Genomic DNA, 121987 nt, shown 5'->3' with positions numbered 1-121987 from the left:
GAAAACATTTATCTTCTGCTGTCAGTAGAGTTTTAATGTTCCATTTGATATAAACAACAATAAAATAAAATATTAACGCCTAGTATAGACTTTCGAAATGTAAATTACCGGTAAACATTTCCAATAATAAAATTCGTCACTGTGTTGAAAGTCAATTAGTCGAACGTTAGTAAGATGGACAATAGCAGCTTCCCCTTCACTGATGGCAGAGAGTGTGAGTAGAGGGGAAGGCCTATCAACCACACTAAAATGGAGTTTAGCACCAGCATTTTGACAAACACTGAGATTACCATTTACAATATTTTAACTACCACTTCCATGAGCACTGACTTTACTATGTACGATATTTTAACTAGCACTTTCACAAACAATGACTTTACTATTTACAATATTTTGAAACGAATGTTCGCTATTTCCAAGTAACACTTTGAAAATCACTGAGTTCACTATGGACTAGAGCTTAAACCAGAGATGAGTATTTCCTTTCTCGATGTGCGAACTGTTACTATCCTTCCTACTAACACTTAACTAACAGAAGACAGGTGCTTATCTCCCAGTGTGTTGCTGGTGAGCAGGTTGAATGGTGGAAGGCAAGCCGGGCTGATGTGAGTTGTCGCTGTGTGTAGTTACCAGTAATTGTTAAAGTGATCAATGTTTTGTTCCGAGTAATTTTACCAACAAGATTTACGTGAGCAGACAGAAAGACTTGCTAGATGCACGCATGTCGTCCGCTACAGCAAAAACTCCAGTAATACTTAATCTTGTTTGCCTCCTGGGACATTGTGCGCTCCCTAGCGATATCTACTGATCAATTATACAGATGTTGTAACAGAAATTGTCCTTGTTTCGTATAGTCCTAGATTAAGGTGTTAGGTACAGCTTACAGCAGTAAAATGTTTGGAAATATTCAACATTTTTTCGTCCATTACTGTATCTTGTACAATAATGAAAATTTGTATGTGTAAAACACTGTCCTTCTGCTATATGAAAGAAATATTTTTACCATTTAAAAATAAATTATTGATATATTTTTTTGAAAATTCAGTTCACTGTGCAGTGATGAGGCTTTTCCCTCACAATTCATAAACTTCTTAACTTTTTCATGTTCTCTCTCTTTTATTTTATTGCTGAAACTCGTATTTACAATATCATGCTCTTTCAACTACATCCCTTAATAAATAATATTTTTTATTTTGTGTTAGAAGAAAATACTGATATTTGACCATTTTTTAAATGAATTTATTTTTTATCAGACAATCTATCAAAGGTAAAGGAATGATCTTGCATCATGCTGTAGCTTTGACATGCATAAATACACAAAAAAATGTAATCACAAAATTTTGCATAGTTTTTGTGTTATGTGAGAAATGCTTCATCACTGCACAGTGAACTGAATTTAAAAAAATGAAAATAATTTTTTTAAGTCATAAATATATTTTTTTCATATAGCAGAAGGACAGTGTTTCACATATACTAATTTTCATTATTGTACAAGATACAGTAATGGAGAAAAAAAATGAATATTTCCAAAATTTTATTGCTGTAAGCTGTACCTAATCCCTCAAGAGAAAAAAAAGAGTGAAACCAAATTTTGTACAGAAGACCTAAAGTGAAGGTTTATTGGACTAATGATAACAATATAACGTTTAGCTGTTGTTGTTACTCCATGTTACCTTTGTAAATATCCCTGCTTGCAGAGGCCTGAGTTCTAACTCAGTGTGTGTTAGGAATACGAGTACGCTGTCCTCACAACTTCTGTACTTTATATAGAACCTCTTGCTATAAGGCGATAACATTACAATCAGTTTATGTTTCTTTCAGAGAGTATCTTAATAATTGATGTATATTTTTATAATAACATAAAACATAAGTTGACCCTTCTTCGTTATCACGCTATTATTTAAACGACAGAAATGTCTGGCGCACATTAATGTCAAACAAAGGGAAAAATACTAACGTTTGAGTGAATAATATAGTTTGCTATTTGTGTAGAAGTTTCATGCGGACACATAGTGTGTAATTTAGCGAGCTTAGCCACCCAAAAATCATTTCTCGAAAACTAATCGTTAAATTTTCATAAAATTTGGTATGTACCTTCAATTATTGAAGTGGATAAGTTTTAATAATGAAAATGAAAATAGCAACTATTTTTACTGAAAATAAAATTAGTAATATTGTAAAAAAATTCGATTTGAGTGAAAAAATAAATTAATGTTCATAATGTGGAATGCGTTTAAAAAAGAAAGCGTAAGAAGAAGGAATATTGCTACATATATTACTCGTTCAGACGTCAGCTGCATCCCCATCAGAAACTGTATCCTCGCTGCTAGTCTCTCCTTCGGCAGCACCGAGTAATGGAGGCTCGGAGACAACTGCAGCACTACTATTAAAATCGACCGCAATTTTCTCTTCTTAATTTCTTTAAGCTGGTGATGTAAGGGTCCAAAGAAATAAGTAGCCCCAGTAAAAGATAGGTATTTGTGTCTTTCTTGATGTTTTTCTAGCGAAGACTTCTCTGAAAAGTATAATATATAGTATTTGTTCCTCGTTTCCTGGGCTTCCTCAGATAGTTTGCCAGTAAGTATAATAGCGTCCTGTGACCTTCTGTCCATGAGCCAAGAGTTTATGAAGGGTTGTAGGCATATAATAATATTTGTGCAAGCATAAATATAATTCCCTTGTCTCCCCTGCATACATGTCAAGTGCCCGTTCATCAGTATTGCAAAACCGCAAGAAAAAGTTTTCTGATATTATGTGTGTAAAGGACTTATTAGATTTCCATCTATTCCCGTAATATATGCGAAAGTGGAAACCTCCCTGAAAAATATTCTTGCGGTATTTGCATAGTTTTTATTGAGACTGCTTTGTTTTATCTTGTCAACAAGGTAGTCCCCTTTCCTGCCTGAATCTATCCTATCTTCAATGTTTCGCAATAAATAAAACGGTGGATCTAAATTAACTGTTACAAGATTTTGCATTTCCCTTAATTCTCTATATTGATTAAAGGTCAACTGTAAATCAGTAAGCAAAGCGAGATTCTTATTAGGTGACAATTGTTGGTCGTTCCTGCAAAATCAATTTTCAGGTTTTTTTTTTTTTTTCCATTTTGTCGCACATTGAAGTGATGCAAGTGAAAGCTCTCCTACAATATTGGCCGCATCTCTTTTCCTAGAAGTTCTGAAACTCATATGGGTATCAGAAAGCTTTTCTTCTGGCGATCTTTCTTAAAAAGTGGACTAGTTTTCTTTCCGTTTTGATCTTTCTCTCAGTTCTCCGAAAAGTTTACGTGGACGTCCTCGAATGCTTGTACTGGCAGACTGAAATTGTAATTGTTTTGTAGTAGATGACAAAGTATTATATATTTTATTCTCCGACTTTGCACTTGGTTCAAACATAGCGCATTATATTTTAAGAAAATTTTCTCATTTATGCTCTATTTTTCCCACCGTAATCGAATTTTCGAGCATAGAAATTTAATTCATTTTTTTATTGACTGTAAAATGTCTTCAGAGTAATCTTTGATACCAAAGTGTTCAATTATATTTGAGAATTTAACCTTTCCCTCGCTCTTGTTCCACATCTGGAAAACAGCTCTCCGGATTACGGAGCGCATGGTGTCTGAAAATAATTAACAGCTACTCTGTTATGCACCTGTTTGCAGAAAAAAATCACGACGTCGTATTCAGAAAAGCATAATGAATATCTCTGCAAATTTTATCGAGATGATAGAGGGCTACACTTTTTAAAAGTCAACTCGAAGTCATATAATAAAGTAAAACTCAAACTCTTTGCACATGTTTATCCAGACATTTATTCTAGACAATAAGATATTAATTTGTCACGAAAATTAGCTTATATGTAAGTACATACCTTCTTATAATATATCCACACTCTGTATTAGAAAAAATACTGTACTAACTTGACCACTTAGCACCATCCAAATACAAACTACACGCCTGCATCTGCAGCGTAAATGATCTTATCAACAGTAGTCTCACTAGAGGTTTTGATTTATCTAGAGAAAATCAAAACTCGAGTGGGATTAATTGACTATTATACGATTAGAAGAAAGTATATAAAGATTAGAAGTAACGAAATACTCCAATACAATAAAATATTAATTGACTTAAGAAAACACGACTGTCTTCAAATGTATTACTGTACCATGTCAACATTACAAATATTACGCTAGTAGATGGCATTACTGTGTTAGGTAACTGTTTTCTTTTTATCAGTTATTCAGTTGTGCCACTATGGAATCTTCATTGAACAATGTGGACGGTTACTGGTCAAGAAGGCTTTGTTGATTCAGTTTCATTTTTATTAAAACAGTTGCATTCCGCGTCAATTTTCCCGATCCAGTAATCAACGTCACTTGACAGATGATTCTCTATAAATCTTAGTATTAAACACTCTCTGATACGTGACTATTCATAATATCATATAGCAGAAGCTATAACATAACCTAAATAATATAAACGAGTGTTAGAAAAGTTTTAATTAGGGATGATGAAATAAACAAGAAACATTTTAATTAACGATGATGAAATAAAAAATAAACACGAATAATTTTAAAAGCAACAATTATTGAAAATAGGTACAATTTTCAAATTTGAATGTTTTAGTGGTTGGTGGTTCAGTTGATGTTATATTGGACGTGTGCGCAAAAGAAGTGAACTCGGTGATGTACATGGTGTATCCCTCAACTTATTCAGTATTTCCGAATGGTGCTCTTCATTTATTTGTAAATAGGGTTTCAGGGAAGATGCATAGCTATGGCCAGTGATCTTTATTAATTCTTGTTCTTGAATGTCAGATGAGTCATATTTGAAAGTGCTGTGCATCGAATGGAGTGGTTTGTAATTTTCTGTTTTTTTTGACGTCCAGACCAGTGCAGTTTGAAATGTTGGCAAACAAAGAAACAAATGCTAGGGTAGTGATAAAAATAAACAAATGCTAGGGACGCGATAAAATTAAAGAAATGCTAGAGACGCGATAAAATTGTGCGATAAGCAGCCATGATTGGTTGAAAGACGTCCTTTCGTACCGTTTTATTGGTCGAAAGTAGTGTGACGCAGTAAAAGTGTAATAGTCAGAGAAATGCAATTTTCGCTCTGTTGTGAGGGTCCCCTAACAGATGTAAGCATCAGTCTACACTTGGATAGTATACTTTGGAGTGTTATAAACACGTCTATATAAGAATTTAGCATTAAAGATAGGGTGTGAAAATTGATTTGTGGCCGGCTAGCTGCTTGAAATTACACACTGTGCGACGCGACGTCTTTATATGCGTAAATACTCGTAGTTTACCCTGAGACAGGCTAACACAGAGTAGCACTCACTTGTCATGACATTATTGAAAAAACACAACACAGACCATGACAATGTTGCGGTTTAGTTAACAGTCTGAAGATAGGTTGAAACTTGATAAGTTGTACCAATAAGCCAATGGTAAGTATTTTTACGCCTTCAGCCGGGTAGGCGGAAACTGCACACTTTGATCCGGAAACTGCACACCGCTTTTCGAGGGACCCACTAATCCTATCCGGATACTGCACACTGATTCACGAGGGTTTTACTAATCTTACCCGGAAACTGCACACCGCTTTTCGAGGAACCCACTAATCCTATCCGGATACTGCACACTGATTCACGAGGGTTTTACTAATCTTACCCGGAAACTGCACACCGCTTTTCGAGGAACCCACTAATCCTATCCGGATACTGCACACTGATTCACGAGGGTTTTACTAATCTTACCCGGAAACTGCACACCGCTTTTCGAGGAACCCACTAATCCTATCCGGATACTGCACACTGATTCACGAGGGTTTTACTAATCTTACCGGAAACTGCACACCGCTTTTCGAGGAACCCACTAATCCTATCCGGATACTGCACACTGATTCACGAGGGTTTTACTAATCTTACCCGGAAACTGCATACTTTGATCCGGAAACTGCACACCGCTTTCCGAGGGACCCACTAATCCTACCCGGATACTGCATACTGATTCACGAGGATTTTACTAATCTTACCCGGAAACTGCATACTTTGATCCGGAAACTGCACACCGCTTTTCGAGGGACCCACTAATCCTACCCGGATACTGCATACTGATTCACGAGGATTTTACTAATCTTACCCGGAAACTGCACACTTTGATCCGGAAACTGCACACCGCTTTTCGAGGAACCCACTAATCCTATCCGGATACTGCACACTGATTCACGAGGGTTTTACTAATCTTACCCGGAAACTGCACACTTTGATCCGGAAACTGCACACCGCTTTTCGAGGGACCCACTAATCCTACCCGGATACTGCACACTGATTCACGAGGATTTTACTAATCTTACCCGGAAACTGCACACTTTGATCCGGAAACTGCACACCGCTTTTCGAGGAAACCACTAATCTTACCCGGATACTGCACACTGATTCACGAGGATTTTACTAATCTTACCCGGAAACTGCATACTTTGATCCGGAAACTGCACACCGCTTTTCGAGGGACCCACTAATCCTACCCGGATACTGCACACTGATTCACGAGGGTTTTACTAATCCTACCCGGAAGCTGCACAATTTACAAAATATGTTTCTTTTGCATTTGGCTGAATTTACATTGAAACTTCGCTTACTTTCTTCCTTCATTGCTTTGCAGTTTAATATAAGTCTCAGTTTATATGCCCAAAAGTTGATTCACGAATTTATACAATGAAGGATGACTGCTGTAAAAATTGACATTAAAATGCTTGTGAAATGATTCACAGCCATTTGTTCTCCGAGAGGTCGATGCAGTCATGGCTACCCATACAATAGCTACGAGGGACAATTGCATCTTTGGAGATGTACGCTTCTAGTAAATAATCTGCACATTTCTCAAGTCTAATATATATTGGCTTTATCTTAGCTACTTCCATAGCGAAGAAATCCCCAACTTCCTCTGGATTCAAACACATTATTCCAAAAACCAACCTGAGCCACTGTCCTATCTCACTGTCTTCTTTGTACTCCATCAGTCCTACATACTGTATGCTTGCGCAAGATGGAAGCGGCAACCTACGATTATAAAGGCTGGTTCACAATAACCCGGGAACAGAAACGACAACGAGAACGAGAACAGAAATAAAGTAAAAATAAATACATTTAAATGTGAGCGTTAACAATAGTTAATTATGAATGCTCACATTTAAATACACTTATTTAAACAATATTTCCGTTCTCGTTCTCGTTTCCGTTCCCGGTTTATTGTGAACCAACCTTAATAGTAAGGCATTCCCAAGTTTTCACCACTTTAGGATGTGTAGCTTGTTCAAAGTCTTTTACTACATTAGATGGAGTGAAGCTCATGTTGCACGTTGCAATAGCTTTTCATACGTGTCGTTTGAACACTTTTGTTAGGTAAAGTACAAAAAAATCAAAGGAGCATATTGATCGTTCTTTATTCCGTGAATTGTAAACATTTAGTATGAAAACTGAAGACAGTTTTCGAAAAGTTCCGTCCATGTATATTGTAACAAGTCCACATAAATAGGTCAGGTTGGAAACGCAGGTAAACACAAATATTCCGCTGTCTTTGTCATTGAAAAGAACGAAATCTTCGCCTCGGTTAATAAAGTTTAAATGTCTCAGTCGATCATGAACTTTAGGTAGAACAGGCTGAAGTTTTCTCTGCCATCTGTATAAGTTATCTTTTATTCGAGATATATCACGCACTTTCAGGTTTTCTGTAGGCAAGATTTGACAAACAGCATGAAATATTTTTGATGGCCTACTATTAACACTATCGATGGCGTTTCCTTTCGTAGCTGCAGTCATTATTTGGCGACTTAATTTGCTAATGTCCACCACATGGTTATATTCATCGTGTTCTCTGATAACTTCCACATTGTTCAGCAAGCTATAGGATAAATTACATGAAAATAAACCAAAAATCTATTATACGTTTTGAGATAAGTGTATTGGTTAATTAAATAATTGCATCGAAAATTTAAACTCATTGACAACGTCGCAGTGCCAAAGATTCCACTTGGAGGCATTGAAATCATCCGACGTGAGATGTAAACAGTGTAATGAATAAATGAATGCATGTTATAGTCGTATATCCCACGTTAGGCAAAGGCCTATTGTGTTAGAGGTAGTGCCCCTTTTATGGAGTGGCTCATGAGCACTCGCTTGGTGAGCCAATTCAGGCGAGTTGTAGATACCGTTGTGGCACGGTTATTAACCCTGTTAAGTTTTACTAGTCTCAGCACTTTGTTCTTTGGCAATTTTATGCACTTTACACTTATTACTAGCATCAAGCATTTTGACAAACACTGAGATTACCATTTACAATACTTTAACTAGCACTTCCATGAGCATTGACTTTACTATTTACAATATTTTACTTTCACAACAATGACTTTACTATTTACAATATTTTTAAACGTATGTTTGCTATTTTCAAGTAACGCTTTCAAAATCACTGAGTTCACTATGGACTAGAGTTTAAACCAGAGATGGGCATTTCCTCTCTCGATGTGTGAACCCTACTATCCCTCCTACTAACACTTAACTAAGTGAACACAGGTGCTTATCTTCCAGTGTGTTGCTGGTGAGCAGTTTGAAAGGTGGTAGGCAAGCCTGGCTGGTATGAGTTCTCGCTGTGTGTGTAGTTACCAGTAATTGTTAAAGTTTTCTATGTTTTATTCCGCGTAATTTTATCAACAAGAGTCACGTGAGGAGACAGAAGGACTTGCTAGATGCACACGCGTTGTCCGCTACAGTAAGAACTCCAATAATATTTAAACTTGTGGCGTCCTGGGACATTGTACGGTCCCTAGCGATATCTACTGATCAATTATACAGATACCGTAACAGAAGTAGTCCCTGATTCGTATACTACTAGATTAAGAGAGAAGAGTGAAACAAAATTTTTTTGCAGAAAACCTAAAGTGAAAGTGTATAGCTTTTCTATGATAACAATATAACATTTAGCTGTTGTTGAGACTACGCGTACGATGTCCTCAGAACTTCTTTTATTTAAATAAAACCTCGTGATATAAGGCGACAATACTATAATCAATTTGTTTTTCCTTCACAGATTATCTTAATATTTTATGTAATAATCTAATAACGTATTGATCAAATTCCAGCATAATTAATACAAAAGTGTGGAAGCGCATTATCTAACGAAATTTATAAACTTGTACTTGCAATTTGGGAAAAGGAAATTGTAGCAGAACAATGGAAGGAGTCCATAATCGTACCTATTTTTAAGAAGGGGGACAAGATTAACTGTAGTAACTTTCGAGGGATATCACTTTTGTTGACATCGTATAAAATTTTGTCAAATATCCTTTTGAGAAGATTAACTCCATATGTAGATAAAATTATTGGGGATCATCAGTGTGGTTTTAGGCGTAATAGATCAACTGTTGATCAGATTTTTTGTATTCGACAGATATTGGAGAAAAAATGGGAGTATATGTGTACAGTACATCAGTTATTCATAGATTTCAAAAAGGCATATGACTCGGTTAAGAGAGAATTTTTATATAATATTTTTATTGAATTTGGTATTCCCAAGAAACTAGTTCGATTAATTAAAATTTGTCTTAGTGAAACTAACAGCGGAGTCCGTATAGGCCAGTTTCTATCTGATGCTTTTCCAAGTCACTGCGGGCTAAAGCAGGGAGATGCATTGTCACCTCTACTTTTTAACTTCGGTCTGGAATATGCCATTAGGAAAGTTCAGGATAACTGAGGGGGCTTGGAATTCAACGGGTTACATCAGCTTCTTGTCTATAAGGATGATGTGAATATATTAGCAGAAAATCCACAAACGATTAGGGAAAACACGGAAATTCTCCTTGAAGCAAGTAAAGCGATAGGGTTGGAAGTAAATCCCGAAAAGACAAAGTATATGATTATGTCTCGTGACCAGAATATTGTACGAAATGGAACTATAAAAATTGAAGATTTATCCTTCGAAGAGGTGGAAAAATTCAACTATTTTGCGGCAACAGTAACAAATATAAATGACACTCGGGAGGAAATGAAATGCAGAAGAAATATGGGAAATGCCTGTTATTATTCGGTTGAGAAGCTTTCGTCATCTAGTCTTCTGTCAAAAAATCTGCAGGTTAGGATTTATAAAACAGTTATATTACCGGTTGTTGTGTATGGTTGTGAAACTTGGACTCTCACTTTGAGAGAGGAACAGAGATTAAGGGTGTTTGAGAATAAGGTTGTTAGGAAAATATTTGGGGCTAAAAGGGATGAAGTTACAGGAGAACGGAGAAAGTTACACAATGCAGAGCTGCACGCATTGTATTCTTCACCTGACATAATTAGGAACATTAAATCCAGACGTTTGAGATGGGCAGGGCATGTAGCACGCATGGGCGAATCCAGAAATGCATATAGAGTGTTAGTTGGGAGACCGGCAGGAAAAAGACCTTTAGGGAGGCAGAGACGTAGATGGGAAGATAATATTAAAATGGATTTGAGGGAGGTGGGATATGATGGTAGAGACTGGATTAATCTTGCTCAGGATAGGGATCAATGGCGGGCTTATGTGAGGGCGGCAGTGAACCTCCGGGTTCCTTAAAAGCCAGTAAGTAAGTAAGTAAGTAAGTAAGTAAGTAAGTAAGTAAATAAGTAAGTAAGTAATAATCTAATAACATAAACAAATTTACCCTTCGTCGTTGTCACACTGTCGTTTAAATGACAGAAGTATCTACCGCACATTAATGTCAAACAAAAGGAGAAATCCTAAAGTTTGAGTGAATAATGAAGTTTCCTATTTCTGTAGACGTTCCATGCCGACTCAACGTTTTTAGAAATACTCGTATTTTACCCTGAGACAGGCTGACACAAAGCAGCACGCAATTGACATAGCATTATTAAAAAAAACACAACACATTCATGACAGTATTGTTTAGTTAGCAGTCCGAACACAGGTTGAAACCTCATAAGTTGTACCAGTAAGGCAGTGGTAAGCATTTTTATACATTTAAGCGTTGGTTTTTCTGAATCGACGCACGCGACGTGCGAAGTGCGAGGACCGCCTCGCGAGAGATAGTGCGTGGTTTCTATGTATGTCTGATCGTGAGCACAGTCTCCTTTCTGAGACAAGTATCTGTGCTACAAAACTTTTTTCTCAGACTGTACATAAACATGCTTAAAATACTATCATTTGTACAAGATTTGGTGTGACGAGAACAAAATATAGTTTTGAAATTATATTTCGTGTCATATTGTGGTATTTTGAGGGCATAAGTGCATGTATATTACATGAATTTTTAGGCCGTTAATCAGAGCCGTCGTCGTCGTATCATCATCATCATCATCATCATCATCATCATCATCATCATACAGTGCAATGCAATTTGGATTCTTGTTGCATCGAGGGCAACTTTAGAACCGGTGGTAAAAGGAATTAACAGGTGCTATGCGTCACTTATAGATAGGATGCGTGATGACTATAACCCAGTGTTTGGTCACATTTAACTATAAGTTTACTGAACGAATACCTAAGTATTCCACTATTTTGTGGAAAGAACAATGCGGCAGGGATCGAACTACTGATACTGGGCTTGTATGAGCTTGTGCAGTCAGCTCAAAAAAGAAATTAGTGCATTCATATGCAAAACACTGCCGTGAGAAATGATTATTGAACGGTCAGCTCACGAAAGAAATTAGTGCATTCATATGCAAAACACTGTCGTGAGAAATGATTAGTGAACGGTCAGCTCAAAAAAGAAATTAGTGCATTCATATGCAAAACACTGCCGTGAGAAATGATTATTGAACGGTCAGCTCACGAAAGAAATTAGTGCATTCATATGCAAAACACTGTCGTGAGAAATGATTATTGAACGGTCAGCTCACGAAAGAAATTAGTGCATTCATATGCAAAACACTGCCGTGAGAAATGATTATTGAACGGTCAGCTCACGAAAGAAATTAGTGCATTCATATGCAACACACTGTCGTGAGAAATGATTATTGAACGGTCAGTTCACGAAAGAAATTAGTGCATTCATATGCAAAACACTGTCGTGAGAAATGATTATTGAACGGTCAGCTCACGAAAGAAATTAGTGCATTCATATGCAAAACACTGTCGTGAGAAATGATTAGTGAACGGTCAGCTCACGAAAGAAATTAGTGCATTCATATGCAAAACACTGCCGTGAGAAATGATTATTGAACGGTCAGCTCACGAAAGAAATTAGTGCATTCATATGCAACACACTGTCGTGAGAAATGATTATTGAACGGTCAGTTCACGAAAGAAATTAGTGCATTCATATGCAAAACACTGCCGTGAGAAATGATTATTGAACGGTCAGTTCACGAAAGAAATTAGTGCATTCATATGCAAAACACTGCCGTGAGAAATGATTATTGAACGGTCAGTTCACGAAAGAAATTAGTGCATTCATATGCAAAACACTGCCGTGAGAAATGATTATTGAACGGTCAGTTCACGAAAGAAATTAGTGCATTCATATGAAAAACATTGTCGTGAGAAATGATTATTGAACGGTCAGTTCACGAAAGAAATTAGTGCATTCATATGCAAAACACTGTCGTGAGAAATGATTATTGAACGGTCAGCTCACGAAAGAAATTAGTGCATTCATATGCAAAACACTGCCGTGAGAAATGATTATTGAACGGTCAGTTCACGAAAGAAATTAGTGCATTCATATGCAAAACACTGTCGTGAGAAATGATTAGTGAACGGTCAGCTCACGAAAGAAATTAGTGCATTCATATGCAAAACACTGTCGTGAGAAATAATTATTGAACGGTCAGTTCACGAAAGAAATTAGTGCATTCATATGCAAAACACTGTCGTGAGAAATGATTATTGAACGGTCAGTTCAAGAAAGAAATTAGTGCATTCATATGCAAAACACTGTCGTGAGAAATTATTAGTGAACTGTCAGTTCAAGAAAGAAATTAGTGAATTCATATGCAAAACACTGTCGTGAGAAATGATTAGTGAACGGTCAACTCACGAAAGAAATTCGTGGATTCATATGCAAAACACTGTCGTGAGAAATGATTATTGAACGGTCAGTTCACGAAAGAAATTAGTGCATTCATATGCAAAACACTGCCGTGAGAAATGATTATTGAACGGTCAGTTCACGAAAGAAATTAGTGCATTCATATGCAAAACACTGTCGTGAGAAATGATTAGTGAACGGTCAACTCACGAAAGAAATTAGTGCATTCATATGCAAAACACTGTCGTGAGAAATGATTATTGAACGGTCAGTTCACGAAAGAAATTAGTGCATTCATATGCAAAACACTGTCGTGAGAAATGATTATTGAACGGTCAGTTCACGAAAGAAATTCGTGGATTCATATGCAAAACACTGTCGTGAGAAATGATTATTGAACGGTCAGTTCACGAAAGAAATTAGTGCATTCATATGCAAAACACTGTCGTGAGAAATGATTATTGAACGGTCAGTTCACGAAAGAAATTAGTGCATTCATATGCAAAACACTGCCGTGAGAAATGATTAGTGAACGGTCATCTCACGAAAGAAATTAGTGCAATCATATGCAAAACACTGTCGTGAGACATGATTATTGAACGGTCAGCTCACGAAAGAAAATCATGACTTCATATGCAAAACAATGTTCTAAGAATTTATTATTTTTTATATTATAAGACAAACATACATAATTGTTCATAATTTAACAAGTAAATATACCTATATAGTAAATTATAATAGTAATAAACAAAACATTGCAAAATTTTCACAATAAAAAGCTTTAACCTCTGTTCAAATATATAAAAAAAACAATAAGTTCTACGACTGTGATGTTCAGGAGCTGTCTTTAAACCCATTAGTCCTACAGTGAATGACTATGTATAGGCCTACTGGCGTTCAAAGATATCTGACCCACTTTTTGATCGTGTAAGCGAACTTTCTAGCAACGGGAAAAGTGAGAATCAAAGATATAACAAATTGACAAACTTTGAAATAGTTCCACTAGTTCTCAATGGCTGGCTCTGTTATTGGGACGGGTAAAAAGTATTTGGGAAAAAGTTGATGTAGATTAGGTATAAAATATTCTCATAATTGACAGTATTAGCGTTTTCTTGCTAAATCTAGTGTTTTTCACAATGATTAGAGGAGGATTAAAATTTGAATTTTATTACGCGAGTATATTTTGATACTATTCGCGACACTGACTTACATTCGCCATCTACTCATAGAAGTAATGATTCAAGAAGCGACACTTAAATGAATAAATAACTGAACACTATGGATTAGTGGAGTTTGGCATCTTTGAATGTCAGTGTACATTTTTAAATTTTCAAACGAAAGCATCGTTTGTACTTCGAGAAACTTCTTTCAATATCACAAGAAGTTACTGGTCCATATATACAGGGTGATTCACTAGGATTTACCTTCCCTTACGGAGCTTATTACCGAAGGTATTCTGAGCAGAAAATGTCATATAAACATTCGACCCAATCTCAATATTTTCAAAGATACATTAATTTGAAGTTGTTAGTAATACTACGAGCCTATAATTTTCATACGAGCTTCTTAATTACCATTATAGGCGAGTTTCATACGACTTTTTATGTTCGACCATATTTCTAATTTGAAATTATTCAGATGTATACGGTACATTTTATTTGCATCTGACAAGATCGGAAGTGACCTTGTTCTAGGTCGTGAATTGTGAGATGTGCGCAGACGCGAAAGTATTGATTTTATCCGAGGAACAGATCTCCACATTGACCTTGGTAGCCTATAAACTACAGAGTAAACTAAATATTAACCTTGCTTTAACATTAAAATTAAATTAGACATTGAAAAACGAGATGACAAATTTAATTTATTTGAATATTATTTACAATTAACGCTAATTATTATAGTAACAGAAAATAACCTTCCGCGACAGTATTGGATTTCCAGCCTCCGTGACTTTTCGCTAATTCTCTTTCGATTGCATATCCGAGAATAATCGATACTTGCGGTTTTATAACGGTAGAAAACTGACCTGTCATCGGCTGAACAGTTGTAACCTGAGTCGTCATTGGCTGAAAGACCTGACCTTTAATGAGTAGGTGTACTTTAATGACATACATTATAGTCTGCTACCAGGTGTATAATTACTACATTTCAGCATGGTCGAGCATAAAATACCTTTTTTATTTAGTTTTAAGTGTAAAAGAATTACAAATAGAGAATGAACTATTCAGAAATGTCATTTTTTCAATTGGCTGGTATTCTGAAGCTAAAAATGTGTTGTCAATTGTTTTGCACGGATTTTATTTTTCAATTTTTAACTAAACATGACATCATTCTTACGCACTTATGAGAAGAATTGTTACAAATCATACGACTTTAGGAACTTGATTCTTTACATTTTAATTATACAGTCTTAAAGAATTTAGAAGAGTGGCGTCATTTGTAACAATTGTTGTGATAAATGCTAAGAAATGGTAATTTTGTAGTTAAAAATGGGGAAAAAAAAATTCTGTACGAAGCAACTATGGAATTCACAACACATTTTTAACTTCCGAATACTATATATTATTTTGTGCGAGATCGTGCGTATTTGCTTGTTTTCCGCACAGAACCAATACCCAGTAAGTGTGAAATACCACATTCAGTATTCCCAACGTAACACACATAACAATTTCCCTCTTCTTACCGCTTAAGCGCGACATTCATTTTACTGCTTTAGGCTTTTAACATTATTTTTAGAGACGTTTAACATATTAATAATTATAAATTGGAACCTTACCACTGCAATTTCACCTAAATTGCAATGTTAATTATTGTTTTTAAATATTTGCAAAAATTAAGTAAACTCTACAACACCACAAAAGTTACTGCATTTGTAATGCAAGTAACATTAAGGAAGCCGTGAAAAAATCAACAAGATTCCAGATGCCGATGTTATTACTGCAATATGTTATATAAATAATATTGTTAAAATATTAAAATGAAAAATAAATCATTACATAACCTTACCGTTTGTTTTAAGTTCGCATTTATAGACTGGGGGGAAAAAAGACAGACGTATATCACTGCCTGCTGGAGTATAGTAAACTTAGAAAACATTGCTTTCATGTTCTCGGAAATTAAAAAAGCTCAACTACGTTTCGCTTTTTCAATCTTTTCCTCGACCATGAAAACGTCAACATACCGCTCTTGTAACGTATATTAGGGTAAGGTTGCCATCATTGGACCAGCGCCACGGATGGACCACTTCTGTTACTTTTGTCCTTCTGATAATTGTTGCGATCTGGTGAGTTTATTTAGTACTTCCGTGTACAAAGAAGCTGCCATGTTAGTTACGAGGTTCTGGAAGAGTTCAGACGCACGTGCTGTGTTCGTAAAGTTATTTCAACATTGTGATATTGTGTCGAGCATAATTTTAAAGTTCATACGACAAGAAGATACACGTTTTTATAGCGCTCAACTTACTTCATTGGGAAGTGTGATTTATCTGCTTTGCATTGATATATTTAGATACGTTGTTGAATTTTCAGCTTTGCCATACACAAGCGGAGAGTAGAAACGTGCACTGTTTCCACCATTGGACCACTAAGTGATTCCATGAATGGACCACTGGTCCATCCATGGGCACGCCTTAATATAAATGAACAACATGTCTATTTGAGCTTTATCTTGACTTATATAGCTTATTAACTAATAATTAAACACAAATATATTTTATTGTGGTCCACTCAGTGGCCGAGTGGTTAGAACGCGCACATTTTACCGCTGGGGTTCCGAGCTCGCGTCTCGATCACTCATGGTACATGGTACGGGTCTTTCCACGGTGCAGAAGAGGACCAGAAAAGTAATAGCCAAGAAAGGAAAACAACAAGTCGGGTCCATTGCAAGCGGAGAGAGAGGTATGACTACTACTGCTGTCTGTTGCGCCAGTGCTGCTGGCCAATATATTCCACTGATGCTGATATTCAAGCGTACTCGAGCTAAGGATGAACTAATGGATGGAGCACCACCGGGAACAGTGTTTGCATTCAACCCAGATAGTGGCTACATATACAAAGAGTTGTTTGTAAAATATTTACATCATTTTATAGACACTGTAAAACTATCGAATGACCATAAAGTACTACTTCTCTTGGATGGGCATACAACACACACTAAAAATCCTGAAGCACTGGATCTTGCTCGACAGTGTAGGGTTGTACTACTTTCCCTTCCAGGTCATACAACACACAGAGTCCAACCCTTAGACGTCTCTTTCTTTAAGCCATTAAGCTGCTATTACATTGATGAAATGGAGAAATGGTTGAGGTTGCATCCAGGACGAGCGGTAACCCAATTTTAGGTGGCTGAATTATTTGGGAAGGCATATGGGAGAGCAGCTACTGTTGGGACAGCAATTAATGGCTTTGCCCGTGCTGGAGTGTGGCCTGTAGACAGAGATGTCTTCAAAGATCATCATTTTTCTACTGCAACTGTACTGCAACCCAGTCCAGTGGTCGAGGAAGTGCCAGTAGCAAAAGACACTTCAACAGGAACAAAAACAACAGCATCAAGAACCACAGTAGCGACCTGTTCAATCACAGAGAAAATTCCAGCAGTAGAAGCAACGACATCAACAAAGAAGACATCGACTGTAGGAGCAGCAGCATCAACAAATACAGCAGCAATCAATCCGATGTGTGAGAAAGTGCCAGGAGCAGAAGCAACAGGAAATGAATCAGCTGGAGGAGCAGCAACGCAGATAAAAGTAACCGAAGGTCCAGGGAAGGACAACAATTTCACTGGCTCTAGTAGTCCTACAACAAGTAGACCTAGGCCTAATTATAATTTGGTCGTTCCTCTCGCTGAATTATCTCCTTTGCCAAAAGCAGCTACTGCTGTTGCAAGCGCAAGAGGAAAGAAAGGCACACAAAAAGCTCTCGTCCTGACAAGTTCTCCGTACAAGCAGCAGTTAAGCAAATCATCAACAGGTTTGAAAATTAACATATCCTTCAAGTGAAGATAAGAAAGTTCGTCGGAGTACCAATAATGACTGGTATTGTGAAATATGTCGAAGTCGGTCATTGGAGGACACGATCCAGTGCATGACATGCAGGCAGTGGGTACATGAAAACTGTGCAGGAGTGAAAAAGAATGTGAAAACATATTTTTGTTTGAATTGCATATAAGGAACTGTACAAACGTGAAAATAAAAAAAAAAAATATTTTTGTTTGAATTGCATTTAGAAAAACTGTCCAAGAAATAAAGGTAAAAATAGAATTTATTTACTGCCTGCTACATGATTCAAGTTACAGTGACAACATGTTGTTTACCACTGTGAGATGTGAAACCAGTAATTTTATAACCCATATTTCTGAACACATGCAGGTTTATTCATCTTTGAACTTTTTAAAAATTCAGTTGCATTGGGTATGATTGTATTTGTTTATCTAACCATCTGTATCATTTAAAATGAACCAAATGTCAAATATTTTGTTATATACATCATTCAGAGTGTGTTTAGGAAGAAATGTTTTCATGAAACCCGATGGTCCATTCATAGAACCCAACTGGTCCATTGGTGGCGCTAGGTCTCCATGAATGGACCGCTAGGCGAAAAATTAAAACCGTTCATTGTTTTTTTCGAAGTTGTATCTCGATATTGATTATTATACGGTTGATAGTCCTTCATACCAGGAATTCATGAAATTTAAAATCATAATATTTGACTCAATAGTTTTTCTTAAATTCGATAAAGAAGTTATGTGGTCCATTGATGGCAACCTTACCCTACTATTTAATGTACAGAAGTACATATGATATTTCCATGCAGATATTCTGCGTCGGTACATTAAAAATAATATATATGATATGCGAAAGACGGCGCTTATTCCGTCGGATCCCGGCCAACTAGTCACTCATAACGAGTGCACCTCAGCACATGTGTGGACTTCAGTCCTACGTTCATAGAGCGTATTCCGAATCTCACCGTTGAGCAATCCGATGGCATCACGGTGTTCCGAATTCCACCGATGACGTCATTGATGCTCCACCGGTGTCGCACCGGTGCCATCAACTTGCAGAGGTGGTGGCAGTCTCCATCAGCCGCCATCAGTGAATCTGATTGTTTCTTGTATAGGGCGGGAATTAGCAGACGAATGACATCGTGCACTGTTGTGTCATGACGGTGTGTTCTGCTTTAGTTCTGCTGTATTGTTTGTAATGAGCACAACGTAAAAACAATATATTAATGGCTTATGAGCGAACATATCAACGGACGAGTTATTACTACCGATTCAAGAAATAAGTTGTTTATGATCTCTTTTCTTTGAACGAGATGGCAGTACGAAAATTTCGCAGAATTTTGCTAGCGTAGCACAGATAACCACTTACACGGTCGCCATGACAGCATCGATTCTTCCAGCAGTTTTGTTCCTTATTTTCGTTGCAACGTGACGTCATTGATCCCACCGGACCGGTGAGATTCGGAATACGCTGATAGACATCTATGACGTAGTGCAGAGGGCGGCCACTAGAGGGAACCCAAGAGTTGGAACTTAATCTGAGACGATTCTGTCCGGCGCCGGAGTGGGTATCCGGTGAGGCTTAATGGATAAAGCATCAGCACGTAGAGCTGAAAACCCGGGTTCAAATCCCGGCGCCGGAGAGAATTTTTCTCCATTCCATTACTCTTTCGTCGTATTCCGAATACAAGCTAATTAAAGAAATGATACTCCTGAATAGTTCATTCTTTATCTGTATTATTCTCTTACTCTTAAAACTCAAGAATAATAGTATTTTACAAGCAACTTAAAATTAGTGTAATTCTGAAAATTCTGGGATTATGAAAAGTTTATATTACAATTTTTGCTCAGAACGTCTTCGGAAATAAGCTCTGTAAGGGACGGTAAATCCTCATGAATCACCGTGTACAATGTGATACACCCGTGCGTTTATTGGCATGATCCTCCTTCACCAAAAGATGGAAACCTTTATTGTTATAATTAAGTCTCAGGTGAAGTGGGTTGTGACGTATTTGTTTATGATGTGGTTGTATATTTCAGTTTCTTATACCGGCCGGCAAAGAACAGTTTCAATCAGACTAACAATAATCGCTAGGCCTATCTGACCATGTTACCATCGATACTGTGTTACTACAGGGACATCATTTTATTTTTACTTCAATTTTTATTGTACCTGAGTTTTTGAATGTACTTCACTTCCCACCCCTTCTACTAATGAAGTTCAACCGTCCTTCACACAGAACCCAGGCCGCATATACAGTCATAGTAGCGTTACGGTCATAGTAAACAGTACGTTCCAAAAATATGTTCGCGTTTTCCAGTGACGAAAGAGCTTTCAATATTGAATCATTTTCGCACAGGTACTGTCGTCCATTTGCCTACGTCGTATCCCGGTTTCCCCCACCAGCTTTTATTCGCCTGGGCTGTCTTAGCTCTTTTCTGAGAACATTAATTTCTGTTAGGAATTGGACGTCTATGTAATATTATACAACTGTTTAAAATAACTTAAATAAAAGGGCCTCGTTAAGTAATTAACTGTCACGTGATTTCCTCCCTTTCTACCACCTTACGAAATAACCACTTGGACGGACAGTAGATAATATGTCTGAGTAATTTTATATTTTCGGATCGAGCAGAAGTGAAGATTGAATTTACAGTACGTAAGGTATTCTTTTATAGAGTAGATGCAGACTTATTTCAACATGAGTTACTAGTACGAAGAACGAAACTGGTAATTGGGATTACGTACAATAGTCTATAGTGCGATAATATGCACATTAGAACTGAAGCCTGTATCGAAATGAGCGGCCACCATTTTAAAAAATGTGTTTAAATATCCATATTATGATTATTTTTCAATTTAACTTCATTGTCTATATCGTACGCTAATGTGATGTAGACAGTATAATATACACTACATAATGAATAGGCTACGTCCACATGGACAGGTCAGTTCGTGAGTAAAAACACTCATTGTTAATACTGTACTGTATTTTGATTAAACAAAAACATAATGAAAATGATCAATCTCAAAAGCGCAATATTTGCTAGTTTATGTAAATGGATGAACTACTTTTTTTTCCCTCCTATACGTAGTAAAGTGATTTGTTTGTATATTACGTCTGTATCATGAACTCCCTCCTATACGTAGTAAAGTGATTTGTTTGTATATTACGTCTGTATCATGAACTCCAGTCGTGGAAGGGGATAGAAAACGGCGTTGATCCAGAGGTATAGGCAAGTTAATATTAAAAATGTTAGTAAAAATAAAATGATGTCCCTGTATTATCTTCTGCGCTGACTATACAAAACATGCCGTGTGCAACGTAGCCACAACTAACCTGTTTTCTTCACTCGGGGAACAAACGCTGGCATTTAGTGATGACGGAAGTCAAGTACTAGTAGTGACTGAACTGATCACCTTTACAGTATAAAACCAGTAAAAAAACACTTATTTGAACAAAACAGAATAACTAGCTGGCGAGGAAGGTACATGAACCTGCCTAATAGCTATGTAGCCTACGATTGCCATCCCTTTGCGATGAAGAGTGTGTGCCTTTTCTAACTTCTTGTGAGATGGAACTAGAGGACGAACGCTTCTTGACTGCAGCAGGTTACACATTACCGGTCACCAGTTTGAGCATTATTTTAAAGCTGTAAAATACAATAAATCCCAAGAAAATTAAAAGGGCGATAATCGCAAGTATGACGTCCAGTAGCAGATATTGGTACCAAGTCAGATCTAGTGCTGCAGATCGCAGATGTGGCGCTCCACGATGTCTGATGACGTATTCTGTCCAGTAGATGGCAGTGTCCAGCGCCGATTGCGGACGATCTCTGAACAGCTGTGATAGACGCTTGGCATTTGTACGGTAACTGAAACAATTGTTTGCAGGGTCGTCATTTCAGCTTTTACTTTCACTTTTACTTGGGAAGGGGCAAGATTTTTTAAGGAAATATCTAATAGGGAATATCGTGTGGCATACTTTCTTCACCCCATTTCTTCGGAAATGTACTACTTGACCATTATATACTACCGGTCAAACGTTTTCTATCACCTATAACAATTATGGATTTGTGGTTACAACAGGGTTTAGTTTTGAATATTCTCTCATATTATAATGCTAGAGAGAGAAAATAGTTATTTTGTTGGTCTATTTAGGTTCTCCGATGTATTTGTACATTGAAATAAACTAGTTGTTTTCATAACTGATCGAAAACTTTTGACCGGCATATATATATATATATATATATATATATATAAAATTGAGAGAGAGGGGGGAGGGGGAGGGAGAGAGGGAGGGAGAGAGAGAGAAAAATATGCCGTGACAATATATATAATATTCAGGGTGTAACGAAAAAAGTGAGAAAAATTTCAGGTATTGATTCTTACGGTTATATCATCACGTGTCCAGCCACCGACGTAACTCAGTCTGTTAAAGCGCTTACCTGCCTGCTCGGGCGCGGGTTCGATTCACGCTTGGACTGTTATCTGGTTGAGTTCTTTCCGAGGTTTTCCCCAACCGTGAGGCGAATCATCTGCCTCATCTCATCTCGCGAAATACTATCTCGGTACCATCAATTTCATCGGCGCTTAAATATAAATAAATTATGGTTTATTTAACGACGTTCGCAACTGTAGAGGTCATATCATCGTCGCCGGTGTGCCGTAATTTTGTCCCGCAGGAGTTCTTTTACATGCCAGTAAATCAACTGACATGAGCCTGTCGCATTCAAGCACACTTTAGTACCATCGACCTGGACCGGGATCGAACCCGCAACCTCGAGCACAGAAGGCCAGCGCTATACTGACTACGCTACCGAGACCGACTCGAAGTTATATAACCGAGTAGTTGATACAGCGTCCTTAAATAACCAACTAAAAACCTGTCCGGAATTCCTTAGTTTCTGAGTATGACTTGGTAGTATGATCATAATGTACTCTGTACGTTTGTTTGCTGGAATTATTATGATGCATTCTTTTAACATTTTCTTAGATGAACTGTTCAAAATGTCCACCTCCTGCCTGAATACAGACTTCAGCTCGTCGTCTCATCTTGTAGGCCTATATACATGTATAATTTGAACCATGATATCAGACACAGTGAACATATTTTTAAAGTTAATTATTTTCCCCTATTTTAAAGTTTTTTTTTAATTATTTTAAATCACAAGTGTTTATTTATTTTTTATTTTATGGTCTAGTTCGTTAAGAGAGAAGTTTTATATAATATTCTTAATGAATTTAGTGAAACTTACAGCAGAGTCCTTATAGGCCAGTTTCTATCTGATGCTTTTCCAATTCACTGCGGGCTAAAGCAGGGAGATGCACTATCACCTTTACTTTTTAACTTCGCTCTAGAATATGCCATTAGGAAAGTTCAGGATAATAGACAGGGTTTTGAGTTGAATGGGTTACATCAACTTCTTGTCTATGCGGATGACGTGAATATGCTAGGAGAAAATCCACAAACGATTAGGGAAAACGCGGAAATTCTAGTTGAAGCAAGTAAAGCGTTAGGGTTGGAAGTAAATCCCGAAAAGACTAAGTATATGATTATGTCTCGTGACCAGAATATTGTACGAAATGGAACTATAAAAATTGGAGATTTATCTTTCGATGAGGTGGAAAAATTCAAATGTCTTGGAGCAACAATAACAAATATAAATGACACTCGGGAGGAAATTAAACGCAGAATAAATATGAGAAATGCGTGTTATTATTTTGTTGAGAAGCTTTTGTCATTTAGTCTTGTCAAAAAATCTGAAAGTTAGAATTTATAAAACAGTTATATTACCGGTTGTTCTGTATGGTTGTGAAACTTGGACTCTCAATTTGAGAGAGGAACAGATATTAAGGGTGTTTGAGAATAAGGTTCTTAGGAAAATATTTGGGGCTAAGAGGGATGAAGTTACAGGAGAATGGAGAAAGTTACAAAACACAGAGCTGCACGCATTGTATTCTTCACCTGACATAATTAGGAACATAAAATCCAGACGTTTGAGATGGGCAGGACATGTAGCACGTATGGGCGAATCCAGAAATGCATATAGAGTGTTAGTTGGGAGGCCGGAGGGAAAAAGACCTTTGGGCAGGCCGAGACGTAGATGGGAAGATAATATTAAAATTGATTTGAGGGAGGTGGGATATGATGGTAGAGACTGGATTAATCTTGCTCAGGATAGGGACCAATGGCGGGCTTATGTGAGGGCGGCAATGAATCTCCGGGTTCCTTAAAAGCCAGTAAGTAAGTAAGTATGGTCTAGTTCAGGATTTCCCAACCGGTGTGTCGCGCAGCCTCATGGAGTGTGTCACGGAATTTTGGAACAAAAAATAAATGTTATGCCATCTAGCAAGTCTCTTAACAACGCATTTCTTATTCACAACGAAGTCTTTGATATGGTACATTTTATTCTGAGACAGACTTTACCAATAAAAGTGAACACCTGCAACAATACGTAGAAATTCGTATGATCTTCCCACTTAGTAAAAAAAAACACTTCATAAAAACAGAGTTTAGAATCGTATATATACGTGTGAGCTGGTGATAGTGCGACTATTTTGTCAAAAGTGCTTTATGTAGATTTTATCATGGACAATATTTTAATTCGAAAAAGACAATCTGAATCAAGCTCTGAGTTAAATGATAGCAGTGCTAATTCAAATAATGTGAGGGAAAATTTCCTTCAGGGTTCACAGAAACGTAATGCGTTTCATAAATATAGTGATGAACACTTGTAATATGGTTTTAAGTGACGTGGAGATGAATTAAACAAAATCCCAAGTGTCTTATACAGGGACATCAGTTTATTTTTACTAACATTTTTAATATTACCTTGGCTATACCTTTGTATCAACGCCGTTTGCTAACCCCTCCCACGACTGGAGTTCGATGATATGGCGTAATATACAAACAAATCACTTTACTAGGTATAGGAGGGAAGAAAAGTAGTTCATCCATTTACGTAAAGTAGGAAATATCGCGCTTTTGAGTTTGATCATTTTCATTAGGTTTTTGTTTAATAAAAATACAGTATAGTATTAACAATGAGTGTTTTTACTCACGAACTGAGCTGTCCATGTGGACATATTCATTATGCAGTGTATATTATACTGTCTACAGCACATTAGCGTACAATATAGAGCATGAAGTTAAATTGAAAAATAATCATAATATGGATATTTAAATACAATTTTGAAAATGGTGGCCGTTCATTTCGATACAGGCTTCAGTTCTAATGTGCTCTATAGACTATTGTACCTAATCCCAATTACCAGTTTCGTCCTTCGTAACTAGTAACTCATGTTGAAATAATTCTGAACCTAGTCTATAAAAGAGTACCTTACGTACTGTAAATTCAATCTTCACTTCTGCCCGATCCGAAAAGATAAAATTACTCAATTAATAATAATAAAATTACTCAGACATGCTATCTACTGTCCGTCCAAGTGGTTATGTCGTAGGGGTGTAGAAAGGGAGGAAATCACGTGACAGTTAATTACTTAACGAGGCCCTATTATTTAAGTTGTTTTAAACAGTTGTATATTATTACGTTGACGTGCAATTCCTAACAGAAAATAATATTCTCACAAAAGAGCTAAGACGACAGCCCAGCCACTAGCTGGCGAATAAAAGCAGGTGGGGGAAACCGGGATACGACGTAGGCAAATGGACGACAGTACCTGTGCGAAAATGATTCAATATTGAAAGCTCTTTCGTCACTGGAAAACGCGAACATATTTTTGGAACGTATTGTTCACAATGACCGTAAGGCTACTATGACTGTGTATGCGGTATTGGATCTGTGTGGAGGACGGATGAACTTCATTAGTAGAAGGGGTGGGAGTGAAGTACATTAAAAAACTCAGGTACGATAAAAATTGAAGTAAAAATAAAATGATATCCCTGTATAAGGAAACGTTTTGGCAAATCACTCGATGGTGCCGAATAACCTAAAAATTTATTTAGAACTGCCTCTTTCATATTCATACTTCACGCATTTAATTATTTAATTTTCTTTGCGTATCCGATACATGTTTCGTCAAACCCTCAGTAAATAATTTAACAAAAGCGAGTGCTTACTATGCATGAGTGCGAAGGATAATGTAGATTTCAGAACTGGCTATTTTTCATGTGAAATTTTATCTCTCTTCCATCCGTTTCCTCTAATTTTCTAACCATCTTGCTACCACTGAGATTGGATCCTGCGGGTGCCCTTGGTGTGAATCAGCATTTTTTCTACCATGAGAATAGTGAAAAAAAAGGAACAGACTACTGCATCTTGAAAATGATTTACGTGTTGGTCTGTCAACCATAAGGCCCCGTATAGAGAAACTCTGTGCAACTCACCAAGCGCAAACTTCACATTAATTTAAATAGGCGACACCCAGTATAGATAGGTTGAGATTTTGACACAGGTATTGCACCTTCGTTTTTTCTAATGCCACCCAAGTTGCTGCTTGTTTTCTTTTTAGAATTTTCGATTACGTGTTAACGTCGACCTATCTGGAACACTGGATGTCCGACACTACATAGAAATTATGAGTGCCTTTTTTCTGGCGGAACGCGCTGGAACGGCTTAGACCTTGAAAGTTTTACTGTGCAATTATTAACAGTAATCATCTCCCCGTTCGCTATAAAATATTCCACCACCTTTTTCTCTAGATGAAAGCACTGATTATTATTATTATTATTATTATTATTATTATTATTATTATTATTATTAAAAACAAATGTGTCGCGATATCGTAGGCGTCCAGTAAAGTGTGTCATCAGTCAAAAAGGTTGGGAACCACTGGTCTTGTTTACAGCACTTTACAGTCCCGAATAATACACGGCACTTATCATGCCATTGGGAAATAAGATCAACTCACCTGGGATCATGCAGCACTTTGTTCAGAGCCTTGAGGACGTTCTCTGTTGTAATGGAGTCGTAATCTAGATGCACAGCCACTCCTTTAGAGACGTAGTTCATGATATTGAGTGGCTGATCAAGTATGACGGGTATGCCTACCATTGGAACGCCGGCGTAAATCGCTTCTTGAGTTCCCAGAAGCCCGCCATGGGTTATGAAGACTCGTACGTTGGGATGCTCTGAAACGGAAGAACGTTGGCATTGATGTCGTGCAAATTAAATTTACAAATTCATTAAAACGTAAACAGCCTAAGAGATTGTATAATTTTTCAGATATTGAGCAACTTTGGCCTTATTAATAAATCTTTGAATAGTCTCGAAATGTCAAATCATTTTAAGGGAACGGGGCAGTGATATGGGGTGAAAACTCCGATATTTTATTTTATGTTAAAGTTAAAACTGTAATACACGTATATAAGTCCTAAGACATTTATTCTTCTCCTTTTTTGTATAAGCTTGAAGTGTGTTAATGACCAGATATAGAATCTTGCCATCTTTTCCTTGGTCTCCCAATGCTTTTCGTCTTCCCTCAGGTATACTCTCTTGTACTCTCCTTACCAGTCTATCACCTCCCATTCTTGATACATGTGATTACCATTCTTCTCTCCTTCTTATAAGCCATTCTTATATTTTTTTCAGTCTTACTAATAAACCGTGTAGAGTTTTTATACGAGACTTATGCAGAACTGAAACAGAAAACGTTACTAATAAACCGTGAATAAGCTATGGACGTATAAACAGGCTGTAACTATACAATGGGAATTGCTTTGCAGTAGTTATATACATGAAACCCCTTGTTTAAACGTTGCATATAGCGAAAAATTGGCCGCCCCTCTAACAGCTGTTCGTATCGACTGTCATTTTATGAAGATGGTTACCTTGTAACCACAGAAGAACAAACCAAAGATCATAGAATTATTAGAATAATATTGCTGTAGCTTGTACTCTTTGACCAAAATGTAGTGTGGTAATCGATTAGAGCCAGTTGTACTATCGATATTTAACACCCCACACTAGAGCGCTCTACCGGATGCAATACAGAACCTCAGATATTCTATTACCTTTCGTAACGAACTAATGACGAAACTATGACGTAGCTGTGTAACAGTTATACTGTTATACACGACGTATGTAGTGATTATTAGTAAGGAATTTACACACGACTTATAAACGAGCTACTCATTGTATAAGTATAAGACAGTTAAACGTCTGTATATAGAGTTTTTATTAGTAAGACCATTTGTATATTACATTCTTCTCTCATCTCTTTACTTCTCACTCTGTTCTTGTCTTTCCTGTTATTCTTCTCAGCATATTCATTTCCGTTGTTTCAAGTAATTGCCTTGTTTTTGCTGTATCCTCTCTGGTTTCTGCTGCGTATGTCATTATTGGTGTTAACAGTTTTTTATACTTTCATCTTTGTATGTTTTTTTACATATTTATTTTTCCATATGAAATCATTTAAACACCCTAACACTCTTGATGCCTTAATCGTTTGATCCCTTACTTCATACACTAAAAACCAAAGCATAACTTGAATGAATAGATTTTTAATTAAATTCGAAGAAATCTCAATGGTGAGTGGAGAAAGGCGTCCAGGAAGACAAAGCGAAGCTGAGGAATCAACAGAAGCACCCTAGAATGGGGTGAAGTGATACAGGGAGGGTGAAGTGAGACGTGGGAGCATCTATGGAACAAAGTGTTAGAGTAAAAAAAAAAAAAAAAAAGAAAGACATTTGTTTTCATTTTTAAAGTTCAATGCAATTCTATATTTCGAAAAGAAGTCACTGACATGAGGAACAATGCTGAAAAAATTCTGTAGATTACAGTTAGGGCACAAATGCAGATATATTTTCGTGTCAAAGGCTGTATACACATAAATAATACATAGTACATACTTCATTTATGCCGTACTACGTAATTTATGAATGAAGTCAATGAATGAATGTCTGGTTTTGTGTTCGCATTGAATACATTTTTAGTTTTTTTTTCGATAATACGAGGCGCATTCAGAAAGTAAGTTTCCCTATTAAAAAAAACACACACACACTTTCAAGAAAACATTAATTGGCAACAGGTACAGCAATGTTTCAGCTATTTTTCAACATAGCCGCCATCAGAATTGAGACACTTGTATCGCGGGATCAACTTTTGTATCCCTCTGTCGTAGAACTCTGCCGCCTGTGAATGGTACCAGCATGTGACAGACGTCTTCAGCTCTTCGTCGTTGCCAAACGCTCACCGGAGGACAGGAATTTCTTGAGGTGCAAAAAAAAAAGAGAGCGAGAAAGAGGGGGGAGAGGGAGAGCGAGAGGGAGGGAGGGAGAGAGGGGAGGGAGGGAGAGGGATAGAGGGAGGGAGAGAGGGGGAGGGGGAGAGGGAGAGAGAGATGTTCGGCCCATAGACCTGACAGAGCTGCCGATGAATTTCAATCGGCGCAATGCTTTGTGCATTATAGAACTTTATCACCGACCGAACCTCGCAGGCGGCGGGAGAAGGAATAAGAACTTCCATTTCGGACCACTGCTGCCACGCTACTGGCACCAGGCGGGACCTGTCCGACTGGCATATGTTTGATACGTCATAGATTTGTTACGCATGCGCAATTGACAGTTTACTTTCAAGGGGAAAAATCGGGAAAGTCTCTTTCTGGATGAGCCTCGTAATTAAGAAAATAAAGTGAAAAAAATTATATCATTTGTTGCTTGACAAAAGGATTAAATTGTTGTTAATGGCGTAAAGTATATATTGAGAAATTACCCGCCAACTTCGTGAAACGCGTCATTATTAATTGAGGGTACAGACAACGTGAAATGGATTCGACATTTCATTAAACATTCTACTTAAAGATACAGATATCCTGTACATTGATACAATACGTACTGAGTATCTCCAGCTGTGGTAGCCAGGTTGCAGTCTTGACATTATCCGAAAGTCCGGAAATGTTCCCAATCTTCCACAGAACTCGCTGCGGTAACTGTGAGAAAGCGTCGATGAATGCCCGCAGCTTGGTTTCTGTGAAGGTCTCGCTACGAATCATTGAGCCCAGAGAAAAATAAACGACTCCCTCTTTGGCTTCATCGAGGTACGTCTGCAAGTCCTGTAGACTAAGAACAGATCACTTAATTCCAGAGGCAGCTTGTCTTGCTGATGGTAAGTTAGGCCTAATGTTGCACGTGCATAAATATTTTAATTACCACCATGTTTTAATAGTTAATCATGTATCAAGGTTTTTAAAAGTAGTTTTTAACTGATGTATATTATAGGATTGGAGTAATTTGGATAAAGACTAGTCTTTATTTTTAAGTTTAGAGACCCATAGCCTATTACCAGATAAAACTTTTCAGTCTGTTTTTTTATAATTAGCTCTGAGAACGTCCAGAATGTTTCTATTGCATTTTCAAGTATGTTGGCTTCTTCTCATCATAATAATAGCAATTCTAGGTTTAACTATACACAGTTAACCTCAAGGATGGATAAATTTGAGTGCAATATGTTTTGTTGAAGTGAAACATGCTTTAAAGTCCTTATAAAATCAAATTATCCCGGCCATAGGTTCGTGTATGTATCCTAGAATAGAATGTAGAGATTAAGTGGGCACTTAAAAATCTTAATTAGACTTACCAAGATATACTTCAAAGATTTATTTGTCTTTCACCAATCATTAATTTGTGTGTGTGGGACATAGTGTGTTCCACACTAAGTTAGTTACATTTACCTATAATTATACCGAATTTACCCCACGTGTTAAATAGTAATTTCACTAACAAACTATTATTGATATATTACTACTTTGTTAAAACCATGTTCTGAACATGAATAATGTACGTACACGCGCATGAATTTAGTTATTGTATCACAGCTAGTTCCCCATTGATGTGTCATTTTATAGACTGATAAATAATAAAAAAAAAATACATTTTTTACCAGACAGTATTCGTGTCATCAAGACAAATTTTTAACAGTCCATGATAGGTAATTGTAAAATAAATAATATACGAAATGGACAGTAAGTAATCCCATTAATTTCAAGGGGTTATTGCTTGAGTTATTTGAAACAAAAAGTTTAGTAGAATTTTGTTGCTTTTGTCTTTCTTTTACGAGGAAAAAAATATTTTGTTTGAAACATTTTATGGCATATTTTGGGAAAGTATATTGAATTAATTCCCAATATGCTCAGTCAGTTTAAGAGAAGAGTGTATTATGATAATAAATAATTGAAATAATTTTAGTTTTGTGCAGAACTTTGATCCAAAACAATGAAATTTTTCTTTCATACCATGGCATGATTGTGACTATAATAGTATTTAATTCATTAATATGTCACATCAACGGACGTATATACGTCACCCAAACATCGTAAGATGAAGATTACATTTGTAAAGTTTCTTTCCAGCCATAAGCAGTGCTGACTAAGATCAGACGCTATGGACAGTACTCTATAAGAGATTCGCTAGTATGAAAGGATAATTCCGAGGATTTGGCATGAGACGAACTCGATAGCTCAGTGGTAGAGCGCCTGACCGGAGACCAGGAAGTCGCAGGTTCGATTCCCGCTCGAGGTTGTGAAATTTTTCTTTCATACCATGGCATGATTGTGACTATAATAGTATTTAATTCATTAATAAGTCACATCAACGGACGTATATACGTCACCCAAACATCGTAAGATGAAGATTACTTTGGAAAGTTTTCGTTCCGCAAAGGATTTTTAAACCTTGCTGCGCTGTGACAACACTGTAAAGCTGCCTGGACAGATGCAACTCGCGTTTAAAAGGAATGGGTGAGACAACGAGACCGATTACTATTTTAAAAATTAAAGTGGGAGGTAACTATTTATAATCGGCTGAAGAAAATGCTCTTAGTACAACAAAAGGAGATTTTAAAAATCATTAATTACATTCTGTAATGTAAAATAAGCTTCTCTTATTGGCTGTGTTCACCGAATGAGTAATTAAAATTAAGTCGAGTTTAGAAATAAAATTGTTTGTAAATCAGCATATACAGTAAAGTCTTTATCGTTAGTGAAAATCGTGCTTAATATACCACATTATCATACTAGTGCCGTAAAATATTACCATGACAACTAAAACGTCATGAATTCAGATAAGAAGGCAAAGCTTGTATCAGAAAATTAATATTTGAGGAGAAAAACCCGCTCCGGCGCCAGGGAAAGAACCCGGGTCCTTGGTTCTACGTACCAAGCGCTCTGACCACTGAGCTACGCCGAATTCAATCCACAGCACCGGATCGAATTCTCCTCCTTCAATGTTTCCCTTTGTGGCCTGACTCCAAGTTAGGCATGTATGTTGACGTACATGTCCAATGTCAACTGCCGTTATACTAGGGGCGCACTCAGCTGAGTGACTTCTTTGGCCGGGAATCCGCAGTTAAGTGCACAGTATCACTTGGTACGTAGAACCAAGGGCCCGGGTTCGATCCCCGCCGCCAGAGCGGGTTTTTCTCCTCAAATATTAATTGTCAATATTACAGATATAATTCTGTAGGACAAATTAATAAAATCTATAATATTGTATCAGAAAGTTAATATTTTGCCAGTACTGTAATATTTAATATACAAAATTTGTCATAACACTTTTTTTCACAGACCATTATGTCAAACTACACGTCATTACAAATCTGGTGTTATTACTTTATTAATATTCGTTTATAATACTGTCGTAAAAAAAAAGCGTATGAAACTCATTTATAATGTTATACAGTTATTATATTCGTAAAAGGTATGAAACTGACTACGTTTGTATCATAACAGTTACTCATGTGATAAGCTATAACATTATACACGTGTTTGATAATATTACTATTTCAATTCGTTCATTACTTCAACGTGAAATACACATCGTACTTTTTTCCTTTAGAGTTTTAAATGTTTTAAAATTTTGTTTTTATAACTTGAAATATGAATCATTACTGTTCACGATCTCTAGAATATTCAATTGAAATGGGAGAGTAGACATATTTTTTAATCTTATCCATTTAGTTTGAAAGAAGCGTGTCTTATTGCCTGTGTCCTCTGAACATTTAATAATATGTTATTCAATTTATTAAAAACGTATTCTAAACATGTGTAATGTATAGTATCAGAAAAAAGTTTTGTTGTAGAGATACTTTATAAGTATCAGAAAGGAGGCAGTGCACATGATCCAACATACAACGTAACAAAACTAATTATATTGCCTCAACTATAAGCACGTCGCTGTTATTTCCGGCGTGGCTCCGCCTCTTTGCTCACGTCATAGTAAGAGTAGGTTCTATAAAGAGTAGGTATATATAATCGTTCGCCATTTTAGTTCTTTCATTGCCAGTTGCGGTTAGCAGACGACGCTATTTTCCGCACCGTTAAACATTATCACGTCGTAGCACCTATGATAATCGCATTGTAAATTTTAGGTTCCATAGATAAATATCTAAGGAAAGCATAGAAAAAATTCGAAATCAAAATGTTTTTTGGGAAGGGAGAAAAAATTACTAACTTCGAAGTGTCCTGTTCAAAATAGACATTGACACCTTCAAAAGTTTTTATATTTTTAACTTTAGATGGGAGTGAAAGCGAGAGAAATGTTTAGAAAGAATTACTTTTAAAAGTGATTCCTATTCGAAATCTGTACCGTACTAGTTTCCCAGTTACTGGGAGTAACATGCGCGGACCTCAGTTTGCAGAGTAACAACTTAGGTCTGTTAGAACTGTGGATTCTCATAGAAAGCCGGCCCTTCGGCGGGGCAAGTGGGGCGGTCACCCCAGCCCCGCGCTTTGTGGGACTCGCTGCCGGAAAAAAAATTCATTCTGTCGATTGCGTTCTTGTTATAATATTTAATGTGAGAAACTTAAAAATAAATAGCTAAGTGAATGTTGAGATAGCTTTTGTATACCTAACGTTGTTGACTATAATGTTAATGTATGTGGAGCAAATATGTTGCACTGTTGTTGAAGGTTTAATTACCAGAGTATCCAGCTGCATGGCTGTAAGTCGATTGTTACTCTTGATTCTATTATTATTATTATTATTATTATTATTATTATTATTATTATTATTATTATTCTTTTAAAGAAATACACCTAAAAGAGCGCGGAATTAAAATTTGTACTGTTGTAAATTCTCGTCTGCTTGCTGCAAACGGCAAGGAAAGAACGAAAATGGCGGACGATTATACCCAGTATCTATAGAGCCTTAGGAAGTCCATGATGAAATCAACAGCGAATGACAAGACTCACATGTTTAAATGTAGCCGACTTGCAATGTGATTGGCTGCCGGAAATAAGAGCGACGGGACTATAGTTCACTTGTGAACTAGGTCGCTCTTCCTCTGATCATGCGCACTGCCTCCTTTCTGTGACTTATTAAGTATCTGTACGACAAAACTTTTTTCTAAGACTGTTAAAGTACTGTCATTCCTTTGAAACGGATACTTTCTAATAGGTTTATGCATGGCAGTCAGAAATAGTGCTGTAATTTATCGCTTTGTTTATATCTGTATGATTAAGTACGTGAACCATGTCCTTTGAAATTGTCTAACTAGACTAGTCATTACCAACTGGTCGAGTTGTGAGAAGAGGCACGGAGAAATAGTCAGAGCCGAGCTCGGAGCTGTGGCGGATCATGGATTGTCAGAGCTATTAGCTCTGGTTGAATATAAGGTCTAATAGTGTAATGTAGAGAATAAGTAATATACAGAAAGGAAAGAAGATATCGGTTCCTTCGATTATTATGAAGCCGTGCTCGCAGCCGTGTTGATACAAGGCCTGGTATGCATACTAGTAATACAAAGAAATACAAAAATGAAAATGTATTAGGTACGGAATTAGACTTATTACACATAATAGAAAAATACAGTAGTAGTAGTAATAATAATAGCGTAATAACGATACTAATTATATTTACATATTATATACGGTATGCAAGGAATACCATACTTAAACGGGCAATGCCTTTTGTCTCATTTTTAAAATTCCCATTCATTTATGAAGCAACTACAAATATGTAGAATCTACATTGTAGACCTACCAGTTCATGCCAAACATAGATTAGGTACATATTTCATTGTACAGTACCTGTATTACCTAATCATACCATTTCATCATTCAATATGAAGTAAAAAATACCATTTCATCTGAAATTAAGACAATATTTCTCTATTTCACTTAAATTACTCAGTTTCAGCTTTACACCAGAAAATATAAATTAATTTGGGGCAGGAGAGTAATGGCATTTTTCTGTCATTTGTCTCAAGCACATTTTAGACAATTATTGTAGTAGGCCTACTGCATAAACTTATATAATTATTAGGACTTAAAAACATCGTTAGAGCCATAGTTTTCAGTTCCTTTGGGTATCACATTACTTTCTTGCTACAATCCCGTAAATCCATTTGAATTTTCACAATGTGTGCTAAATCTTTAAGGTAGTTAAAAACATAGCACACAAAATCTGATGCACAACCGTAAATTGTCATTTTAAAGAGAGAGAATCTGAAAATAATAGGCCCTATCCCTTAAAATTGATTTAAAAATTTTATTCAGGCCATTAAAACAAAATGATGTACAGTAGGCCTAGATAAAGATGTAACGACAGCAAGCAACAATGAAAATCAACAACTTCATATTTTCAGACTTGATATTAATTGTGTCAACAGGAAAATCAATAAAGAAGTTGGTTAGAGAAAGAATATAAGATGTGCGATAGCAGTGTTGACGAGTTAATGTTCTGCAATTAGCCAAATATTGCGGATGATTGCGGATGCTGGGAAAACCTATAGCGATTTTCTGAAATAGTCCAAGAACAAAAATGTTTACTTTAAGTACACCGAATCCGCAATGTTGTCCCATTTTTTCTAAAAAAAAATATCGAAAACAAAAATAGGGTATTCTTAATAATGATAATGATAATAATTTTATTTATTCTGTTGGTGTTAAGGCAATCAGGCCTTCTCTTTTACGCAACCAGAAATATGTATACTACAAAGTTTTAAGACTGGAGCGAATAAAGTAATTAATAATTTCGGAATATGTATGATTTATTTATTTATTTATTTATTTATTTATTTATTTATTTATTTATTTATTTATTTATTTATTTATTTATTTATTTATTCTGGTGTAGTTAAGGCCATCAGGCCTTCTCTTCCACAACACCAGGAATACAAATACAATAATAGAAATAAACAGAAAAAATACACTATAATATACAAAGTAAAGCTACACAAGAAATAAAGAGAGAGAAAAAAAACACTATAAACAAAGTAAAGCCACACAAAAATATACAGGTTGCAGTCACACAAACTTTAAATGAGTGATTAAGTATCATAATTAATTCCATCCTAACTAATTAACTAACATAAACAAGAAACTTGAAATTTTAATCTAGGTTAAAAAAGAAAAAGAAAAAAAACACAAATCAATACTTCTAGCAATACCTAAAAAACATTAACTAAGACAAAATTTTCCAATTTAATTTTGAATTGTGATAAAGTCCGGCAGTCCCTGACATCATTAGGTAACGAATTCCAGAGGCGAGGTATTTCTACAGTATAGGAAGATGAGTATAAAGACGTTCTATGATGAGGGATAGAAAGAAGTGCTTGATGTCGGTTTCGAAGAGTTGTAAGAAATTGAAAGCGCGATAACAGATATTTCGGAGTAGAAGTATGCATGATTCTAAACAGAAGAGACAGTGAATGTATTGTTCTTCGTTCCTTCAGACCCATGAAAGTAACTGGAGGGAAGGTGTTATATGGTCAAATTTACGAGTATTGCAGATGAATCGGATGCACACATTATGAACACGTTGTAGTCTCTCAGCTAAGAGTGAACTTACATTAGTTAGCAAGGAATCGCAATAATCAAAATGGGGCATTACAAGCGTCTGAATAGACTTTCTTGTGTTAAATTCTAACGTACCGTGTTTACCTGTTTCGACCTTTTATGGGTCATCCTCAGAACTGGTCGTTGTTGGTCTTGGTGCCTCTTTTTTGTTTCCTGTGAGGGTGTGTTCGTGTGGTGTAATGTAGAGTCAAAGAGTGTGTGTGTTCTGAAATTGAGTTGTGTGTTGAGAATTTCGTTGGGGTGTGTTTTCATGTGTCTGTATATTTCTTTAAGATCTAATGACTTTGTGTGTAGTTTTTCATGCCAGACATCTCTTTAAAACAGTGATTTGCAATCTTTTTGAATGAGCGACCCACTATTTTTTTTAGTAGGTTATATTACGACGCTTTATCAACATCTCAGGTTATTTAGGGTCTGAATGAGATGAAGGTGATAATGCCTGTGAAATGAGTCCGGGGTCCAACACCGAAAGTTACCCAGCATTTGCTCATATTGGGTTGAGGGAAAACCCCGGAAAAAACCTCAGTCAAATAACTTGCCCCGACCGGGAATCGAACCCGGGCCATTTGGTTTCGCGGATAGACGCGCTAACCGTTACTTCATAGGTGTGGACGACCCACTATTGAGCAAGACTTTTCTCTTTTAATATACTCCGTGCAATGAGACATTGAAAGAAAAAAGTAACAAAAATTAAACATTTTTAGTAATCTAATAATACAAAGAAAGACACATTGTGAACTTCAGTCATGTTGTATTTTGTACACTTGCCTCCGGTAACTTTCCATTGCTTTTTATATGCAATCCACCTATTTCCAGAAACGTTGGAAGTGTAGGTCTGGGAGTGTTGACTGAGAAGTGACTGTTCACCAAGATGAGGCTTATTCTTTGTTGTAATTCCCGCACCGATGGATAATCCTTTCCATAATGATGTTTGAAGAATTCTTCTGTAGCCGTATTAACATTACGGTCATACCAGACTTTCACAGCACAGTCGAATACTGCATTTATCAATCTTTCCCATAAATTCATTTGATTTGAAAAATATAGAAAGTAATTCGGAATATATGCTGGGTTGTCAGGGTTACGATTCCTGTATGTCACCCATGGAAGAGCAGTGCTGGTTGTTATACTGATTAAGGGGGCTTTGAAACGATGGGAGAAACCTATGAAACAATCCGGTCCCATAATTAGAGTGATAACGGCATGGTAGGTTATGTTGCTTTTCATGAGGTTCAAAATGTTTTCATTCTTAAACGCAACACGGCAGGTTTGTAGCATGTTGTCCAGGAAATACCTCATTACTTGAAACGGTCCCTGTCCTCTTAGCTGTTCTATGGATACATTCTTTAACACAGCTGATCCACCTATGCTGATGTCTGTGTAGTTCGGCACCGGTTTCTCCAGTGGATGATAGCCGTACACATCCACTTGGTGGCCACGGGCTGCCAGGGCTTTTAAGTACGTGTGAAATATGACGTACTGACTTCGTCCTGCGTAGTTAAACAGGGCCAGGATTCTCGCAGCTTCCGAGATGCATATAGGCAATGCACAGATGACTAGAATTTGCGAGCACTTCATCTGCGAACATTTGGACCGGAGAATCAATAACTGTGATAGAGATTGCAAGAGTAGGCCTATAGTTTCATAATAGTACATTATGCAACGAACCTATAATGTTAGTAATTAAGACGCGAGTATGTTTATGAAACGAGCGCAAGCGACTTTTTATGCTGGACCATATTTCTAACTTGAAATCATTCATAAGTATTCATGTTATTCTTATCTGACTGGGGAGCGGAACTGACCTTGTGCAATATCTCGTAAATTGTGAGATGTGCGCAAACACGAAAGTATTGATTTTTTCCGAGAAAGAAATGTCTTTGACTTTGATATAATCTGGAGAGTAAAATGAACAGTAATCTTGATATAACGTTGAAATTGATTTAAACATTGAAAAACGAGATGGCAAATTGAATTTATTTGAATATTATTTAGAATTAACGCTAATTATTATAGTAACAGAAGATAACCTTCTGCGACAGTATTGGATTTCCAGCCTCCGTGACGTTTCGCTAGTTGTCTTTCGATTGCATATCCGAGAATAATCGATACTTGCGCTTTCATATTGCTACAATGGTGTTTTCTGATTGGCGGAACACCTGAACTTTAATGAATAGATGTACTTTAATGAGGTCCATTAAAGGGCTGCTACCAGGTGTATAATTTCTACATTTCAGTATGGTCGAGCATAAAATGCATTATAATATTAGAGAACAGATTTTTAGGTTGGTACTAAAAGCTGATTTTCGAACTAGCTGTTATGGATAGAGTCCTGCGTTTGCTTACCTAGAGGCTGCAAGCAATCCGTAACAGTGTAGGTATGTATGGAGTGTAACACGGCGTACACACTTCAGGTCTGCTGTTCAGCGAACATGTCAAAACAAAACAAGATGCTTGGGGATCAGTGTTCTAATAGAAGATGTGGTAGAGAACATTTTATTAGAATAGAAGGAACCGTATTTTATCAGAAAGGAGGAGAATTTTTTCATTTCAAGCAAAAAAATATATACAGTCTTTCATTGTGATGTACAGAGACCCGTAAAGTAAGTAGTCAGTGTAAATTCCTTTTTTTACTGTAATTTATTGTATTATTTTAATTTACAACATATATTTATTTATTTAGGCTATTTATAGATGCGTACATATATTGTGTCCAGTTATAAAGTTACGAGTTTGAGTTGTTACTGAACACTTTAAATTATACAGAGACATCATTTTATTTTTACTTCAATTTTTATTGTACCTGAGTTTTTTAATGTACTTCACTCCCCCCCTTCTACTAATGAAGTTCAACCGTCCTCCACACAGATCCAAGACTGCATATACAGTCATAGTAGCTTTACGGTCATAGTAAACAGTACGTTCCAAAAATATGTTCGCGTTTTCCAGTGACGAAAGGGCTTTCAATATTGAATCATTTTCGCACAGGTACTGTCGTCCATTTGCCTACGTCGCATCCCGGTTTCCCCCACCTCCTTCTATTCGCTTCTCTGTAAAGGCTAGTGGCTGGGCTGTCTTAGCTCTTTTCTGAGAACATTAATTTCTGTTTAGAATTGGACGTCTACGTAATATTATACAACTGTTTAAAATAACTTAAATAAAAGGGCCTCGTTAAGTAATTAACTTTCGCGTGATTTCCTCCCTTTTTACAACCCTGCGACATAACCACTTGGACGGACAATATATAGCATGTCTCAGTAATTTTATCTTTTCGGATCGGGCAAAAGCGAAGATTGAATTTACAGTACATAAGGTAATCTTTTATAGAGTAGGTACAGAATTATTTCAACATGAGTTATTGATACGAAGTACGAACCTGGTAATTGGAATTAGGTACAATAGTCTATAGTGCGATAATATGCACATTAGAACTGAAGCCTGTATCGAAATGAACTGCCACACATTTTCAAAAATGTGTTTAAATATCCATATTATGATTATTTTTCAATTTAACTTCATTTTCTATATTGTATGCTAATGTGCTGTAGACAGTATAATATACACTGCATAATGAATACGTCCACATGCACAGCTCAGTTCGTGAGTAAAAACACTCATTGTTAATACTGTACTGTATTTTGATTCAACAAAATCCCAATGAAAATTATCAAACTCAAAATCGTGATATTTCCTAGTTTACGTAAATGGATGAATTACTTTTCTTCCCTCATATACCTAGTAAAGTGATTTGTTTGTATTTTACGCCAGTACCATCGAACTCCAATTTTGGAAGGGGAAGCAAAGGTATAGCCAGGTTAATATAGGAAATGTTAATAAAAATAAGATGATGTCCCTGTATATTTACCAAACCGTTAACCAATATACTTACCAACTCTAAATCATATAATTATTTAATGTCCTTCTAGAATAGAATATTCTTGAAACTGTAAAATGTTAAATTATTCTGGGGGAAAAATCGTATTAGTTCTAATCAACTATTATGAAACTGTAAGTCTTCAATTTCGCATACTATTATATTATAGGTTTAATTTTTTTTATCTATCTATTTATTTTTTTTTAAATTATGTATTTAATTTCCAATTTTGAGCCATTTCTTGTAATACCTCCTTATTGCCAATTGTTGCTAGTAAATAATGCATTTAACTCGCAAATTTCAAGTCATCTCTTAATATAGCTATTTATTGCTTTTAAAATAATGTGTTTAATAACTATTTTATTTTTATTTATATATATTTCTTCCTATAACCATTACAGGTTGCCATTGTCAAAGAGTACCGTGATACAATAAGTATAGAGAAGTGTCTTGAGGCTTGAAACATATTTTGTTGTTACAGTGAAAAATAACAAATTGAAATAGATTGAAACACAAAATAATATACGAAATATCAAGAAGATGTGAATTACAGTCATGGTCCCTTTGAATGATGCCTGAAAATAGCTATTAATCCTTTGCGTGTTCGTTTTTTAAAATAATGTGTTTAATATGTAACTGCAGTCAGTGTATTGTTGTTAGTATCTCTTTGTTGTTACCTATTGCTTTAAAAAGAATGTGTTTAATTTGTAATCTTAAGTCATTTTTTCTACTATTCCTTTACTGTACTGTTTACATTTGTTTTTAAATCTTTTGTATTGCCCCTACCATTATATATTGCCCTTCAAGAATTTCGTTATTCGTTAGTTGTAAGTCATTACTTGTGTTATATTTTAATTATTGTAATTGTTCCTGAATCATGTATGTAACTTGTAACCGTAAATCATTGCTTGTAATATCTCTTTATTACTCTTAACTGTTTCAGTGTTCATGAATTAAGTATTAATTTGAAAGTGAAAGTGAAACTTTGTTTTATTAATCTACTATTGATTATCTTTTTAGGTCGTGATTTACTCTGAAACGGTTAGACATTCTTGTTTACCTTTTATATAGATTATTCCTCAAACATCTCATTAATCTTTAACAGGAGCCAGTCTTTCACTAATGTGCATGCTTCTATATAATTCATGTAAATTGTAACTGTGACCACTATTTTATGTTATCACTTTACTATTGTTTATTGGTTATAAAATATGTATTTTGATGCCAACTATAACCCTAATATACCTTAGGGTGAAATAGGGTTTATTAAATTGGATAATAAAAAAAAGTTAACGTGTAAAACAAGTATTCATGATTGATTTCTAGAACTTGGAATTTGAGACGGTAATATGTACTGTATATGGAAGTAAAAATTAACTACAACATTATTAATTGATCAAAAGATGAAACATCAGGACCGAAATATTATATATTATATATTTCAGTACTAACTCATTTTCTATTGCGAATATCCAAATTTCAGTCATTTCAATAACTCGTCATATTATTTACTTGTAACCTCATTTTAACTTTGATAAAATATAATTTCTATATCTTTTAAAAAGTGCAATTTAAATATTCACCATATGTAAATAGGAAAGAAATAATGAGCATTGTTTTTTACTTTTTGGATAAAAAACACATTTTGAAACAGAAAGTACGAGTATCTAGAATCTAGATGTGTTTTACTTATTGTGAGAATAATCTTCTGTTTCCTATAAGATGACTTTAAATGAATAAATAATTTAGTTATTAAATCCACGTGGCAATATACAGGGTGGAAGGTAAGGTAGTACATTAATTGTAGGATGTGATTCCTTGAAATATAACGAACAAAAAAGTATAATACCACTTTGCTCGTTTTTGCGAGGTTTTTGAAGAAATAATGCTTTTATGCCGACATTTCAATCGCAAATTTTACGAATAGTGTTTAAAATACGGTTTAATATCTTGTATAACAACGAAGAGAACGTTTATTATGTTCAAGTTGCAGCAGTATTTTGATTAGAAAATTCACAGATTTCGAATTAATCGATTGAAGAAACATTGATTGTCGGGTCACGTACAGAAGATCAAAATATCTGGCATCGCTGTCTGGACGGCAGACAGTTGGCCTAGTACTCGCAACTGATCAGCTGTTGTTATGTTTACATTGCATTAGTATACAGTTGGACGTACAGCGATACAGATTAGTTTATTTCAAAACTACGAGATGCCAGAGTTCACAAATCGTGAGTACTTAGACATGATCCAGGCCGCTGAAGAAATTCGGAACAGTGAAGAACTACTGACCAGAGTTCGTCATAATTGGACTAGAAGACGTGAAAGCTGCACGCACGCTGATGGTGGACATTTAGAACAGTACCTGTAAGATGTGAGTGGAATGTGGTTTACAGAGTTTATTAGGTTACTCTTTATTTCATATTAACGCCCAGAATTAGTGGTTCGTAAAACAAACTGTAACGTTAAATACAACTTGTTCACAAAGTTACATCGGTTTAATTTTTTCATTAATTGTAACTGAAACTTCAATCCTAAGTGTTTTCACTAATTTGGACATAATTTCCTGTAATTAATTGATGAACTAGTGGACTTACTCGTGTTAAATATGTAATATTCGTCCGGCTTACAGCTGTTTCAGTGCATCACGCACCATCATCAGAGCCTACTAGATCGCGGCGTCATCTAGAACTTCTCTGCCTGTTAGGAGGGTGTGTTTTATTGTTGGAATGTGTTGGATTGTGGAGTCGAATAGTGTGTGTGTACTGAAATTGATCTGTTTGTTGAGGATTTGATCAGGGTGTGTTTTAGTGTGTTTGTATATTTCGTATTGTTCTAGTGTGTTGAGTTTTTGGTTCTTGGGCTGTGTGTGTAGGATTTCCATGTCCGTATTTATGTTATTGTATGTATGGTTGGCATTGGTTATGTGATCGGCGTATGTAGATGTGTTGTGTCCTCTGGTTATAGCTTTAATGTGTTATTTGTAGCGAGTTTGGAATGATCTGCCTGTCTGTCCTATGTAGAACTTGTCGCAACTATTACATGTGAGTTTGTATACACCTGTGTGGTGTATGAAAACAAAAGCACACATAAGATCGCATCTTCATTCAGAAAACAGAAATACAACATAACATACAGAACAGAAAACACACTACAAAGACATCTCAACACACAAAAAACACAAACAAATAAATACGACCACACAGGTGTATACAAACTCACATGTAATAGTTGCGACAAGTTCTACATAGGACAGACAGGTAGATCATTCCAAACTCGCTACAAAGAACACATTAAAGCTATAACCAGAGGACACAGCACATCTACATACGCCGATCACATAACCAATGCCAACCATACATACAATGACATAAATACGGACATGGAAATCCTACACACACAGCCCAAGAACAAAAATTCAACACACTAGAACAATATGAAATATACAAACACACTAAAACACACCCTGATCAAATCCTCAACACACAGATCAATTTCAGTACACACACACTATTCGACTCCACAATCCAACACATTCCAACAATAAAACACACCCTCCTAACAGGCAGAGAAGTTCGAGATGACGCCGGGATCTAGTAGGCTCTGATGAAGGTGCGTGATGCACTGAAACAGCTGTAAGCCGGACGAATATTACATATTTAACACGAGTAAGTCCACTAGTTCATCAATTAATTATATTCAAGTGTTAAAAGTGGTGTACGCAAGATTAAAAAATGGATGATTTCCTGATTTTCACGTTATTTCTTGTTATTGCTGTACGTATTTCTTGCTTACATTAAAATTATTACGCCATACCTATTGTTAATGTATTGCATCGTAAGTTGATAATTCTGCATTCATTGTTGAACTGCACCCGGAAACGAGCTATTTTGTTCATTCGGGTTATTAATTTACATTTTCCGACATTAAATTATACAAACTAAACAAATAACAGTTACGCCCCTTTCCGTAGTTTACGTAGGTGATTTTTGTGCGAAGATTTATCCCCAGATTAGCTCGCGAAGTATTGCACAGAAGTCTCAAGATGTCAAACATGTATTATATGATTGTCCAGTCTTTTGCCGTGAAAGATACGAGCTTGAGTTGTTACTGAACACTTGAAATTATACATTTACCAAACCGTTAACCAATATACTTAGCAAATCCAAATCATATAAGTATTTCATGTCCTTCTTGAATAGAATATTCGTGTAACTGTAAAATGTTAAATTATTCCGGGGGAAAAAAATCGTATTAGCTCTAATCAACTATAATGAAACTGTAAGTCTTCAATTTCACATACTATAATATTGTACTATTCGTTTTAATTTTTATTTTAATTAGGCATTTGATTTCTGGTTTTGAGCCATTTCTTGTAATACCTGATTATTGCCAATTGTTGTTACTAAATAATGTATTTAGTTCGCAAATTTTAAGCCATCTCTTAGTATAGCTATTTATTGCTTCTAAAATAACATGTTTAATAGCTATTTTATATATATATATATATATATATATATATATATATTTCTTCCTATAACCATTAGATATAAATATAGAGACATGCCTTGAGGCTTTATGAAACGATCCATTCTTTCATTAAGGTGCAGCCTTGTACATAATTCATGTGAATTGTAACCTTGACCACAATTTTGTATTATAATTTTATTATTGTTTATTGCTTATAAAATATCTATTTTGATGCCAACTATAACCCTAATATACTTCAGGGTGAAGTAGGTTTTATTAAATTGGACAATAAAAAAAAAAGTATTGCACCGAAAGTGAGTACATTTGAGCCGTTCAGAGCAGAAGTGGTGTAAGTCACGAATGGGTAATGAGGGTTGAAGTAAACATTCTGTAAAATACAGTGCAAACTATTAGTAGTGAGTGGATAGCAAGATTGCTACTTTGCTACTTTGCGCTGTATTTTACAGAATTTTTACTTTAAACCTCATTATCCAATTTTGACTTACACCACTTTTGTTCTGAACGGCTCATTTGTTTGCTGCGGTCCTCCCCTCACCTGCTGCAAGATACACGGTGAAAGGTAGTTGAACTTAACCCACCCCCTTCAAGTTGCTGTCCGCATGGGATGTGAGGTACTACTTATGCGGCGTTGAGACATCTTGCAATTGCCGTCAGCGCTTTCGAAACACTTGTAATTATCTCACTATCCGTAAGTCCTATAATTTTTTTTTATTTGACGAAACTTACTCTAAATAATGAATTCTATGGCTCCTGTCAATTAAGGGTATATGTATGTGAACGACCACAAATATTATCAGAAAATGCAGCTCTAAATTTCTAAAATTTTATAAGAAAATGAACTCATAATTGGACAAAAATTACAAGGTACCAGAACAAGACTTATTAGAACTTAAATATCTAATAAAAGTTACTAATAATATTTTTCTATCCAGTTTTATCAAAGTATGAAAGAAAAGCAAAAAAATTCTGCAATTACATCATTTGGTAACCATAACATTGTTATGGTCCCTCTGACATTTTTAATATTTTTCCTGCATGTAATAAACACTTATCTCTAGAAAGTAGACTACTCTCAGACATTTAGAGTTCTTTATTTTAATACAATTCATTTTTTATTTGTCCTATATAAAATATATTAAAATTTACATAATGTTTTGTGACCTAATTTTTCTATTTTCAAAGAAAGTGTAGTCTACCTTTTGCATAAATGCATGTTTAAATCAGTGTACAAAATTTCAGAATTCTGTCTCTAATGGTTGTGGAGTTATGAAATAATATGTGTGAAAATTTTAAAATTTGGAGAATTTAATGTAAAGTAAAAAGTGAATTCTAAAAAAAAAAAAATATATATATTATTAGCAACCTTTTTTATACTTTTATCAGATATTTAAGTTATAGTAAGTCTTGTTGTGGTACCTTGTAATTTTTGTCCAATTGTGAGTTCATTTCCTTATACAATTTTAGAAATTTAGAGTCCGCATTTTCTGATAATATTTGTGGTCGTTCACGTACATATACCCTTAATGTACTACCTTACCTTCATGTACATTTATACGTAAGTACTACTCTCATTGCCCAATGCCTGGTGTTAACACTCGTTGCTTGTGTAGTTACGAGTAATTGTTAAAGCGATCCATGTTTTGTTCCGCGTAATTTTACCAACAATAGTCGCGTGAGCAGACAGAAAGACTTCGCTTTCTAGACGCACGCGCACCCAAGTATACTGTATTTTGAGGCTTCCTGGGACAAAGTACGGTCTCTAGCTATAACTACTGATCTTAGTACTGATGATGCTGTGTTTCATGCAACCAGAAATATTATCAATAATTTGGACTATAAAAATGTTTAGGTATTTTTATTGACATCAGAAAAGCCTTTGATACTGTGAATCACCTTATATTATTAGAAAAATTAAATAAGATAGAAATTAATTGAATTGTTTTGAAATTGTTTGCTTCTTGCCTTAGCCAGAGAACACATGTAACCATAATTGATTAATGACTTCAGTAACACTCGAAATATTAATATCGGTGTTCCGCAGGGGACGGTCCTCGGTCCAATTTTGTTTTCACTATTTATTAATGATTAATTGGCAATTAATTTTAAAAAATCAGTGGTGAGATGTTTTCGTTTGCGGATGACACAGTTATTTTTGCAAGTAAAACTTGGGATGATGCGTACCTTAATGCAAATAATGGCATCAAATTGATAAAAAAAATTGGATTGATTCCAACCTATTTGTGTAAAATCATTCTAAAATTACGATTGTAGGCCTACTATTTTCGTTAAAATATGTTGGTATGAAATCTCTTGATTCGCTCTTGTATTAAAAAAATTCATACATCTAATTCTGCTTATAATAATTTTATTGTAATTGTCCTATTCTGAATGAATCTCCTCAATAGTTAAGTATTTCGGAATAATAATCGACCAACACTTACGTTGGGATAAACATGTTCCTTTTCTGTGCAATAGATCAAGAACAGTTATTCAGTATTTTGTTATCCTACGAAATTGCATGACTGTTCATACTTTACGAATGGTTTACATCGCATTAGTACAGTATAAGCTGTGTTACAATACGGTATTATAGGATGAGGTAGTGCTTATAGTACCTCCCTCATGCCAATAACTTTGCTACAGAAAAGAATAATAAAAATATGTCTTAATAAACCTCTTGATTATCCTTCAGAACTGTTTTATCCAGAGTTTAAAGTATTTCATATCCATAAAATTTATAACAATGTATTATTGAATTTCATACATAAAAATCAAAACATATTTAAATAGTATTCGCATAAATATAAACCAAAATATCAGATAACATATGCCTGACAGAACCTAAATGTACCACAATTGTAGCATATATTCACACTAGTAACTTCGGTCCAATACTTTATAACAAGATAATAGCTAAATTCCTAAACATACAATTTGCTAATGCTTCTTATTTGAAAAAAAAATCGATAAAAAATTACTGTTTAGAGAGAAAATTTTAAGTTCCAATTATTGTGATATCTGTGTTTTTGTTTTTCTTGTTTGTTTTTTTTTTTACTTTTTATTGTGTTATTTAATAAAATGTCTTAAAATTATGCGGAATGCTCCCTGAGCACGAGTATGTAACTTTTTCTGGGGATGCTAGAGTGATTATTATATAAAAACAATATGTACCTTTGTTCTAGCAATAAAGTATTATTATTATTACTAGCCGTACCCGTGCGCTCCGCTGCACTTGTTAGAAATGAATATGAAGTAATTACGTAATTAAAATAGGACATCTGGTCCAGGGAACATTCGTGTTTGATAGGAGGATAAACCGTTAAAAATGTTACTTAATTTAAATTGTATTTAAATAATTAAAATGCGATCATTTTGGTCCAAAGACCACTCATTTGATGCAATGATAATTCCTTTAACATGTTTCTTATTTGTTATTACATGCAAATAAATAAAATATTATCATTTGGTTCAGAGAACATCCGTTTTTGGTACAAGGATAATCCGTTTAACATTTTTCTAAATTAGTCTTGAATGCATCTTTAATAAATCACTCCAAATTAATAGAGTGGATTGTGTACGAAGATAATTTTTATGTTAACCTTACTGTGCATCTTTTTTTTTGTTAAGTTTATTTTATTCACGCCAAAACATCTGTGGTCATGTCGCGTGTTTAGAATGTGTGGGTATATGAGTAGGCCGTTTTTACTCTTGTTGAGTTCCTCTTTCTATTGTGTGTTGTAGATGGCTTGTGTTCATGTAACTGATTATAGACTTTGATTAATGTTTTTGGTATTGGTAATTGAGGCGGTGATGAATCAAGGCATGTATCTTTCCAATCCGGCATTTGCCTTTATGACTAAGGGAAATCATGAAAAATCCCAGTCAGATTGGTCGGCCACGGGGTTTGTACCCGGGACCTCCCGAATGCGAGTCTCAAACGCTACCGTCTGAGCCAACTCGCTCGGTTGTATATCATTGTTTATGCAAATAAAAAAAATAAGGTACCCTACATAAATATTATTAGGGTATTATTTTATGTGACCAAATAAAGTCGCAATAATCAAGTTATACAATATTTTGAAAGAACATCAAGTTTTCTGTGCGTAAAGAACTATTTTCATCTTACCTCAGTCCTCGTATGTAGTATTACATCCATCCAGAGAAACTAAAAATTTCAAATAGTGAAGGAATTATCCAAATTAGCTTCTGAGATTACTTCATACAAACACATAAATATTCTCTGTGTATTAATAATGATAAACGTCAAGGCCGCCTTAAATAGACGGAGTAATTTGTTTTTATTTCATCGACGTTCTTGCAATAACTCCTAAGTGACATATCAATTTTGAAATTTTTGCTCTATAAAATCATTTAAATAGTTATACAGCAAATAATACAATCTCCTATATGTAATTATTGTTCTTTCTTTCGAAAATGTAAGAATTCACGAACTCCTACGTATCACTGCCATAGAATTAATAAATCTGTTTCTTCTTCGTACTGGAAATTTTATATTTTGCACATAATGAGGTGAAAATGTATTATATTATTATTTTGAAACTCTTGTATATCCTTAAATATTAGTCCTATCAAAATGTTGCTTGGAATAAAACTTATCGGAAATCATTTTTAAAGAAACTTTCGTTATGTAATATTTTTCACTAAAATCAGTAATAAGCGAGATATTTAGATTTATTTAATTCAGGCCCCCTTATAACCCCCCTTTTAAATAAAGTATTTTGAATGCCATATAGCCTAAAATCTAAGTTAGAACGAACTTAATTTATATTCCAAATTTCATCGAAATCCGTTCAGCTATTATCGCGTGAAAAGGTAACAAACATCCAGACAGACAGACAGACAGACAGACAGACAGACAGACAGACAGACAGACAGACAGACAGACAGACAGACAGACAGACAGACAGACAGACAAACAAAAATTTCAAAAAACCGATTTTCGGTTTCAGGATGATTAATTATATGTTAACACCAATTATTTTTGGAAAAGCGAAAATTACCAGAAAAATTTCGGTTACAGATTTATTATTATTATTATTATTATTATTATTATTATTATTATTATTATTATTATTATTATTTAAACATATTATAATGGAAATTGTCCTGATTCGTATATTCCTAGATTCAAAGAAAAAGAGTGAAACCAAATTTTGTACAGGAGACCTAAAGTGAAAGTTTAATGGACCTGAACGTCCGAGCACTAACTATAACAATATAATAGCCTATTTAGCTGTTGTTGCTGCTACACGTTACCTTTGTAAATATTGCTGCTTCAGTCGCCTGAGTTCTAACTCAGTGTGTGTAAAGAATACGCGTACTATGTCCTCACAATTTTTGTCATTTATATAGAACCTCGTGGGGCGATGGAAAAATTTATAAAGCGACAACACTATAATTAGTTTGTGTTCCATTTACAAATTATCTTAATATTTCATGTATATTTTTGTAATAACATAGAAAACAAGTTTACCCTTCCTCGTTATCACACTGTTGAAGAAACGACAAAAGTATCTGCGGCACATTAATGTCAAACAAGGGAAAATTCATAACATTTGAGTGAAGAATGAAGTTTGCTATTTCTGTAGAAGTTTGAAGCCGACGCGGCGTATTTATAATATTTTTCCCTGAGACAGGCTAACAAAAAGTAGCACCTACTTGACATGACATTATTCAAATAACACAACATAGACCATGACAATGTTTCTGTTTAGATAACAGTCCGAAGATAGGTTGAAACTTCATAAGTTGTATTAATAAGGCAGTGGTAAGCATTTTTATACCTTTAGCCGTTCTGCAGAGATCGCATAAATCCACCTAGCTCATTCATCTCGTACGCTAGATTCGATTCGATTCAATTCAATTCAATTCAATTCAATTCAATTCAATTTATTTGGCCATTAGACATACTGTTTTAGGCTTCGCCAGAATATATTGAAAAGCATATAAATACATTTTATGCTCGACCATGCCGAAATGTACAAGGTGCGTCAGAAAGAACGGATGGATTTCACATGGCAAGAAAATTGTAAAGATTCATCAAATCAAAAATTTATTGTTATCAACATATTCACCAATACATGCAGTTTATTTATGTAAAACAACATTATCCATATGATGTCCTTGGCTTTCAATACAGGCATCGAGGCGTTTTCTGATGTTCGCCATCACTTTCACAGTCATAGCTGGTGCAATTGCCACGATTTCTTCACGAATCGCTGTCTTCAGTTCGTCCAGTGTATGTGATCGATGTTTACAAACTTACGCCTTCAAATGGTCCCAAAGAAAGAAGTCGCAGGGCGCGAGATCTTACCGTAGCCTCGGACAATCTCAGTGCAATAGAATTTCGTCCAGGTGATTTCTTCTTTAATGTTGAACCTGTGATACGAAATGAAGCCACCCACCGCAAAATTGTATTCCGAGTTGGAATCCTAGCGTGACATCCGATGTCGAAATGAGTCCTGAGTGGCGATCACAGACTCTTCATTTTTCAAAAATGTCTCTACGATGAAAGCACGTTGTACACCAGACCAACACCATATTCTCAACTGAAACTGCATTCTATGGCTGACCCAACAGTCGTGGTCCCCCTCACTATATCTCTCTCCTCATTGCGTATCGATAGTTTGAAATCCATCCGTTCTTTCTGACGCACCCTTTAGTAGCAGTCCTTTAATGCATGTCATTAAAGTACACCTATTCATTAGAGTCCGGGGTCCAACACCGATAGTTACCCAGCATTTGCTCATATTGGGTTGAGGGGAAAACCCCGGAAAAACCTCAACCAGGTAACTTGCCCCGACCGAGAATCGAACCCGGGCCACCTGCTTTCGCGGCCAGACCCGCTAGCCGTTACTCTCGAGGTGTGGACACCTAGTAGTTGATACGGCGTTGTTAAATAACCAACTGAAAACAAAAGTTTCTAAGTTAGGGGTGTAAGTGGTGTAATAGGTGATCTCAAAGCATCTTGAAAACGACTGACATATTTCTATATTTTTTTATTTTACTCATGGTAGAGAAGCTTGATTCACACTGTAGGCTTGCCAGGTATTCCATATTGTAAGGAAAGTCTCGCATTTGAGTAACGTATCGTTTACGCATCCCATATAAAATACCAAAAAACCCGTATTTATGGACATAGTCTGATAGAAGGCCAAAGGGTTTTTATTTGTATTTTGTTTATTAATTTATTCATTTATTTTACTTTTTGTACCGATGTCGTGTCGCAGAAATATCATAGGAAACAATCTCTTTCTTATAAATAACAATGTCTGTAGGAACGTTACAACGAAGCAAATTAAATTCAGCCCTTTGGTTGATTCAGTTTCAAAGTATTGGGTTAATGCATAGGCCTAAGTTCGTAACGTTTTTGTTATTCATCACCACACCGCGTTAGGATATTTTGACATTTGTTATTTGAAGTATTGTGCTTGTAAATACGCCTTAAATTTTTGCGGATTTGAAGAAAGTTTGTGCTATTTGTGGGCTAAAGTAAATGGAGTGTCAAGTGAAAATATAAACAAACAGTTCGATATATTCTTTTGTTTGCGTTTAATAGAGGAGCAAAGGCAGCGGAGACAACTCGAAACCTTTGTATCGTGTACGGAGAGAATGCCATTGGAGAAAGCACTGCAAGGAAATGGTTCTGTCGTTTCAGCACACAACACCCAGTAGAAAAGTTAGTGTCCATCCACAGAAGATGTTGTTATGCATCTGGTCGGATGAAGAAGGCGTCGTGTACTACGAATTGCTTCCCAGGAATATAATCACAACTATTGACATTTATTGCCAACAACTCAGACGCCTTGAGGCTGCAATTAAAGAAAAACGGCTGGGAAGACTGCGTGTAAAAACACTAACGCACTCCGCCAACATGTGATTCCACATCCACCATATTCTCGCGATTTTGCGTCTGCCACCACCGTCTTTTATTTTTAACTTTATTTTCATTAGAATGGTTATAACAGCAATTGCTGAAATTAATAAAAATGCTAACATAGGTTAAATGTAGTCAGTGTGTACCATGATTTTAATTTTCTTTCGTTAAATTAAAAATAAATAAATCAACCTTTCTCTTTAACATCTATTGGTCAACAATCTTTGAATAGTCATAGCAATTTAAATTTAGTAATATATAATAAATTGCAGTTATTCTGTTTTTTTTTTATTGTAAATGTCTTCCTTTGGAAGAAGCTGCAGTTGTGAAATATCTGGGAATCGTCATTGACCAGCATCTGAAATGGCATTATCATATTTCTTACCTATTCAGCAGATTACGTAAGAGTAATTTATAAATTCGACATTCTTAGTTCATATTTTACCCATCAGTATTCCATATGGAATTTAATTAGCTCTTTTTCAGTCCACCATTTAATACGGTATTATTGGGTATGATGGAACTTTAATAATTTCTTTAGATCTTCCAAATTAAAAAAAATAATAAATAAAGTAAGAAGAGTAATGAAAATATGCTTACAAAACGTATTCATCATCGTTCTAAACTCATTTTTTCTGACTTTACAGCCTATAAGATTGAACAATTACAGAACTATAAATTATTGAAGTATTATCACAAAAGTCGTAAAGATTACACACCAATACCATTTTTTTATATTTGCATACTAGGTGGAATGTTACTTTACCGTGAAGAGACCAAAAATTATTGAAAACTTGTATTAGTCTAGGTCCAAGATAATATAACTTGAGAATAAAAAGTGCAACTTGAATTTATAACATTTTCTGTTTTTAATTTCAATAAAACATTAAACGTCTGCATATAAATTAACTTGAATTGATTCTGTGTATGATTTTTTTTCATGTTTTTATTTCGTTTTGTTTTTTTTATATAAATATTTCTGTGTATTAACATCTCTATTTATTGTATTGAATGGGACTACATTCCAACACGAGCTTTGCTCAGATGTTTTATGTGTTGTATAATAATTGAGACGCTGGGTGCAATAACAGCGTAAGTTGTAAACCACGTGCCACTTTGTATTGCTCTGGTGTCCGTAAAGAAACCACATATTTATTCATTTTTTCCTTCCTTTTTAATTAGTCTGCAGGCCAATAATAGAAAATGTTAGTGGTGACAAAACGTTTCTTGTTTCCATGACAACTAAATAACGATAAGTACGCTGATGATTGATTGGGCTGTAAATATGGCTTATCAAAATTATATCGCAAAGAATGATCTATAGTTTAGTTGGACAGTTTCGGTGATGCACGTACTTATTCATAATATATGAGTAGAAACAGGGCAATAATTTATAGGGCTATTTTTGAGTACCAACAGTACAATAACCTATTAGCCTTAATTCTGCCAGGTTAAATGAGCCATTATAATAATAATAATAATAATAATACTAATAATAATAATAATAATAATAATAATAATAATAATTATTATTATTATTATTATTATTATTATTATTATTAGAAAGTGGCCTAGCCGTTCCAGAAGCGTTACTGAGATAAATTATGGAACTTTTTCAAAACGCTGAAAACTAAGTCCGAACTTAAGATAATTAAGTCGAAAAATTAGTATTTCGCATACGACCGGGACGTAAAGTCAAATAACTTGAAACTTGAGAAGAGAAAGATAACTCTAATGTACACAGATACTCAGTTTGATGGAATTTGTGGATACCGTCGAGCTTTGAAACATCGTAGGTTAATGCAGTGCTCATTATGGATAATGTGAAGTATTTTATTTTCTCGTATTCCGAAATGAAACGCAGTGATGGTTTATACACTGATCGTATAGAAAACACCTGAAACACGTCTGATTTCCGTTGGTAAAGTAAAGCATAATTTAAGGGGGAATTATTGTGAAATATTGGTGAAAAGTTAAGAAAATCCACTTTAAAATTTATTGTGACTCTCTATTTAGACTGAGCTTAAAAAGCTAATTAATTTATATCCCCATGACTATTTCCAAGCTTTTGAGCCAATATGAAATAAACATTTTCAAAATTTTGTCTCAAAGAACCTTTCTAGTGATCTCTATATAAAATATATTTAAAAAATATAATTTCAAACCTATTAGCCCTATTGTACCAAATTTTGTACAGGTGCTAGTATTGTAGGCATGTTTTTGTAGTTTAAAATTCATACTTTTGGATGAAAACTGTACAAGTTTTAAAAATAAAATCCCTTTAAAGATTAAATAATTGTGTAGTGTTTAATTTCTAGTGGCCCGGAAATTTTGCAGAGTCGAAATAACAAAAACCTAAAAACAATTTCAAAGACAGTGATTGACACATTTTAAAGTTATTTTAACCACATTTTCTACATTATTTACCGAGAATCGCTCGAATTTTTAAAATCTGCTTTCATCCATAATTTTTTCCTTGTACTTACGAATTTACATAACATTTTTTTATTTGAGTGCTGTTTTATTTTATTATCTTTGAATGACGTTTATTATGAGTCCTTGAAAAATGTCTTTTTTTGTGTTTATTGGAAGTCTCAATTTAATTACAGAGTAATTGTTCCTATCCTTCTCTACTTAACAGAGTATTTTCTTCGTTCCTTCCTCATATCCATTGTTTCATATGTTTGTTTTCAAACATAAAAAGGTTCCATTAAAATATTTCAATAACGCTGCTTATGTTAATACGCCCTTCCGGTATGATGCCCTCAATATATTATTTCAATACTAACTCATTTTTAATTGTCAATATTCAAATTTCAATCATTTCAATAAATTATCATATTATTTACTTCTAAATTCATTTTCACTTTGATAAAATGTAAATCTGTTTACTTTAAAAAGTGCAATTAAAATATTCAAAAGTCTGTAAATAGGAGAAAAATAATGAATATTGGTTTTTACTTTTTGAGTGAAAAATTGATTGTGAAACAAAAAAGTTGGCCTATCTAGGATCTAGACGCGTTTTATTTATTGTGAGAGTAATCTTCTGTTGCCCATAAGATGTCTTTAAATAAATATTTTGTTGTTGTTAAATATACATGACAGTACATTTTGTACGTGGGTAGTAACCCCATTGTTCAGTGCCTCTATAGCCCTATATCTCGTTTTATTTCAATTGAAATAAACATGTACTAGAGTCTTCGGCAATTCGGAAGGCGGTAGTCTGCTAGCGTTTGCGTCGAGAGACACAGATAAGGAGAGCAAGGCAGCGTACAACATTGCCACATCGTACTTCACGCGCACGTGCAATACAAATAGCGCAGGAGAGAATTTAAATTGTCAAAAGACAATAATGACCTTAGCCGTTGATTACTGTAAACATGACATCAAACAAACCCTCATTTCTTCACTAACAATATTCTTTGCACGGTTCTCATTCCCACAACATATGCTTCTGCAGTCGTTTCTTGCACGTTGGCAACGTTGCAGCCAGCATCAAGATGGCCGGCAGCGTTCTGCTCATCAACGTTTTTATAGTACATTATGCAACGAGCCTATAATGATAGTAAATAAGAAGCGAGAATGGATGTTTATGAAACGAGCGCAAGCGAGTTTCATAATTTTCATACGAGCTTCTTAATTACCATTATAGGCGAGTTTCATACGACTTTTTATGCTCGACCATATTTCTAACTTGAAATTACCGGTATTCAGATGTATACATTTTATTTGTAACTGACAAGATCGGAAGTGACCTTGTTCTAGGTCGTGAATTGTGAAATGTGCGCAGACGCGAAAGTATTGATTTTTTCCGAGGAACAATGATGTCATTGACCTTGACATAGTCCCGTTAAACTTGATAATATTATAATATTATAACCTTGATTATTGAATTCGACATTGAAAAACGAGATGACAAATTGAATTTATTTGAATATTATTTACAATTAACGCTAATTATTATAGTAAGAGAACATAACCTTCTGCGACAGTATTGGATTTCCAGCCTCCGTGACTTTTCGCTAATTCTCTTTCGATTGCATATCCGAGAATAATCGATATTTGCGGTTTTGTAACGGTACAAAGCTGACCTGTCATTGGCTGAACAGTTGTAACCTGAGTCGTCATTGGCTGAAAGACCTGACCTTTAATGAGTAGGTGTACTTTAATGAGGTCCATTAAAGGTCTGCTACCAGGTGTATAATTACTACATTTCGGCATGGTCGAGCATAAAAATAATTATACACCTTAAATACTATAATAAAATGCCTGTGCAGTACTTGTCTTTTTACAGTCTCTTCTTTCATTTATTTATCTTACACACACACAGTAGGTAAATGTTAGTAGATCTTATTCAATGTATTGAAACACTCACACATGAACAAACGAACTCGAGAAGTACTTGTTACTGATTGATTCCGATTGGTTCTACTGTGCAAGCTTGTGACGTCACATACCAGAAATGCTACGGCGCATATACAGTGAGTAACAAAAATATTCGGACATCCGTCAACTAACAATTCAATGACATATATTTACATATAAATATATAAAAAAAGCTTTTCTTATTTTTTCCCTAAAAGTATCCCATTTCATATAAACATTTTCAACACAACAATTCAAATTAACTTAATTTTCTTATAATTATTAAAACATAAAGGAAAACATTTGATTTCTAATACTAACAAAAATATTCGGACACTTTTTGAAAACAAAGAATATTATTCCAGCTCATTATTAGCACCTTGTAGGACCTCCCTTCTGTTTAATAACCGCTTTCAGTCGGCGTGGCATGCTATGTACTATTTTTTTTGTTATGTCTATAGGAATTTTCACCCAATTCTTCTTGAAGTCTTGCTTTTAGCTCTTCTTTAGAAGAAATAGGCCTTGATGCAACCCTCCTGTCAAGTTCTTCCCATAAATGTTCAATAGGGTTCAAATCCGGCGATTGTGGAGGAGGTTGAAGCACTTTAGGGCATTTGTAGAGCAGAAATTCTTGTACAAAATAGGAGTTATGCTTGGGATCGTTGTTCTGGTAAAACATAAATTCCTTTTCAATTTTAAGCTTTTCTGCACTTTTCATTAAATTATGTTGCAGGAGATATAGGTAGTCTTTCTTCTTCATGATATCCTCGATATCACCAACACCAACCCCAGAAGCTGACATGCACCCACATATCATCACATTTCCTCTACCGTGTTTAACAGTAGCTCGCAAATTCTTGGTTTTCATTTCCTCCTTAGGCTTTCTCCAGACCATTTGTCTACCATCGCTGCCAGAAACATTGAATTTACTCTCATCAGAAAAAAGAGCCTTTTCCCACCAATCTTCGCCTGTTCCTTTCACAAACATAAGGCTTTTTTCGTGCTATTCTTCCGTTGCAGCCCCGTTTATGTATTACCCTCTTAATTGTTTGGGCATGTACTTTTTTACCCGTAGCCGATTCAATTTCAGAAGCTAACTTCGGGGCACTTATACGAGGGTTCCTTTTAATCTGTCTGATAATAAGAGATTCTTCTCTGTCTGTGAGGACTTTTCGGCGACCTGTTTGCTTTCTCAGCTCTATTCTGTCCTCGTTTTTATATCTGAGAATTATGTCGGACACTGTACTTCTCTCCATCTGAAGTAAATCTGCAATGTTTCGAATGGTTTTCCCTTTTTCTTGATGGAATATCAGTAACTGCCTCTGATTTAATGTTGTTTGCTTACCTTTACGCTCCATTTTGTGTTCCGGCTTGCTGAAACGACAGCACAAGTAAGACTAAGTACTTTCGCATATTACTGAAACTCTGTACCTCCACCTACATGTAATATAAATGATCAACAGGGGTGTACAGAATAGGACCAACAGGACTGTCCGAATATTTTTGTTATGCACTAAATTGTATATTTGTTTATTTTTATATAAATATATTACCATACCGCTTCATTAGCAAGCTCTTTTTATGTCCATGTTATGCAAATTGATTTATTTGACGTAGCCGCAAGCGTAATTTCTGCGTTTTTCCAAACATATTTAGTAACATACACATAAACATGTTATTTACTGTAGCAGCCGACCGCCTTCCGAAATGCCGTCTAGTCTAGTTGTTAAAACTTAACTGAAGAATATTGCTGGAGAATATTTTAAGTGTAGGCTATTGTAAATATTGTAAATATTCATAATTTAAATATGTATGTTACTATTGTATTGAGACTGGCTGATTGGAAGAGAAGGCCTTATCGTCTTAATTCTGCCAGCGAAAATAAAACATTCTATTCTATTCTATTCTATTCTATTCTATTCTATTCTATTCTATTCTATTCTATTCTATTCTATTCTATTCTATTCCATACGTAGGAATAAGCAGATGTAACACACGAAACGGAGCGGGGAGACGAGTCAGAGCTCTCTGTTGCAAGCTAAGCCACTATGATTCATGTGCATCTAACTTGTACTCAAAGTAACCAAAAACAGGACCCCACTCATAACATTTTGCATTGATATGGGAAGGTCAAGGAATTCCAGAAATTTGGACTAAATCTATTGTAATCCCTATCGTACATAAAAGAGGAGATTTGAAAATTACGGATAATTATAGAGGAATAAGTTTATTGAACAGAGGATATAAAATTTATGCAAATATTTTGAAAAACAAACTCAATGAGCATTATGACAATATTATCAGTGAAGAACAAAATGATTTTCGTCGAGGAAGATCCTGTTTTGATGGCTATTTTGCATTGAAATTACTAGTTGAGAAACATAGAGAATTTAATCTCGAAACGTATATGGCAGGCCTGCACAAGGTTTGCGCTCTCCGAGCCGGCTCACAGCTCATGAGTGGAATTCAGATATTAGTTCCGCTCTGTATAAGGCTGGACTGGAAGAAGGGGTGGATCTCGTACAAAATATACACAAAAGGAAGTACTATTACGATTGCTTATGAAATGAATTCCCGTTCAGTGTTTGCAAAACTATCTTGGACTATTATTAATTAATAAATAAATATTTATTTTACAGAAGTAATATAAATTCTATAGCTACTTAAATGCACAATATCATGTTCTTATATTTTTATTTATCAGTACATCAAAACGAGGTTTTATGCTGTTGGCAGCTGAAAGGAACAGTAGCCTACTGATCGTAATGAAACATCAGTTACAGATGTTCGATGTCTGCCTTTATTAAAGTTGATTATAGAAAACAGTTGCTCACAAATTAATATAAATGTTGAGCCAAACATAGCAATCATTTTCACAGCCAGCCTGTGTAGTCGTGGATATTATTGCTAATGTTTAGTCTTGTAAAACTCAACCAGGCTAGTAGTATTATTCAAACGATCTTTAGCTCTTAGGTCACATTGAAGATCAATAAGTTCGAGCTGTAAATCGTTAAATGTTAAATGTTATGTTCCGTCTTTTAGATTCCTCCATACTGTACTGTAGCAGTAGTTAAGCAACGTGAAACAGTTACTGAGAATAGGCCTACACACTGCACTCCACTGGATAACTGAGTGGGCGTTGCCCTCTCCTCTACCTATATCAAGTCTATGTCATTCTGACGTATCTTCCTCTCCGTTTCGGCGAGCGGTAAACACAGCTCTCCCGCTCCAAAGGAGCGCGCGCGCTCGTCGACCGCTGTTTGTGCAGGCCTGGTATATGGCATTCATTGACTTTAAAAAGGGTTTTGATAAAGTTAATCGGAATAAATTACTTTAGATTTTGGCATATGATCAAGTACCTCAACAGATTATACAAAATATTTACAACATATATAAAACAACCATCATAGCAATTCGAAGCAACAATAGACTTTCACAATGGCGACCCATTTATAGTGGAGTACGACAAGGCTGTGATCTTTCACCACTTCTGTTCATTATATATATAAATCAATCGTTCAAGATTGGCGACAGACACGCCATGGATTTATTTCAAGTAATCGAAATTTACAGCTTGATGCTTTACCTTTCGCTGATGATCTAGTTCTCATAGCATCAACTCAAGATGATTTACAATATTCAGTACACAATTTAAATATGGTCAGTGAAAAATATAACATGGAAATTAATATTGAAAAAACGAAAATCATGTCATTTTGTGGGAAATTCCCTGTACCAAGTAAAATCTGTTTGAATAATAAAATAATAGAAAGAGTAAATACTTTCACTTACCTTGGCTATACACTATCATCTTATGAGGAAGTAGATATTGCTGAAAAAATATATAAATATAATAAAACAATGGGGATCATTAATAAAATCATGAAACCCTCACTAGTACAAAGACACACAAGAATGGGCTTGTATAAAACCTTAGCACAGCTAGTATTAAGCTATGGTAGCGAAGCGTGGACTGTGAAGAATAAAGATGTCAGTAGAATAACAGCAAGTGAGATGAGGTTCATGAGAGCAACAGCTGGATATACGCGCTGGGATCATAAAAAATGAGGACATAGTGCAAGAACTCCAAATAGAACCCATTATGCAGTTCATCAGCAAATATCAACTTCAGTGGAAGGGTCATCTCGAACGAATGGATCGATGCAGAATTCCAAAAGCACTGTTTCATTACCACCCGCATGGCAAAAGATCTCTGGGTCGTCCGAAGAAGAGATGGACTGAAAATTCTAGTTTGAGACCGTAACAGGCCACTCGGCCTAATACTTGTTAGGAAGATGACGACGACGATGATGTACTTTTTAGGTAGGGTTGTAACAACAGTGAGCTTAGGTGAAAATACTGTGCTCCAACCACGAGAAAGTCTCTGCCGGGTGAGACGAAGGGGGTAATGCTGTGAATGAATGTTGATGTCATAAGATGTCATAAGGTCACACACGTGGGTATTCTTATCTCTATTGGCTAGCTCTCACAGCACAAACCATAACATTGATACAGACATATTGATACTACCCTAGTTACAAAATTAGATCACAGTTAATCTCCTGGTCTTTTAATCCCTCCATACAGGAAATAACATATGCAGGAGAGCGCACGGTTTTTAAACTGACGTTATAACGGTAATATTATTTATCTACTTCGTTCCAATAGATGACGCAATAGTAAGCACATTCCTTTCACGGTTGATCTCCTGGTTGGAGAACAGTACACATGCGCGATCAGTCGTCATCCTGCATGGCTACGTCAATACCGAGGGGGCTTACGGAGATCCCACTGCTGTTTGTTTATGAAATCATTTGAGTTATTTTTCCTAATAAAGGTAACAAAAATGCCTTCCTTTTATTTTTCACATGCGGTTAAAATAAAAGGAGCTCGAGGTCACCCGGCACAGTAATGTACTATCGATGACACGTGCAAGGCCGTCCACCCAGGTATTTTCATAATTTGCAGTATCTAGTACGATAAAATGTAAATTAGTAGCCTGACTGTCTGCTGTGGGAGGTCTGTGGGGGTTTCCGTGCTTCTTGACCAGGCGGCCGATGTTATAGTCCGGATCACCATACTTAATACTCTAAGGGTGAAACCTAACCATTCTTCCCCTATTACTACATATGCTAGTGGATTATAGTGATTTTCTAGCTCTCAGGTTAAATATGTTCTTTCACCAACTTCATTTTGAATTTCGGGTACTGACAAATACTACAACTGGCAGTTATTTTCTAATTGTTATGTTGGCAGCAACAATTTCGGTTTGCAGTAAAGGAAACTGATGAAACTGCAAGCAAGTAAATATATTTTTAGGTTAGGTCTCACGAATCGTAAACTGTTTAGTCAAAGCAATGGATTTTATGTTCCCAGACAAAATAGATTTTAATATTAGATCATACATTTTCTAACTGTTATGTTGGCAGCAACAATTTCGGTTTGCAGAAAAGGAAACTGATGAAAATGCAAGCAAGTAAATATAATTTTAGGTTAGGTCTCATGAATCGTAAACTGTTTAGTCAAAACAATGGATCTTATGTTCCCAGACAAAGTAGATTTTAATATTAGATCATACTAATCCTAATTATACCAACATAATATGCGAGAAGTTCAGGAGGAAAATATACTATATCATAAATTATTGAACCATTTAGGAAACACCTCTCAATATAAAAATGAGATGTGGTAAATAAGCAAGACATTGTTATTGTTAATACGGTATTATTATTACTGTTACTATTACTATTATTATTATTATTATTATTATTATTATTATTATTATTATTTTAGGTTAGGTCTCATGAATCATAAACTGTTTAGTCAAAGCAATGGATTTCATGTTTCCAGACAAAATAGATTTTAATATTAGATCATATTAATCCTAATTATACCAACATAATATGCAAGAAGTCCAGGAGGAAAATATACTATATCATAAATTATTGAACCCTTTAAGAAAAACCTCACAACATAAAGATGAGATGTGGTAAATAAGCAAGACATTGTTATTGTTAATACGGTATTATTATTACTGTTACTATTACTATTACTATTATTATTATTATTATTATTATTATTATTATTATTATTATTATTTCAATACGTAGCATTGTGATTTTACCCTCTTTCGTGACATCTGGTATTAGTTGGCAACACTGAAGAGACGGTCAAATAGATTTGTAAGAACTACAGTTACGCGATCCTCACTATAGACTCCTGACATTTTCCTCTTACTAGAGGGCTGAATGTTTAATGATTGCCATGCGGTAGGCGTGCATCGTGCTGATACGTTGTTGAGGAAGACCCATATTCTGTAGTTGTCTAAATTGCAGTGGCGTAGCGTTAATGTAAGCTAAAAAGCTCAGCTTCCCCAGTTAATAATAATTTCATAACAAACCTGCAGTTTATGAACAAAATTATTTATCAATTTTAATATAATTTATATTTACGCGTTAAATATTGTGATGCGGCAGCTCAGGATGATTTGTGATGCAGCAGTAAACATTAATCCTGCACACACCAGCTTCCAATCCTCTCATTCTTCTGTGTAACCCACCCCGCAGATTTTCCATCTCTTTCTAACAAAACTACCCTGGTCGCAAGGCTCGCAAGAAGCTAGCTTTCACATTGAAAATAATTTAGTTTCCGAGTTATCCCCTTCGTGAGTTGTGTTTAGTTGAAGTGTTAGTGTCCATTGTGGCTGATATAATAAATAATGAGTGAATTAACAGTTGCTGGCACTAATTTACTTGAATTTTTAGGACAATTCCATTATCAAGACTGACTTACGAACAGAAGTGTAATTTAAAAAGAAACTACCTACTCCCTTGCTGTCAATGAAGGACACAACCATGACAGACGCATACTTACGTAATTACTAATACTGTATTTATTGATCGTTAATATTGTGATTTCTCTAAATATGACAGAGTGTGCTAGTGTTAAATTATACGTATACATGTATATTTGTTAGAGATATGTGTAAACCATGAAATCATAATTTACTACGTACTATTTGAGGTGATGCCTTATTGGTGTTACTTACGAGATTCCAATCAATCTTCGGGCTGTTGACTTGACATTGATTACTATTTGTTTTAGGACTATATTTTCGCAATACGTTTTCTCATATGTACATGGAAGACAATTTGAGTTAGCTTCCCCCGCTCAAAATTTTATGCTACGCCACTGCTAAATTGCGGTTTAAAAAGTAATTTCCATACAATTGGAGGACGCAACGTGATAAAGCAACTGTCTTCAGCACAGTGCAATCTGGGCTTGGCATCTTTTACAAGCAAACACGCTAGTGCAGTCATGGATGGAGACGATTAGCTGTATTGCAGTGGCGGCTTCTCGGCCGTACGAGAAATTACGTAACTCGTTAGTGGAATTGAGCAATAAGTCTTTAATGAGTCATACAATGTCCACACATGTATTTAAATAAGCATATTCTATATAATTAGTAAGTACTCAGCATTTTCGTTTACAATGCGAATGAGTTAAAAAAAAAAGTGTTTCTACTGAAATTGTGTTAAACATTTATGCATAGCAATAATAAACAAATAGAGAAACATAGCCACCCTGAAATAAAACTGCAAGAAGTATAAGCTTATATCAATTTAAAATTACCACAAATATGAGTAGAAGAAGATATCTTCACACGTTCCATTCTTCTCCATATTCACATTTCAAATGTTTTTATTCGCTTCTCTTCACTTCGTCGTAATGTTCATGTTTCTGCCCCCCCCCCATATACAATGTCACACTCCACACAAAATACTTCATTAGTCTCTTCCTTAGTTCTTTTTTCAGAGGTCCGCAGGAGACGCTTATTTGTCTATTAAAAGCTTCCTTGGCTATTGCTATCTTGCTTTTGACGTCTGGCAGCAGCTCAGGTTACTGTTTATAGTACACTCAAGTATTTGAATTTGTCTACTTGCTCTATTGCCTCATTTGAAACTCACACTTTTACCTTCTTTATTTTCTTCCTATGACCACAGTCTGATATATACAGTCACGAAGCTCAATACGTAGTAAATATGCATACATAGATAGTTGCTCACCACTAGGATCGCTAATATCGCCTCATTACAGACAATGCGAAATAGTACCGGCACAGTCAATTGTTCCTAGCACCCTCAAAACTCAAGCTTCGTGACTGTATATACTAGACTGTGCTATGACCATGGTCTTCGTCTTGTTTGCATTTATCATCATTCCATACTGCTCACAGCTGTCATTTAGCTCCATCTTCTCTTCTGCTAACAACGCCATATTATCAGCTTTCAACTCACATACCCAAGAAATTAAGGACGTTTACTTGAGACATTCTGATAATGAGTCTAGCATGACGCCTGAAGATTCTAGAGTGGTGCACTTAGCTAACAAAGAGCTTCTAGACTCTAACAGGAAGAGATTTTGATACTCATTACATTGTACATTGTCAGAATTGTCGTGTGGCTGATTGTGAATGAATGGTTGATTGTTTTACGTTAGGATCAATTATTATTGATTTAAATATATAGATTATTAATTTAAATACGTTTCTAATAGTTACTTACAAATTACTTCTAGAGAACACGGTGGTTCATTGCCACCCTCACATAAGCCCGTCATCGGTCCCTATCCTGAGTAACGTTAATCCAGTTCCTGTCATCATATCCTACCCTCCTCAAGTCCATTTTAATATTATTCTCCCACCTACGTTTCGGTCTCCTCAAAGGTCTTTTTTGCTCAGGTTTATACACATTTCTGGATTCGCCCATAAGTGCGACATGCCCTGCCCATCTTAAACGTCTGTATTTAATGTTCCTAATTATGTTAGGTAAAGAATACAATGCATGCAGTTTGTTTATGTAACTTTCTCCATCCTCTAATTATGGAGGAACAGAAAGACTTTTCACTTTTCAAGAGTTGCTTTCTAAGTCCATCTCTGTGGAGTAACAGTTAGCATGTCTGACTGTGAAATAAGAGGGAGTGGGTTCTAATCCTGATTGAGACAAGTTACCTGACTGGATTTTTTTTACTAGATATTTCGTCAACCAGTTGTAGCAAAATTTCCGGGTAACTTTCGGCGTTGAACATCGGAATCATTTCGCCATCATTAATTCAAAATGTCTTAGTCATGATTACGATAACCGTGCGAAGTTCACGGTGCAGCATGCTGTATATGTGCAAGAGCGCGGCCGTTCGATTACATAATCTTCACAGAACAGGAGTGATAAAGTCTCAGGCTTCATAGTAAGCCTTTGGACCCCTCCACCGTAAAAGAAATCTGATTTCAAACAGAGATATGCTTATTTTCTGTTTAATACAGCATAATTTCATCTTTCTGTGTATCTTCTACTCCTTTACATTAATTTTGTTCAAAATCGCTTGTATTTTCTTAGGATTCGACTAGCTGCAGCTCCTTAAACATTGATTGATAATCAAAGTTACCTGTAGGACTCATTTTAAATGCGTTTCCTACTTCATGAATTTCTCTGTTTAGTACTAGTGCAGGGCTGGGTAAATTACGTGATTCTGAGAAATGAGCGCTGTTTACTTTAAAGAGCATTTCTCCCGAGCGGTGTGACGTTTGCATACTGTACGTCACTCGCTGTCATTGCAGTGGATGACTCTGCAGTAGGATGGCGAACTTTGAAGATGCACCCGCCTGAGAAGCTTTATGTCAGACGAAAACCTAAATTATATTTTGAACATGGCTACTTCATTTGTTCCAAACATTAAACGACTTCTGCAAATGAAACGATCTCATAAGTCTCGGAAAACAACCACATAGTTATTTTGGTTATTGAGTTTTAAAAAGTTTTGTTTCAATAGCAAATAGCAAATGATACTCGGCAGGAAATTAAACACAGAATAAATATGGGAATTGCGTGTTATTATTCAGTTGAGAAACTTTTATCATCCAGTCTGCTGTCAAAAAATTTGAAAGTTATAAAACAGTTATATTACCGGTTGTTCTTTATGGTTCTGAAACTTGGACTCTGACTTTGAGAGAGGAACATAGGTTAAGGGTGTTTGAGAATAAGGTGCTTAGGAAAATATTTGGGGCTAAGAGGGATGACGTTACAGGAGAATGGAGAAAGTTACACAATATAGAACTGCACGGATTGTATTCTTCACCTGACATAATTAGGAACATTAAATCCAGACGTTTGAGATGGGCAGGGCATGTAGCACGTATGGGCGAATCCAGAAATGCATATAGAGTGTTAGTTGGGAGACCGGAGGGAAAAAGACCTTTAGGGAGACCGAGACGTAGGTGGGAGGATAATATTAAAATGGATTTGAGGGAGGTGGGATATGATGATAGAGAATGGATTAATCTTGCTCAGGATAGGGGTCAATGGCGGGCTTATGGGAGGGCGGCAATGAACCTCCGGGTTCCTTAAAAGCCACTAAGTAAGTAAGTAAGCAAATATTTATTGATTTCAGATTCATAGAAGTACGATTTTGTTACAATAGTTTAGTCATACAAAAAAAAGGGTGTAAGAGAATGTTTATTATTAATTTTGTTATTGTGTTTATTTTATTTATTTAACTAGCTAGCTAGCGAGTACAAATTAAATTTATAAAACAAAAGTGTTTCTAGCCACTACCGTAGGAGCCAGGCTCATGTACGATGTGGTCTTAGCCAATAATATAACGTTAAATTTACGAGGACAGTAAATTTCTGATTTAAATCCTTTATTACATATGTTTATATCATTAATACCATTATGTAATTGTTAAAACATTGTGCATATAGCCTAATGATTTGTATATGTATGTGTGTGTGCGTGTGTATATGTGTGTAGAGCGAAGTTTATTTCATTAAATTAATAAGAATGTTAAAAAGTCTGTACTGTACAATGGACTGATATAATATCCTTATAAACTATTATGTACTGGCAGACTGAATGAATAGAACAACCGTGGCTCTTTTTATATTAATGCAGGGAAGATAGCTGTAATGAGAGTCCGCCACTGCGTGAGCGTTCTGCTCTGGCTTGGAATTGAAGTGCCTTTCGGAGCGAGAGCAGCTCTGGCCGGCTACACGGAGCCGCTCTAACGCCCGGTGCTGTACTAGTGACTAAATCAAGAATTTTTACGGCATAAAATCAGTAAGACGAACAAGGTTTTTTGAACAAAAAAAAAAAAAAAAAAAGAGTTGCTAGCTGGAGACGAAGATATCCGAAAATATCCATGCCATTCTTTTACGATGACGAATGCATGCCGTGCTGCTCTCTTTTATGGTTTGAAGTAGATGAAGAACGGTTCTTGACTGCAGTATGCGACACATTTCCGCTCACCAGTTTGAGCATTATTTTAAAACTGTAGAATATCATAAATCCCACAATTATTGCAAAGCCAATAATCACGAGTATGACGTCCAGTAGCAGATACTGGTACCAAGTCAGATCTAGTGCTGCAGATCGCAGATGTGGCGCTCCACGATGTCTGATGACGTACTCTGTCCAGTAGATGGCAGTGTCCAGCGCCGATTGCGGACGATCTCGGAACAGCTGTGACAGACGCTTGGCGTTTGTACGGTAACTGAAAGAAGGTTCATATAATAATACTTTTACCAGGACATTGTACGTTAGATATTCATTAAAGTAATAATTAGGGATCGGAAATTTAGGAAAATGCCTATTTTGTTTGAATGTACATATTCTAAGGTTGTTAATTTATGTATAGGAATCACGAAAAATAAAATGTTTTGGTGAAGTTTTATATTGCCTATATTTGCCTTTTTACAGTTTGTGCCTTTTTTCTTTTTATTGTTTCTTTGTTTTTCCTTTTCTGTATAGGTATATATATATATATATATATATATATATATATATATATATATATATAGTTAACAGCACTCATTATAAATTTTTTTGCTTGAAACTGAAAAAGAACTGATAGTTCTTATAGTATACAAAGATTTTGGACACTCTATTGTGATGGAATTCTTAAGACCCATCGCATGGATAAATATATAATAGGATGCGAAACTGCGGTCAGCACCATCTGGCATTGGGGGTCTAAAATAAGGTGATCAACGCCTAACTTCGTAGGTGGTGAACATTAGAACTACGTGTTGGGTACATTACCCAGAGTTCTCTATTTATCCGTTCGAGATATTGCTGTACGGGAGAGTCGAGGAGGTGAGATGGCGGACTGAAACTTGCTAATACTTACTTACCTACTGGCTTTTAAGGAACCCGGAGGTTCATTGCCGCCCTCACATAAGCCCACCATTGGTCCCTATCCTGAGTAAAATTAATCCATTCTCTATCATCATATCCCACCTCCCTCAAATCCAGTGAACATAAAGTGATACGTGTGTGTATAAGCAGTGTATGTTAAACAGTGATGTTTATGGACGTTGTAAAAATAGTGTTGAATGTATTGTAAAGTAATAGTAATATAATAAATTGAACTAAGTAGTTCTTGCAGACTTTTCCATTGCGCTGTACAATAAATACCCAAAGAATACAATCCCAATTGTCTAACCTTTTGCTTTATTTTTTATCTCTGTCTGGTTATATTTTAATCGGGTAGTCTAAAATAGATCATTTCTTTTATCTTCCTGTTGGCTCCGGTAAGAATTTTCAGTAGAAGATGCTGTGAGGAATAAAACTGTAAATGTTTTATTTAAAATTGGGTTGGTTTTGAATATCGATGAGGGTGGGAGGGAATACTTTTCTGCACAGTTTAAATTTTCGTCACCAGGTGCGCTGCTAAATGCATGGAGTAATTACTCTTTTCGCTACTTGATCCGCTGCTATACTTGTTTTTCTGAAAGATGAGACACGACAGTTAAGCGGCCGAGCTTGGAACTACAGTGCCATGTTGCCAATATGGACTACCACTCTGCCAGCTGATGGAAGCCAGCAATTGTCGTGAAGATGGCTGACGTTAAAACATTCATTGACAATTCACGCGGAGGTAAGAAAAGAATACAGAAATCGACAGAGAATCAAAGACGAAACGTACCAATGCCAACACTGTGTGCACAATAAATGTCGCCAAGCGAGCTATTAAGCACTCGCAAGGGGAAGTGTAAGTTTGGCAACTCAACCGTTGTTACCATAGCAACAGGCCTACCACGCTATGTGACATTCAGTTGTCTTTCCGATCGCAACGCTCCTGTCATGTCCCATCTTAAAAAAAAAAAAAACAAGTATAGATGTAATAACGTCCCTCCCTGTAATAGGTGGCAGCAAGGTCATTTTCTACAACAGCGCCTCTAGTATGTGTTACGGGAAACTCGGTAAGTTTCGCATCCTATTATATATTCATCCATGCCCATCGTTCATACCGACCAGTCACCGTCTTGAATTCAGATAACGGTTTACTTTATTATCTACCCTTCTCCTGCATAAATTAGACGACATATCTGCTTGAAAGCATACAGTCTAGGATTATCTTTGTAATTAGAGAGAAGTTACCTGACACTCCCCTACCCCCTGAGCCTATTGTTACGATGTGGGGGACATGTTGAGAGCAGTAAAATACTATGCTAATAACTTTGAACAAATAGCACTAATTATTAAGGAATTTTCAGAGAATGATTCTCTGCCAATCAAAGAAGCTCAATGTGTGTTTGAAGAAAAAGGACTTGAAGAAGACTTAGCATATATCGATCCGCATTTCACTTTGTAGCAGATACCATTCAACAACTGGAATTCAGCAGTCTGTCATTTTGTGAATCCATGTCCCTGTTTTTAAATGCAAAGAACAGATTATGTGTAGCTCCTGGCAAGTATGCTGCTCAAATATATGAGAAGCTAAAAAGTGTTATTTCAAGAAATGCTGGATATGAAACCATTAATTCTGTGTATGAAGTTCTAAGTGTGACCGGTGGCGAGCTTCCTGAGGGGTTTAATGTAGCCAGGATGGTACTGTATAAGCACGTTCCAGTCACTTCAGTGCATGTTGAGAGATCCTTTTCGGCATATAAACAGATTTTGTCCAATAGACGTCACAAGAGCGAGTGTTTTAATCTTGAAAAGTTGCTTGTTGTGTACTGTCATTCAAATTATGAACATGGAGACGAATAAGTGCACATTCTGTAGAACAAATACCACTTATCTAATTTTTTTTAAGTGGTCATGTAGTGTTAGCCTATGTTAATTTGCCGTGTATACATAATGAACAAAAAAGTGAATACTGGCATTTAATACAGGAGAATGGAGAAAGTTACAAAAAGCAGAGCTGCACGCATTGTATTCTTCACCTGATATAATTAGGAACATTAAATCCAGACGTTTGAGATGGGCAGGGCATGTAGCACGTATGGGCGAATCCAGAAATGCATATAGAGTGTTAGTTGGGAGGCCGGAGGGAAAAAGACCTTTGGGGAGGCCGAGACATAGATGGGAAGATAATATTAAAATGGATTTGAGGGAGATGGGATATGATGGTAGAGACTGGATTAATTTTGCACAGGATAGGGACCGATGGCGGGCTTATGTAAGGGCGGCAATGAACCTCCGGGTTCCTAAAAAGCCAGTAAGTTAGTTTTTTTTCACTGGCATTTAATTGAAACATCGTGTAAGGAAATAACCCAAATTAATTTTTGTGTGTGGAATAAATTTTCAGTGGTTAATCTTCCCTAAATTTTTATTTTTAGTGTCTTGTAGGTGCCAGCAATACCATTTTTAGTGCCTTTCAGGAGCCTAAAACACCATTTTTAGTGCCTTAACTTCAGATGTATTTTCTTGTTCACTCGTTGTAACAAAGCGGGCAATCTTGCGCAATTTAACCGCTAGACAATTTATTATTTTCAATAAGTGGGCTAATAACTTCTTACTTAATCCTACAACGGCCGTGGGATTATTAATCGTTAACCTGTAAATTTGTTTGTGTGAAATGTAAACTAATTAAATCTCACCTCTGTATTAATAGACAAAAGTATTTTGATTTCTTTGTTTACAGTATGTTTAAGTTGAAGGTAAATTTCAAAGAATTATCGTGTATTACCCGTCCAAGGCGAGTGAGGGCCTGGCAGTTGATCGCACCACTTGTTGTGTTTACGAAGTAGACCGTCCTGCAGGCGGTAGAGCCCGATCGCAAACTCGTGGCACCAACATGCGCGAGCTTCTTTCTGAGGCTTCGTAGTGGGGAGTTCGGTGTGTGCGGGCGACTGATTACTTATAGAGAGTAGCCTACTGTGCAAACATCTCCCCCCCCCCCAGCGAGACTCTTGGGTGAGTCCATGTAAGTGGATGCCAGTTTGTCTTTCGCACAGGTGCCACGAGCTTGTGATCGGGTTGTACAGTCAGACTGTAGAGACAACTGAACCACTAGATACTAACGCAAGGTCATAATTATGATGCAACCATGCGCCGTAATTATCTAAATTTCATGGTATAAGTTTTGCTTGCACATAAGAAAAGTCTTGTATCATTATATAAATAAATACAATTAATAATTATTAGTGATGTAACTTAGTTACACACGAATGTACTCAGAGCCACAACAGATAAACAGTTTAGTTCGCAGAATCACCGGATCCTCACTCACTTTGGACGGTTAATACTAACGTTTTTTAAATTATTTTGTTAAATATTTTATAAGTATGACTTTTTAATTGGTTTTGTTTTACGACACTTTATCAACTGCCATAATTATTTAGCGCTTGAGAGAAAAATGAAGGTGATAATGCCTACTTGTTACCCACTGTTTGCTCTTAATGGGTTCAAGGGAAAACCCCGGAAAAAATCTCCTACGTAACTTGCCCCAAGCAAGATTTGAACCCAAGCCCGATCGTTTCTCGGTCAGACATGCTAACCGTTAATCCACATCGGTGAACAAATAAGAGTTTGAAAATGTTTAAGCCAAAAGTTGTTTGTTTTTGTGCTTAAAGCAAAACTCTGATGAAAAAGGTTTTGGTTTCATCCCACCCAATAAATTGACATTAAAATGACTTTGATAATATCTAGGAAATAAAAAATGACTAATTTCATTGTTTTTCCCCTTGAAACGAAGGAAGTTTTATTAAAAAATTTCGGGATAAGCAGCTGATATTTTTATAAGGCAACATCCGGTTTATGTACAGCAGTGGCAAAAAAAAAAAAAAAAAAAAAAAAACCGGACCGAGCCTTGTAGTTGATTTCAGAGTCACAGATTCAAATTTTGATAGTCGCAAAACACATCCATCTTGTATAATTAATTGTAACAATGAAATTTATTGCATTTGTTCCATTCTTACCGTCTTTGTTTCCTTTAGTGCCTCAAACTTACAGACGAAAAAAACTTTGAGAGTTTTATTTTCATATGGCATCAATATTACATTTCTAACTCTATTCGGCAAAGATAACTGCGTATTTTTACATTAAATAGCAGTACATACCTCTGGCTTCACTATCCATATTGAAATTACCACAGTTTGACACAATACACAGCACAGAATTCTTTTGTATCAGCTACAAGGGTCGGTCCGGTTTTTTTTGCCACTACTGTACGTACTTCATCGCCGTTATTAAATATTAAATTACGGAAATGTACCCTTAGTATATGGAATTCAAAAAGATGCTTTGGAATTGAATGGAGTGGAGTTTTAGAAAGGGGTACTGCGATCTTTCAAGATTTATTGAACTAGCCCCAAACTCACACCGGCTGACTACACGAAAAATATTTTACTTTAACTCATTAGTGCCTATTATTTAAAAAATTGGAACGTATGAAAAATTGCTGTCATTTAAACATACATTCTCGGTTCTGAATATGTGATGAAGATAATTTTTAATCTGTTGTTTATTATTAACTCTTGCAAGTACTTCTTGCACTCTAGTTGCCACCCAAAGTGGCTTGAAGAGAGCACTGAAGACTCATAACCTGGCTTATCCTTAAGGTTACCGTAACGTTCGTCATCATCTAAATTTCAGACTGAACTGAGCTGTATTCTGCACTAAAGCAGTCTTTGTTCCACTGCAGGGGACACAGCTATAGAGATCAGAAACTGGCGTTGAGGTGCACTATCTCGCATGTGCATTTGGATAGGGTAGGCCCAAGTTAAACATATGTTGACGGGTACGTAGATGCAACGAAGTCTGATACCTGCTTTGCTAATTTAAAAACGTGTTACCACACTCATCTTTTTTCGCTTTTCTTGGCCATTTTATAATAGAATGGTAGGAAATAAACTAGTAGAACCTTGATTCGAACTTTAACGTGCACATATAGGTAGATCGACACTACAAGCTGTTGCGAACCTCAATGCTGACATCCAGAATGAACTAAGACACCCCAAGGGAAAACTATATGCAGTCTTCATCGACTATAGCAAGGCCTTCGATCTAATAGATCGGAAGATTGTAAAATACAAAATGGCAGAAATGATGGACCAAACAACTACCTCACGAGCATAATCAGAAACATACTAGAATACAACAGAATCACAATAGATAACAATATAGAAATATCAGCCCCTATCACACAGACGAACGGCTTCCTCCAAGGAGACCCTCTAAGCCCCCTGCTCTTCAACCTTGCAAACGGGGATGTAATAAGTAACACCATAAGCCATAACAACTCCACCAGAATTTATATATATGCAGTTGATGTGGTATTAGCCTCCGGCAAGCCAGAAGACGTACAGGAATGCCTACATAATCTACAAAATTGGGCCGAGACAAATGGACTCCTCATCAACCAAGAAAAAAGCTCGCAGATGATCTTCAGAAAAGGTAGCCGAGTATCAGAGAAAGACATAATGCAGAATGGAGACGGGAGGTTACAAGTCGTTAACTCGTACAAGTACTTTGGGGTGACTTTCCAAACTTCTGGAACAACGTTCAACATACACGTGAAACAAAAGGCGATCTCGGCAATTACAGCAATGAATGACGTAAACCACATACAGTCACTCATCCTTGACACGGCGATGAAAATATTTAAGGCAAAAATAGTCCCCATACTGACGTATGGAATACATATAATACGGAAGCGCCTGAAAAAGAGAGACCTCAAAATCTGGGAAAAGGACAAGGCAACCTACTTAAAGAAGGTGCTCGGTGTGTCGAAATACACACCGTCCAGACTCACATACCTGCTCACCAGGGAACCCTGCCTGATTGAAGCCCTACGACACTCGCTGCTGCTGCTGCCAACTACGGAGGCCTACGAGAATCTACTAAGATCCTGCAGAAGAGGAAGGAAGTAGAAGAAGAATTTTACACCACCAGTGCCATGACCGACAGAAGCTGGGAAGGAGCTAATCAGCAAATGAGGAACGTTGTTATGAGACTGGCAGTACACGGGTTCCATCATAAAGTGTGCGGCATAGATAGGTTCCATGAAGTGTCTGAAAAATGCATATGCAAACTGTTTGGTGAAAAATGTGGCAAATACTACGTTCTGGACTGCAAGAAGAATGCCAAAACCGTGACTGAACTCAGTATAGACCAACTACTCTGCACACTTGTGCGCATTTCCTATTATTATTATTATTATTATTATTATTATTATTATTATAAAACCTCTTTAGAGAAATAAATTGTGCTTTAATGAGTTAATCCACATTTACAATGCTAAAATTACTCCCAAATCAAAGCAAATGGTTTTCCTGTAAAACATGATATTTCTTATAATCAATTTCTTCACAAAACCTATAGTTGAAATCTTTGCCAACACGCCGTCACTACTTGGTTTCTATATGTACGTTCTCCAGTTTGAAGGGTTACAAAGTTGATGTCCGAACAGTACACATAATCCCTCATAATTGCGATGAGCAACTCACCTGGAATCATGCAGCACTTTGTTCACAGTCTTGAGGACGTTTTCTGTTGTGATGGAGTCGTAATCCAGCTGTACAGCCACTCCTTTGGACACGTAGTTCTTGACGTTGATTGGTTGATCAGCCATGATGGGTATGCCTACCATGGGGACGCCGGCATAAATAGCTTCTTGAGTTCCTAGATTGCCACCATGAGTTATGAAGACTCGTACGTTGGGATGCTCTGTAAATGAAGAACAATCTGCTGATGCGTAACCAAGTTAAATATTCAAATTCGTTCAGATACAAGGAACCTAATAGAGTAGACGATTCCTCAGATAATGAGCATTGTCACGCTTGTAAAAAACCTGAAAATAATCCCGAAAACTTCAAGATATGAAATTATCTTAGATCAGGGCCGGGCATGAGAGCGGCTCAGTCTAGCCGGTCAGAGCTGCTCTCGCTCCGCAAGGCACTTCAATTCCAAGCCAGAGCAGAACGCTCACGCAGTGGCGGACTCGCATTACAGCTACCTTCCCTGCATTAATATAACAAGAGCCACGGTTGTTCTAGTCATTCAGTCTGTCAGTACATAATAGTTTATAAGAATATTACATCAATCCATTGTACATTACAGAATTTATAACACTCTTATTAATTTAATGAAATAAACTTCGCTCTATGCACACACAAATCATTAGGCTTATTTACATAACCCATACGCACATACTTCAACCTCCTCACCACGGTTCTACGAGAAGGCGTATGGCTTCCACTGCCCCTACTTGCTGTGGACAGAGTTCATCTGCCAATACAATTAAACATCGCTTGATGAATTCACCTTCGTTGAATGTTTTCAATTTCTTTACAATTTCGTGGCAAATTTTGTAGCTAATTCTCATAGCCAATTCACTAAGTGCATTATTGTCATCCTGTTAATACATAATATATAATATAATATAATATATGGTATGATATGATGTGATATGATATATATGACATGATATGATACATTATATATTATATATGATATGATATATGATATGATATGACCATAAATTAATACAATTTAAAAAAATGTTTCTCAGGTACATTATATTAGAGTATCTACTCGATATTTATATTGCATTATAAGTTATTATAGTACATTTAGTAATATATAATTTTAAATTATAAAAGTATTATGATATATCATAGTATAGTATATTACAGTTCATGATATATAATATGATATATGATATATCATGAACTGTAATATACTATACTATGATATATCATACTATACTATGATATATCATAATGCTTGTTTAATTTACAATTATATATTACTAAATGTATAATAACTTATAATGCAATGTAAATATCAATAGATACTCTAATATAATGTACCTGAGAAACATTTCTTTAAGTTGTATTAATTTATGGCGTTCATTACCAACATATTTTGTCATATTCAGTAGCATGTTGCAAAGAATAATGTCGTTGGATATTGAACTTCTTAATCAGTTGGAGTGTTTTATGCCAAATTAAACACTTTGCTAATCCACTGCTCTCTACCAAAAAGAACTCCTCCTCCCATGATACATTAAAAGCATTGGGAGTAGCGGGCCGCTTTAGTGTATGAGCGGAAGCTCCGTCTTCAAAGTTCGTCATCATATTGCAAAGTCACCACTGCACCGACACTGAATGACGTACAGAATGCTTACGTCACAGCGCTCGCAAGACGCGCTCTTTAAAGCACACAGCGCTCAGTTCTCAGAATCACGTAATGTGCCCAGCCCTGTCTTAGACCAATAATAATACTCAGTTTTTTGTAACAAGTTTTCAAGAACAAATATCTAAAATGTTTGCTATGTATCTCAAATTTAAGATTTTGTAGTTACGTTCTTGTTCCAGAGAATGCCTCAATTCATACATACATAATTCATACGTACATATATAATTCATATTGAATGCATACATACATACATACATACATACATACATACATACATACAAAATTCCAAAAAGTATAATTCAAACTGAAATAGAAGAAGGAAAATTAAAATGGCAAAAAGAATGGGACGAGACCACAAAGGCAGCGATAACAAAATCCTACTTCCCTAATGTAAAAGAGAGGCTTAAGATGGAATTAAATATTACTGCCATCTTCATGTCAATGGTGACAGGACACTGGATGACTAGAGACTACCTCCATCGATTCAAGTTACTGGAAAGTGCAACTTGTACGTGTAATACTGGAAGTCAGACTATAGATCACTTGTTATCTGATTGCACAATATTAAGGAAACAAAGGGAAATTCTAAGAAACAGCATTTCGAAGACAGCGAAGTGGCCACCTACCAAATATCAGCTTATAAAATTACATCTTCAACCATTCATCACTTTCATCAATTCAATAGACTTTGAACAAAATTGTAGGAATGCGTTTATTGTTAGGTTATACATACTTATCATTCAACTTTTTATAAAATGTAAATATTTGTACCTCGCCTTAACCCTTTGCCTTTTTTTTAATACTCACAATTGTAATATATTCATATTATGCATATATCCTTTTTTTTTTTAGGTTAACCCATGTATATGTATTTGTAATAATTCTGTATTTTGCTTAGGTATGATCATTGTAAATAGGCAAAGTAGACGACATTGGGCGTATTCACCAATACAATTCCAAATGTATATTTATCGTAGGAAAGGGAAAATCCTAAAAACCTGTAGTATTACTCTGTAATGGAGCATGTTGTTCAATAAAATTTAAAAAATACATACATACACACATACATACATACATACACATATACATACATACATACACACATAGGCCTATATGCGTACATACATAATTCATATTGAATGCATACGTAAATACATGCATACATAATACATAGATATATAATGCATACATAATACATAACACAAAAATAGTTAAATACATGCATACATAATAGGGTATGGGACTGACCTCACCAGCCCTAGCCGAAGGGGTACATCACAGGTGAAGCTGGGAATGGGGATGTAGTGGAACTGATAAGGGGTGATAGGTCTGACCGTTCAGCTACCACAGGGGTTAATACATGTATAGCAATTCGTTAATGTTTTTATGGAGCTTGTACTGTAAACGTTATCAGTTCGGAAGCTGGCGAATAGGGGCGTGGTTTCAAGTAGCTTTGGAGTGAGTAACACTTCATGCATTCCTTTTACATTCTTCGCGGGGGTGGTGAGATGAGTCCCGTATAATAAATAAATAGAAATAAGTGAATGAATGAATAGAAAAAAGTGAATGAATGAATGAATGAATGAATAGAAATAAGAGAATGAATGAATAGAAATGAATGAACAGAAATAAATGAATAAATAAATAAAATAAATAAGATTGAATTTATTGAATTGGATTGATTTGAATTGATTAAATTAAATTGAATTGGATTGGTTGCATTGAATTAAGGGCTCCGCGGACATATTTCTCCCAACATGAATTTCTCCAACGACATCAGCATTTCATCTATTATGCGCTCATTTCCAGACGTTATACAACACTTTCTCTAGAACCATAGAACACAATTCACTTCTATTGTTTCGTATAAAATGCGCATCTCCTTAACGCCCACTGGATCGTTATAAAAGGTAAATGGCTGCTTACAGATAGCTAAGACGCATGCATTAGAAGTTGATTAGACGCGAGAACGCTCGTTGTGGGGCCGGGATGCTATGAAATATTCTGGATTGGAACATGGATGTCTAGTACGCTGATACGATACTTACTGAGTATCTCAAGCTGTGGTAGCCAGGTTGCTGTCTTGACATTTGGCGGGAGCCCGGAAATGTTCCCAATCTTCCACAGAACTCGCTGTGGTAACTGTGAGAAAGCGTCGATGAATGCCCGCAGCTTGGTTTCTGTGAAGGTCTCGCTTCTAATCATTGAGCCCAGAGAAAAATAAACGACTCCCTCTTTAGCTTGATCGAGATACGTCTGCAAGTCCTGTAATCAAAGAACAGCTTTCACTCAATTCCAGTGATAGCAAGTTAGTGCCACAGTTTGTAGTATTGACCTTAGCGAACCGGTAAACGATTTAATTTCAGCTTGGTGCTATTCGACAGGAGTAGGCTACGTGCCGGCACCGGGTTTCCCCTTCTCCCTTCCTCACCTTCATCATCATTCTCACCAATTTCCTACACTACACTTACACGAACACTTAACATACACTCTTCCATATAGTCCCGTCGCTCTTATTTCCGGCAGCCAATCACGTTGCAAGTCGGCTACATTTAAACATGTGCGTCTTGTCATTCGCTGTTGATTTCGTTATGGACTTCCTAAGGCTGAATAGATACTGGGTATAATCGTCCGCCATTTTCGTTCTTTCCTTGCCGTTTGCAGCAAGCAGATGAGAATTTACAACAGTACAGATTTTAATTCCGCGCTCTTTTAGGTGTATTTGTTTAATAATAATAATAATAATAATAATAATAATAATAATAATAATAATAATAATAAGACCAGCCTCATGGTATAGTGGTCAGAGCTTCTGACTATAGTTCATGAGGTCCCGGACTCCCAGATTCGATTCCCGGTTAGAGCACAGGAATTTTTCCTTAAAAGGGATTATTCCTGTGTTCGTCAATGGTCTGGAATTTAGGTTATGTTTAGATTTAAGACCTCTCCTGGCACCACATTATCATAATCATCCTATCATATCATCGGGGTAATGTAACTCCGCCTTCCAGGCGCCCCAACCTCAGAAGTGGGTTACAACTAAGCCACGGCCAGGAGAGAAGACCAGAAATGTCGAAAGTCAACCTGGTGGCATTGGATAAAAAAAAAATAAATAATAATAATAATAATAATAATAATAATAATAATAATAATAATAATAATAATAATAGAATCAAGGGTAACAATCGACTTACAGCCATGCAGCTGGATACTCTGGTAATTAAACCTTCAACAACAGTGCAACATATTTGATCCACATACATTAACATTATAGTCAACAACATTAGGTATACAAAAGCTATCTCAAGATTCACTTAGCTGTTTATTTTTAAGTTTCTCACATTAAATATTATAACAAGAACGCAATCGACAGATTGAATTTTCTTCCGGCAGCGAGTCCCACAAAGCGCGGGGCTGGGATAACCGCCCCACTTGCCCCGCCGAAGGGCCGGCTTTCTATGAGAATCCACAGTTCTAACAGACCTAAGTTGTTACTCTGCGCATGTTACTCCCAGTAACTGGGAAACTAGTACAGTACAGATTTCGAATAGGAATCACTTTTAAAAGTAATTCTTTCTAAACATTTCTCTCGCTTTCACTCCCATCTAAAGTTAAAAATATAAAAACTTTTGAAGGTGTCAATGTCTATTTTGAACATGACACTTCGAAGTTAGTCATTTTTTCTCCCTTCCCAAAAAACATTTTGATTTCGAATTTTTTCTATGCTTTCCTTAGATATTTATCTATGAAACCTAAAATTTACAATGCGATTATCATAGGTGCTACGACGTGATAATGTTTAACGGTGCGGGAAATAGCGTCGTCTGCTAACCGCAACTGGCAATGAAAGAACTAAAATGGCGAACGATTATATGTACCTACCCTTTATAGAACCTACTCTTACTAGGACGTAAGTAAAGAGGCGGAACCACGCCGGAAATAACAGCGACGTGACTATAGTACACGACATAACTCTTCATAGATACAGATCATGCATAACGTGGCCCGCCGAAGTGGTGTGCAATATGAAATTGTATAGGATTCTGAAGTCACTCTTCTTAGCACAAATATCTACTTCGAATACGTAGTCAGATATCCTACGAAGAATTTTATAAGGTCCTTCATACGGTGGTACAGAGAAAGTTTCGTGACTCAACGTCCTGGGAGAGCAGTACATGTAGGCCCGATTGTATAAACCATTTAATCTTAGATCAGAGGTTAAATTGATCCTTGTTTCAGCTGAACTTGGAATTTTGTGTTGTATAATGTCTAATCTGAGATTAATTTGTCTCAAACTAAAGTCAACTTTGACTGAAGAAATTTCTCCGATTAAGTTAGATGATCCAAGTTCAGTTATTTCTTTTCTGTTTTAAATATACGAGTGACAGATTGTGCAAATAAAATATCCATTATTATTAATATTAATAGATATGTTAGGTACATTTATATATATTTCTTTCAATTTCTTGCCTTAATACACAAACATTCTTATATTTTATAAGGCTCTATCGTGTTCAGCAGTATCAAATAACATAACCTATAATATTATGTTTATAAAAACCATTAATTATTAGTGGATATGATAGGTACATTCATAAATGTTCAATTAACTGTATTACTAAACGAAAATTGTCGTTTTATAAAGCTTTATTATGTTTAGCAGCATCAAACACCATAACATGATAACAACTTGGAGAACAGTCAACCTTCTTCTTATTGTCCGCCATTATTTACATTGCACAAAAAAACCAGTGTCTCCAACAGTGTGTACGGAAAGTCGCCAAAAAGTACTTGTAAAGTCGCTAGATTTCTCATTATCAACAAAGAAAGATTAAATTTGGTCACTATGGGGTGCTAAAAAGGTCACTAAATCCCTATTTAAGCAATATAAAAGTTAAAAGAAATTGTTGTTGAAAAAGAGTTAAAGTCGCTAGATTGGCAACACTGAACAACCTGTATAACATGGTCCGCGCATCACGTATTTCACCTGTTTATGCGATGTTGCCAAATCCTTTTCACGTGAACTTAGATTGCATTTGAACCAAGGTAATTTGATCGCAGAAAAGTTTTATACAATAGAAGAAGTGTCTGAACTCGGTTTACTTTTCGATCTTCGATGAAAGTTATACAATTGGGCCGTAGTTTTCTGAAATCACAACTGGCTTATGTATGTGTTAAACTTTCATGGCCCACTCTGTTGTGTGATTAACTCTCTATGGCAACTAGTTGTTACTTTATGTGTACAATTCTTACGAAGAATGAGACCATTCTTCAAATTTGATTATTTATTATATTGTAATTTGCTCTACAAAATGGGTCACAGTCCTGCCATCTATCCGTAATATGCGGAACCCGAATCACGCAAAGTGAATTGGGTAGGCATTGGACACACGCACATGTTTTAAATGTAATTTAGAGGAAAGCTAGGAGAGAGACGGAATTTCCACAACCAACAACCAGTTCTGCTTAAAAGAAGGAAAAGATAATGTGCAGTAATTAATAAGAAGTCACCCTGTAATAATTGTAATTGTTTGTTAAAAAGATACGAAAATTAGCATGACAATGATGGGAGTGTGTAGTGCTCCAACGGAAAATTATGAAGACTTCACTTTGTCGTAATGTTCATGTTTCTGCTCTATACATTTCCACACTCCACACAAAGCACTTCACTAGTTTCTTCCTTAGTTACTTTTCCAGACGTCTGCAGAAGGTGCTCCTTTTTATATTGAATGCCTCCTTTGCCATTGCTATCCTCCTTTTGACTTCCTGGCTGCAGCTCATGTTACTACTTATAGTACACCCCAAGTATTTGAAGCTGTCCACTTGCTCTACTGCCTCATTTAGAATTCCCAAGTTTAACTTATTTATTTTTCTTGCGACAACCATGGTCTTAGGTTTGTTTGCATTTATCTTTATCCCATACTGCTCATAGCTGTCATTTAGCTCCAGTAGGGTATCCCTGAGTATCGTCTCCCTTTCTGCTAACAACGCCATATTATCAGCAAATATTATGCACTTTATTCTTCTTCCTCCTACGTTTACTCCTCCCATGTTCTGAAAACAGTTTTTCACCAAATCCTCCAAGTAGATGTTGAACAGGGTAGATGATAAAGAGCGTCCTTGTCGTACACCTCTCCCTACTTCACTTCCTTCAGACATTTCTTCTCCCATCCTGACTTTGACTCGTTGTTTTATATATGGGTTACTGAACAGCCTCCTCTCTTTCCAGTCCACACATATTTTCTTCAGGATGTCCATTAGTTTATTCCAATCCACGCTGTCAAACGTCTTTTCTAAATCCACAAATACTATATACACTTTTTTATTCTTCTTTAGGTTTATTTCGCCGATTGTTCGTAGTAGTCCAATTGCATCTCTGTACCTTTTCCTTTCCTCAAGCAAAACTGCTCTTCTTCCAACTGTTCTTCCATCTTAAAATATAAACATCGATTCATTACTCGCAAGAGAATCTTCGCCGAGTGCGATATCAGGCTGATAGTCCTGAACTCCATACATTTCTTGGCAATAATAATGGTTAAACATAATTTTTACTTTTAATACAAACAAAGGCTTGTATAAACCTTGAATTATTGATTGAACTGATACGGGAACGACGTAATTTAGTTAATAGTTGATTTATCTGAAATTCTATAAAAGAAGCATTATACGTTCGCTTAATGCAGGCATGTCAATTGATGCCCACAGGAGCAAGCGCGCGCTTTAGAGCCCAGGAGAGCCTGAGCGCTTTACAGCGGAAAGGAAAGAGACAGAAGAAAGAGGTGGTATATGCCGCTTGGTCGAGCTATATTCAGGGATGGCCAGCACTGATTCAATAGATAAATGGAAGAGAACTAATTAAAACTGTATCCATGTTAATTTTTAGATTTGCCTGAGAAGTATAAGTGCATTATAAGAATGTAAGTTTTAATTTTAATGCTCATTTTTCGCAAGTTTGATTTTTTTATTCAAAAGAAATATTTTCTCAACTATTCGTATAGAAAAGTGAAATTTTCAGGTATAGGCCTATTTATTTAGAAGCCTTACAGAATGTTTTCGTAAATCTAATATACCGTATACTGTATACGTATTACTGAAGATAGTGTATTGAAAATTTTGAAAATATTCGCATGGAAATTGATTATAAGGAAATGAATTAACAAAGCAACTACTGTTACATCATAAGCAAAAGATACGTGTCCATGTGTTGTAAAAATGTCAGCTCTATTGCTTCAGCACATTTCGAGAAAATAATTTAAAATTCTGATGATAGGAAGTTGCTCACAAATATCACCTTAAAAGCATAATGCGATAAGAGTTTTGTTATGTAATATTAGTTACACTTAAAACAGATACAGTACCTAGGTAACTTTGCTTTGTACTGTAATATTGTTTTGATTAGTTTATTGATTACTTTTGTAAGGCTAACGATACCATCAATATAAATTCCAACTTATCATGTCATACTCAATCTCTTTCTTTGGAATATCACTTTCTTTATGAAAGATGTGTTTCATCCACTTAATACAGTATAATATTATACTACTATGGAATTTAAGTGAATATTCCTTCTTAACTCTCTATTATGTTATTAAGATTTAAAACACAAGTGCAATATTAAGAAATCAGTGTTAGTACTTTTGTTTTACAGACAATATAGATAATATTAAACAGAAAGAAGACATATAAAAATAACGACATAAAATTTCACGTTCCGTTTGAAGTTTGTGCACCACTGTTTTCTTAATCCAAAAGGTTGCTTATTCATATACATAACCCTTCCTCTTCCCATACTTAGGGCTTGCTGCCCGCGCACTACGTCAAGGTTAGAAAAATGCGCTTGCTTTGACGTCACTGTCTTAATGAATGGAGTAACATGCATTATTCATTTTCAAGTAATGTTGATTGTGTTGAGAATATTGTACGAAATGGAAATATAAAAATTGGAGATTTATCCTTCGAAGAGGTGGAAAAATTCAAATATCTTGGAGCAACAGTAACAAATATAAATGACACTCGGGAGGAAATTAAACGCAGAATAAATATGGGAAATGCGTGTTATTATTCGGTTGAGAAGCTTTTATCATCCAGTCTGCTGTCCAAAAATCTGAAAGTTAGAATTTATAAAGCAGTTATATTACCGGTTGTTCTTTATGGTTGTGAAACTTGGACTCTCACTCTGAGAGAGGAACATAGGTTAAGGGTGTTTGAGAATAAGGTGCTTAGGAAAATATTTGGGGCTAAGCGGGATGAAGTTACAGGAGAATGGAGAAAGTTACACAACGCAGAAGTGCACGCATTGTATTCTTCACCTGACATAATTAGGAACATAAAATCCAGACGTTTGAGATGGGCAGGGCATGTAGCACGTATGGGCGAATCCAGAAATGCATATAGAGTGTTAGTTGGGAGACCGGAGGGAAAAAGACCTTTAGGGAGGCCGAGACGTAGATGGGAAGATAATATTAAAATGGATTTGAGGGAGGTGGGGGTATGATGATAGAGACTGGATTAATCTTGCACAGGATAGGAACCGCTGGCGGGCTTATGTGAGGGCGGCAATGAACCTTTGGGTTCCTTAAAAGCCATTTGTAAGTAAGTAAGTTGATTGTGCTGTATTAAAAAGGTAACTGTAGGGAAATATTTTAAGAAATAATTTTGTGTAAAAGTATATTATTTATATTAATAATTCTATAAACAGCTATTGGTAACACCTAAATGAAGTAGTCCACCACTGCCACACTTTGTAATTTGCATGCAGCAGTAATTAGGCTCTACCTAGTGTTTTGAACACGCATGGTCGATAGCAATACGGAAATGGTTCACAAGATTAACGTCTTTTCATATGTTTCTCTGTCTTTTCTGATATTCTGAAACATGAATTCTTCATTACCTGGTATGCAAGCTTAGTAATAAAAAGGATTAAATCTGGTTTGCTTAATATTCAGAAGAGCCACTTGCGTTCTTAATTAAGTTTAGTGACTTAACTTGACTCCTTGAAGATTCGTCTACCAATGGAAGGTAAAAATGGCTGGTTTACACGATAATTATTGACGTCTTACTTATTTATGACTTTTAGAGAACCCCGAGGTTCATTGCCATTCTTACATAAGCCCACCATTGATCCTTATCCTGAGAAAGATTAATCCAGTCCCTACCATCATATCGCACCTCCCTCAAAATCCATTTTAATATTATCCTCCCATCACCGTCTCGGAATCCCCTAAGGTCTTTTTTACCTTCGGCCTCCCATTTAACACTCTGTATGCATTTCTGGATTCGTCCATACGTGCTACATGCTCTGTCCATCTCAAACTTCTAGATTTAATGTTCTAATTATGTCAGGTGAAAAATACAGTGCGTGCAGTTCTGCGCTGTGTAACTTTCTCCATTCTCCTGCAACTTCATCCCTCTTAGCTCAAAATATTTTTCTAAGCAACTTATTCTCAAACACCTTTAACCTCTGTTCCTCTTTGAAAGTGAGAGTCCAAGTTTCACAAGCATAAAGAACAACCGGTAATATAACTGTTTTGTAAAGTCTAAGTCTTAGTTTTTTTGAGAGCAGACTGGATGACAAAAGCTTCTCATCCGAATAATGACAGGAATTTCAATTATTGACGTCTTATGTTAAAATATTTGTAACTGTTTCGGAAACTATTGCCAATATTATTTATTCCAAATCGGTAACGTTCTTTCATCACATAATATTTCACACATATGTTTCGATTCAGCCGGCGTATAAAATGATAATTTATAGTTTCACTATCAGTTATTGCAGTGATGTTTTAATTGGTGGTTGTACGACGTTTCATCAACTGCTATGGTTATCTAGCGTCAGAATGCGATGAAGGTGGTGTCAGTGAAATGAGTCCAGAGTTCAGCGCCGAAAGTTACCCAGCATTTGCTTTAATGGGTTGAGGGAAAACCCCGGTAAAACCTCAATTTACTAGTTCCAACCAGGATATGAACCCGGGCCTGCTCGTTTCATGGTCACGAATGCTAACTGTTGCACCACAGCGGTAGACTCAAGCAATTGCAGTAACTCGAATATACAGTGACATCAGAAACTTTTCCGTTACATCTTTATTGTACCTTGTTTTTTGACTATAGCATGCAGGCTTCAGTTTCAGTTGCCATGGTAATATTTTACACTGCATAGGTACAATCAGAATATACAGTAAAACCTCTATTATCCGTGGTAATGAAGGGGGTGGAGTGAAAGGTTAATAGAAAAACTCGGATAATCCGTACTATAAAAGGCGTTAATAAACTAAGTGCATAATACAGTTTCATCATTTTCCCGTGGTTTTTTTATTTTAACACGTTAGTGGCGAAGTGCATCAACATTGATTAAAAACGCAATAATCATAGATTACGAAACGACGGTTAAACAGTAGCCGTGGTTAAAATGTAATTTATGTGCACCATTCATAATCACCGATTATTAAAACATGGCTAGCTGACACCTCATTTAACCAGAGTAAAGTCTATGATGGTACATTGTTTCTACAAAATGACTAAAGGAAAGCATCAATACCGCTGCAAAGATAATTAGTCAACGTCTAAAAACGACTGCGCTCACTATTTCTACATCGAAATGAACGTATCCTACATTTTTGCGTTGCATTTGTTTGCCTTTGGGCGTTGTTATATTTCTGAGTTGCATTTCTTTATTTTTCAGTACTGTTAGGTTAGAATCGTACAAAACGGAAAATTGAATCCAAAAATGATTATATCCCAATGTTAGGTTGAAGTACCGATAGACTTAATTACTAGATTTAAATGTATTATATAAAAAAGATGGAATATCCATAAAGGAAAAGGATGCGGAAGATTAGTAGGAATGTGTGTACGATCTTGGACTCCATTTACACCAGGGAATTGTGCATTATCCGAAGATCCATCCATAACCTCTCTTTGTTCAGCCAGTGACATAGAGAAAGAGATACTGGTATTCGAGTATTCCCTCTTAAAATACAGAAAATAACAGTTACATAGAATCGTAATATAAGCAGCCGATCCGTAGGAAAAATATGATTGTTCTTGTGTTATTTCAAGTGATCCATTTGTAGATTTTGATAAACGAAATCCCTCCTGAAATTTTATGTCACCTAATTCCTCGTAAGAATTCTCTCTTTCCACTAAAGAACCTTCATGCTCACGCTCTATCCAAGTAATTCAAGTACTGTACAATAATAATCGTCTTCGAAATAATCACCTGTTGTTCTGGCCGTCATTTTGCTTTACTTGCTCTACTAATCGCTGGTTATCTCCTTTAACCGCTCGAATATGGTTGGTTAGAGATTACTGTGGTTAACCTCCTATTTAAGTCGTAACCGAGGTCGATCCACCGTGAAAATGCTTAATCAGGGATTAGGTGACAATTTTAACCGATGGTTACACTAACCGACGATGATGCACGTGGGCATAGGTAGTGAATCATAAGTTCACTAATCTGTCTAGTTTTCAACGACGGGTTTTTAATGGCCAAGGAAACTCCTTATGACAGCTGTCTGTGGAAAGATAGGAATAATAGAGGTCTCATGTCGTAGATAAAAAATTTTATGCACTTTATATTTTATTTTTCATTAAATCGCGCATAGTTGTAATTGCTATCTAGTATTGTGATGAGACAATTTTTCATTTCCCAAACCACTCAATTACTTGCACATTTTTCGTAGCTAACACGTTTTCTTTTGACACCTGTGGAAGACATTTTGCATAGAAGGTAGATATTACGGCCACTCGAAGAGTAGATCATACTGCGTAAGGGTAAACGTTTGTAAAAAACACTGTAGAAAAAAATTTCGTACTAATATAATGTACAGTAGGCTACTCATATTTTTCCGCAAAACAAAAAGAGCGATGTAGAAAGACAGTCGGATAATCCAACAATCGGTTAATACGGTGACGGATAATCGAGGTTTTACTGTAGATAAAAATGCAAGGGAAAAGTCTTTGTAGTCACTCTATATGTATACAGAGAATATACCTAAAAGTTTTTTTTAGAAATCACTGTACAGGAATTTTTGTCCACCAACATAAATAAAACATGCATTTAAGGGTATATGCACGTAAACGACCACAAAATTATTTAATATTATCATAAAATGCAGGCACCAAATTTCCAAAATTTCATAAGAAAATGAACTCACAATTGGACACAAATTACAAGGTGGCACAACAAGACTTATTAGAATTTAAATATCTGATAAAACTGTACAAAAGGTTACTAATAATATTTTTCAAACCAATTTTATCAAAGTATGAAAAAAAAAAAAAAAAAAAACAAAAAAATCTGCAGTTGCATCATTTGGTAACCATAACATTGTTATGATCTCTCTGACATTTTTAATACTTTTCCTGTATGTAATAAACACTTATTTCTGAAAAGTAGACTACTTTCAGACATGTAGAGTTGTTTATTTTAATACAATTAATTTTATATTTGTCCTATATAAAATATATTAAAATTTACATAATGTTATGTGACCTAATTTTTCTATTTTCAAAGAAATGGGCATTATTGTAGTCTACCTTTTGCATAAAGGCATGTTAAATCAGACTACAAAATTTCAGAATTCTATCGTTAATGGTTGTGGAGTTATATTAGCAACCTTTTTTATACTTTTATCAGATATTTGAGTTCTAGTAAGTCTTGTTGTGGTACCTTGTAATTTTTGTCCAATTGTGAGTTCATTTCCTTATAAATTTTGAGAAATTTAGAGCCTGCATTTTCTGATAATATTTGTGGTCGTTCACGTACATATACCCTTAGGGGAAAATCTAGACCTCATTCTTTTCCTGTCTTAGAGAATGAAAGAAAACTAGTTATGGAAAAAAATAGTAATATGCGTTACAAGAGCGATATGTTGACGTTTTCATGTTCCAGGAAAAGATTGAAAAAGCGAAACGTAGTTGAGCTTTTTTAATTTCCGAGAACATGAAAACAAACATACCGCTCTTGTATCGTACATTATTTTGTGCGAAGATCGTTTATTACATACCTGAAAGAGGAATTTCTAATTAGTTGCAATGAAATCTTCATCTTGGTTTCTGTTCAATGACGGCAACTTTGGAAAACAAATATATCTATCTTCAACATTGTTCCCATAAATTTTTTTCTGTGTTTACTATACTGCAGCAGGGCGTGATATATGTCTGTCTTTTTTTCCCCCCAGTCTATGATGAGTCTGGAATCTTGTTGATTTTTTCACGGCTTCCTTAGTGTTACTTGCATTACAAATGCAGTAACTTTTGAGGTGTTGTAGAGTTTACTTAATTTTTGCAAATATTTAAAAACAATAATTAACAGTGCAATTTAAGTGAAATTGCAGTGTTAAGTTTCCAATTTATAATTATTACTATATTGAACGTCTTTAAAAATAATATGTTAAAAGCCTAAAGCAGTAAAATGAATATGACGCTTAAGCGGTAAGAATAGGGAAATTGTTATGTGTGTTAGGTTGGGAATACTGAATGTGGTATTTCACACTTACCGCGTATTGGTTTTGTGCGGAAACCAAGCAAATACGCACGATCTCGCACAAAAATAGATTCCTAATATAAAGAAAAACTCATTACTGAACTTGAATCCTGTTTGATTTGTACACTTACCTTTGGTAATTTTCCACCGCTTTTTATGTGTAATCCACCCACTTCCACAAACGTCGGAACTGCAGGTCTGGGAGTGTTGACTGAGAAGTGGCTGTTGACCAGCATGAGACTTGTGTTCCGCTGTAATTCGTCCAGCGATGGATAATCCTCTCCAAAATGCTTCCTCAACATTTCCTCTGTGATCGTATAAAATTCAGTATAATACCAAGCAGTCATAGCCCAGTCTGACACTGTATTTAGTAATCTTTTCCAGAAAATCTTTTGGTCTGTAAAAGAGATATAGTAATTCGGAATGTACGCAGGGTTGTTAGGATTACCAATCCGATGTGATAGCCACGGGTAAATTGGACCGGTTGTTATACCGATGAGCGGGGCTTTGAAGCGATGGGCAAAACCTATCAAACAGTCTAGTCCCCCAGTATTCGTGATGACGACATCGTATGTTTTATTGCTCTTCATGAGGTTGAGGATGTTTTGGTTGCTTAGCGCAGAGCGGCAAGTGTCTATCATATTATTCTTATAATAAATAATCATTTGAATTAACCCCGCTTCCCTGAGCTGTTCTATGGACACATCGCTTAACACTGTAGGATCGGCGATGCTGAAGTCTGTATAGTTGGACACCGGCTTCTCTAGCGGAAATTGTCCGTAGACTTCCACCTGGTGGCCCCTGGCCACCAGAGCTTCGAAGAATGTGTGATACAAGACGTAGTGACTGCGTGCTGAGTAGTTGATGAGACTCAGGATCCTCGCAGCTTCCGAGGCGCAGATAGGCAGTACACAGAAGATGAAAATATGCGAACACTTCATCTGTAAACAAGTGCGTGAGAGTAATAATAATAATAATAATAATAATAATAATAATAATAATAATAATAATAATAATAATAATAATAATAATAATAATATATTACGGTATATTATTAATATACTATGCTATAATAGAACATATGGGCGGCCGGGTAGCTCAGTTGGTAGAGTAGCTGGCTACGGACTGGGAGGTCCGGGGTTCGATCCCAGGAGGTGACAGGAGTTTTTCTCGTTGCCAAACTTTCAGAACGGCCCCGAGGTTCACTCAGCCTCCTATAAAATTGAGTACCCGGGGGTAAAAGGCGGGTAAAAGGCGGTCAGAGGCAGTAGCGGCTGGTGGTCAAAATAATGAGTGTGCTACAATCTCTATATTGGCTTATACACACTTATATGTATTTATCTTAATTTGAGACTCGCCTAGTGACGAAATATGAAGTCCATACGACGTTCCTTCCTACTGCAGAACTTGTGAATTACCCTGGTGTTAAACCCCTCCATCTCGGACATCATACTCTTTTCTATTGACAGTATTGCAAGAGCAGTGAGACGATCCTGGGACATAGTGTTTCTTAAAACCCGTTTTTATGCGTTTCAAGGAAGAAAAACATCTATCTGGCTCAGCAAACAAAATATTTAACAACTTCGTTACAACACGGAATGGATACTATAAATTGTTGGAGACTATGTATTGTAACAATTGAACAGCTCCACCTATATTTCGGACGTCGAGTCTTCCGTATAGAACCCCAAGTTGCGTCATTAACACTCTTTTGTTCAATATAGTATAGCTGTTGACAGCAACTTCAAGTTCGCGTTCACGAAAATTATACGAAAAATTCTAAAAAAATTTGCTGTTTAACAATTTTGTTGCGTCTAGCTAGCTTAAAGACTGGAAACGGTGAGTAGTTTCCTGAATTATACAATCACATACTTCCTTGGCTTCTATTTTCTAGGATTCCATTTTCCGTGGCTTGCTAGCTGATTCAGGAGGAACCTCATAGGCCTACAGGTAGATGGCAGCAGCAGTCTAACATTTCAATTACCAAATAAATTTAAATAGTTTCGAGTTCTTCCACAAACAAGCATTCTTTCGTTACGCTTTACTTTTGCCATCTCCAAGCTGTGTTGTGCTGAAGCTGATTACAGCACTTTCCCGCGTAAAAATAGCCAATCAGAGCAGTGATTTCAGCTTCGCACATGCGCATACCTGTCTACATTCTCATAAGAAGTTCAGAGTAGCACAACGAACCCCCTGAGGCACCAAAGAGCGAAGAGCGGAGACTAAACACTCGATAATGCGTCATGAATATGACCACGGGAAATTGTTAAATGACAGATCAGATACTATGGTACTACAAATACATTATTTGAGCAAAAAATATCACTGTGCTGTAGCACTATAGCACATAGGGACGGGCCGCCCCTGGTCAGAGCGTGGTACCACACCACCTCATTCTAGTGCCGAGGTCATGGAAAGCATGGGGCTCTACCTCCATGCCCCCCAAGTGCCTTCATGGCATGTTACGGGGATACCTTTACCTTTTTATCTTTTACAATAGAACATATCTATACTGATAATAAATCTGTAGCCAAAATTTTTCTGGTAATTTTCGATTTTCCGAAAATAATTGGTGTTAACATGTATAATTAACCGCCCTGAAACCGAAAATCGCTTTTTTGAAACTTTTGTTTGTATGTCTGTCTGTCTGGATGTTAGTTACCTTTTCACGCGATAATGACTGAACCGATTTATATGAAAATTGGAATATAAATTAAGTTCGTTGTAACTTAGATTTTAGGCTATATGGCATTCAAAATACTTTATTTAAAAGGGGGGTTATGCTCTTTGGAGCAAAATGACCGCATTTTAATTATTTAAATACAATTTAAATTAAGTAACATGTTAAACGATTTATCCTTCTATCAAACACGAATTTTCCCTGGATCAAACGTCCTATTTTAATTAAGTAATTACTTTATATTTATTTCTAACGGGTACAGCGGAGCGCACGGGTACGGCTAGTTCATAAATATTATGCAAATATTTCCGGAGTTAAGCATAACGAAGAGCCTGAATAAATTATTTCTAAACGGTGAACATTACCACATTCATATTACACGTTTTTTCCGTTCCATTCTGAAATTTACTTTAATATATTTTACGTTAAACTAAATCGATTAAACTAATTGGCAGGAACTATTTACGATAAATTAATGTTTCTAGGAGGACTATAATTGTTTACATTAGCTACTGAAGAACTTTACTTTTGCTGTAGATTTCGCTGTAGGTGTCTCCACATCACATTAACATACGAAAACAAAAACATACACAAAATTGCAACCTCATTCAAGAAATTAAATTACAACATCGCATACAGAACAAATAACAATCTACAAAAACATCTCAACACGCAAACAACACAAACAAACAAATATAACCACACAGGCGTATACAAACTCAAATGTAACACCTGCAAAAACTTCTACATAGGACAGACAGGCAGATCGTTTCAAACACGTTACAAGGAACACATCACAGCCATAACAAAACACCTCCACATATGCAGAACACATCACAAATGCTAACCACACCCAAGAGACATCAACACAGACATGGAAATACTACACATCCAATCAAAAAGCCAGAAACTACATAAACACACTAGAACAATATGAAATATACAGACACACAAAAACACACCCCAACGAAATTCTCAACACACAACTCAACTTCAAAACACGCACAGTCTTTGATTCTACACTATACCATAGGAACACACCCTCACAGGAAACAGAACAAGTGGTGCCAAGATCAACAAGGACCAGTTCTGAAGATGACCCATAAATAGGTCGAAACATGTAAACGAGGTACAGAGGTGTGAAAATTATTAGAATAATCTTAATTTTAAAGGTTTTTTAATAGTTCCTTCACAAATATTAATTGAATTGATGAATATTGGTATATATTACTATACTGATGTAGGATATATTTACTACTAACAATGCTGGAAAGCATTGTTGTACATTGGTATTTTTCTTATTTTACAATTGTTATGGGAATTCAGAAATTATTATATTATGTTGGCGGAATTGGAAACATAAAAAATTATATGCACAAAACAGATGTATACGTTCATTTGAACCTTCACAACAATGTAAACGCAAAGAACAATTTGTTTAAAGCATTTCTTAATTAATTTTTTATGTTTCCAATTCCGCCAACATAATATAATAATTTCTGAATTCCCATAACAATTGTAAAATAAGAAAAATACCAATGTACAACAATGCTTTCCGGCATTGTTAGTAGTAAATATATCCTACATCAGTATAGTAATATATACCAATATTCATCAATTCAATTAATATTTGTGAAGGAACTATTAAAAAACCTTTAAAATTAAGATTATTCTAATAATTTTCACACCTCTGTACGTTGAAATTTAACACATGAAAGTCTTACCATACATATTATTTTTTTTTCTGTATTCCTTTGTTTCTAAGAAACAGCAATTAAATATCGGACTCTAGCTGCTTTACACTTCTGGTTTAATTACCTTATTACGACATTTACTATTATTAATGTAGGACTTTAGTTGTTTTCCACTCACGGTTTAATTCCTTTTTCATCATGAATGTTGGCAAGAGATGAAACAGCAGACGGTTTTCCAATTTGAAGTATGAAAAGAGCCAGCTCGTGTGGCTGGTCAGCAAGGAAACAAGCATCGTGGGAACCGGGCTTAACATTTAATTATTGTCATTAGTTACCTTCGTGAACATTTCTGCTCTCAGTTGTCCAAAGGAGGTAGTAGGTTCTTGTGCTGGATTCTTCGTCAACTTCTATAACCTGACTGTCCCAGTCATGTTATCCTACTTCTGATAAACTTCACTTTTAAACTTTCTTTTTTTCTTCTAACTGGTATTACTAGAATTGAGTTCTAACTAATTGTGGCTAAAGTATAATCTATTCGTATGGTCGCTTTCAGAATCATCGTTTCAACTCAGCGCATTATCTGGCAGATCCACGACGTCACTTGTTTCGTTGTACTTGGGGGAAGGAAAATGAGACTACCGCGATACTACTAAGCGAACTGAAAACATTCACTCACCTATTCTCACGGAAGTTGCATTTCATCAGCAGTGTCGGTTTCTTCGCCGTCACTGTCATACAGAGATCTCTTATACCGTGACTCATGTATGTCCTCAGCTTCAGTTTCAGATTCGCTTTCTACTTCACTTTGTTTCACTTTCAACACCATCACAGTTGACAATTGAGGGGTTTGGGGGAAAAACCAGGCAGCTCCAATTTTTTTTCATTTCTGGGTTATTTATGCACAGTGGACAAAAAAATACGCTCTACCGTTTGGTCGAAGAACCAGATACAGCAGAACCCCGATTATCCGTCACCCCATTAACCGATCAGCGGATTATCCGACAGTCTTTCTCTCACTCTATTCTTTCTTTCTTTGCTGCTAAAAAAAGTATGTATGCTATACCTTAGCACCAGTGAGAAGTCTTCATCGGAGATCCTTGGACGGTTTCCGTTGCAGATACTGCAACGAGATTGAAACCTTAGCACACGTCCTAGGATCCTGTCAGCATGGAGAACTCCTGAGAAATTCACGCCATCATAACATCCGAAAACTAATAGCACAAGCCCTTAAAAACAAATCCTTCGAGGTCCATGAAGAGGTGCACTGCGTTGCGTCTGAAGGCGGCGGAATTAGAAGAGCGGACATCGTGGCTCTAGACAAGACTAATAGTAAAGGCTTTATACTGGACCCAACTGTTAGATTTGAGATGAGCCAGACCCAACCATCCGAGGTCAACAAAGAAAAACAACAAATTTATGAGTCTACTATTCCGTATTTTCGAGAAAAATATCAGATGGAAGGCACCTGGGAAGTACATGGTTTAATGATCGGAGCGAGGGGCACCATCCCACGATCAACTGTAAACACTATCAAAACATTTGGAATCCATGACATCATTCCAAAAATAATTACTTCAACCATTAAAGGGTCTGTGGCAATTCTGAAAAATCATTTATACGGAATATCATAATACCCCTCCCCTTTTCTATTCGTTAGTGTGTGATTGTTACAAATATATGTACAAATTTATTATTTCTTAAACTTAAGCTCCTAGTTCACATTTAAATTTGGCTCATCTATCTTACTGTAATCATTACTATTCTTATATGTGTGTTATTCTGTGTTTTTGGCAACCCAGGATGCCTGGGCAGACTATTTCTTGAAATAAATTATATATACCTATTATTTTCTAGAAAGAAAAGCGAGGAATCAGAATCAGTTGAGGATGTGGTGAAGCGTGTTGTGAAGGCAACGTGGGCCAAGAGGAGTAGGTCTTCTATTCTACTCCTCTTGACGTGGGCAGAGGAAGCCATGGCGCAAGGTATTGCCAACCTTATACGTGAGTCGATTTGCGAAGAACTAAAAAAAAAAACAATCGAAATGAACACTTCTGTAATTCAAGACCTGAAGAACGCACTAGCAGAACGCGATATCAAAATAAAAACACTGGAGGAGAAGCTAGTGAGGAAGACGGACAATCTGGAGCAATACCAGAGAAGGCAGAGTCTTCGCATCTTTGGAGTGGAAGAAACTGAAGGCGAAAACACGGGCAGCATCGCCAGAGACATCGCCGTAAAGATTGGTGTGGAACTTAGTGACACTGACATCGATCGCAGTCATCGTGTTGGACATAAAAGTGAAAACAAGGATAGGCCAATAATAGTTAAGTTTGTTAGTTATCGAAAACGCAGTGAAATGTATCGGAATAAAAAGAAGCTTAAAAATAGCGGTATTGTGCTTAGAGAGGATCTAACCCAGTTGCGGTACAAACTTTTACAGGACTGCGTCTCACGTTTCGGATTGCGCAATGTATGGACTGTTGATGGCGCAATTATGGTGAGCACCGAAAATGGAAAGAGACGTATTACATCCGCAGCAGACATTGAGTGTTGAGTGTTTTTTCTCTTGTGCTAGTTTTAAGTAAGCTGACCAATTAACCTATAGAATAGCTGCGCTAAGTGGTAAGTACAGTTGTTAGTTTCAATAGTTCGTAAGTTGGCACCATTGAAATTCCGACAAGTGTAAACCTACCAACAACCCCTAGCGAGTCACCTTTGGCTGTAACTCACCTTCTTTTAACAATAGAGCCAAGCCTGTCTAGGAATGTCACCGACCCTCCACTTTCTCTTTCCACACCGACTACACCTGAGCTCCTTAAACAATCTTTCACTTCCCACCCCACTAACCTTAAGGTAGCACACGTCAACACTCAAAGCATTATTTGTCATTTCAATGAATTCTATTCCATATTTGCTCCAAATGAGATGCATGCAATTCTGATTTCCGAAAGCTGGTTGAAACCTACACTGTCCTCTTCTCTTGTAGATATTAATGGTTATGTACTGTGTCGAAATGACAGAACAGGCAAAGGGGGCGGCGGTGTAGCATCTTACATTATATCTGATCTTCGACCTAAAGTTATTCTTCATTCTCCCTCAGAGTACAGTGCGCGGCCTGGAATATTTATTTATTGAAATTTATGCAAGTCTACAAAAGTGTCTTCTGTGCGTTGTCTATATACCACCGAAGATAAATCATTTAACTGACGTAGAAAATTCACTTTTAGATATTTTGCCGCTTTATGAACACGTTGTAGTAATGGGTGACTGTAACAACAATCTTCTAGTAACGTCCCCTTCCAGTGTACGGCTCTCAAACATGTTTGCGGCCTGCAATATGACAATTCTACCACTCCAAGCCACTCATCACACAGAGACTGCAGAAACACTACTAGACATCATAGCAACTACAAATCCCCACAAAATAATAACGCACGGACAACTACCGGCGCCTGGGATTTCTGCACATGATATTATATTTGTAGAGTATTCATTGCAGTGTCCTAAGGCAACACCAAAACGCATTCAGTATAGGGATCTGCGACATATCAACGACGCCTCTTTAATTTCTGACGCGTTATTACTGCCATGGCGTGATGTTTGGACTCTCCGTACAGTAGACGAAAAAGTACAAGCTTTTAACAACCTTGTTATTACATTATATGACAAACATGCCCCAATAAAAACTAGACGCATTAAGAGACCTCCAGGTCCCTGGATGATTACAGAAATCCGATCACTGATGAGAGACAGAGACGAAGCTTTTCGGAAATTCAAGAGACTAAAAAGTGACATAGATTTCTTGCGGTACAAGCGACTAAGAAATATGACCACACAGACGATTAGAAATGCTAAGCTTAGACATGCTTACAGCCTCATTGAACCTGATATTAGAGCATCCGATATGTGGAGAAATGTTAGGTCAATGGGACTGGGACAATCTAAGTCACAAATTGACAATACTATTTGTCTAGATGATTTAAACAATTACTTCACATCCACCACTACCCACGCACCTGACGCCGCAACGAAACAACAGACTATTAATGAATTAATCTCTACACCCGCCCCAGCACGAGACAAGTTCTTCTTTTCCTACATAACACCATCTGACGTAAAATCAGCACTAAAGCGCATCAAGTCAAAATCACAAGGAGTAGACAATATAAATATAGAACTTCTGAAGAAAATTATGGACATAATTTTTCCGACACTAACCCATATATTCAATGCATCCATAATGACTTCACATTACCCAGACATATGGAAAAAAGGCTATTGTTCGTCCCCTTCCTAAAATTAAGTTACCTGTAACACCTAATGACTATAGATCAATTAGTATTCTTCCTGTTCTCTCAAAAGCTTTGGAAAGAATTGTGCACAAACAACTGACAGATTACCTCAATACTCAAAATATTGTTTACCCTTACCAATCAGGCTTCAGAACGGGACACAGCACATCGACTGCACTGCTTAAAGTGACTGAGGGTATACGTGAAGCTTTAGACAAAGGACAGATCACAATACTAACACTTTTAGACTACTCCAAAGCCTTCGACACTGAAGACGTTGACTTACTAATTGCAAAATTAAGAGTACTGCATTTTTCTGATAATGCATTAGCATGGATGGACTCCTATCTTCGTGAACGCCAACAGTGCGTGTTTATTAATAATCGTTATTCCACTTGGCGTACCATGGAGACTGGCGTACCACAAGGCTCTGTCCTAGGACCTTTACTATTTTCTATTTATATTAATTATATTTCTTCTAATCTAACATCCTGCCGACACCATATTTATGCTGACGACATACAAATCTATCTGCATACTCGACCTAACTACATAAATGATGCCATAACTAAAGTTAATGATGACTTGAATTCTATATCCATATGGTCGAAAACGCATGGACTTAATTTAAATGCAAGTAAATCGCAGGCAATCTTAATAGAACATCAAAGATCGAAGTGTGACAAGCAAAATTTGCCACCGATAATTGTAAATAATACTACTATTCCATACAGTACGACTGTGAAGAACCTTGGTATTTATATGGATTGTCACCTGGAATGGAATGAACAAGTGAATCACACTTCTAAAAAAATATTTTCCATTATTCACTCATTAAAGCGACTGAAGCACTTTCTTCCTGATAAATTAAAATTAATCCTTGTACAAACACTCGTGATGCCACACTTTGACTACTGCGATATTATATTAAGTAACCTAAATGCAAATTTGAGCAACAGGCTACAACGTGTGTATAATGCGTGCGTCCGTTATATTTGTAATATTCGTAAGTATGATCATGTTTCCCCGTCTTTCCAAACTCTGTCTTGGCTAAGGCTAAGCGATCGACGAGCCCTGCATTCTCTTGTTCTCTTATTTCAAATTCTGCGCACCGCTACCCCAATCTATTTGGCTTCTCGTTTCCAAAATTTATCCGCATATCATCAGCTAAGTACAAGATCTCATCATAACAATTTACTCATTATACCCTACCACAAGACATCTTTATATTTTTCATCCTAGGCCTATACAGTTTCAGTTGTTAGAAAATGGAACTCGCTTCCGAGTGATATAAGGGGTTGTTGGACAATAACTTCATTTAGGTCAAAATTACATAAATTCTTACTTAACAGATGAATTGCTGATTAATATTTGTTACTTATAATGAAACTAACATCTGTCCATTCTTATTATTATTATCATTAATTTCTCTAAATAGATTTACAAAACCTCTAATGGCAATTACATTAATATTCTCATTATAGAAATAGAAATATATATATATATATATATATATATATATATATATATATATTCTAACATAGTCCTAGTAAGCTTATATTAAATTAATTTTCATCATTTTACTGGCTATCTCAAATATTAAATTAATTATAATTCATTGAATTAAATCAGCTCATAAATTAAGTTACTACTTTACCTTATAGATTTATCTAAATTTAAATAAATGTGTAGTGAAGAATATTGCTGGAGAACCTTTTAAGTGTAGTGTAAATATTTGTAATTTAAATTTATGTATTGTATTGATTAAGGCTGGTTGAGTGGAAGAGAAGGCCTTATGGCCTTAACTCTGCCAGCGAAAATAAAACATTATTATTATTTTTATTATTATTATTATTATTATTATTATTATTATTGTTATAAGTCTTTATCCATATATATTACAAGTGTACTGCCAGCAATAGGAACAGTTACCGGTAGGCCTACTTGAAGGTGTTTTTCCCAAATTATAAAATAATCACTATCTGCTTTCAAAGAAATGGTCCCAAAAACATCCGCAAAATTTATAGCAAACCTGTGCAGCATTAAGTCCTTGTGCTACTGTTCGAGTGCTCGTACTTCATAATTTCTATCCAAAATATCTTCCACGGGTGTCAAAAGTATTTTACTAGGTGTCAAAATAAAAATAGAAACAAATAATTGATCAGTTTGGGAAAAGAGAAATTGCGGCTTCTCTCGCATCAGAATAAGAGATTGGCATTACAAATGTGCGCGATATAATTAAAAACAAGAATGAAATGTACAAAATCTGTAAATCTACAACAAGAAACCTCTAATATTCCTATCTTTCCAAAAAGAATCAACGCAAGGAATTTACTTGGGCCTTATAAAACCATTGTTGACAACTGGACTTAAATTATTACCGATAAACGTCTGATTCATTGTCTAGCATGTTAAACATAAGACCACGGTGGAAGTTATGCAACTGTGTTATGCACTTAATATAGGAACATATTTTATGATACGGATTATCCGATTTTTTCGATTAATCGTCCAGTCCACCCCCTTGATTGCCATGGATAATAGAGGTTCTATTGTAGTTCCAAGAATTACATTCACAGTTATAATGTATTTTGGACATGCCTCTTCTGTACATGCTTATTGTTTGGCGGCATGTTTTTCTTTATTATCTCGAAAAGTACTGAATTGGAACTGCCTGGTTTATTACACTGTCTACTACATTATCAACAGGAATTTCTCGTTCCCTGTACTCCTCTTCAATTCTTTGCACTCGTCTGCAAAAGGAAGCCAGTTCTCAGCCGTAATTGAAGAAAAATGTTCTCCACAAAGCCTTCTCACTGTGTCAATATTGTGATCCAGTTTGTGGATGCTACCCATTTCTTCATTACCCCCAGATATTTTCAATGGGACTCAAATCCGGATTATAAGGAGGAAGCCGCAATGAAGCATGCTCTGCTTCTTTCAAAATCTGATCCATTGATCTGATAGATTACACTTAGAGGCTTATTAATAGGGGGCGGATGTTGATGACCTGAAAATCTACTTAAAATGATAATTAAAATGCCCTTAAACTAATGGAAAAATTACGTAAAATTGAAAGAAAATGACATTTAAATATTATTCAAAGTACTCGCACCACAACTTCTTAAAAATTGGTTACCTTGTTTCAATGACTGCCCTGAAAATCTCGGAGAGAGGAGACAACTTCCTGCAATTCGATTAAGATAAAGGAAAAAGGCATCCAACAAAATTATGGTTTTAAAGAAAAACTATAGACTTTAATGAGGGTTTACAATGTGTTTCAATCAGGAGACGAGCAAATGCTGGGTAACTTTCGGTGCTGGACCCCGGACTCATTTCACCGGCATTATCACCTTCATATCATTCAGATGCTAAATAACCTAGATGTTGATACAGCGTCGTAAAATAAGCCAATAAAATAAAAAAATAAAAATGAATCAGGAGTGGTTCATTCTCCGTCTCCTCCTTCCGCTCTTCAACTTTGTTACCAGAGCTTTCAGATGAGGGAGTGTGAATGACAAAACAAATTGAGGGCGCAGCGTGCACTGTTGCAATATTTTTTTTCAACTTTATTATATAATTATGTACAATATATATATTTTTCGTTGTTGGTAACTCTATAGCATCTACTAGATGCTTTATGGTTGTGCTAACAGATGGAGTTACTTGTGAAGAATGTGACGCTGAAACGTGTGTTCAGGTTACTGCCCAGCGACAGTCCTGATGTATTTTTATATTTGTGATGATTGGTTAATTAATATTAACCTGGCACACTCACAATCATACAAATTTCCAGACACTAGACACCCAGGGAATTCTTCTTCTTCAAGAAAAATTCACCGAGCGCCGAGCCCGGGAATCGAACCCGGGACCTCCTGATCTGGAAGCCAGCATGCTGACCAACAGACCACGGAGGCAGTCATACAATATAATTGTGCTTAAAAATTGTAAATACTGTGCTATAAAAGCACACAAGAAACATATATGGAGGCTGCAGTCCTGTGACTGTCCTCTGGCAAAATGTGAAACAAAACAAAAATGCTAATCTTCAAACAACAGATCTCAGTGTCTTTTTCTTTTTAATCTTCTTATTTAGCGAGGCGGTGGAAGTTGTTCTGGGATGGTATTAAGGAGTTCGTTTCGATGGTTAACCATTGAGTGATGAAGTCGTATGTAGGAGCTGCGCAGTGTGAATTCAACTGTAGGCACGTTCAAATCTTTGTGTAGGTTGTCATTGCGGATGTACCAGGGTGCAGCCACGATTAGACGAAGGACCCGGTTGCAATATTTGTGTTAAAAATACTGTCTACTACAGTAGATATCCCTTCCGAACTATGTTGGGGACACAACGTTCTGTCCAGGACACGGTGAAAGTTTCCCGCCCTTCCAAACATAAATTCTAAAGAAACCCTCGTACTGACAAAAGAACAGTAGCGGCCAAAGCCCTCACTTAAACTAAGATGTTGTAAAGCATTTTGTGCAAGATCGTGCGTATTTGCTTGTTTTCCGCACAGAACCAATACGCGGTAAGTGTGAAATACCACATTCAGTATTCCCAACCTAACACAAATAACAATTTCCCTCTTCTTACCGCTTAAGCGCGACATTCATTTTACTGCTTTAGGCTTTGAACATATTATTTTTAGAGACGTTTAACATAGTAATAATTATAAATTGGAAACTTACCACTGCAATTTCACCTAAATTGCAATGTTAATTATTGTTTTTAAATATTTGCAAAAATTAAGTAAGGTCTACTACTCCATGAAACTTATTGCATTCCTGATACAAGTAACATTAAGGAAGCCGTGAAAAAATCAACAAGATTCCAGATGCCGATGTTATTACTGTAATATGTTATATAAATAATATTGTTAAAATATTAAAATGAAAAATAAATCATTACATAATCTTACCGTTTGTTTTAAGTTCGCATTTATAGACTGGGGGAAAAAAAAGACAGACGTATATCACGGCCTGCTGGAGTATAGTAAACACAGAAAACATTTTATAGCAACAATGTTGAATAAAGATATTTTGGTGTTCCGAAGTTGCCGTCATTAAACAGAAACCAAGATGGAGATTTCATTGCAACTAATTAGAAATGCGTCTTTCAGGTATGTAATAAACGATCTTCGCACAAAATAATGTACGATACACGAGCGGTATGTTTGTTTTCATGTTCTTGGAAATTAAAAAGCTCAACTACGTTTCGCTTTTTCAATCTTTTCCTCGACCATGAAAACGTCAACATACCGCTCTTGTAACGTATATTACTATTATATTACTTCCGTTGTGGGAAGCGAAGCCTTCAGTGCAATGAGGGATGGACTTCAGAGTTCTTTCCAAACTGTAAAACTCAACTTCACTGTTATTCACTTATCCAGTAGGTAATTACTATTGACCTATTTGCTTAGAAAAAGATTTAACAAACTATCTGTAAAGAGGAAAATAAAATGTATTCCAAATGATTTAAAAGTTCTTCAAAGTATTAAAAATGACCAAAAAATTCGGAAAAAATATAAAAATGATCTATTAGTTCAAAAAACGTCAAAAAATGCAAAATATGCAATATAATAAATTAATTTTTTCCGTTGATATTAACATAGAAAGATTTCTATATTAATAGGCATCGTCCTTATGTGAAAAATAAGAAGATGACTTTACATCAACATCGCCCTCTACTTATTAGCTTTCACAAATTTATAAAGTGAAGGTTTTGCCAACTGGTGTGTCCATGGAATGCCATGTCTACTGAGCCAGTCTCTCAGTACTTCCCTCCTTGCATTGCTATTAGGAGCTCTGTTTACTGCGATATCATGATGCGGGGCATTATCTAACATGACAACAGAATTAGGTTTCAGGTTGGGTACAAGCCTTTCGCGAACCTATTTTTCATATTTTTTGCGATTCATTTGCTTGTGAGCTCCAAGCTTGTTGGACACTTGTCTCACTCCTGGTTACGCTGCTCCACTGAAGGAGCTGTAGGAAATTTTGAAGGAGAAAAGCCGAAAATGGATGTAACTTCTTAGGTACCACATACGCGAGGGAAGGGAAATGCGATCAAAAACTGATCGCAAGGCGGAGTAAAAAATGGCGGAAGGTGTAAGAGCATCGAGAAGACTCGTTCGTGTGATGTTCGATGGCTATGGCAAGTTATGGCCGCCGGAAGAGACGCCGCGAGTTTTAAATCTGCAAATTGAAAGGTTCTCTGTCCTTACACAATGCGACTAAACTATGTCCAGCTAAAGATTGAAGTAGAGGTAAACAAAACAGAAATGTATTACTCCGCAATCGCAAGCTAGCTACCAAAGCAGCCACCAGGGCACATTATTTTCAGCAAGTGAGCACACAGGGCAGCCACCGTCTGACATATTGCAGACATTTCAATACATTCATTGAACTAACCCGTAAAATGCTCAAAGAGGGTTAATATTTATTATTTCTCTACTGGGAATAATGGATTTTAATTTTCTGTAGATTCGTGATTCAATGTTATTCTTTGAAGAGTGGAGAATTTCTTTAATTCTACAGAAGTTTATTTGAGGTTGACAACACTGAATCTCGCATTGTGTTATACCAGCCGTGCTGATGTGCTCTGTGAAGCTGCAAGTCACCTTGGGAGGGATTTAATGCCCATTACGCATGCGCGTTGCCATAATACACGTTACAATGATTTAACACGCAGTGTCTGAAACTACTAATATAAACATGTTGTTTAAATCGTAAGAAAGTGTTCTTATAAGCATGTTTAATTCACTTGTATTCCTTGTATATTATACATTTTATTATTTTAGAAGGAATTATTTTAATATGAGGAAGAAGATGACAAGCATGAGTTTGGAGGTGTTGTGCGTCCAATAGCCAATCAGGAACCATTAAGCCACGTGCATTTATTTACATTTACTTCAATCTTTAGCTGAAAGAGAGTAGAGACTTGTAACCTCGCTCATGTAACTGTTGTTATATAGAAGCTGAGCCAAGGTATTTATGTCGTGAATTGTCGCAAATATTTCGGAAAATTTATAGAGAAGGGCATGTAGGTCCATGGCCCATTTCTCTTAGGGCTCATCCCGATATTTATCTTAGCGCTTAAGGGAAACCACGTAAATACATTTGGCAGGATGAGTTGTCTCAATTTAAGGTACCAACCAATTGGCTCTTAGGTAAGGGGTCGATTGAATTATAAATTGAGTCTGTATGTATCGTCTCAATGAAGAGACCAGCCAATTGGCTCTATGGTGACTATTTTACTACAGAAAAAAGTATTAAAAATTTGTTTAAAAAAGCAGAAAGATTACCCAACTGAATTGGTGTTTAAACATGTCAAAGTTTTCAACACTAAACAAATGTATTATTTTATTTTATTAACATATTTTCATAGAAATTTTAATAACTTTGAAAGGTATATACATAAATATAGAACTAAAAATATGAATTCTCTGCGTTTGTCTGAACCAAATGTAAAACCAATGCAGCTTTTTATCATAGCATGAGCCAAGGTCCCAGATTATTAAACAAATTTTATTCCAATAATATTTCAACCACGAATCCTCTCCAAATTAGTAAAAAAATTAAAAAAAATGTATTGGATTTATAGTTTGGGTTTAAGCATAGTAACCACTATTTAATCTGTATTCACTCTCAATTTTAATTTTATTTTTGTCTGTATTGGAATCCCCTCCTGTGCACGAGTCTTACTCATTCAGGGGTGAGCTAGTTTATCTTTCATTGTATTTATTAATTTGTATTCATTTCAAACTTACTAGCAATAAAATAAATAAATAAATAAATAAATAAATAAATAAATAAATAAATAAATAAATAAATAAATAAATAAATAAATAAATAAATAAATAAATAAATAAATAAATAAATAAATAAATAAATAAATAAATAAATAAATAAATAAATAAATAAATAAATAAATAAAATTAAGAAGCGATTGGCGAGAGGGCACTAGATGTGAAGTAATTATTAAAATTTGAGGAATTACCGGAGTCATGGGGAAGTGAGTGCAGGACCATGGCCCATTTCTTTTAGGGCTCATCCCGACATTTATCTTAGCGCCTTAGGAAAACCACAGCAAAATCTTAGGCAGGTTGAGTTGCCTTAGTTTCAGAAACTAGCCGTTGACTCTCAGTTGAAGTGACTCTGACTCGATGGGTGTAGACTAGCCAATTGGCTCTATGTCATAGAGCAGTCTTGCGATGGTGACTAATAATTGCGAGCGAGAGCTAGTTTATGCCCGCTGCGCGCGCGCGGAGCTCTTTTACCTGTAAACATTGCTAAAGGATGTACAGATCTTAGAACACAGCGCGACATGACGGAACGGAAGCGCTTAAAGCTTTCAAGGAAGAGTGGAAGATACAATATTTATGCTTCGAACATGGTGATGGAAGTCCAGTGTTTGTTGTGTAAAAAAAAATATCATTTCCAAAAAAAGCCACATAAAACGGCATTATGAGATGCAACATGAAAAAAAATATAGGCATTATTCAGGAGAAGAGAGAAATAAATTCATTTCGGAATTGACATCGAAGGTAAATTAATTTACATTTGGGTGAGCAGATAGTATCTAGATTCCTTTGATTTCTTTATTTTAAATGTATTATTGATGTTTTATTTGTTGCTTGTTTCTGGATATTTACCTTCATTAGACTACGTGTTTCTTTAATTTAGAAATATTTTATCTTTGATTGCACTTTAACTTATACTATTACTAAACTCAAAATGCTAATTCACTTTTATTCCAATAACTATTTTCAGGATTTTTAGCAAATATGAACTAAACATTTTGAATACTTTGATGCAAGGAGCTTTTTTTTTAGTAACGTCAATATAAAATAAACTTAAAAATATAATTTCAAAACTATTAGACCTAATTGTACAAAATTTTGTACAGATGATATTATTATAGATCTGTTTATATAGTTTAAATTTCACAAATTTTGGCCGAAATTGTGGAAGTTTTAAAAGTCATACATATCCCCTTAAATGATTGACCCCAAAAATTACGATGGCTCTCAATATCTTAATTTAATCAATTTCTTTTTTTTTTTTTTTGTGTTACGTGCATCTCACAAATCACTCTAAGAAAAACTCATTACATAATCACGACTTAAGAAAACTCATTACATTCACGACTGGAGAGTAAGGACTACATTTTCACAATCACACAATCAATATACTCTATTTAAATCAATATTGCCATTATTATTTTTTCAACAAATACTCAAAAGTATTTAGAGATCACACACGTCGATCAGATAGACCCTATTAGTTTCTCCTAACCAATGAAGTGAAGTATTTACATAATAAATAATTGCTTTTAACAATAAAATGGTTTACATACAATTAACTTTTCCTATTTCTCTTTTTGTTCCTAAAAACCCTTCCCTTTGCGTTTTGTTTATATATGTACATGTATATTAAATAACTGAGTAATTAGCCCTATTGCACAGCCAGAAATTTAGTAACGCAAGTTATTGTAATAATTGCTGCCTTTATTCGCTGCATGTGCATGTACATCCCTGTGTCTACGATACAGTGAATGCGCTATGCGCTCGTGATCAAGGTCGAGCTCTTCTACCATGATTGGGAGCTAATATCGTCTCATCCCTGTCATAGAGTCTATGACGATTCCATCGATCGGCAAAGGGGGATTATTGGGGAGTGATTATACTATTCAGCCCAAGTTAGGACAAGGTCATTTCCAAGTGGTTGCACTACCCAAGGAGTTTACATGGAGTTTAGACGTCACTACCGAGACCTGGGAGTGACGTCGGTTTAGGATCATATCGACCGAAGCCAGATATGAGCGGATTGGGGTTGGCACGCGCAGCCGTGTACAGGCTCCTAACCAGTCGAGCAATGAACTCGTCAATGGTTGGGATGTTAAGTTCAGCGAGGCGATTTGGGGCAGTTGGGTAATGATTCGAATCATCTAGTTCTGGGTAACTTGGAGTTTACGGAGATGGGACACTGCCGCGGCAGTGCGGCATAGGTTATGACAGAGCGAATGGGGGCCTTATACATGGTAAGTCCTATCCCCAACAGGTAAAACCAACAAGTTAGAAATAAGAGGTTCGTTCCAACAAGCGGTTCATGGATCAGTTCATGTACGGTTCCTGTACCATCTTATGCGCATGCGCTAGTTGAGCATCTGCTGTGGGATTGAAACTGGACTGGACGCTGTTGGAACGCTTTCCAGGATCGTTATGTACTAAATCCAGAGATGCTATAACTGTGATAATCTTTGCTAAGAACGGGATGCTTATTATTATCATTTCGCAGCTAATTCTAATTGCAGAAAATAGAATTTCGATCATTTTCTATAAAAAGATGGCAAAAAATATGGAAGGCAAGGATTCCGCTAATTCAATGTCGTGTACTGGGGGACTCTCATCTAAAAATAGTTCTTTTTTTAATTATTAATGTATGTACGTTATTTATTATACTTTTGTGCGAGATCGTGCGTATTTGCTTGTTTTCCGCACAGAACCAATACGCGGTAAGTGTGAAATACCACATTCAGTATTCCCAACGTAACACACATAACAATTTCCCTCTTCTTACCGCTTAAGCGCGACATTCATTTTACTGCTTTAGGCTTTTAACATATTATTTTTAGAGACGTTTAACATAGTAATAATTATAAATTGGAAACTTACCACTGCAATTTCACATAAATTGCAATGTTAATTATTGTTTTTAAATATTTGCAAAAATTAAGTAAAGTCTACTACACCACGAAACTTATTGCATTCCTGATACAAATAACATTAAGGAAGCCGTGAAAAATCAACAAGATTCCAGATGCCGATGTTATTACTGCAATATTTTATATAAATAATATTGTTAAAATATTAAAATGAAAAATAAATCATTATATAACCTTACCGTTTGTTTTAAGTTCGCATTTATAGACTGGGGGAAAAAAAAGACAGACGTATATCACGGCCTGCTGGAGTATAGTAGACACAGAAAACATTTTATATCAACAATGTTGAAGAAAGATATTTTGGTGTTCCGAAGTTGCCGTCATTAAACAGAAACCAAGATGGAGATTTCATTGCAACTAATTAGAAATGCGTCTTTCAGGTATGTAATAAACGATCTTCGCACAAAATAATGTACGATACACGAACGATATGTTTATTTTCATGTTCTCGGAAATTAAAAAGCTCAACTACGTTTCGCTTTTTCAATCTTTTCCTCAACCATGAAAACGTCAACATACCGCTCTTGTAACGTATATTACTATTAATCAAAGCTGCATGTTGAAATTGTAATTAACTATTTCAATACCCAAATAATTTCCATTCCCTTTCTTTTTGGCGAAAATTTAAATTAAATCTCTAGTTTTATTATTCGTCTGTACTGTCACTTTTCATCTTTAACCTCATTGATATGAACAGTCGATCATGTCTTTCTTCAGTATCCAGGAGACGTTGGTGAGTTTATGCGCATGCGCGTCTTGCGTACTCTTCCGTACATGCCTCAATCCGCAGACTATTTCTGACCGTTCTGAAAGCTTGTTGGAACTCCCGACTGCAGTACATGTTTCCGGTTCAGGACTGGTTCGGATTGCGTTGGAACGCTTTTTCTGTACTGCGCACGCCCACGATGGTTACGAACGGTTCCTGACTGTTGGAACGAACCTAATAATACTTCTAGCTCGTTGGGTATAACGTTTTCTTTGAGTACAATACAATGAATGCAGAGTTAGGGGGAGGGAAAGGGCGAGGTTGAGAGAATAAACGGTACTGACTGGCCAGATAACAGTAGAACCTACTGCCAACTTATCAATATTTCATGGTCTTTCTACTCATTTTTATCTCATTAATTTTGTTGAAAAAAACACGTTTACCTTTGTGTTTATCACAATATTCTTTATCAACGGTAAAATATAGCCTACGTACTGTATATATTATAATATCAAATTAAGGAAGAAAACGTTGCCTTTGAGTGAAGAACCAAGTTAGCTATTGCCGTTAAAGCTCGGTTCCGCTGTCTCTATTAGAAAATAGTCCTAATTTAGCCTGAGACAAAATATAATGTAATACAGGATTCGTTTTACGTGCACAATATGAAAATCGTTTTTCGAAATGTTAAACTATATAAATTTGATATGTGAATCAGATTTTGATGGTGAATATGTTCAGGAATAGACGTTGGGTTTTCCACCGTGTCCTAAGATTAAACATCTGCAACGTTTCGAATCAAAATAAATGTCTCTCTTTAAGGCCTATATTCTGTTTGACATGTTATGCCCTGTTACTGCTTAGTTGGAATATCCGAAAGTCTACTTCTGATTATATTCACAGTGAAAGCACAGTCTACTATATACAGTCACGAAGCTTGAGTTTTGAGGGTGCTAGAAACAATGGACTGTGACGGTACTATTTTGCATTGCCTGTAATAAGGCGATATTAGCGATCCTAGTGGTGAGCAACTATCTAATGTTTGCATATTTACTACGTATTGAGCTTCGCGACTGTATATACTAGACTGTGGTGAAAGCTTAAATACTAGTAAGAAAATCCTATTTTAAAAGACCCGATGATCTGACTCTAGTCCCGTGGCGTGTAGGTAAATCCTTAATTTGGGATTCCACATGTGTGGATACACTGGCCCCTTCTCATCTGTCTTCAACCTCTAAGACACCAGAATCTGCAGCGTTTCGCTGTCAGTAAACGTCATAAATATAAACATCTTACAGATAATTATATTTTTATCCCTTTTACGGTTGAAACATTTGGATCATGGTGTAGTGAAGCCAAAGTTCTTACCTGCACCATAGCTAGAAGTTTAGTGCAGCTTTCTGGGGACCCTCGAAGCAGTCAGTATCTATAGTCCGGGTTAGCTTACTTCAAACCTAAGGGTGAAACTTAACCACTTTTCCCCCATTACTACATATGTTAGTGGATTACGGTGATTTTCTAGTTTGCAGGTTGAGTTTTCTTTTGCCAACTTCGTTTCAAATTTCGATATTGAGAAATACTACAAATGGTAGTGATTTTGTAACTAGTATGTTGGCAGCTGAGACAAATATCGACAATATTTGTCGGTACTGGAGTTACATGAAATTAAAATTGTACTAGATTTCTGAGCTGGTTAATGGAAGCTAGTGAAATTTGAACATACTAATAATTAATTAATATCAGTATTAATATTTATACCGGACCCCACACTTTCTGAAGTCGAAATTGCAATAGAAAATCTGAAAAATACAAGTCTCCAGGTATTGATCAAATTCCAGCGGAATTAATACAAGAGGGTGGAAGCGCATTATCTAGCGAAATTTATAAACTTGTACTTGCAATTTGGGAAAAGTAAATTTTACCAGAGCAATGGAAGGAGTCCATAATCGTACCTATTTTAAGAAGGGGGACAAGACTAACTGTAGTAACTTTCGAGGAATATCACTTTTGTTGACGCCGTATAAAATTTTGTCGAATATCCTTTTGAGAAGATTAACTCCATATGTAGATGAAATTATTGGGGATTATCAGTGTGGTTTTAGGCGTAATAGATCGACTATTGATCAGATTTTTTGTATTCGACAGATATTTGAGAAAAAATGGGAGTATAAGAGTACAGTACATCAATTATTCATAGATTTCAAAAAGGCATATGACACGGTTAAGAGAGAAGTTTTATATGATATTCTTATTGAATTTGGTATTCCCAAGAAACTAGTTCGATTAATCAAAATGTGTCTTAGTGAAACTTACAGCAGAGTCCGCTTAGGCCAGTTTCTATCTGATGCTTTTCCAATTCACTGCGGGCTAAAGCAGGGAGATGCATTGTCACCTCTACTTTTTAACTTCGCTCTAGAATATGCCATTAGTTCAGGATAACACAGAGGGTTTGGAATTGAACGGGTTACATCAGCTGCTTGTCTATGCGGATGACGTGAATATATTAGGAGAAAATCCACAAACGATTAGGGAAAACATGGAAATTCTACTTGAAGCAAGTAAAGCGATAGGGTTGGAAGTAAATCCCGAAAAGACTAAGTATATGATTATGTCTCGTGAAGAGAATATTGTACGAAATGGAAATATAAAAATTGGAGATCTATTTTTCGAAGAGGTGGAAAAATTCAAATATCTTGGAGCAACAGTAACAAATATAAATGACACTCGAGAGGAAATTAAACGCAGAATAAATATGGGAAATGCCTGTTATTATTCGGTTGAGAAGCTTTTGTCATCTAGTCTGCTGTCAAAAAATCTAAAAGTTAGAATTTATAAAACAGTTATATTACCGGTTGTTGTGTATGGTTATAAAACTTGGACTCTCACTTTGAGAGAGGAACAGAGATTAAGGGTATTTGAGAATAAGGTTCTTAGGAAAATATTTGAGGCTAAGAGGGATGAAGTTACAGGAGAATGGAGAAAGTTACACAACGCAGAGCTGCACGCATTGTATTCTTCACCTGACATAATTAGGAACATAAAATCCAGACGTTTGAGATGGGCAGGGCATGTAGCACGTATGGGCGAATCCAGAAATGCATATAGAGTGTTAGTTTGGAGGCCGGAGGGAAAAAGACCTTTGGGGAGGCCGAGACGTAGATGGGAAGATAATATTAAAATGGATTTGAGGGAGGTGGGATATGATGATAGAGATTGGATTAATCTTGCTCAGGATAGGGATCAATGGCGGGCTTATGTGAGGGCGGCAATGAACCTCCGGGTTTCTTAAAAGCCAATAAGTATTAATATTAATACATAATAGTTATTTTATGTGTTGCGTTTTGGTTATAATTCAAGACTATAATCAGTTAAGTTTTCGGAGTTAGTACTAATAATGTCATGTGGTCAAACAAAATACATTTTTAGGTTGGTCTCATGAATCAATTGTTTAGTCAAATCAATTAATTTTGTATTGCCAGACAAAATACTTGACATGTTGATCCCTTTCCCTCATAGTTTGCCCACGAAAATATGTTACAAATTATTTAGAATAACCTTCTAACATAAAGTACGGTAAGTAAATAAGTCATTTAGTACGTAGTATCGTGTGATATCTGGTAACAGTTGGCAACACTGTCAAAGCGGCAATATTTACTGTTTAGGAACTGTGCTTGTGTGACCCTCACTATACGTCAGCGCATTGGTATCGCCATTCAGCGCGGTGATCATCATCATCGTCCTTCCAGGTATTAGGCCTATTGGCCTGTTACGGTCCATCTTTTCAGGGGGCGTCCCAAAGATAGTCTTCCATGTGGTATATAGCGGAGAATTTGTCTTGGGAGTCTGGAACTGTCCATTGTATTGACATGGTTAAGCCATTTTTGTCTACTGTATAGTGGTTGAGATGTTCATATATTGGTGTAATTTTCAATTCTTTTGTAATTAGTTCATTCCTTTCGTGGTCAAGAAAGCTGTAGCCGGCAGTCCTCCTTAGAACCAATTTATATCAATACACCATATTATATTTTATTATACTTTGATTCTTTATACCGAAAATTTATGCAATCAATTAATTAGTATGATTTATTTAGGAGTTATGTTTATGTAAACGAGATTGCTTACTTTACAATTCATTTTTATATTTCAATATGCCTGGTGAATTATTAAATACGTATATAATAAATTTTCAATCTTAAGACATATCAACTTGCAAATGTTTATTTGCTATTTAATAAAATATATGAACGTTTTCGCCGTTTGGGGCATATTCAGATATAACAAAAAACATATAATCTGGACCTATAATAGTAAATTATGCAAATAACAAAGAATAAAGAACAATTGAATTTCAAAATCCAAAGATTATATCAATAATTATCCTGTATTATGTCATATTTTACATAAAGCTCATGAATCTCATGTATTGCATGCATACATTGTTCTTTATTCTTTGTTATTTGCATAATTTACTATTATAGGTCCAGATTATATGTTTTTGGTTATATCTGAAGATGCCCCAAACGGCGAAAACGTTAATATATTTTATTAAATAGCAAATAAACATTTGCAAGTTCATATGTCTCAAGATTGAAAATTTATTATATACTTATTTAATGAGATTGCTTAAGCTTACTTAGAGAAGGTTATGTTATGGTTAGGAGAATTTGTTGCACTGAAACAGAAATATGAAATTAAAAATAACTGTTTAATTTTAAATATGGTGTTAATGTTTTTAGTAGGTTATTTTACAACGCTTTATCAACATCTTAGGTTATTTAGCGTCTGAATGAGATGAACGTGATAATGCCGGTGAAATGAGTCCGAGGTCCAGCACCGAAAGTTACCCAGTATTTGCTCATATTGGGTTGAGGGAAAAATCCGGAAAAATTCTCAACCAGGTAATTTGCCCCAACCGGGAATCAAACCCGGGCCACCTTGTTTCGCGGCCAGACGCGCTAGCCGTTACTCCACAGGTGTGGACAGTATGAAAGTTAAATTGTATAAACTTCATAGTTAATTTTACTTTGGTTGACTGTGGAGTAGCAAGTCAGTTTGTGAAATTGGTTCTAATCCTACTCTACCCTAGGGAAAATGTGTCCATTGAAACTAAGAGTGTCCACACCTGTGGAGTAACGGTCAGCGCGTCTGGCCGCGAAACCAGGTGGCCCGGGTTCGAATCTCGGTCGGAGCAAGTTACCTGGTTGAGGTTTTTTCCGGGGTTTTCCCTCAACCCAATACGAGCAAATGCTGGGTAACTTTCGGTGTTGGACCCCGGTCTCATTTCACCGGCATTATCACCTTCATATCATTCAGACGCTAAATAACCTAGATTTCGATACAGCGTCGTAAAATAACCCAATAAAATAAATAAACTAAGAGTAGCAGTTAAGTCGCTTCGCTGGAGGGTGTTCGGATTTGGGATGTTTGAAACGAAGTTCGAATACATCTGCACTTAATTATTTAATTTGGTGAAGTGAGTACTTGCGACTTTCTGTGCCACATTTCCAGATATTCATTCATTCTTTCTTTCTTTCTTTCTTTTTCTTTCTTTCTTTTTCTTTCTTTTTTTCTTTCTTGCTTTCTTTTTCTTTCTTTCTTTTTCTTTCTTTCTTTCTTCTTCTTTCTTTCTTTCTCTTTCTTTCTTTCTTTCTTTACCTTAGTTTAATCTCTCCTTTATAGGTTCGTTTGTACGACCCACGGTCCACACCTGTGGAGTAACGGTCAGCGCGTCTGGCTGTGAAACCAGGTGGCCCGGGTTCGATTCCCGGTCGGGGCAAGTTACCTGGTTGAGGTTTTTTCCGGAGTTTTCCCTCAGCCCAATATGAGCAAATGCTGGGTAACTTTCGGTGCTGGACCCCGGACTCATTTCACCGGCATTATCACCTTCATCACATTCAGACGCTAAATAACCAAAGATGTTGATAAAGCGTCGTAAAATAACCTACTAGAATAAAAATGTAGACCCACGCCACCCGGGCCTTAATAGGCCGCGACCTGTCGGGAGAGGAATTAGTCTATGGATCACATACACACTTTTTTGACCACACAAGGACATGGAGGGCCTCCCCGGATGAGGGATCAGCTCTATGCCAGGGCCACCTCCGATACAACACAGACATTTAAGACATTACACAGCATTCACTCACACATATGAAAGGATTAAGGGAAGGATCGCCGTCCATGGCCGGACATCTCCAGATATAAGAAGCAATCATAAATATAGAAACATATACGTCAAGAAGTAAAACTGCATCAAATTTATACGTATTCAAAGTTAACACCAAGTATAGGTATTGTGGAAATAAATAGTCTTTATTATGATTGCCTTTTATTAGTGCCAAATATACCAAATTTGGTCGAAAAGAGAAAGAAAACTTCAAGAAAAGCCAAAATTGTGTCATCTGGCAGCACGCATCTTGAGCATGAGTGGCTTAACTTACAAAGGTCGGTTACTACTGTACACAGTACCGAGTAGTATTCTGCAATGTTCAAACATGAGGAAGTAAACGAAGACATTAAAAACTTCGTCTTATTCCATATGAAAAATAATCGCAAGATATGTGCTCAAATACTTAAGCCGTTTGAATAGTGTCCTGCAATGTTCAAACATGTGAACAGCAACCAAAACATTACAAACTTCGTCTTATTTCTTATGACAAACTAATCGCAAGATATGTGCTAAAATACTTAGGGCCGTATTCATAGACATTTTTAGCACGGGCTTCCGGTGGATGATCAGCGTTTTTCGTATTCATAAACCAGTGTTAGCGATAGGATATGATTTGAATTCTGTACAAGTAACCAGTGGATAGCCGGGGCTAGCTTAGTACGCTCGTAGCGCGTGCTGCGAAATGTCTATGAATAGCACCCTAAAGTTTTAAAACATGGAGAGGTGGGGGTGGAGGACAGCAAAATTTTTTATAACAAGGTGGAACAAACACGACAAGTTTTTCTCCTGCAGAGCGAACATCGGCGAATATCGAACTTAGCCATACTGGACAAACGTGAACAGAGTATAACGCCTATAATGCACGACGTTGACTTAAATCCTGAAGGGATAGGAGAAGAAAACAGCAAATATTTTTCTTAATATTGGCGAACAAACATGACAGGCCTCCTCCTGCAAAACGAACATCGGCAAATATCGAACTTCGCCATACTTGTCAAAATGAACCGAACATAGTATCTGTCATGTATGACGATACTGTGTAGTCGAAAAAAAAATCGAAAAATCGAAAGAGAATTGGGAGGAGAAATTTAAAAGGTACGCAAAACGCGTCCTTGCAAGGGGTTGGGGGCTGTACAAAACTAAATATGTGAGCTCCAAGCCTGTTGGCCACTAGTCTCACTCCGGGTTACGCTGCTCCACTGAGGGAGCTCTAGAAAATTTTGAAGGGGAAGCCGAAATTGGACGTAACCTCTTAGGTACAACATACGCGAGGGGGACGGAAATTTGATCAAGTGATCACGGAACGGGGCGAGGAGGAGTTGGCTGGTGTTTGCCGTTAGAATGGCAAGACGCTGTCATCTGTTGTTCGATAACAAGGCATGTGAAGGCCGTCGGAAGAAGCGCCGCGAAATCTAAATCTGCAATTTGAGAGGTCCCTGTCCTTTCAAATTGCGACTAATTGGTTGACCTCGTACATTTAATAGACAATTTATAGGTTATGAACTAGGGCATACGTCGTTTACAAGAAAAGGGGAATATATATGGGGAAGGGCATATAGGTCCGTGGCCCATTTCTTATAGGGCTCATCCCGACATTTGTCTTACGCCTTAGGAAAACCACGGAATACCTTAGACAGGATGAGTTGTCTCATATATAAGAGACTAGCCAATTTGGCTATTATGTAGGAGGTGATTGTTGTCACGAGCCTTGTTCAATCGTCTCAATGTAGAGACCAGCCATTTGGCTTTATGGTGACTCAATTACGAAGAGAGGGGAGAGATGTAATTATTAATTAATTTAGAGTAATTAGGGAGATTAATGGGGATATGAGTGCAGGTCCGTGGCCCATTTCTTTTAGGGCTCATCCCGACATTTGTCTTAGCGCCTTAGGAAAACCACGGAAAAACCTTAGGCATACTGTGTAGTATGAAAATGAAATAATTTATTTCATTAACAGGTTAGATAGTATGTCATAATTAAGTATAATATTCATTCATTGTGTTCTGACCAAGAGCAGGTCTTTCACTGCAAACCCAGCATTTTCAAATCTTTCCTATAGGGCTATTCTGCCTTCCTCTTAGTCTCCGCATATGATCCATATCGTCGTTGTTCCTGTAATAACTCCTATATCAAAATATAAAATTTTTCAGTAGGAGGAAAAATAACACATTTATTCATCCTTGACAGCCGTTGTCCTACATAGGAGACTGTGAATTCTTACATTTTCGAAACAAAGAAATATAATTACATGTAGGAGATTTTATTATTTGCTGTATCACTATTTAAGTTATTTAATAGAGCAAAAATCTGAAAATCGATAAATATGCCACATAGGAGATATTGCAGGAACAACGACGATATATCTTAATGTCGTCTATCATCTGGTATCATCTTCTGCACCGAACTCTTCTCCCGTTCACCAGTGACCCAGCCAATTCCTTTTTATCTTCCTGATCAGTTTCAGCATGACCAGTATTCTCTCTTCACCCACTCTTTCCAACAGAGTTTCGTTTCTTATTCTGTCTGTCCTTTTCACACGCTCCATTCTTCTCCTAGTCACATTTTAAGTGCTTCTAGCCGCTTCTCTTCATATTATGAAAATGAAAAAAATATATTTAACATGTTCAATATTATTTATTAACAGAGTGAATAGTATAATTTGTAATTTTGTATAGGCCTAGTATGAAAATGAATTTTTTTATATTTACTAACAGATATGGTACTGTAAGTTTATTTAGTGGTAGTAGTAGTAGTAGTAGTAGTAGTAGTAGTAGTAGTAGTAGTAATAATATTTATTTATTTAGTTATTTATTTATTTAACCTGGTAGAGATAAGGTCGTCTGGCCTTCTCTGCCCCTCCACAAGGGAATTACAACTACAATAAGAAGTATAAAATTACAAATTAAATTAACAATTACAATTAGAATAAAATTCAAAATACGAAAAGATCACCTGATTAATGAAAGTTAGACAATTTTTTATAGAAGTTAAGAAAAAAGAATATATTTTTATTATATATAATATTAAAATGAAATAATCTTATTTATTCTCAGGTAGGGTATTGCAAGCTACAACGAATTATTTGTAGTACGAAAATGAAATCATATATTTGATTTACTAACAGGTTGGATATTATAAGTTACAATTATGTGCAGTATGAAAATGGTATCATATATTTGATTTATTAACAGGTTGGATATTATAAGTTACAACGATGTGCAGTATGAAAATGGTATCATATATTTGATTTATTAACAGGTTGGATATTATAAGTTACAATTATGTGTAGTATGAAAATGGTATCATATATTTGATTTACTAAAAGGTTGGATATCATAAGTTACAATTATGTGTAGTATGAAAATGGTATCATATATTTGATTTGCTAACAGGTTGGATATTTTAAGTTACAATTATGTGTAGTATGAAAATGGTATCATATATTTGATTTATTAACAGGTTGGATATTATAAGTTATAATGATGTGTAGTATGAAAATGGTATCGTATATTTGATTTATTAGCAGGTTGGATATTATAAGTAACAATGATGTGTAGTATGAAAATGGTATCGTATATTTGATTTATTAACAGGGTGGATATTATAAGTAACAATTATGTGTAGTATGAAAATGGTATCATATATTTGATTTACTAACAGGTTGGATATTATAAGTAACAATTATGTGTAGTGTGAAAATGGTATCATATATTTGATTTACTAACAGGTTGGATATTATAAGTTACAATGACGTGTAGTATGAAAATGGTATCATATATTTGATTTACTAACAGGTTGGATATTATAAGTTACAGTGATGTGTAGTATGAAAATGGCATCATAATTTGATGTATTAACAGGTTGGATATTATAAGTTACAATTATGTGTAGTATGAAAATGATATCATATATTTGATTTATTAACAGGTTGGATATTATAAGTTACAGTGATGTGTAGTATGAAAATGGTATCATATATTTGATTTACTAACAGGTTGGATATTATAAGTAACAATTATGTGCAGTATGAAAATGGTATCGGTATCATATATTTGATTTACTAACAGGTTGGATATTATAAGTTACAATTATGTGTAGTATGAAAAAGATATCATATATTTGATTTACTAACAGGTTGGATATTATAAGTTACAATTATGTGTAGTATGTAAATGGTATAATATATTTGATTTAGTAACAGGTTGTATATTATAAGTTACAATTATGTGTAGTATGAAAATGGTATCATATATTTGATTTACTAACAGGTTGGATATTATAAGTTACAATTATGTGTAGTATGAAAATGGTATCATATATTTGATTTACTAACAGGTTGGATATTATAAGTTACAATTATGTGTGGTATGAAAATGGTATCATATATTTGATTTACTAACAGGTTGGATATTATAAGTTACAAT

The 121987-nt window shown here is 35.8% G+C and overlaps 3 protein-coding genes and 1 long non-coding RNA gene across 5 annotated transcripts in view; all 4 read right to left on the bottom strand.

Moving 5' to 3' along the window:
* LOC138695159 (UDP-glucosyltransferase 2-like) overlaps positions 1-1717 on the bottom strand; it is a 22126-nt gene extending 20409 nt beyond the window's left edge. Inside the window, exon 1 of the mRNA XM_069819616.1 lies at positions 1674-1717. The gene's annotated coding sequence lies outside the window, so the exon portion shown is untranslated. The remainder of the gene's footprint in view (positions 1-1673) is intronic.
* Positions 1718-18787: 17070 nt separating this feature from the next.
* LOC138691843 (UDP-glycosyltransferase UGT5-like) lies at positions 18788-30026 on the bottom strand. The gene is made up of 3 exons (XM_069814359.1): positions 29814-30026; positions 26890-27109; positions 18788-21890 (listed from the first exon to the last, which is right to left on the bottom strand). Exons 1-3 carry the CDS (start codon positions 29968-29970, stop codon positions 21629-21631), a joined length of 639 nt encoding a protein of 212 aa, XP_069670460.1. The 5' UTR covers positions 29971-30026; the 3' UTR covers positions 18788-21628.
* A 6117-nt stretch (positions 30027-36143) lies between these two features.
* On the bottom strand, positions 36144-50497 carry LOC138695259 (uncharacterized). 2 transcript variants are annotated; one of them, XR_011331103.1, is made up of 3 exons: positions 50414-50497; positions 39118-39187; positions 36144-38349 (listed from the first exon to the last, which is right to left on the bottom strand). It is a non-coding gene; the product is annotated as an uncharacterized lncRNA (long non-coding RNA). The 2 variants fall into 2 exon arrangements; XR_011331102.1 differs by having other exon boundaries at positions 39118-39190; positions 50414-50462.
* Positions 50498-64786: 14289 nt separating this feature from the next.
* LOC138691853 (UDP-glucosyltransferase 2-like) lies at positions 64787-96215 on the bottom strand. The gene is made up of 5 exons (XM_069814398.1): positions 96011-96215; positions 91433-92242; positions 79867-80083; positions 76126-76345; positions 64787-68942 (listed from the first exon to the last, which is right to left on the bottom strand). The coding sequence occupies exons 1-5, from the start codon at positions 96020-96022 to the stop codon at positions 68603-68605; spliced, it is 1599 nt and encodes a 532-aa protein (XP_069670499.1). The 5' UTR covers positions 96023-96215; the 3' UTR covers positions 64787-68602.
* Positions 96216-121987: the final 25772 nt, after the last annotated feature.

The sequence above is a fragment of the Periplaneta americana genome, chromosome 2 (assembly GCF_040183065.1).
Source record: "Periplaneta americana isolate PAMFEO1 chromosome 2, P.americana_PAMFEO1_priV1, whole genome shotgun sequence".
NCBI classification, from domain to species: Eukaryota; Metazoa; Arthropoda; class Insecta; order Blattodea; family Blattidae; genus Periplaneta; species Periplaneta americana.
Note: the sequence above shows the minus strand (reverse complement) of the source record. Positions and strands in the feature narration are given on the sequence as shown.

What these genes read in the sequence shown, in the direction of transcription:
- LOC138691843 (XM_069814359.1), bottom strand. Translation starts at nt 29,970, where the DNA reads ATGATTCGTAGCGAGACCTTCACAGAAACCAAGCTGCGGGCATTCATC. An exon ending in ACCACAGCTGGAGATACTCA is followed by an intron (nt 27,110 to 29,813) that starts GTACGTATTGTA and finishes CTTCCGTTTCAG; the next exon opens with AGCATCCCAACGTACGAGTC. An exon ending in AAAGTGCTGCATGATCCCAG is followed by an intron (nt 21,891 to 26,889) that starts GTGAGTTGATCT and finishes CAATTGTTTCAG; the next exon opens with TTACCGTACAAATGCCAAGC.
- LOC138691853 (XM_069814398.1), bottom strand. An exon ending in GCGGTGGAAAATTACCAAAG is followed by an intron (nt 80,084 to 91,432) that starts GTAAGTGTACAA and finishes CTTTGATTACAG; the next exon opens with GACTTGCAGACGTATCTCGA. An exon ending in AAAGTGCTGCATGATTCCAG is followed by an intron (nt 68,943 to 76,125) that starts GTGAGTTGCTCA and finishes ACCTTCTTTCAG; the next exon opens with TTACCGTACAAACGCCAAGC.